General features: G+C 48.9%; 1 protein-coding gene across 4 annotated transcripts; it reads right to left on the bottom strand.

The window, feature by feature from the left end:
- Window positions 1–32,022: 32,022 nt before the first annotated feature.
- Window positions 32,023–135,843, bottom strand: psen1 (presenilin 1). 4 transcript variants are annotated; one of them, XM_070878693.1, is made up of 11 exons: window positions 135,746–135,837; window positions 131,460–131,613; window positions 98,636–98,871; window positions 89,160–89,301; window positions 83,213–83,280; window positions 82,047–82,267; window positions 41,811–41,909; window positions 41,636–41,722; window positions 37,840–38,001; window positions 34,882–35,000; window positions 32,023–33,086 (listed from the first exon to the last, which is right to left on the bottom strand). In XM_070878693.1, exons 2-11 carry the CDS (start codon window positions 131,544–131,546, stop codon window positions 32,931–32,933), a joined length of 1,377 nt encoding a protein of 458 aa, XP_070734794.1. In that variant the 5' UTR covers window positions 131,547–131,613; window positions 135,746–135,837; the 3' UTR covers window positions 32,023–32,930. The 4 variants fall into 4 exon arrangements, with proteins under 4 accessions (XP_070734794.1, XP_070734796.1, XP_070734795.1 ...); XM_070878695.1 differs by lacking the exon at window positions 131,460–131,613 and having other exon boundaries at window positions 135,746–135,843; XM_070878694.1 differs by lacking the exons at window positions 131,460–131,613; window positions 135,746–135,837 and adding an exon at window positions 123,012–123,193.
- Between the last annotated feature and the right edge of the window lie 8,336 nt (window positions 135,844–144,179).

Genomic DNA, 144,179 nt, shown 5'->3' with positions numbered 1-144,179 from the left:
TATGGAGACTGACGGCAGAGAGAGCAGTGAGCTGGGAGAGGAGCACATTGGAGGCCGCAAAAGAGCCAGGAGGTTCTCGGACGAGGCAAATGCCTCCCTCCTGCAGGAGGTCGAGGTACGCTGGGGTGATTTGACACAGGGAGGGTGTGGGAAGCCCAGTCCAAAGGCATACCAGAAAATATGGACCGAGATAGCAGAGATGGTCTCGTTGGCAACCAACGAGGTGCGTAAGAGCAACCAATGCCGCAAACGACCTTGTGGGATCCGCAAGAGTAAGTGTTACATCGATTTACATGTACTTAAGTATTTATATAATTTGATTTGTGACTATCAACAGATGTGAGGTGTTGCCCTTTTACCAGGAATGTTTTACTCAAAGCCTGCGGTCACGGTGTACATCTTTAGGTAAAGAATGATAATTATCATAATAATCATGATTACATCTGTCGGTTATGTGTTGTATCAGTCTCTGTGACAGTGGCTAGGAATGATATCCTGCAATGATCTCATGCCATGTCGCCCTGTCACCTTTTACAGAAGAAGCTATCGACGATGAGGTCAATGCAGAGGCGAATGGGTGGGGGGCCACCAGTCCCCAGCGACATCACTGACATGGAGGAACGGGTGCTCGCACTCGTGGGGAAGCACCTCCGGACAGCCACGGACGCATCTGCAGACCCTGAAGTGATGCCACGTGAGTAAAGCTTACACCATTGTGTGATGTAAAGTCTATAGATGCCACACCCACTCACATCCGAACAATCATATATGATAGATGATTTCTAAAATTGTCATAGAAATAATACTGGCTTAATGAAAATTATTGCAATCCACAATGTGTTGGTGGTCATGAAATGTGATGTCTGTGATCATTTTGAGAGCGGTGGTGCTTTTGTCGTGCATATGCTGTGTGTAGCGCTGGACTCACCTTGTCACCCTAGCACTCCCTTCTCCTCTAATAACTTCATTTGTGTCTTGCAGCTCAGCCAGCAGCGCGGCCCCAGAGGCAGAAGGTGGGGGCGCGGGGCAGGAGTCGGTGGATGATCTGGTGCTGAGGAGCTCTGATTCTCGCCCGTCAATCCGCTGGGTCTGTTCTCCACGGATGAGAGCGCAGACTTCAAAAGAACCTGCGTCGCCATGCTCCAGAAGCCATTCCACCCCAAGGCCATCTAGTGGTCCTCCAGTCATTCCCGCCTCCACTCTGGAGGTACCGGCCCCAAGCACCTCACCACAGGGCACCCCATTTGTCTCCAGGATGGCGTCGACCCCACGGAGGCCTCGTGGACACGGCAGGCACGACATGAGAGTGGAGAGATGATACAGTTGTCCAGGAGGACTGTAGACATTGGTGAGCAGCTCATCGAAGTATTGGGGGGCATATCCCGACAGCTGGCCACCATGACCGAGTATATTCCGCACATGGCGGAGGCCCTGGATGCAATAGCCAGGAACACTGCTGGCACAGGCCTCCCAGTGGTCCCAGAGCGTGGCACTTCACCCCTAGGTTCTGCACCACCACTGCGAATGACAAATGAGAGCAAGGACCAAGATCCTACTTCTGCATCAGAGAATGTTGCCCCCTCGGCAACCCCTGCTCCCGTACCCATGCAACGACTGCATCTGCCTTCATCCCCCACCAATGAGGCACTGCCTGAGAAGCTCCTCGGCCAGGCGCCGTGGAGCGATGAGGGGAAGGGGTAGAGGTGGGGAGAAGAAGGGGAGAGGGGAAGGAAATTGAGGTGCATGTCCATAGGTGATGGCTGTATTATACCTCCATCTGGGTGTATATAATTTGTTGTAAAGTATGGGGGCTGGGGACCACGCTCCTGCTTTGCCTTTGTATTCTGTGTTGCTGGACATGTTGACCATGTGATTTATGTCAATGCTGAAAAAAGTGGGGTGTGGGCGGGGGTTGGGTGTTATTGGCTGTGATACTTATGATTTCAGACCAATGTTGGTATTAAACTTTTGTTATTGAACATAACCTTGTTGCGCATTGTCTCAGATAGCTGGACCGTTACACGCTGGTGATTCCTTACCATGAAAGGGTTAAATACAACTTAATATCAATCAACGTATAACTGACACCAAGTTGATGGGCACCATTGATGTCTGAGCTGCACATACACAGCGGTGTGTCAGCATTGTCACTCACATCAGCGCTCTTTCAGGCAAATCGTTCAGATATCAGCTCCTCACGTTAGAGTGGGATTTAACAAATGCCAGTTCAGAACAGTTCCACTTTTTGTAGGCGTTTTTTTGGGCGAGCGATATTGTGGACGATATGTGTGCAAGGTGGTGAAATTGATGCTGGGCGATCTCATGGCCGCTAGTTTGGGTAAATATGCTCTTTACGACAAAAAACAGTGGGCGGGCGTTAAAATTGAATCTCGGCATCAATTCCGTGCGGAAAATAACGCTGGGCGATATTATGGGCATTGATTTCGCCCATTCTGCTGATTCCGCCCAAAAAATGTTGGCAGGCGGTAATATTTTTTCCCGGCGTTAAGCACATGGGGAAAGTAACGCTCGGCAATAAGTTTCCTAAAAATGTCCGCCAGTTTCCATTTTGTGCCAAAATGGGCGATATATGGGCGTTATACGTCATTTCAACGGTAAAATGGGTGTTAAGTAGGCGTTAAGCATGCGGAAAAAGTGGAGGCTCTAGCCCCATATCTTCACAAGGTGAGCAAAAGTGGCCACCTTCCCACAGGTCTTTACTTTGTCTTAAAGAGTACTTTACCACCACTTTGCTTCTCCTTGCTCCCATGCCTATTGCTCCTCCTCAATGGGGTCTCAAGGCCTTCTGCAAGGCCGGTAGTCAGTTGCTGACTTGGATCTGCAGCCACCCATGATGGCCTAGCAGGACATTCCCAACCAGCTCGAGCCCTGGAAGACCCAGCTGCGAACTGCATAAGGTTAGGTCCCTATTGAACTGATGGGGCCCCAGACCGGATGGCAGCGGTCAGTGCGTCCGTTTAATCTATTTGCAGCAAGAGTGCCTGCGACTAGTACACCAGAGAGCTGACTCAGGACACCACGCACTGATGACATTTGAGTATGGAGGCCTACAATAGAATCGGCTTGGTGCTCAATGGCCACTGCAATGTCAGCCATAACCCGTGCCACTATGTCTGGGACCCCATGGTCACTGTTTGCATTCAGCATCTGTTGGTATCTCCCAAGGATGGACTCGGTGGGCTGCTGAGAGACATGAGCAATCGTTGAAGTTGACTCCTCCATCCTCACAGCTAGTACATCGAGACTCTGGGGCACCCTTGTTAGTGCATCCAGCAGATTGCTGTGCAACTGCAGGGATTGTCTTGTGACAACCTCTAGGTCAGGCTCATCACCAGAGTGCTGCTGAGCATCACTCAGGCATGTACTCACCCTCCGGGGAGCTGGCCCCTGAGCATCCCCTCCCCCATGGCATTGCTGGAGGCCACTCGGTCCTGGAGCATCACCCACCTCCTCCTCCCCCACCACCCCTTGGTCAGCAGCACTGCTGGCCCCACTCTCAGACCACGCAGCCTCCTGCGTGAGGTCGAAGGAGGTGTCGTCCTCCTGCTCCTCCTCGTCCTCTGGGTCATCGCCACCATCTGTACCTGTGGGAGGCTCGCGAGAAGGCCCTGATGGATCTGGCTGGTCATCTGAAAGCACAAACACAGAACAGCGGTTACCTGCAGGGGAGGGGGCCAGGAGCAGGAAAGGTATTCGTGAATGGCAGTCTCATGGAAATAGCTGCATGTTGATGGTGTCAGGGCCAAGTGTCCTGCAGGTCGCTGCACAGGAGCTCAACATACCGTCACTGTTCCGAGGGGGGTCATCACATCCACCGCCGTCACATCAACTTGCACACTCATTGGGGCAGCAATCCGTTCCTCCCACGGAGTGAGCACTTGGAGGCCTGGCTCTCCTCCACCAGTCCATATTTGCTCCCTGCGATTGTGTGCGAGCTTCGACTGTAACATTAAAGAGAAAGTCAGAGTTAGAGGCCTTCTATCAGTGTGTCCCAAGTGCCTTACATACTTTACATACTACTCTATAACAGTCTTCACAGTTCGATGCAAGTACTATTCGCTGCATGGTCTTGCTGTGGCAATGGTGGAATTAGGGGGCCAGGACCTCACAGTAATGGGGAGGCTACCGTCTTCGAGATGCATATGAAGACTGAGCAGTCAACAACATGAGGGGTGGGTCTGAAGAACCGAGTAGCAAGGTTAACAGCGTCCTTGCAGTGGATGAGGCTGCAAATGGGAACCTTGACTGTGGCCTCATCCACTTAGAGCATAGATTCTGAAACACTGCATTGAGCAGAGACTGCATATTGAGGTCAGAGTTGAAGTTTGAAATTAAAGATACTCACCCTCACTAGCCGCGTCAGGTCATTTCACTTTTTCTGACATTGCAGACTGTGTCACTCGCAGACATTTGCTCTGCTATCTCCCTCAGTAGCCCTCGGTATGTTTGGGGTTGGGGTCTCCTCCCAGCCTCTGCCCACGTCTCTCCAGGGCATCAAGGAGTGAATCTAGTGCGGCGTCCGTGAACCGGTGAGCACGCTGACGAGCTGCTGCTGGGTCTGCCGTGCTCACGGTCTGAGGGAGTGCGGAGGAAGTGAATATACCCAGGAGGCGTTGAGCCGGCCAATCAACGCCTCAATTCAATCCAGGTGGACCACTCTGTCTGTGGCACAGCTACAAATGCTGCCTAAGTCTCGGATATTGAGCCCACGGTTAATGGCCCACTTAGTGCAGCGTAGCGCCTCCAGGTAAGTCTGCAACAACATGATTTTACGCTCCTATCAATTCGTTAAGCGGCAAAACTGAATTTCGTGTTTGGGAACTGCGCCTGAAGGGAGGCGCTAAAAATTTCTCTCAGCCGGTGACACGGCCTCAAAAATGGCAGTACCAAATTTCGACCTTAATGTCTAAACTCGGGCTGACAGAATGGCCAGAGGGTGAGGAATTGAAGCAATACCAGCAGGATTCGGGGAGACAAAGAGAAAATTGAAGAATGCATTTTGTCCCGTGTTCATCTGTCAAGTGTCTGCTCAGAGTTGGAATGAGGGTGGTGATTAAATTCACAATGTCCGTTTTATTGATCTGATTGTGTCGGATTTCATAGAGATTTCAGTAGAGAAAGATGTCGGTCAGCCCATCGTACCTAGGCTGGTGGTAACCCTTGAGCTGTAGATGTCTGCTGCAATCCCAATTCTGTGTATCTTTTCATATTTTTTATTTTCAAATACTTATCCAATTCTATTATCAATTATATGGTCTGACTCAATAAATGTAAGCCAAGGCTCAGTGGGGAGCACTCTCACCCCTGAGTCATAAGGTGATGGGTTACAGTTCAGAGACTTGAGCACATAATTAGGCTGGCACTCCCAGTGCCAGTACAGATGGAGTGCTGCACTGTCGGAGGTGCTGTCTTTTGGATGAGAAGTTAAACCGAGGCCCCCTCAGGTGGGCGTAAAAGATCACTTTTTGAAGAAGAGCAGGAGAGTTCTCCCTGGTGTCCTGGCCAACCAACATCATTAAAAAACACATTATCTGGTCATATCAACATTGCTATTTGTGGGAGCTTGCTGTGTGCAAATTGGCTGCTGCGTTTCCCTACATTATAACAGTAACTACACTCCAAAAGGTATTTCATTGACTGTAAAGGGCTTTGGGACGTCCTGAGGTTGTGAAAGGCGCTATAGAAATGCAAGTTCTTTCTTTCTCAATAGCAGCCATTGTAGTAACCATTTCTGCCAACACCTACTGCCAGGGCTCACCTGGACCTTAGCCGTAACCCAACCAGAATTAGGGTCGGGATTCGGTTTGTTACGCCAGCCGTTAGCGACGGGGAGGGATGGGTAACGGGCAGCTCAGGACTTAGCGTCGTTGCGGAGCGGGCTCCTCACCTCCTGAAACATTGAGCTGGGCGGTGGGGGCGGTGCCCACGTGGTGACATCATCGAATGGGCAATACCCCTTTGGCACCACGGCTGCGATATTCGGTAAGTTCAGCGGCTTCACCGGCAGGCGCTGGTACCAACTGGAAAAGGTGTCGGTACATCGGGGATCCTGGGGCCGTACCGTCCAGAGAGTAAAGTAAGTTGTTGTCTTAAATTTTTTCAGCATTTATGTATTAATGGCACCAGTGCGGAAGTGTGGGTGAAAGAAGTTTTCAAAAACTTTTTTTGCACTTTTATCGACTTGGATGCTGGCAGCTGACCGTCGGGAAATTTGTCGGGGTACTTGTGCATGAAACACAAAAGGTTAGTATGCGGGTACAGCAAGTGATCAGGAAGGCAAATGGAATCTTGGCCTTTATTGCAAAGGGGATGGAGTATAAAAACAGGGAAGTCTTGCTACAGTTATACTGGGTATTGGTGAGGCCGCACCTGGAATACTGCGTGCAGTTTTGGTTTCCATATTTACGAAAGGATATACTTGCTTTGGAGGCAGTTCAGAGAAAGTTCACTAGGTTGATTCCAGAGATGAGGGGGTTGACTTATGAGGCGGGGTTGAGGGTGTTGGCCTTTACTCATTGAAGTTCAGAGTGATCTTGTCGAAACGTATAGTATTGTGAGGGGGCTTGACAAGGTGGATGCAGAGAGGATGTTTCCACTGATGGGGGAGACTAGAACTAGAGGGCACGATCTTAGAATAAGGGGCTGCCCATTTAAAACTGAGATAAGGAGTAATTTCTTCTCTCAGTAAATCTGTGGAATTCGCCGCCTCAGAGAGCTGTGGAAGCCGGGACATTGAATAAATTTAAAACAGAAATAGACAGTTCAGGGGATAAGGGATTATGGGGAGCGGGCGGGGAAGTGGACCTGAGCCATGATCGGATCAGCCACGGTCGTGTTGGGTGACAGAGCAGGCTCGAGGTGCCGTATGGCCTACTCCTGCTCCTATTTCTTATGTTCTTAAATGGAGTGGGCCTCCTGAACTCCCGTTCCATTAGCGCCCAAGGACGGGTGTGCAACGCCTCTCTCATCTTTGGGGAAAAATACTGAATTTGGCAATTTGAGGTGGGTGATTACCGCCCAACGGTAAAATCACTCTTCAGGCGGTGTCACCACCTCAAAAACGGCGGTTCCGAATTTCGACCCCTTAGTGTCGTCGGGGCAGTGGAGCAGAATGAGAGGGCGAAGACGGGCGTGAAAAGTCAGCCAGTCCTGGAATCATGTAGTTTATAAAAATATATAGATTTCATAATCTTTACAGCATGTTCTTTCTTGAAAATATCCTGCCCTCTTTCTGCCTTTTGATCGCTGTCTCTCAGGACTACTATTAAACTGGGTGTTGTCCCTTTCAAAACTCATGCCACACCCACACTCAGCTGGCTGCTGCTCTCGGTAACATTCATCGCAGCTTCTCATTCCGATTATTCGGGTCAACATATTTTCAGCCTTTAATCCCTGACACAAATACATACAAGGTGCCACACCTTGGCAGGGGAAATCAAAGAGTAAACCATGGATGGTGTAGAAATTGGTAACATTGAAACAGAAAGGGACTTAGCCAGGGTTACAGATATGGCACCTAATATGTCAAATTGCAATACAGATTGAACGTCACTTGTCCGGAACCCTTAGGACTTGGCCTGTTCCGAATAAGGGACTTGGCCAGACGAGGGGTGGTCACATTAAATTGATGGTACAGGTACTGAGCATGGGGATATTGGAGCTGGCTGGCTTGGGGCTGGGAGTGCGGCAGAGAGATCATGGGGTGGGGGGGTGGGTGGGGGCGGTGGATCGTGGGGTCAAGCCAGCGATTGCAGGAGTCGGCAGCGAGGAAGGACTTCAACTTGTTCATGTAGGAGTTCTGCGCATGTTCCACCCGATGGCCAGGAATGGTTCTGGACCAGAGGTGTTCCGGATAAGGGAGTTCTGGATAAGGGAGGTTCAACCTGTATAACACAAAATCCAGGCCGACTCTCCAGTGCAGTACCGAGGGAGTGCTGAACTGTTAACAGGATGCAGAGCACATGGGTTGCTTTCTCTCGGGAAGATCATAGAGAATTTTGAGGTTTCCATGTGTTGGACACAATTATCCAACCAATCTTTTACAGATTAAAATATTCCCACATACACTTTAATGACACACTAAAGTAAACAACATGTTACCAAATAAAAGATTTTTTGGCCAGGGATCCAGTTGTGTTAAAGGTCCTCGCCCCTCTCTATCTCTGTAAACCCCTCCAGCCCCACAACCCCACCGAAATGTCTGCGCTCCTCTAATTCTGCCCTCCTGAGCATCCCTGATCATATTCGTTCCACCATTGGTAGCCGTGCTTTCAGCTGTCTCGGCCCCAAGCTCTGGAACTCCCTCGCTAAACCTCTCCGCCTCTCTCTCCTTTAAGATGCTCCTTAAAACCTTCCTCTTTGACCAAGCTTTTGGTCACCTGCCGTAATTTCTTCTTATGTGGCTCGGTGTCAAATTTATATTGTTGTCGTATAATACTTCTGTGAAGCGCCTTGGGATGTTTTACTACGTTAAAGGCGCAATATAAATACAAGTGGAGGAAGTGCATCCGGGAGGATGCTGATCACCTTGAGTCTCATCACCGAGAGCATGCAGAAACCAACTCAGGCAGCGAAAGGAACGTGCGGCAAACCAGTCCCACCCACCCTTTCCTTCAACCACTGTCTGTCCCACCTGTGACAGTGACTGTAATTCCCGTATTGGACTGTTCAGTCACCTGAGAACTCACTTTAAGAGTGGAAGCAAGTCTTCCTCAATTCCGAGGGACTGCCTACGATGATGATCAATACAAGTTGTTGTTGTTGTTGGGGGACTGGGTGGCGCAGTGTGGTTGACGCTAGTCTTTTAACTCTTGCTTTCGAATCCAGCTCAGATTGATGTGATGAAAATTCCTGTGGGCTGTCAGGGTGATATGCAAATGGGTTTGGGTGGAATCAGTCCAGTTCCTAATGGCCATCGTCCTATTATTACAAAAATGTCCCTTATTGACTGCCAAATGGCTGATGTGGAGAATGGAAGAAGGATGATGAATGAATCTACATTTATATATCAACTTTCACATCCTCAGGATATCCAAAGCACTTTATAGCCAATGAAGTAGTAACCTGTTTTGTAAAAGGAAAGAACTTGTATTTATACAGCACCTTTGACGTCCAAAAGTATTTTACAGCCAATGAAATGTTTTTTGGAGTGTAGTCATTGTTGTAATGTAGAAACGCGGCAGCCAATTTGCGCACAGCAAGCTCCCACAAATAGCAATGTGATAATGATCAGATAATCTACTTTAGTGATTTTGGTTGAGGGATAAATATTGGCTAGCACACCAGGGGGAACTTTCCTGCTCGTCTTCAAAATTACATCGACCTGAGAGAGAAGACGGGGCCTCGGATTAACGTCTCATCCAAAAGACACACCTCTGACAGTGCAGCGCTCCCTTAGCACTGCACTGGATTATGGGGCTCAAGTCCCTGGAGTGGGTCTTGGAATCCACGACCTTCTGACTCAGAGTGAGGAAGGCCACTGATTGAGCCATAGCTGACACTTGACATCCGGGATGGTGAGTCTCACTGTTGTATCCTATTGTCACACTGCCTGAGATTGGCTGAGGCCAGGCCCTGACAAGTGTGGTTAAAAAGGCATATGGAATACTTGCCTTTATTAGCCGACGCATAGAATACAAGAGCAGGGAGGTTATGCTTCACCTGTATAAAACACTGGTTAGGCCACAGCTAGAATACTACGTGCAGTTCTGGTCACCACATTACAGGAAAGATGTGATTGCACTGGAGAAGGTACAGATGAGATTTACGAAGATGTTGCCTGGACTGGAGAATTTTATCTATGAGGAAAGATTGGATAGCCTGGGATTGTTTTCTTTGGAACAGAGGAGGCTGAGGGGAGACCTTATTGAGGTGTATAAAATTATGAGGGGCCTGTGTAGAGTGAATAGGAAGGACCTATTTCCCTTAGCAGAGGGGTCAACAGCCAGTGGGCATAGATTTAAAGTACTGTAATTGGTAGAAGATTTGGAGGGGATTGGTGGGGAAATTTCTTCACCCAGAGGGTGGTGGGGGTCTGGAACTCACTGCCTGAAAGGGTGGTAGAGGCAGAAACATTCACCACATTTAAAAAGTACTTGGGTGTTGACTTGAAGTGCCTACAGGACTACGGACGTAGAGCTGGAAAGTGGGATTAGGCTGGGTAGCTCTTTGTCGGCCGGCACGGACACGATGGGCCGAATGCCCTCCTTCCATGCTGTAAATTTCTATGATTCTATGATTCAATGATCCCTCAACCAGCATTCCTATTCAGTAGTACTTCAGTGGCTGTAAAGCACTTTGAGATGTCCTGAGGTTGTGAAAGACGCTATATTAATGCAAGAGCTTTCTTTTGTTCTATCTGTGTTACATCCCTCCAAACAATGCTCTTATTTACATGCTTGTTTAAACTCAAGCCCATGGTATCCTGGTCAATTGACCCAGTTCACATTATTTGTACTATTACCTCGGTTGTGGCTAGGTGTTGTTGAACTGGTCATCAGTCAGGTACATGGAAGGACCTCTGACATGGCTTCGATCACCTTACCCAGCTCTCCGAGGTCAAGCAGGCACTGGTGAAGGAGGTTCAGAATCTCCAAAAGGCAGAAGACCCAAAAGAAAACTTGGAACCAGAGGAAATTAATTTGAAGTAAAATGCAGCATTGAAACAGCTTCCCTGCAACAACCGCTCTACTCCCCACACTCCATTAACTCCCCACACTTCAGTCTATTCACCAAAAGGATTGTTTTGTTAAGGGGCTTCAAACAATGGAGCAGTGGGTAATGCTAAACTCTTTGTTTGTCACACAATTCCTTTCTGGTACCACAAGAGATAGCGGTATGGAATTTAGAAGCAGTATGTATGTGAGAGAGTAATGTGCCACAGGTCAGGCAGGACCTGAACTTCTGTTGGTTCTAATTGACATTAATGATTGGGTTATTTAAACGAAGTGCAAACTTATCTAATGACTAATATAGGGAGAGCAGCAAAGTTAAGATTGAGGAACAATTTACAAAATATTTTATCTTTAGGTGGATGAATGGCAATTTAGATTCAACAAGCATCAATGCAAACTATGTACACAGTTTGACAGCATGTACACTAGATGTACATACAATGCATAGGATTGACTGGGTAGGAGTCGAGCTGACTATAATGATTAGCTTCTCAATTTTGGCCAACAAAGCAATTGAAAGAAGAAAGTGGAAAGGTGGGATATATAGCCAGAACAGTGGGGTGCAAGTCTTTAGTAGGTCTGTTGGGATTCTACCATGAATTGATCTGACCACCATTGGTTTGGGCCACGAGCCTATAAGAAACAGGTACAAGCGCTGGGGAGACAATGGCAGCAAGACTGATCTCAAGTGTAGAGGGGATAAAGTGTGCCAAAAGATGACAGAAGATTATTCTCCACAGCACAGAAAGCAAAGGACGCAATCACTGTATACCGACCAGTACATGTCGGTAAACCCAGGGGATTGAGACAGGAAAACAAGAGCGGGGGCATTGTGTTTAATTAACGAAAAATACTTTCAAAACTGACATATTAGGAAGAACCTTCTTTTTACTCAGTGGTAAATGTTTGGAACAATGTCAGATAGAGTAAAATATTAGGAATATTCCAAATAAATGGGAAAGTGTTGGTATTAGAGAGATCAGAACCAACAATGGCCCTTCTAATCCTTGACTGTGTTTGTGCTCTCAGAGTGCAACAGTTAACAGTTTAGGAGAGGATCGGCATTATGCAAATGTGAGTATGCAGAACGGAGTAAATATATTTGGTATAAAAATGTGTCCATCATGCTTCAGACGTCCCCCTTCATGACATATGCAAGATATGTAGAACAATTGCATGCAGTTGGTTCAAATCATAAAACGGAAACAAATCACAACTAAACAGTTTGGAAATCGACCAATAGAGAAATAGAAAAAGGTACAAAAGTTACGAATCATGAAGCATTAAGAAGATAGGATCAGCATTAATTTACAATCAGAAATCAGCTACCCAATAACAGGAGGGGCTGCCAATGAAATCACCCAAAATATTTTTTGAAAATCGTTTTGGTCACCATCTTGTTTTATCAGAAACCTATTAAAATAAACTTTATAACAGAGACACATATAAACATACACAACTCCCAGAATGCACTAATGTCACCGCACTACAACTCCCAGAATGCACTATTGTCACCGCACTCCAACTCCCAGAGTGCACTATTGTCATCACACGACAACTCTCTCTTCTCAATCTTTCTCGCTGCAATGCTCCATCTCACGCTCAACAAGCTCCCCGCTGGAGAGGAACTAAACTATAGAACCAGTGGGAACCTGTTCAACCTTCGTCGCCTCCAGGCCAGATCCAAGACGGTCCCATCCTCTGTCGTCGAACTACAGTACATGGACGATGCTTGCATCTGCAGACATTTAGAGCCTGAACTCCAAGCCAGCGTCAACATCTTTACTGAGGCGTATGAAAGCATGGGCCTTGCACTAAACCTCTGTAAGACAAAGATCCTCCACCAACCTGACCCTGCTACACAGCACTGCCCCCGGTCATCAAAATCCACGACGCGGCCCTGGACAACGTGAACCACTTCCCATACCTCGGGAACCTACTATCAGCAAGGGCAGACATCGACGACAACTCAGCCTTCGGTCGCCCGAGGAAGAGAGTGTTCGAAGATCAGGCCCTCAAATCTGCCACCAAGCTCATGGTCTACAGGGCTGTAGTGATACCCGCCCTTCTGTATGGCTCAGAGACGTGGACCATATACAGTCGACGCCTCAAATCGCTGGAGAACTACCACCAAAGCTGTCTCTGCAAGATCCTGCAAATCCACTGGGAAGATAGACGCACCAACGTCAGTGTTCGCGATCAGGCCAACATCCCCAGCATCAAAGCACTGACCACACTCAACCAGCTCCGTTGTCCGCATGCCAGACACAAGACTCACAAAGCAAGCACTCTACTTGGAACTCCTACAGGGCAAGCGAGCCCCAGGTGGCAGAGGAAATGTTTCAAGGACACCCTTAAAGCCTCCTTGATAAAATGCAACATCCCCACCGACACCTGGGAGTCCCTGGCCCAAGACCACCCTAAGTGGAGGAAGAGCATCCAGGAGGGCACCTCGAGTCTCATCGCCGAGAGCATGCAGAAAACAAGCGCAGACAATGGAAGGAGCCACCCACCAGTGACAGAGACTATAATTCCCGTAATGGACTGTTCAGTCACCTGAGAATCACTTTTAGAGTCGAAGCAAGTCTTCCTCGATTTCGAAGGACTGCCTATGATGATGATGACAACTCCCAGAATTCACTATTGCCACTGCACTACAACTCCCAGAAGGCACTATTGTCACTGTAATACAACTCCCAGAATGCATTATTGTCACTGCACCACAACTCCCAGAATGCACGATTGTCATTGCACTACAACTTCCAGAATGCACTTTTGTCACCATGCTACAACTCCCAGAATGCACTATTGTCACCGCACTACAACTCCCAGAATGCATCATTGTCACTGCACTACAACTCCCAGAATGTACCATTGTCACTGCACTACAACTCCCAGAATGCACCATTGTCACTGCACTACAACTCCCAGAATGTACTATTGTCACTGCACTACAACTCCCAGAATGCACCATTGTCACTGCACTACAACTCCCAGCATGGAGGAGAGAAGAACAAACAAACAAACTTCAATCTGAAGTAAATACTGTACATCCATAGTGGAAACTTGAAGATAAAAAATAAATAATCACAACACCTTGCTGTGAGGAGAACACAAAATGTCTGCAAAGGGATATAGATAGACGAGATGAGTGGGCAGTAAGGTGGCAGATGGAGTATAATGTAGGGAAATGTGCGGTTATTCACATTGGTAGGAAAAATTTTTAAATGGTGAGCTACTATTAAATGTTGGTGTTCAGAGAGATTTTGGTGTCCTTATGCAAAAGACACAGAAAGCCAGCATGCAGGTACAGCTTGCACTAAGGAAGGCAAATGGTATGTTGTCCTTTATTGCTAGGGGGTGGAGTATAAGAGTAAGGAAGTCTTGCTACAACTGTACAGGGCCTTGGTGAGACCACACCTGGAGTACTGGGCACAGTTTTGGTCTCCTTATCTAAGAAAGGATATATTTGCCTTGGAGGCGGTGCAACAAAGGTTCACTAGATTGATTCCTGGGATGAGAGGGCTGTCTTATGAGGAGAGATTGTGGAGAATGGTCCTGTATTGTCTGGAGTTTAGAAGAATGCGAGGTGATCTCATTGAAACATAAAGGATTCTGAAGGGAATTGCCAGGGTAGGTGCTGAGAGGTTGTTTCCGGGGTCAAGGTCTCAGGATAAGGGCTGTGTATGCTGAGTCTCCGAATATATTCACGGCTGAGATACATAGATTTTTGGGGTCCAGGGAAATCGAGGGATATGGAGATCGGGCGGGAAAGTGGAGTTGAGGCTGATGATCAGCCATGATCTTATTGAATGGCGGAGCAGGCTCGAGGGGCCCTAGGGCCCACTCCTGCTCCTAATTCTTAAGTTCTTATAGTGCCTTTAATATAGCAAAATATCCTAAGGCACTTTACAGGAGTGTAATCAAACCAAAATTGACAATAGTATAAAATGTAGATGTTTCAGTGAGCGAATAAGAAACACATGTACTTGCATGTAAAATGGTAAGTAGGTATGGTGAATAGTATTTGAAATAAAACCGGTAATATATTAAGTTTGTGTCAGTCACCCGATGCATTGTTTCAGTCGGACTCCAGGGTTGCCGCCGAGGCTCCCAGTTGGCCAAAGGGACTCCGGGGCCGGTGTTGAGCAGCGGAGCTCCCTAGCAAGCTGCCATCCCGGGCGCCATCTTGGATTACTTTCTCGCATCTGGAGGGAGGAGAGCATGCCGCGAGATCTCAGAGATGCAGTAATCGTGACCATCTTCAAAAAAAGGGGCAAGTCCGACTACGGCAACTACAGAGCAATCTCCCCGTTATCAGCCACTGGGAAAGTCCTCTTCAATCGTCTTCTCCCTGTGGCTGAAGAGTTCCTCCCAGAGTCGCAATGCAGATTCCATCCACAACGGGGTACAACGGATGTGATCTTCACCACGTGACAACTACAAGAGAAATGCAGGGAACAGCACCAACTCTTGTACATGGCCTTCTTTGACCTCACAAAGGCCTTTGACACTGTCAACCGTGAGTGACAATGGAGTGTCCTCCTCTGTTTCGGCTGCCCTCAAAAGTTTGTCAGCATCCTCTGCCTGCTCCACGACGACATGCAAGCCATGATCCTGACCAACAGATCCACCACAGACCCAATCTACATCCGGACCGGGGTCAAGAAGGGCTGCGTCATCGCACCAACAGTTTTCTCAATCTTCCTCGCTGCAATGCTCCACCTCACACTCAACAAGCTCCCCGCTGGAATGGAACTAAACTACAGAACCAGTGGGAACCTGTTCAACCTACACTGCCTCCAGGCTAGATCCAAGACCGTCCCATCCTCTGTCATCGAACTACAGTACACAGACGACGCTTGCGTCTGCGCACACTCAGAGGCCGAACTCCAAGCCATCATCAACACCTTCATATAACATCTGTTGTTTAATCTTATGACTATTCAGTAACAATAAAGAGTTTTGTTGAGTTTTATTCTCTAATTGCATTCGACAGAAAACTTATTTAAAGAGGTGAATAGGCTTGGTTCATTATAATTAATATTTGACAACATATACATTTTAATAACGTTATTGTGTTACATATTCATATCTTACTAAAACCGCCTATTTCCATCTCCGTAACATCTCCGTCTCCGCACTTGCCTCAGCTCATCCGCTGCTGAAACCCTCACCCATACCTTTGTTAACGCTAGACTTGACTATTCCAACGCACTCCTGGCCGGCCTCCCACATTCTACCCTATGTAAACTTGAGGTGATCCAAAACTCGGCTACTCGTGTCCTAACTCGGACCGAATCCCGCTCACCCATCACTCCCTCTGCTCACTGAACTACATTGGCTTCCGGTTAAGCAACGCCTCGATTTCAAAATTCTCATCCTTGCTAACAAATCCCTCCATGGCCTCGCCCCTCCCTATCTCTGTAATCTCCTCCAGCCCCACAACCTCCTTAAAACCTACCTCTTTGACCAAGGTTTTGGTCATCTGCCGTAATTTCTTCTTATGTTGCTCGGTGTCAAATTTATTTGTTTTGTCTTACAAATACTCCTGTGAAGCGCCTTGGGACGTTAAAGGCGCTATAGAAATACAAGTTGTTGTTGTTGTTGTTAGGATAGTAGGAGCTGAAGTTCCTGTTTTAGTGAAAACTGGGAATGCCTGGGAACACCATCTGCAGGTTCCCCTCCCAGTCACACACCATCCCGACTTGGAGACATATCGGCTTTCCTTCATCGTCGCTGGGTCAAGATCCTAGAACTCCCTCCCTAACAGCACTGTGGGAGTACCTTCACCACACGGACTGCAGCGGTTCAAGAAGGCGGCTCACCACCATCTTCTCAAGAGCAATTAGGGATGGGCAATAAATGCCGGCCTTGCCAGCGACGCCCACACCCGAGAATGAAAAGGTACTTAGACTACAACAAGGATAGAGTCCAGAGTAAGGAAAGATCGCCATTCATCAGACCACTTTACCTGACCACATCCAACCAGGTACTCTGGGCTGCAATTTACGCTTGTTGCTGTCTCTGTTTTTGCCCTGGAGTGTCGGTAATGGCGGCGGGAATCATTTCCGGGCGGGCGGCCAGCTTCCAGCGCCCCGTCGGGATATTCGGTGCCGGTGTCGGCAGGGGCGGAGTATTACCGCCCTGGAGAGGCGAGCCAGTGTGCAAGGCCCCTGGTTGTGACACCGGTTCGATTTGTGACTCCCGCCCGACCCGTACGCCCTGCAGCGCCCCCTGGTGGGCGGTCCGAGCTGTACCAGCCGCAGTGAGGGAAGGAATGTAACTGAGTGATTGCTTTTTATTTCTTTATTTTGCGATTTATGTCAATGTGGCATCATTAAAGTATTGGGAATGTTTTTGGTGGGGGGTTTTCAGATTTTTCTTCCCACGGAAGCCTCTCTCAGGGCGCTCCAAGGCCGGCTGTTTATCTCGGGATTTTCCCTTGCTGAGCCGGCCTAGCACACTGAGAGAGGTGTGTAACGCCTCCCTTAGCGCCCCGCTCCACACTCAGGGCCCAGCTGATGAATTTTGCGGCTGGAGATGCAAACCCTTTCCTGGCGCTAAATTTACTGCTCCACCCGGGTTAATGCCACAACAGAGGCGCGACCGAATTTCCAGCCTCTGATGTGCCTTGGAACACATCATATTACTTCCCCATTATATGTCAGGAGTTTGTCTCTTCTGATCTTGTTGCTAATGTAATGGAATCACATCAGGCAGAGAATGTCCACAATGGCCAGACCAGGCTACAACTACAATAACAGCAAGAGTGATCTTATATTAACAGATACCATTTTTACTGTAATAGGCTGTGATATTGTTGGATACACAGAAAATAAATCAACAAGCCAAATAAAAGGCGGAACCACGCACCTAAAACACTGGAGTCAGACCAAGTCCCGCTCACCCATCACCCCTGTGTTCGCTGACCTACATTGGCTCCCGGTCCAGCAACGCCTCGATTTCAAAATTCTCATCCGCGTGTTCAATTCCCTGCATGGCCTGGCCCCTCCCTATCCTGACCTGTGTGAGAACACCAGCGGCAGGTTAGGGCCATAAAAGGAGCGTCGGTGCGGCACCTGGGAGCAGCGTGGAGGCTTGCCACTACAGGGAGCAGTGCGAGCTGCGGCGGCAGCGAAGTGTGACGTCATCAAGGTCCAGGTCGGTGATTGGAGCGTGGGCAGATACAGCAGGAGCGGCGAGAGACTGTGGAGGGACGTGATCGGGGCCCAGGAGAGGCGTGAGTTTGGGGCCAGGGGCCCAGGGGCAGCACGGGCCAGCCCACACTGCGATATGTGTGCGCACTAGGTCCATGCAGCAGAGCAGATCTCCAGACATCTTGGATAACCCTTGCCACTGAACCAAGACCTAGCTCTGTCAAGCCCGTATGGTGGCTGGTGTGCAACGGTCACCACACGTTAAAAAATCTTCCACCCTTCAGGATTTAGTTTGGGATCTGGAATATTAGGTCCTTCATTGAAACATCTGTGAACTCATCCTTCTTGGGTGTGGAAGCAAGTCATCCTCGTTTCGAGGGACTGCCTATGATGATGATGATCTCTGTAATCTCCTCCAGCTCTACAAATCCAAGAGATATCTAGATTCATCTCATTCTGCTCTCTTGCGCATCCCCTCTTCCTTCGCCCATCAGTGGCCGCGTCTTCAGCTGCCAAGGCCCAAAGCTCTGAAATTCCCTCCCCAAACATCTTTGTCTCTCTACCTCTCTCTCCTCCTTTAAGATGCTCTTTAAAGCTTACCTCTTCGACCAAGCTTTTGGTCACCGGTCCTAATATTTCCTTGTGTGGCTCAGTGTCAGCCCCACACCGTCTGACCCAGAGACGGGACTGTCTGGACTGGGGAACAGCAGCATAGTGGTTATGTCACTGAATTAGTAATCCCGAGGCCTGAACTAATAATACGTAGACTCGAGTTCAAATCCCACCATGGCAGTTGGGGAATTTAAATTCAGTTAATTAAATAAATCTGGAATAAAAAGCTAGCATCAGTAATGGTGATCATGAAACTATGTGATTGTTGTAAAAACCCACCTGGTTCACTAATGTCCCTTCGGGAAGGAAATCTGTCGTCCTTACTGACCCAGACTCACAGCAATGTGGTTGACTCTTAACTGCTCTCTGAAATGGCCCAGCAAGCCACTCAGTTTTAACAAATTGCTACGAAAAGCAATACTAAGAATAAAACCGGAAGAACTACCCGGCTTTAGACACGAAAATGGCACACCCAGCCCTGTTGACCTTGCAAAGTTCACCTCACCAACATCTGGGGACTTGTGATAAAATTGGGAGAGCTGTCCCACAGACTAGTCAAGTAATAGGCTGACACAGTCATACTCACAGAATCACACCTTTCAGCCAATGTCCCAGACTCCTCCATCCTCCATCACCCGAGGTGGTGGCAGAGTGGTATACAGTCGGGAGTGAGTGGCCCTGGGAGTCCTCAACATTGACTCCGGACCCCATGAAGTCTCATGTCTTCAGGCCAAGCATGGACAAGGAAACCTCCTGCTGATTACCACCTACTGCCCTCCCTCAGTTGAAGAATCAGTACTCCTCCACGTTGAACACTACTTGGAAGAAACACTGAGAGTAGCAAGGACACAGAATGTACTCTGGGTGGGGGACTTCAATGTCCATCACCAAGAGTGGCTCGGTAGCACCACTACTGACCGAGCTGGCCAAGTCCTGAAGGACATAGCTGCCAGACTGGGCCTGCAGCAGGTGGTGAGAGAACCAACATGAGGGAAAAACCTACTTGACCTCGTCCTCACCAATCTACCTGTCGTAGATGCATCTGTCCATGACAGCATTGGTAGCAGTGATCACTGCACAGTCCTTGTGGAGACAAAGTCCCATCTTCACACTGAGGACACCCTCCATCGTGTTGTGTGGCATTACCACCGTGCTAAATGGGATAGATTCAGAACAGATCTAGCAGCTCAAAACTGGGCACCCATGAGGCGCTGTGGGCCATCAGCAGCAGCAGAATTGTATTCTACCACAATCTGTAACCTCATGGCCCGGAATATCCCTCACTCTACCATTACCATTAAGCCAGAGGACCAACCCTGGTTCAATGAGGAGTGCAGAAGAGCATGTCAGGAACAGCACCAGGTGTACCTAAAAATGAGGTGCCAACCTGGGGAAGCTGCAACACAGGACTACATACATGCTAAACAGCAGAAGCAGCATGCTATAGACAAGGCTAAGTGATCCCACAACCAACGGATCAGATCAAAGCTCTGCAGTCCTGCCACATCCAGTTGTAAATGGTGGTGGGCCATTAAACAACTAACGGCAGGAGGAGACTCCATGAATATCCCCATCCTCAATGATGGCGGAGCCTAGCACGTGAGTGCAAAAGACAAGGCTGAAGCGTTTGCAACCATCTTCAGCCAGAAGTGCCGAGTGGATGATCCATATCGGCCTCCTCCTGAGGTCCCCACCATCACAGAAGCCAGTCTTCAGCCAATTTGATTCACTCCACATGATATCAAGAAACAGCAGAGTGCACTGGATACAGCAAAGACTATGGGCCCCAACAACTTCCCTACTGTTGTGCTGAAGACTTGTGCTCCAGAACTAGCCGCGCCTCTAGCCAAGCTGTTCCAGTACAGTTACAACATGAACTGGCATCTATTCAACAATATGCAAAACTGCCCAAGTTTGTCCTGTCCACAAACAGCAGGACAAATCCAATCTGGCCAATTACCGCCACATCAGTCTACTCTCAATCATCAGCAAAGTGATGAAAGCTGTCGTTGACAGTGCTATCAATGGGCGCTTACTCACCAATAACCTGCTCACCAGTGCTCAGTTTGGGTTCCGCCAGATCCACTCAGCTCCAGACCTCATTACAGCCTTGATCCAAACATGGACAAAAGAGCTGAATTCCAGAGGTGATGTGAGAGTGACTGCCCTTGATAACAGGCGATTGTAGCATCAAGGAGCCCCAGTAAAAGTGAAGTCAATGGGAATCAGGGGGGAAACTGGCTGGAGTCACACCCAGCACAGAGGAAGATGGTTGTGGTTGTTGGAGGTCAATTTTCACAGCCCCAGGACATCACTGCTGTAGTTCCTCAGGGCAGTGTCCTAGGCCCAACCATCTTCAGCTGCTTCATCAATGACCTTCCCTCCATCATAAGGTCAGAAGCGGGGATGTTCGTTGATGATTGCACAGTGTTCAGTTCCATTCGCAACTCCTCAGAAAATGAAGCAGTCCATGCTCACATGTAACAAGACCTGGACGACATTCAGGCTTGGGCTGATAAGTGGTAAATAACATTCGCGTCAGGCAATGACCATCTCCAACAAGCGAGAGTCTAACCACCGCCCTTTGGCATTCAACGGCATTACCATCGCCGGGTCCCCCACCATCGACATCCTGGAGGTCACCATTGACCAGAAACTTAACTGGACCAGCCACATAAATACTGTGGCTACAAGAGCAGGTCAGAGGCCGGGTATTCTGCGGCAAGTGTTTCGCCTCCTGACTCCCCAAAGCCTTTCCACCATCTACAAGACACAAGTCAGGAGTGTGATGGAATACTCTCCATTAGCCTGGATGAGTGCAGCTCCAACAACACTCAAGAAGCTCAACACCATCCAGGACAAAGCAGCCTGCTTGATTGGCACCTCATCCATCATCTCCACACCGTGGCTGCAGTGTACAATCTACAAGATGCACTGCAGCAACTCACCAAGGCTTCATCGGCAGCACCTCCAAAATCTGCGACCTCTACCACCTAGAAGGACAAGGGCAGCAGGCGCATGGGAACACCACCACCTCCACATTCCCCTCCAAGTCACACATCATTCTGACTTGGAAATATATCGTCCGTTCCTTCATCATCGCTGGGTCAAAATCCTGGAACTCCCTCCCTAACAGCACTGTGGGAGCACCTTCACCACATGGACTGCAGCGGTTCAAGGTGGCGGCTCACCACCACCTTCTCAAGGGGCAATTAGGGATGGGCAATAAATGCCGGCCTTGCCAGCGACACCCACATCCCATAAACAAATTTTTTAAACCGTGCACTCTCTGACCCAGAGCGGGACTGTGTAAAGTGGGGTTTGACCCCTGCACCCTCTGACCCAGAGACGGGACTGTGTGGAGTGGGGTTTGACCCCTGCACCCTCTGACCCAGAGCGAGACCGTGTGAAGTGGGGTTTGACCCCTGCACCCTCTGACCCAGAGACGGGACTGTGTGGAGTGGGGTTTGACCCCTGCACCCTCTGACCCAGAGACGGGATTGTGTGAAGTGGGGTTTGACCCCTGCACCCTCTGACCCAGAGACAGGACTGTGTGGAGTGGGGTTTGACCCCTGCACCCTCTGACCCAGAGACGGGACTGTGTGGAGTGGGGTTTGACCCCTGCACCCTCTGACCCAGAGACGGGATTGTGTGAAGTGGGGTTTGACCACTGCACCCTCTGACCCAGAGACGGGACTGTGTGAAGTGGGGTTTGACCACTGCACCCTCTGACCCAGAGACGGGACTGTGTGGAGTGGGGTTTGACCCCTGCACACTCTGACCCAGAGACGGGACTGTGTGGAGTGGGGTTTGATCTCTGCACACTCTGACCCAGAGACGGGATTGTGTGGAGTGGGGTTTGATCTCTGCACACTCTGACCCAGAGACGGGTCTGTGTGGAGTGGGGTTTGACCCCTGCAGCCTCTGACCTGGAGTCTGGAATGCTACCTCTGAGCCAAAGGCTCACTCCGCAATCCAAGTGACATCAAATTTTAAAAGACGCTGTCCGTGCAGTCTTAAACAACAACTTACATTTATATAGCACTTCACTGCAGCATTATTAAACAAAATTTGATACCGACCGAGCCGCATACGGAGATATTAGGGCAGATGACCAAAAGCTTAGTCAAAGAGGTAGGTTTTAAGGAGCATCATAAAGGAGGAGAGAGGTAGAGAGGCGGAGAGGTTTACAGAGGGGGAATTCCAGAGCTTAATGCAAAAAACGTCTTACCACAACAGTGTGAAATCTCAGATGTTCATTTCAGATTCTTTACTGTCAAAAGATAAATGGCCTTTTGCAAATACTGCTTTATCAATTGGATTCAAGACTACAAGTTGCATTTATATGGCACTTCTTAACTTAGAAAATGTCTCAAAAGTGCTTTATCAGGAGTGGGGGTGGAGGCGGGGGGAACAAGAGGGAAAGCCACAGGGTGAGAGTTAGATGTAACCGAAAGTTTGATTGGCTGAAAAGAGGGTCCTGAGTAGATTTATAAAGGTGCAATGAGGCAAAACATGGTTCATGGAGAAAATTGCAAAAAGTCATCATCATAGGCAGTCCCTCGAAATCGAGGAAGACTTGCTTCCAGTCCAAAAATGAGTTCTTAGGTGACTGAATAGTCCAATATGGGAATTACAGTCTCAGTCACAGGTGGGACAGACAGTCATTGAAGGAAAGGGAGGGTGGGACTGGTTTGCCGCATGCTCCTTCCGCTATCTGCGTTTTGTTTCTGCATGCTCTCGGTGATGAGACTCGAGGTGCTCTGCGCTCTCCCGGATGCTGTTCCTCCAGTTAGGGTGGTCTTTGGCCAGGGACTCCCAGGTGTCGGTGGGGTTGTTGCACTTTATCAAGGAGGCTTTGAGGGTGTAGGAGTTCTGAGTAGAGCACTTGCTTTGGAAGTCTCGTGTCTGGCATGCGAACAATGTGGCCCGCCCAGCAGAGCTGGTTGAGTGTGGTCAGTGCCTCGATGCTGGAGATGTTGGCCTGGTCAAGGACGCTAATGTTGATGCGTCTGTCCTCCCAGGGGATTTGCAGGATCTTGCGGAGACATCGTTGGTGGTATTTCTCCAGCGATTTGTGGTGTCTACTGTATATGGTCCACGTCTCTGAGCCATACAGGAGGGCGGGTATCACTACAGTCCTGTAGACCATGAGCTCGATGGCAGATTTGAGGTCATGATCTTCGAACACTCTTTTCCTCAGGCGGCCAAAGGCTGCGCTGGCGCATTGGAGGTGGTGTTGAATCACGTCGTCGATGTCTGCCCTTGCCAATAATAGGCTCCTGAGGTATGGAAAGTGGTCCACGTTGTCCAGGGCTGCGCGTGAATCTTGATGACTGGGGGGCAGTGCTATGTGGCGGGGACAGGTTGGTGGAGGACCATTGTCTTACGGCTGTTTAGTGTAAGACCTATGCTTTCGTACGCCTCAGTGAAGATGTTGACTATGACTTGGAGTTCAGTCTCTGAATGTGCACAGATGCATGCGTCATCCGTGTAGCTCGACCACAGAGGTTGGGACCGTCTTGGATCTGGCTCAGGGAGAAAGTTGCAAACAGTAGGGCCACAGTGGTTGAAGGTTACACGACCAATTGTGGTACAAAGGTCAGAGGTGAACATAAGGCCAGAGTTAGAGGAGTGAAGGGTGTGGGAGGAGACACAGAGGCCGAGAAGGATGCAGAGATAGGGCGAGGTGAGGGTGTGGAAGGCAGGTAGATAAGGTGGTTAAGAAGGCATGCGGGATACTTGCCTTTATTAGCCAAGGCATAGAATACAGGAGCAGGGGGTTATGCTTGAACTGTATAAAACACTAGTTAGGCCACAGCTGGAGTACTGCGTGCAGTTCTGGTCATCACATTACAGGAGAGGGTACAGAGGAGATTTACGAGGATGTTGTCTGGACTGGAGAATTTTAGCTATGAGGAAAGATTGGATAGGCTGGGTTTGTTTTCTTTGGAACAGAAGAGGCTGAGGGGACACCTCATTGAGGAGTATAAAATTATGAGGGGCCTGGATAGAGTGGATAGGAAGGACCTATTTCCTTAGTAGAGGGGTCAACAACCAGGGGGCATAGATTTAAAGCAATTGGTAGAAGATTTAGAGGGGGTATGAGGGGAAATTTCTTCACCCAGAGGGTGGTGGGGGTCTGGAACTCGCTGCCTGAAAGGGTGGTTGAGGCAGAAACCCTCACCACATTTAAAAAGTACTGGGATGTGCACTTGAAGTACTGTAACCTACAGGGCTACGGACCAAGAGCTGGAAAGTGGGATTAGGCTGGATAGCTCTTTGTCGGCCGGCGCGGACATAATGGGCTGAAATGGCCTCCTTCCGTGATGTAAATTTCTATAATTCTATGATCTGAAGAGGAGTTTAAATTCAATGCAATGGGGGACTGGGAGGCAATGTAGCACAGCGGAGGGCAGGAGTGATGGGTGAGTGGGACGGTGCAGGACAGGATTTGGACAGCAGAGTTTGGTGGAGGTTGGGAAGCCAGCAAGAAGGACATTGGAGAAATCAGGTGTAGAGATGTGAAAAGCATGGATTAGAGTTTCAGCAGCAGGGGCCATGGACAGAATGTAGACCTCGAAGCTAAGCTCTGGGTCAAACAGGACACCAAGATTTCTCATGGTGTGCTTCAGTCTGATCTAATGGACTTTTTTGGTAGCAAAATGGTAGCTTCAGTTTTCCAGCTGTTCAATTGATGGCTGTAGGAGTAAAGGAAGTGGTGGAGAGGAGTGTTAGTGCACATATAAATAACTAACTTGCATTTCTGTAGCGCCTTTCACAATCTCACAACATCCCAAAGTGTTTCACAGCCAATAAGTACTTTTGGGGTGTAGTCACTGTTGTAATGTAGGAAACACAGCAGCCAATTTGCGCACAGTAAGCTCCCACAAACAGCAATGTGATAATGACCAGATAATCTGTTTTGATTAAGGGATAAATATTGGCCAGGACACTGGGAGAATTCCCCTGCTTTTCTTCGAAATGGTGCCGTGGGATCTTTTACACCCACCTGAGAGAACAGACAGGGCCTTGGTTTAACATCTCATCTGAATGACGCCACCTCTGACAATACAGCAGTCCCTTGGCACTGCACTGAGTGTCAACCTGGATTATGTGTTTAAATCTCCAGAGTGGGACTTGAACCCACAACCATCTGACTCAGTACTCCTCACTGAGTCTAGCCTGATACCCAATTGGAATCTAACCCTGCGCCAAGGGACAGCATGTAGTTGAGGAAGAGGAGGAGGCCAAGGTTAGCTACCTGTGGACTCCAGAGGTGAGGTGTGGTGGCAGGAAAAGAAGCCACTGTTGGAGGTAAGCTGGCTACCACTCGACAGGTTGGGGTAGAACCAGGCAATGCACTCTCGCAGATGTGGATCAGAGGAGAGGCGCTGGAGGAAGTTAGCATGGCCAACCGTATGAAATGTTGTGGAGGTCAAGGAGGTGTGACGCACACAGTCCCAGTGACTTTGCTCTGGGCAATCGCAGGGCAAGTGGGACAGAACCCAATTAAAGGGATTCCCATTGAGAGAGGACACATTCCTGTTGTACAAAACATATCTTGATAGAAACATACGGCTCCATCTGCTGGCTGGAGGAGCAGTATGCGGACACAAGGAACAACTCGATTTAAATTATTTTTTTAAAGGTTAATAAAAAAAACTTTTAAAATTGTAAACTGTGCCACTGTTTGAAAACCATTCGTATTGGTATACCGCTAATTGGTTAGGTTCAGTATCTTTTAAATTACTACATGTAAGGTTTCATGATGTAGTACAACCATATCCATATAAAATATCCTCATTTGAAGCAGTGGCTTTTAATATGTATATTTATTAGGTCTACATACACAGAACATGATCGTTGTATCCTTAACAGGTCTCCTTGTACAAGTCTAGGCAATTTACACTGCGTTTCCAATGACCAGTATGCTGCAACGGACAAAGACTTCAAAGAGCAGAAATGGACGCACATCAAGGCTACAGACATAAATCTAACCCAATACACGGTGGAAGTGCAAAGTGGAAGTCACCAGTTTGAGGCCATGGGCTAAACTTACAGTTGAAGCAATGAGAATTATCACTCAGCACCAAACCTGTGGGAGGGCAGAGTTCACAAGAGAAATCGACTCTCTGTAACTTCCAATGCTTGGCCCATCTTCAGTTCCCAATTAGATATTGTGTGTACAGAGGCTGGCTAACCACTTGCTGTGCTGAACTGAACTTGTATAACAAGCACAAACCTAAGTGGTGTCCACTGCTTCCCATCTTTTATCTACAATTGCCTGTTGAGTTTCTGAGCCTGCCGTTCCTTCGCTTCGAAAGCGAACTTGGTGTCCTGTAGCTGACTTATGACCTCTTTTGCTGTACTTAACTCCAGGGAGAGTCGAACGTATTTTTCAGCGAGGTCTTTATTCTCTCGCTGCAGCTCCTGAACCACTTGTTGCAGTTCCTGCGTTTGCCTGGTGCAGTGACCTTTCAGCTGTTCCAACTCAGACAGCATAATCTCCATGTGCTTCACCAATATTTCCAACTTCTCCTTGGACATGACGGTTGATTTACAAACAATTCCAACAACAAAATAAATAAGTGCGTCCCAAGGCGGCTGGGAGTCAATGGAGCGCCTAAAACCTCCAACTAACATCGGTCTTTATAAACCAATCAAACAAAATCCATCTTCTTTTCTGTTTAATCAGCTTAACGATACTCAAAGTGGGAGTCTATGCTTGAGCAAATTGCACATGACACCTGAGCTAAAGTTTATAGAGAGGATGTACGCTTCACAATCCTTAAAGATACAATCATTGTACACCTGTAGTACATCTGCTGATTTGGATTCAAGCACAAGATTACCCCTATCCAATTGCACCAACTATATATCCCAGACCTCCAATTGTCCCAGTGCCTCTCGTACTAAAACTGTGCTTCAGTCTATTTAGTATCACATTTCAAATGGTGCCCTGTAATTTTAAACAACGGGTTATTTCAATAGCATCCTTCACATCTTACTGCTTCAGTTCCTCTTTTCATTGCTGCCGCTATGGTGCAACAGTCTTATTAACTCACTATTACCCTTTCTAAAACTGTAATGAAAGATTACTGTCTGTTAAAACCCATGCATAACCCATGAGAGATTTTAACACGTGTTTCTCCCCTTCAGTGTTGTTGACACACAGTTCAGATCAGCGGTGTGTGGAGATAAGGCTTTAATCCTCTAAAGGAAGATCGCCCATGACCTTGGCTGGCTTGCTACATGGCAGCTGCAATGAAATGTAAAGGGATAAATGGCCTGGCTGCCCTGAAAGGGCGAAGGATTCTTGTGGAAAAAGAGAGTGGGGGGGGGGGCGGACCGATAAGATGGAGCTTTGGAGCCATTCACAGGGGCACCATAGAATGATACAGCACTGAAGGAGACCATTCAGCCCATCGTGCCTGTGCAAGCTCTTTGAAAGAGCGATTTAATTAGTCCCACTTCCCTGCTCGTCCCCCATAGATTTGCAAACTTTTCCTCTTCAAGTATATTTCCAATTCTTTTTGAAAGTTACTATTGAATCTGCCTCCACCATCCTTTCAGGCAGCGTGTTCCTGATCACAACTCGCTGCGTAAAACAAATTCTCATCTCCCCTCTATTAACTTAAATCTGCGTCCTCTGGTTAACGACCCTGCTGCCACTGAAAACAGTTTCTCTATTTACTCCCATTTACTTTGAACACCTTGATGAAAACCCTCCGTAATCTTCTCTGCTCTGAGGAGAAAACGCCCAGTTTCTCCAACATCTCCATATAACTGAAGTTCCTCATCCCTGGGAGCATTTTGGTGGATCTCCTCCGCACCCTCTCCAAGACCTTGACATCCTCCCTAAAGTGTGGTGCCCAGAATTGAACACAATACTCCAGCTGGGGCCTAACCCGTGATTTATAAAGGTTTAGCACAACCTCTGTACCTGTTTATAAAGCCCAGGATCCCATATGCTTTGTTAACAGCCTTCTCAACTTGTCCTGCCATGTTCAAACATTTGTGTACGTACACCAGTCTCTGTTCGTGCAACCCCCTTTCAAATTGGACCATTTAGTTTATATTGCCTCTCCTCGGTCTTCCTACCAAAATGCATCACTTCACACTTCCTTGTGTTAAATTGCATCTGCCACGTGTCTGCCCATTTCACCAGTCTGTATATGTCCTGTTCAAGTCTGTTACCATCCTCCTCACCGTTTAGTGCATTTCAAAGCTTTGGCTCATCTGCAAACTTTGAAATTATTCCCTGTATACCCAAGTTGAGGCCATTAATATACATCAAAACGAGCGGAGATCCTAATACCAAGTCCCTCCAGTCTGAAAAATAATCACTCACCACTCTGCTTTCTGTCTCAACACATTTCATGTCCACACCGCCAGTGGCCTTTTAATGCCAAGAGTACTAGAGAGAAATCTCCCTTAAAGTCAGTTCGTCCCTCCATAGAGAGAATGGAAATAGAAGACAATTGAAAATGTTAGATAAAATGGGAATCATTTTTAATAATCACTGTCAACTTTATTGCCACCCAAAACCAGTTGGCCGTTGTAAATCCACTGCATTCTTCACTTGGGTGCTGAATCCAATTATTTACAAGAAGTTGTCAGAGCCTCAGACTGAACTTGTGAGACCCACCCTCTCAGTGATTGTGACTCCAATCTATTGTCGAGTCTAATGTCTCAGTGATATAGTTGATCTATGTGCCACTAACTGGCTGAACACTAAAATATGGATCTTTATAAACCAGTTATTAGCAGCTGTCTTCCAAATCACAGAGGACAGGGGAAATCTGGCTTCTTAGAACAGGCATACTAAGGAGTCTGTATAAAGCAGTCTTGCACCTGTACTTTATATATTAATAACCTGACAATCATGTGCGAATTAGTGGTGTGTTCTCGACAGTGTGTCAATAATCCAATAATAGGTACTTTGTACAGGTATATAGTAACCCATTCAAAAACTGGAATTTAACAATTAGGTTCTAGGCAGAATTTAACAGTTCCAGTGCTGTATGTCCTCCATACACTTTCATTTCTTGCTTTTTTCACAGGAATTATTTTTTGTGGGTCATCTGCTTCTTCAAGGACACGTTTACACTACAAACTAAACTGCGGTGCACCAACAGTACAGTAGATGCATTCTGTAGTAGTTGAAGAATCGGAAAGAATTCAGACCAGCCAGATATCACCGGGGGAAAGGTGTTCTGTGGCAAAGTTCTTCAATTCTCTTCCTCTGTCCTACTGAATGTGGAGCAGGAAGTGGCACTCTTTTTAAATCAAATTTAACAGCAGCACAGCAGGATAAGCTTGAATTTTGAGCAAAAGATGCCAAGAAAAACCCAAAATAGTTTGGAATGATCTTAAATGTTGCAAGAGTTAGACAATATGAAGCCGGAGCCAGAAACTTAACATGCTTTGATTGGAATTGCTGCAGGATTGCCCGTGTCAGGAAGTGGTGAGGGTTTGTGTACATTGGCTGCCAATGTAGCGAGGTCAGTATCACAGAAATAAAACTTACAGCACGGAAGGAGGCCATTTCAGGCCATCGTGTCCACGCCGGCCGATAAAGAGCATTCCAGTCGAATCCCAATTTCCAGCTCTCTGTCCGTAGCCCTGTAGGTTACGGCACTTCAAGTGCATATCCGAGTACTTTTTAAATGTGGGGAGGGTTTCTGCCTCTACCACCCTTTCAGGCAGTGAGTTCCAGACCCCCAACACCGTGAGCAAAAAAAAATTCTCCTCAAATCCCTTCTAAATCTCCTACCAATTACTTTAAATCTATGCCCCCTGGTTGTTGACCCCTCTGCTAAGGGAAATAGGTCCTTCCTATCCACTTTATCTAGGCCCCTCATAATTTTACACACCTCAATAAGGTCTCCCCTCAACCGTCTCTATTCCAAAGAAAACAAATCCAGCCTATCCAATCTTTCCTCATAGCTAAAATTCTCCCATCCAGGCAACATCCTCATAAATCTCCTCTGCACCCTCTCCAGTGTAATCACATCTTTCCTGTAATGCGGTGACCAGAACTGCGCGCAGTACTCCAGCTGTGGACAAACTAGTGTTCCAAACATAACCTCCCTGCTTTTGTATTCTATGCCTCAGCTGTGTCTTCTTAACCACCTTATCTACCTGGCCTACTACCTTCAGGGATCTGTGGACCTGCACTCCAAGGTCCCTTTGTTCCTCTACACTTCTCAGTGTCCTACCATTTAATGTGTATTCCCTTGCCTTGTTAGCCCTCCCCAAATGCATTACCTCACACTTCTCCAGATTGAATTCCATTTGCCACTGTTCTGCCCACCTGACCAGTTCATCAATGTCTTCCTACAGTTTACAGCTTTTTTTCTTCATTACCAACCACACGGCCAATTTCTGTATCATCTGCAAACTTCTAATCATACCCCCAACATTCAAGTCTAAATCATTGATATTTACCACAAAAATCAAAGGGCCGAGTACTGAGCCCTGCGGAACCCCACTGGAAACAACATTCCAATCACAAAAACACCCATCAACCATTACCCTTTACTTCCTGCCACTGAGCCAATTTTGGATCCAACTGGTCACTGTGCCTCAGTAGGTCTCAAAATAATTGTAGATTATTCCACCAGCTGCTTCAGGCTATGCAGTGTGTTAGCCTGTGATCAGTTGAACAAGTCACACCCACCCCATGGACTCTAAAACGGCTCACTCCACAGCTTGGCAATTCTTGAACACCAGGAACATATGCTATCATTCGCATGTCCTTTGAATGTACCAGCCGTATTTGGGCAGACTCATCTTGGGACAAGGGGAGGCCATTCAGCCCCTTGAGCCTGTACTGCCCTTTAATCAGATCACGGCTCATCTGTACCATGACTGCATTTACCCACCTCTACTCGGAACTCCTTCACGGCAAGCGAGCCAAAGACAGGCAGAGGAAACGTTACAAGGACACCCTCAAAGCCTCCCTGATGGAAGTGCAACATCCCTGACACCTGGGAGACCCTGGCCAAAGACTGCCCTAAGTGGAGGAAGTACATCTGGGAGGGCTCTGAGCACCTCGAGTCTCATCACCGAGAGCATGCAGAAATCAAGCGCAGGCAGCGGAAGGAGCGGCCACCCACCCTTTAATTCAACGACTATCTGTCCCACCTGCGACAGGGACTGCGGTTCTCATATTGGACTGTTCAGTTGCCCAAGAACACATTTTAAGAGTGGAAGCAGGTCTTCCTCGATTCCGAGGGACTGCCTATGATGATGATGTGCCACATCTCGCTACCTTTACCTAACAAATCTATCGATCTCAAGTCTTGAAAGCTTCAACTGACCCCAAGCATCCACAGCCTTTTGAGGAAGTGTTCCAGATTTCCACTACTTTTTGTGTGCGAAAAAGTGCGATCTAATCCTTTAATCATTTTAAACACCTCGATTACATCCCATGTCTCCCTCACTTCCTGCGGAAAACGCCAGCATTTCCTGCGGACCCCAGTCCTCGCCATTGGACAATGGGGATTATTAACCTTGACCCATAGAAGGAAGAAAGCAAGAGGCAAAACTCCAGTGTACAACTAACTTTTAATTGCTGCTAATTAAGGACCAAAAAGAAGAAAGTCCAATCGGTTCCACCAAGAACCCGACAAAGAGATTTGATACATTTGTGTGCATCTTCTCAAAACATCACAAAATCTGTATAAACTTTAAAAAAAATAAAGTACATCGGTACAAAAAGCAAAATATCGCTGTTGCTGGAAATCTGAAAGAGCACAGAAAACTAAGAAATCTTCAGGGGGTGCAGTCATTGACCTGGAACTTTAACCCTGCCTTGCTCCCTGCACAGATACTGACTGACCCGCTGAATATTTCCAGCATTTCCTGTTTTTAGTTCAAAAGTACATTGATGTTAGTTTAACCACTAATTTGGAAATAAAAAGTTCAATTCGGGGTGAAATAAAGTTTATGGTGTGTCTATTCAAGGCATGTGTTTACTTAAAGGGGGCCACCACCAGCATGGAAAGCCTTTGTTAAAGTACAAAAATCATTTACATGGCAAAGTGAAGGAACATTTTGGAAAATCAATGCAGAGACAGTTTGTTTTCAGTGCGTTGTAACACTATGTACAGAAACAGTGCATCCAGAAAGAGGCTGTGCTGATCTTTCACCACCACCCCACTCCTCCGCAATTCTCTGCTTTGAACCGGTTACACTTCAGTAGAAGTGCATGGAGATGTTAAAATGGCAACCAGGCCCACAGAAACACAAGTCTGACTTTCTTCGGCAGTGCGTCACTGGCGTTAACTGGATTGGAAACAGAGGAGTTGAGCAGGTAATTATAATCCACACAGATTTATTGTTCTCTACTTCTGATATGGTTACACTGTTTATAAGAAGTCCTTTTTTCCAGTTCTCAGTGTGGCTATATCATGACAGTACGTGTGAAGCACTTTAATACAAAAAAAAGGAGGTACTATATATAAAACTGATGTCGAGCAAGCTGGTCCATGAACGGACGGACCAGGTTATCTGTAGCAAAGTAGAAAACTAGCCCAAACGTAATTGAGATTGGAAGGGCCGGTAAAGCCTTCTTAAAGATGGCAAGCAGCAGGAGAGTAAGGCACAAACCCTGAAACACAAAGAGGCAAATTATCAATCTGGCTTATTCCCTCCTGTAATGTATTTGCTTCATGGGTTCTTTGCTTAAGAATTCACAGCAGCACATCGCTATTAAGAACTAGTTGGTTTATTGACAAAGGTTTAACAATCACACCACACATTACCAGTTCATCCACCAGGCTCACAACTGCATGGCCTCATTGTGGATCCCTGAACCCAACTGGCTGGGGTTTTATTGAGTCTTGTGACCATCACGTGACTGGCTAAGCCGCTCCCAACTCAACAGCTCTACAACGTTACCTATTCTCACACTCTGGTCAGAATTTTTAAAAATGAAGGAAATTAGGGGCACAAGAAAAGAGAGCTGTGGAGGCTGGGTTGTTGAATATATTTAAGGTGGAGGTGGACAGATTTTTGAGCGATAAGGGAGCAAAGGGTTATGGGGAGCAGACAGGGAAGTGGAGCTGAGCCCAAGATCAGATCAGCCATGACCTTATTAAATGGCAGAGCAGGCTTGAGGGGCTAAATGGCCTACTCCAGCTCCTATTTCTTATGCTCCCCTTAAATGCATCGACTATTAGACTTAACTGCTCCATGTGGTAGCAAGTTCCACATTCTAACCACACTCTGGGCAAAGATGTATCTCCTGAATTCCTTATTGGATTTATTAGTGACTATCATATATTTATGGCTTTTAGTTCGGGTCTCCCCGACAAGTGGAGCAATTGTCTCTGTGTCTACCCTATTATAACTTTAAAGACCTCCATTAGGACCCCCTCAGCCTTCTTATGACACTGAATCAAGTTAGCTGAACATGACATCCTGTTCGCAGGCTGTAGGAGAGCCGAGTGAAAGATGATCTTCATCCAACCTCCTCAAGTTAGTTAAAGCAGAAATATTCAGTGTGTGAGCCGCTCGCTGTACCAATCTCACAGGTAAGCTTCTTAAAGGCAGACTATCCATCTTTAAGAAGGCTGTGTAAAGGTTCTGCTGGAATGTCACTCGACTCACTGTGACCAATGAACAAACTGCAATCACCCTTGAATCTGGCTCACTCATTGGGGGCTTCTGTTTCTTTGACTAAATAGTTAGACTCAGATCTATATCCTCCCGGTGAGGCAAATTTTACAGGGAAGGTTGGAAGAAGATTATCTCGAATGTCTGATTCCACTATGAACAATTAGAAGTTTCAATTTAGTTTATTAACATAAAAGTACAAAGTCCACTGATATTTTAATGAATAGGGTGGATGCATTTAAGGGGAACATAGGAAACAGGAGCAACCCATGGGGTTGGGGGGAAAAGAGAGAGGCAGAGCAGGGGTTGGGGGGTGAAGAAGTCAGAGCTGGGGGAGAGAAGACAGAGTGGGGGGGGGGGGGGAAGGAAGAGAGGGCAGAGCACTGGCGGGGGTGGGTGGGAAGAGGAGAGAGGAGAGAAGGCAGAGTGGGGGGGGGGGGGGGGGCAGAACGGGGTTGGGGGGAGGGTGGTGGAGGCAGGAAGAGGAGGGGGTTGAAGAAATGTAGGCGTCTATTAGCCAGAATATCCACTAGTGACCCTTACTGGAAGACACCCGTCAGGGAAGGATAGAAGCAGATTCAGCAGAGGTCAAATTGCTTACCCCACCGAATAAGGTTAACACTGAATAAGATAATAGACTCAGATAAGATAGCAGAGGATTGAACCGCAGCAAGGGTCAGTGCCTTTAGTATCCTGCCATGTTACACAGTTGATGTTCCACAATTGGCTGAGGTTTTTTTCGGTATTTTTTTACTTCAGTGTGTGGGAAATTCCCATGATATACTCACAATTAATATTGCTACAAAGCAGGCCAGTGTTGTATTCCAATCTGCATCTGCTGTTGCCGATGCTTTTCCAACAAGGACACTGTAGAATATGAAGTCGCCTAAACCAAGTTTCACACCCCCTTAAATAAAAACAGAATCTGACAGTGATGAATAAAATAGTGACTAACTGAAAGGGCAGGTGGGGTAGAGGGGAGAGGGAAGGACAAGCGATGAGGGAATGTCCGGCTACATTGTCAGTACAAGTAGGCGAGCAATAATTGCTCATCCTCAACTACTTCTGCACAAATGTTTTCTTTTAAAATCGAAAATACTTCCAGCTATGTAGTTTACAAACAGAGGGCCCGATCAGTGTTAATGCACACAACACTGGCACTGAATGTGAATTGCATCGGCTGTACAGCACAGAAACTGCGGTCTGTACAGAGTGCACTTAAACAGAGTGCTGAACTGGCGAAGGCGGAGGGAGGGAGGGAGGGAGGGAGGGGCGAGGCGGGGAGAAAAGAAAGGAGGCGTCCGGGGGACGACGACAAGGAGGCGTCCGAGGGGGGGGGAACAAAGGAGGCGTCGGGGGGGTGGGGGAAAGGAGAAGCCGAGGGGGGGAAAGGAGGCGCCGAGGGGGGGGAAAGGAGGCGTCGGAGGCAGGACTGGGGGGGGGGGGGGGAAGGAGACGTAGAGGAGGCAAACATAGAAAATAGGTTCAGGAGTAGGCCATTCAGCCCCTCAAGCCTGCACCACCATTCAATAAGATCATGGCTGATCATCACCTCAGTACCCCTTTCCTGCTTTCTCTCCATACCTCTTGATCCCTTTAGCCGTAAGGGCCATATCTAACTCCCTCTTGAATATATCCAATGAACTGGCATCAACAACTCTCTGCGGTAGGGAATTTCACAGGTTAACAACTCTGAGTGAAGAAGTTTCTCCTCATCTCAGTCCTAAATGGCCTACCCCTTATCCTAATACTGTGTCCCCTGGTTCTGGACTTCCCCAACATTGGGAACATTCTTCCCGCATCTAACCTGTCCAGTCCCATCAGAATCTTATACGTTTCTATGAGATCCCCTCTCATCCTTCTAAACTCCAGTGAATACAGGCCCAGTTGATCCAGTCTCTCCTCATGTGTCAGTCCAGCCATCCCTGGAATCAGTCTGGTGAACCTTTGCTGCACTCCCTCAATAGCAAGAACATCGATCCTCAGATTAGGAGACCAAAACTGAACACAATATTCCAGCTGAGGCCTCACCAAGGCCCTGTACAACTGCAGTAAGACCTCCCTGCTCCTATACTCAAATCCCCCTAGATATGAAGGCCAACATGCCATTCGCCTTCTTCATCGCCTGCTGTACCTGCATGCCCACTTTCAGTGACTGATGAACCATGACACCCAGGTCTCATTGCACCTCCTCTTTTCCTAATCTGCCGCAATTCAGATAATATTCTGCCTGTGTTTTTTTGCCACCAAAGTGGATAACCTCACATTTATCCACATTATACTGCATCTGCCATGTATTTGCCCACTCACCTAACCTGTCCAAGTCACCCTGCAGCCTCTTAGCGTCCCCCTCACAGCTCACACTGCCACCCAGTTTAGTGTCATCTGCAAACTTGGAGATATTACACTCAATTCCTTCATCCAAATCATTAATGTATATTGTAAAGAGCTGGGGTCCCAGCACTGAGCCCTGCGGCACTCCACTAGTCACTGCCTCCCATTCCGAAAAAGACCCGTTTATCTTGACACTCTGCTTAGACAGGTCAAGTGAGTGGGCAAAAAGGTGGCAGATGTGGGGAAATGTGAGGTTATTCACTTTGCTTGGAACAACAGAAAAACAGAATATTTTTAAATGGTGAGAAACGATTAAATATTGGTGTTGAGAGATTTAGTTGTCCTCGTACAGGAAACACAGAAAGCTAGCATGTAGGTACAGCAAGCAATTAGGAAAGCAAATGGCATGTTGGCCTTTATTGCTAGAGGGTTGGAGAATAAGGAAGTCTTGCTACAATTGTACAGGGCTCTGGTGATCCACACCTGGAGTACTGTGCACAGTTCTGGTCTCCTTACTTAAGAAGGGATCTACGTGCCTTAAGAGGGAGTGCAACAAAGGCTCACTAGATTGATTCCTGGGATGAGAGGGTTGTCCTATTGAGAGATTGGGTACTCTCTCTGGCGTTTAGAAGAATGAGAGGTGATCTCATCGAAACATACAAGATTCTGAGAGGGATTGACAGGATAAATGCTGAGAGATTGTTTCCCCTGGCTGGAGTGTCTAGAACTAGTCTCAGGATCAGGGTTGGCCTTTTCAGACTGAGATGAGGAGGATTTTCTTCACTCAGGGTTGTGAATCTTTGGAATTCTCTGTCCCAAAGTGCTGAGGTTGCTCAGTCATTGAGTATATTCAAGGATAGATTTTTGGACTTGAGGAATCAAGGGATATGGGGATAGGGCACGAAAGTGGAGTTAAGACTGAAGATCAGTCATGATCTTATTAAATGGCGGAGCAGGCTCGAGGAGCTGTATGGCTGACTCCTGCTCCTAATTCTTATGTTCTTAAACAGGCCACTCGGTCCAACAGTCTTTGCTGGTGTTTCTGCTCCACACGAGCCCCCTCCCACCCCTCTTCATCTCATCCTATCAGCATACCCTTCTATTCCTTTCTCCCTCATGTGTTTATATTTAGCTTCTCCTGAATTCTCTACTGGGTTTATTGGAGACCATCTCCTATATGATGCGCAATAGGCCAGAACTGGAAGAGAGCAGTGATCTCAGAGGGTTGTAGGGCTACAGAAGATTACAGAGATAGGAAGGGGTGAGGCCATGGAGGGATTTGAAAGCAAGGATGAGAATTTTGAAATGGTGGTGTTGGAGCCAATGTAGGTCAGCGAGCACAGGGGGTGATGGGTGAGCGGGACTTGCCGAGAGTCTAACAATCTGTTCCTTCCAGTGGCGCCGTTACTTACTCTCTTCTGGATCGTCAATTGCCACTGGAGGGCTTGGCAGTGACTGCACAGCTGCCCGACTCTCCTGAGTCGATTCCATCGGGCCCAACCTGGTGTCTCTGTTGTCTGTCCACTCTTGGCTGAACCCTCCATCATCGGTACAAGTCTGATTAAGAGCAAGGTCTGCAGAAATATTACCGTCAGTTACCATTTCCACGAGGTCAAATTAGCACAGTCTCATTGGACTTGTGGGCCTTTGTGTTGATGACTGTTGCACCCATCAGCTCAAGGCTCAGCTGAACAACATACCTTGTAAAAGGGGAACAAGTACAGAGCATCACTGGCCAGCTCCATCCAGTCAATGGTGCGAACTGGAGAGAGTTGTTGTGATCTGGAATGCACTGCTTCAAAGAGTGGTGAAAGCAGATTCAGTAGTAACTTTCAAAAGAGAATTAGATAAATACTTGGCAAGGAAAAATCTGCAGGGCTATGGAGAAAAGCAGGGGAGTGGAACTAATTGGATAATTCTTTCAGAGAGCCGGCACAGGCACGATGGGCTAAACGGCCTCCTCCTGCACTGTGCAATTCTATGATTCTACCTCTTACTGTTCTCCCAGCATGGAACCATAGAATATCCTTGGGAGATACAAAAACGGTTAGAGCAAAAAGAAAGCCGCAACCAATTTTGGAAAGACTGGGAAATTCCTCTCCGATCCCACCGCCATGACAAACACTCGAAGATCCAGGAGACCGTGGCTCTACAACCATACCTTTCATTTCTCCAGAGAATAAAAGTAACTCTTGGAGCCTGAAATAATAACCAAGAGCTCTGCATTTGGTACTATTCTGAGCCTTAATCTTAGTCACGTCTACAAGTAACACAACCTAATTATACTGAACCAAAATGCAACGTACACAGTTGGAGTGCAGCTTAAGTTGACAGTTCGCCCATCACCATTGTGCTCGCTGACCCACATTGATTCTCAGTCTAGCAACGCCCAATTTAAAATTCTGATCCTTATGTTCAAATCCCTCGCCCCCCTCTACCTCTGTAAACCTCTTCCAACCCCACAACCCTCCGAGATATCTGCGTTCCTCCAATTCTGGCCTCTTGAGCAACCCCGATTTCTTACACCCCGCCATTGGTGGCCGTGCCTTCAGCTGCCTGGGCCCCAAGCTCTGGAATTCCCTCCCTAAACCTACACTCCATAAAACGTAGCTCTTTGACCATGTTTTTGATCATCTATCGTAATAGCTCATGGGTTGCTGACAAGTTTTATCTGACAACGCTCCCGTGAAGCCACTTGGGATGTTTAACTAAGTTAAATGCAAGTTATTGTTGACAGGACTTCCTTCGCCATGAACTCTATCATTGAGAAGGACAAGCGGAGCAACGTCATGGGAGCAACATCACAAGTTCCCTTCTAACCACAACTATTCTCACTTGGGCATATCTTGCTGTTCCTTCATTGTTGCCAGGTCAACTATCTGGAGCTTCTGACGTCATCGTGAGAGCCCCATCACCACCCAGGCTACAGCAAGCCAAGGCCTTCAAGGGAGTTAAGTCGGGCAATCAAAGAGACCCTGCCCCCTCATGAACAAAATGTGTGTGCCACCAACCACGCTGGTTATTGGTAAAACTTCAGCTGGGAGACTTGAAGATAGTGCTTTACAATAACTGGCATTTCTTTTCTAAAAGCTAAATACACAGAGTAGGACGCATCAATCTGTTGGAGAAACCAGAGTAGGGATGAGCATCGGAATTTCTCTGCTTTTTCTTCCTGTAGCTTGCAGCATACTGCAGAGAGCCCTATGTTCAATGTGGAGGAGTTGACATGCTATTGTAAGACAGGACAAGGGTTTTCTCATTTGCTGTACATCTAATCAACTTTGAGAACTTTTGACTTCACAGACATTTGTGGCAGAGTTCAGGACAAAAATGTCTGCTTTTGAGCATTTGCACCCAATACCTAAATAATAAATAGAACGCTGAAATACGGAGTTAAAACTACTTGCATTTATACAGCGGCCTTATGGTGCAATGAAAATTGGGCTGCTCAAGAGACCAGAATTGGAGGAGCGCAGCAAACAAGTTGCTTAAACTGTATTGTACTCTGGTTAGACTCTATCCAGTTTTGGTTGCGGAGGCTCAAGGGAGATATCCAATGCCCTGGAGCTCGTGCAGAAGAGAATCACGAGACTGATCATTAGCATCAGAGGACTTACAAGGACAGACTGCAGAAACAAGCTTCCTGTTGCCTTGCTAGGAGGTGACTACAGTGAAGTACGTAAGTCAGGAGCATGATGGAATACTCTCCACTTGCCTGGATGAGTACAGCTCCAACAACACTCAAGAAGCTCGACACCATCCAGGTCAAAGCAGCTGCTTGATCGGCACCCCATCCACCACCTTAAACATTCACTCCCTCCATCACCAACGCACCGTAGCTGCAGTGTGTACCATCTACAAGATGCACTACAGCAACTCGCCAAGGCTTCTTCAACAGCATCTCCAAAACTCACGACCTCTGCCACCTAGTAGGACAAGGGCAGCAGGCGTATGGGAACAGCATCGCCTCCAAGTCACACACCAGCCTGACTTGGAAATATAATCACCGCTCTTTCATCGTCGCTGGGTCAAAATCCTGGAACTCCCTCCCTAACAGCATTGTGGGAGCACTTTCACCACATGGACTGCGGCTGTTTTAAGGCGGCGGATCACCATCATATTCTCGAGGGCAATTAGGGATGGGCAATAAATGCTGGCCTTACCAGTGACGCCCACATCCCATGGACTAATAAAAAAAACCTACGCCCAACCGTATGCGTAGGTGCACGTTTGAGCTGCTTCCCCACGTTCTAATCTTTTCTGTCTCCAATTCTATCCTACTAGTTTAGTTTATTGTACTGTAATGCGTAGGCCAATCTTTCCCTTTTACTGTGGTATGTGGTCTCAGCAAATAGTCCCTTACCTTGGTATGAGCCATCTCTTGACCTGGGAGTTTATCATTCTCTGTCTATTGAGTTTGCAAACTGTCGTTGCTCATAGAGACGAGATTTAATTTTCCCTTCCCCCGCCCTCTCACATTCATACTCTGGCTAAAATGCTAAAGCAAAGCATGTTGGGATACTCTGACCATTTAAACCACTTTAAAATATTCTAACAACCGCTAACACTATTTTATCTGAAATGACAACAGCAACACAAGGGAACACAGGTTCAAATTGGTAGATGGCAAATTTAAGACAGGAGGCTCTTTCTCACAGAAAAAGGGATCAAGGACTTACAGGTAGAGTAATGGAAGTGAAACTCAAACTATTTAACAGTTGTATGATGTAATTGAGAGTGGGATTGAACGAGTTAAGACAGACCGAATGACTTTCCTTAACTGTGTCTATCTTCTGATCGAGCACAGGACACCCATGAACTTATAAACATGAAAGGCATAACAGACAAATGGCAAAAGGTTGAAGGCGGGGATAGCATAAATTATTTATTGTACTTATCTGAAGCATTCCCTTTTAATTATCTGTTTTCCAAACCTCAGCAACTTTTTAAGATTATAGCTTGTTGCAAAAGATTAATAAAAGCCTTCCTCTGCTATTTGGGCAGGTATTTTTGCACATTGCAATTGAAAGAAAATATTATATAAACATTATTCATAAAAGAAAAGCAACACTAACAAGGACAGAATTAGAGAGGTGAAACAATGTGTCTGATTTGTACGGTTTTATTATACAACTTACATATTGAATGGTGATTTTACTTTACTTGGAAGTTTTCAATAAAGTTTAGCAAAACAAAATTTGTACTCGCCGTGAGGTGCAGAACCAGAATCGTTCGGAGGGCCTGGCCTTGCTTCTGGATCAACATCCGCCATGTTAACTAGCCATACCATTGTCGCTATGCAAGACCAAACAGGAGAGTTAAACCAGTGCACTGAGACTTTCAGTCAAAGAGTCAAAATGAAAAAAATAAAATCGGAGCTTACAGGAATAGATCAGAGCTGGAAATATCGGTTCATTTCTCTCTTGTGCAGTCTCGACTAGAATCCGCAAGGGGCCCTTGGGGCATAGCACCGCCACCAGATCTGAAAAACACAACGCTTGCTCAATACAAACCGTGGACCATCATTTGATGGAAAAGTTACATGCAAATTGAATTAAAACAGTTCTCATACTCTAAACATAGAAACATAGAAATTAGGTACAGGAGCAGGCAATTCGGCTCTTCGAGCCTGCACCGACATTCAATAAGATCATGGCTGATCATTCAACCTCAGTACCCCTTTCCTGCTTTCTCTCCATACCCCTTGATCCCTTTGGTCGTAAGGGCCATATCCAACTCCCTCTTGAATGAACTGGCTTCAACAACTTTCTGCGGTAGAGAATTCTACAGGTTAACCTGAGTGAAGAAGTTTCTCCTCATCTCTGTCCTAAATGGCTTACTCCTTATTCTTAGACTGTGACCCCTGGTTCTGGAACTCCCCAGCAATGGGAACATTCTTCCTGCCTCTAACCTGTCCAATCCCATCAGAATTTTATATGTTTCTATAAGATCCCCTCTCATTCTTCTAAACTCCAGTGGATCCAAGCCCAGTTGATCCAGACTCTCCTCATATGTCAGTCCTGCCATTCTGGGAATCAATCTGGTGAACCTTCGCTGTACTCCCTCAATAGCAAGAACGTCCTTCCTCAGATTAGGAGACCAAAACTGAACACAATATTCTAGGTGTGGCCTCACCAAGGCTCTGTACAAGTGTAGTAAGACCTCCCTGCTCCTATACTCAAATTCTCTAGCTATGAAGGCCAACATGTCATTTGCCTTCTTCACCGCCTGCTGTACCTGCATGCCAACCTTCAATGACTGATGTACCATGGACACCAAGGTCTCGTTGCATCTCCCCTTTTCCTAATCTGTCACCATTCAGATAATATTCTGTCTTCCTGTTTTTGCCACCAAAGTGGATAACCTCACATTTATCCACCTTATACTGCATCTGCCATGCATTTGCCCACTCACCTAACCTGTCCAAGTCACCTTGCAGGCTCTTCACAGTGCACACCGCCACCCAGCTTAGTGTCATCTGCAAACTTGGAGATAATACATTCAATTTCTTCATCTAAATCATTGATGTATATTGTAAATAGCTGGGATCCCAGCACTCAACCAATCGGCAACCCCACTGGTCACTGTCTGCCATTCTGAAAAGGACCCGTTTATTCCGACTCTCTGCTTCGTGTCTGCCAACCAGTTTTCTATCCATGTCAATGCATTACCCCCAATAACATGTGCTTTAATTTTGCACACTACTCTCTTGTGTTGGACCTTGTCCAAAGCCTTTTGAAAGTCCAAATACACTACATCCACTGGTTCTCCCTTGTCCACTCTACTAGTTACATCCTCAAAAAATTCTAGAAGATTTTTCAAGCATGATTTCCCTTTCATAAATCCATGCTGACTTGGACTGATCTTGTCATTGCCTTCCACAGCTAACATTTCAATGGCACTGCGACCGTGAATTTTAAAATAATTAAACCTACTTATCAGTAACTGATTAGCTTATAAGAACATAAGAAGTAGAAGCAGGAGTAGGCCCTATGGCCCCTCGAGCCTGCTCCGCCATTTAATACGATCATGGCTGATCTGATCACGGACTCAGCTCCACTTCCCTGCCCGCTCTCCATAACCCCTTATCATTTAAGAAACTGTCTATTTCTGTCTTAAATTTATTCAATGTCCCAGTTTCCACAGCTCTCTAAGGCAGCGAATTCCACAGATCCACAACCCTCAAGCAATTTCTCCTCAGTTCAGTTTTAAATGGGCGGCCCCTTATTCTAAGAGTATGCCCTCTAGTTCTAGTCTCCCCTATGTGGAAACATCGTCTCTGCATCCACCTTGTCAAGCTCCCTCATAATCTTATACATTTCGATAAGATCACCTCTCATTCTTCTGAATTCCAATGAGTAGAGGCCCAACCTACTCAACCTTTTCTCATAAGTCAACCCCCTCATCTCTGGAATCAACCTAGTGAACCTTCTCTGAACTGACTCCAAAGCAAGTATATCCTTTCGTAAATATGGAAACCAAAACTGCACGCAATATCCCAGTGTGGCCTCACCAGTACCCTGTACAACTGTAGCAAGACTTCCCTGCTTTTATACTCCATCCCCTTTGCAATAAAGGCCAAGATACCATTGGCCTTCCTGATCACTTGCTGTACCTACATACTATCCTTTTGTGTTTCATGCACAAGTACCCCCAGGTCCCGCTGTACTGTAGCACTTTGCAATCTTTCTCTATTTAAATAATAACTTGCACTTTGATTTTTTTTCTGCCAAAGTACATGACCTCACACTTTCCAACATTATACTCCATCTGCCAAATTTTTGCCCACTCACTTAGCCTGTCTATGTCCTTTTGCAGATTGTGTGTATCTTCCTCACACATTGCTTTTCCTCCCATCTTTGTATCGTCAGCAAACTTGGCTACGTTACACTCAGTATCTTCCTTCAAGTCATTAATATAGATTGTGAATAGTTGGGGTTCCAGCACTGATCCCTGCGGCACCCCACTGGTTACGGATTGCCAACCCGAGAATGAACCATTTATCCCTACTCTCTGTTTTCTGTTCGTTAGCCAATCTTCTATCCATGCTAATATATTACCCCCAACCCCGTGACCTTTTATCTTGTGCAGTAACCTTTTATGTGGTACCTTGTTAAATGCCTTCTGGAAGTCCAAATACACCACATCCACTGGTTCCCCTTTAACCACCCTGTTCGTTACATCCTCAAAGAATCCTAGAAAATTTGTCAAACATGACTTCCCCTTCATAAATTCATGCTGACTCTGCCTGACCGAATTTTGCTTTTCCAAATGTCCTGCTACTGCTGCTTTAATAATGGACTCCAACATTTTCCCAACCACAGATGTTAGGCTAACTGATCTATAGTTTCCTGCTTTTTGTCTGCCTCCTTTTTTAAATAAGGACGTTACATTTGTAGTTTTCCAATCTGCTGGGACCTCCCCAGAATCCAGGGAATTTTGGTAAATTACAACCAATGCATCCACTATCCCTGCCGCTACTTCTCTTAAGACCCTAGGATGCAAGCCATCAGGTCCAGGAGATTTATCTGCCTTTAGTTCCATTATCTTACTGAGTACCACCTTCTTAGTGATTGTGTTAAGTTCCTCCGCTCCACCCCCCCCCCCCCCAATAGCCCCTTGACTATCCACTGTTGGAATATTATTAGTGTCCCCTACCCTAAAGACTGATACAAAATATTTGTTCAGAGTTTCTGCTATCTCCATGTTCCCCATTACTAATTCCACGGTCTCTTCCTCTAAGGGGGCAACATTTACTCTAGCCACTCTTTTCCTTTTTATATACCTATAGAAACTCTTGCTATCTGTTTTTATATTTCATGCTAGTTTACTTTCATAGTCTATCTTCCCTTTCTTAATCATTTTTTTTAGTCATTCTTTATTGGCTTTTAAATGCTTCCCAATCTTCAGTCCTCCCACTAGTTTTGGCCACATTGTATGCCCTTGTTTTTAAATTGTATACCGTCCTTTATTTCTTTAGTTCAAGTGGAGGGAAATAAAGACACATTAATACCTATATCATCACATTGAAGAATGTATTCCCAGTCCTTCTGTACCCCGCAGTGCAAGTGAGTGACAATGTAACTGCTATTTGCAGAACGCAGAACACCACACACAATGGGGGAAAATTGCGGTCAGAAGCTTTCCTTCGGCGAACGCCTCCGACCCGAAAAAATCTATGAAAGTACCTGGTGGTCCCGGAGGAATGTAGGATTCCGGTCGGAGGCCTAGATTCTGTGCGCAGCGCACGGGGAAATGTCTTTCACGTACATACATACATGCTGGAGTCACGTGAGCCTGGATCACCGATCATTATGCAATATTCTCATTGATAAAAATGGGAGCTGTGTTTGTATGGGCTCCCATTACTATCAATGAGAAAAGACTCTAAAACACCCAAAAACAGCATAATAAATAAAACTTCACATATTCAAAATTAATTGAAATTAAATGTAATTAAATGTTTTGGAAAAAAAACATTTTTGGGAGAATTTTGTTTAATGTGTGTTAATAGGGTTAAAAATAAACTTACAGGGACAGGGTTTTTAAATACAAAAATGATTGTTTTAATTTAATTTTTATATGTTTTTAAAGTGTTATGCTATGCGTTTGCTTTTACCAGGCGTAAAAGTTTGAAGGACATTCGCTGGGCAAGAGTTGGGCAAATAGCCTAATCTCTGCCCCGTGGATGACCTTCCTGCGGAGAAATCTTGACCGATCGGAAAAGCTGGTCTTTGGCACATGCGCATTGCGCGCTGAGAATCGGCTTTTGCGAGGCCTCGCTGGGTCCATGCGCACATCGTACCCACCCGGGGAGGCCGGAATTTGCAGCCCAATAACTTGGAGAAGGAGGATGAACCATTATAGGAAGCATAGGAAGCCATTCAGCCCCTCGAGCCTGTTCCACCATTCAATTAGATCATTGCTGATCTGCACCTCAACTCCATTTGATTCATATCCCACAATCGCTTTACCAAAACAAATCTGTTCATCTCATTCTTAAACTCCATTTGTTCCTCAGCAGCATCCACAGCTTAGTTGGGGGGGTGTGGGGGTGGGGGAGGGTGCAGGGGCAGGGAAAGAATTGCAGATTTCCCCTACCCTCTGTATGAAAAGGTAATGCCCAATTTCACCTCTGAACAGCTTAGCTCTAATTTTAAGGATATGCTCCATTGCTCTGGGTTCCCCGACCAGAGCCGGGAGCAGCGTGAGTCCGTTGGTGAGGCCTAGAAAAGGTCGGGAGGTGCGTGGAGAGGCGTCGCTTGTGCAGCTACAGGGAGAAGGCAAAAAAGTAGAAAGAAACAGAAAGGTGTAAGTGATTGGCTGGTGATTGGTGAGTAGTTTTTCTTTTTTCTCTTCTATAACAGTGAGTAAACTTTAGCATTGTTGTTGCCAATTTAAGTGGATCTAAGGGTTAAGTCATGGCAGGAGAGCGCGGTCACGTGATATGCTCCTCTTGTACATGTGGGAACTCAGGGACACTTCAGGTGTCCCTGATGACTACGTGTGCGGGAAGTGTATCCGCCTCCAGCTCCCGACGGTCCGCGGTGCGGAATTGGAGTTGAAGGGTGGATTCACTCTGCAGCATCCACGATGCTGAGAATGACGTGAGTAGCATGTGTAGCGAGTTGGTCTTACCGCAGGTGAAGGGTCCACAGCTAGCTAGGGAATGGAAGACCAGCAGGAAGAGCAGTGCAAGGAAGAGCAGTGCAAGGAAGGTAGTGCAGGGGTCCCCTGCGGTCATCCCCCTGCAAAACAGATACACCGTTTTGAGTGCTGTTGAGGGGGTTGACTCATCAGGGGAGGGCAGCAGCAGCCAAGTTCATGGCACCGTGGCTGGCTCTGCTGCACAGGAGGGCAGGAAAAAGAGTGGGAGAGCAATAGTGATAGGGGATTCGATTGTAAGGGGAATAGATAGGCGTTTCTGCGGCCGCAACCAAGACTCCAGGATGGTATGTTGCCTCCCTGGTGCAAGGGTCAAGGATATTTCAGGACATTCTGAAAAGAGAGGGTGAATAGCCAGTTGTCGTGGTGCACATTGGTACCAATGATATAGGTAAAAAAAGGGATGAGGTCCGACGAGACGAATTTAAGGAGCTAGGAGCTAAATTAAAAAGTAGGACCTCAAAAGTAGTAATCTCGGGATTGCTACCAGTGCCACGTGCTAGTCAGAGTAGGAATCGCAGGATAGCTCAGATGAATACGTGGTTTGAGCAGTGGTGCAGCAAGAAGGGAATCAATGCAGGGAGACAGAGGGAAACAAAAAGGAGACAAAAGCAAAAGACAGAAAGGAGATGAGTAAAAGTGGAGGCCAGAGAAACCCAAGGCAAAAAGACAAAAAGGGCCACTGAATATAAAGGGGCTGCAGGAGGGGTCAAAACTAAAAATCATGGTTTAAAAACTAGTATTAAAACACTTTACCTAAACGCATGCAGCATTCGAAATAAAGTAAATGAGTTGACGGCACAAATCATTACAAATGGGTATGATTTGGTGGCCATTACAGAAACGTGGTTGCAGGGTGGCCAAGACTGGGAATTAAACATACAGGGGTATCTGACGATTCGGAAAGATAGACAAGAAGGGAAAGGAGGTGGGGTAGCTCTGTTAATAAAGGATGATATCGGGGCAGTTGTGAGACACGATATTGGCTCTAATGAACAAAAGGTTGAATCATTGTGGGTGGAGATTAGAGATAGTAAGGGGAAAAAGCCACTGGTGGGCGTAGTTTATAGGCCCCCAAATAATAACTTCACGGTGGGGCGGGCAATAATCAAGGGAATAATGGAGGCATGTGAAAAAGGAACGGCAGTAATCATGGGGGATTTTAACCTACATATCTATTGGACAAATCAAATCGCACGGGGTAGCCTGGAAGAGGAATTCATAGAATGCATACGGGATTGTTTCTTAGAACAGTATGTTGCAGAACCTACAAGGGAGCAAGCTATCTTAGATCTGGTCCTGTGTAATGAGACAGGAATAATAAACGATCTCCTAGTAAAAGATCCTCTCGGAATGAGTGATCACAGTATGATTGAATTTGTAATACAGATTGAGGGTGAGGAAGTAGTGTCTCAAAAGAGCGTACTATGCTTAAACAAAGGGGACTACAGTGGGATGAGGGCAGAGTTGGCTAAAGTAGACTCGAAACACAGACTAAACGGTGGCACAATTGAGGAACAGTGGAGGACTTTTCAGGAGCTCTTTCACAATGCTCAACAAAAATATATTCCAGTGAAAAAGAAGGGCAGTAAGAGAAGAGATAACCAGCCGTGGATAACCAAGGAAATAAAGGAGAGTATCAAATTAAAAACCAATGCGTATAAGGTGGCCAAGGTTAGTGGGAAACTAGAAGATTGGGAAAATTTTAAACGACAGCAAAGAATGACGAAGAAAGCAATAAAGAAAGGAAAGATAGATTACGAAGGTAAACTTGCGCAAAACATAAAAACAGATAGTAAAAGCTTTTACAGATATATAAAACGGAAAAAAGTGACTAAAGTAAATGTTGGTCCCTTAGAAGATGAGGAGGATTTAATAATGGGAAATGTGGAAATGGCTGAGACCTAAAACAATTATTTTGCTTCGGTCTTCACAGTGGAAGACACAAAAACCATGCCAAAAATTGCTGGTCACAGGAATGTGGGAAGGGAGGACCTTGAGACAATCATTATCACTCGGGGGGTAGTGCTGGACAGGCTAATGGGACTCAAGGTAGACAAGTCCCCTGGTCCTGATGAAATGCATCCCAGGGTATTAAAAGAGATGGCGGAAGTTATAGCAGATGCATTTGTTATAATCTACCAAAATTCTCTGGACTCTGGGGAGGTACCAGCAAATTGGAAAGCAGCTAATGTAACGCCTCTGTTTAAAAAAGGGGGCAGACAAAAGGCAGGTAACCATAGGCCGGTTAGTTTAACATCTGTAGTGTGGAAAATGCTTGAAACCATCATTAAGGAAGAAATAGCGGGACATCGAGATAGGAATAGTGCAATCAAGCAGACGCAGCATGGATTCATGAAAGGGAAATCATGTTTAACTAACTTACTGGAATTCTTTGAGGATATAACGAGCATGGTGGATAGAGGTATACCGATGGATGTGGTGTATTTAGATTTCCAAAAGGCATTCGATAAGGTGCCACACAAAAGGTTACTGCAGAAGATAAAGGTACGCGGAGTCAGAGGAAATGTATTAGCATGGATAGAGAATTGGCTGGCTATCAGAAAGCAGAGAGTCGGGATAAATGGGTCCTTTTCGGGTTGGAAATCGGTGGTTAGTGGTGTGCCACAGGGATCGGTGCTGGCACCACAACTGTTTACAATATACATAGATGACCTGGAAGAGGGGACAGAGTGTAGTGTAACAAAATTTGCAGATGACACAAAGATTAGTGGGAAAGCGGGTTGGGTAGAGGACACAGAGAGGCTGCAAAGAGATTTAGATAGGTTAAGCGAATGGGCTAAGGTTTGGCAGATGGAATACAATGTTGGAAAATGTGAGGTCATCCACCTTGGGGAAAAAAAAACAGTAAAAGGGAATATTATTTGAATGGGGGGAAATTACAACATGCTGCGGTGCAGAGGGACCTGGGGGTCCTTGTGCATGAAACTCTTTTGGAAAATCCCAAAAAGTTAGTTTGCAGGTGCAGCAGTAATCAGAAAGGCGAATGGAATGTTGGCCTTCATTGCGAGAGGGATGGAGTACAAAAGCAGGGAGGTCCTGCTGCAACTGTATAGGGTATTGGTGAGACCGCACCTGGAGTACTGCGTGCAGTTTTGGTCACCTTACTTAAGGATATACTAGCTTTGGAGCGGGTACAGAGACGATTCACTCGGCTGATTCCGGAGATGAGGGGGTTACCTTATGATGATAGATTGAGTAGACTGGGTCTTTACTCGTTGGAGTTCAGAAGGATGAGGGGTGATCTTATAGAAACATTTAAAATAATGAAAGGGATAGACAAGATAGAGGCAGTGAGGTTGTTTCCACTGGTCGGGGAGACTAGAACTAGGGGGCACAGCCTCAAAATACGGGGGAGTCAATTTAAAACCGAGTTGAGAAGGAATTTCTTCTCCCAGAGGGTTGTGAATCTGTGGAATTCTCTGCCCAAGGAAGCAGTTGAGGCTAGCTCATTGAATGTATTCAAATCACAGATAGATGGATTTTTAACCAATAAGGGAATTAAGCGTTATGGGGAGCGGACGGGTAAGTGGAGCTGAGTCCACGGCCAGATCAGCCATGATCTTGTTGAATGGCGGAGCAGGCTCGAGGGGCTAGATGGCCTACTCCTGTTCCTAATTCTTATGTTATGTTCTGATGAAACCATTTCTCTGTGCATACATTTCAATTAGATCACCCCTCAACCATCTAAACTGAAGGAATATAAATCAAATTTATGCAAACTGGCCTCATTAACTCTAAGCCCTGATATAATTCTGGTGAATCTGGGCTGTACCCATTCCAAGGCCAATCAATCTATCTTTATATCGTGCTTTTAATGTAGATAAACATCCTCAAAATACTTCACACAGAAGTATAATCAAAAAATGGACGTGAAGCCATTTGGAGGAGATATCGGGAGAGCTGACCAAAAGCTTGGTCAGAAGTGGGTTTTAAGGAAGGTCTTATAGGAGAGAAAGGTAGAGGCACAGAAGGGTTTCGGGACAGAATTCCAGAGCATTGAGCCTAGGCGGCTGAAGGCACGTTCGCCAATGGCGGGGTGAAGGGGGAAACGTACAACAGGCCAAAGTTAAATGAACGGCGAGTTTGGGGCAGGGGTTGCATAAGGTTAGAGGTGGGGAGGGGCAAGGCCACAGCAGGATTTAAAGGTAACAGGATCATACAGCACAAGAGGCCGCCATTCGGCCCATCGTGCCTGTGTCGGCTCTTTGAAAGAGCTGTCCAATTTGGCCCACTCCCTTGATCTTTCCTCATAGATCTGAAAGCTTTTCCTATTTTAGAATATACAACAATCCCTTTTGAAAGCTATTTAATCTGCTTCCACCACCCTTTTATGCACTGCATTATGTAAAAGAAAAATCTTGGAATGATACTGCACAGAAGGAGGCCATTCGGCCCATCGTGCCTGTGCTGAATGCCTCATCTCACCTCTGGGTCTTTTGTCACTTACCTGAAATCTGTGTCCTCTGGTCATTGATCCTCCTGCCAGTGGAAAGTTTCTCTTTATCTACTCTGTCAAAACCCCTCCATTTTAAACACATGAATATATAATTTTCAAATTTTAAAATAGAGGGACTGGGGAGCCAGAAGCCTATACAGGTCAGTGAGTGCAGGTTTGATGGATTAGCTGAACCTGGTGAGAGTTAGGATACGGGCAGTGAGGTTTTGGATGAGCTGAAGTTGACAGAAGGTGGTGAATGGGAGGTCGGCCAGGACAGCTTTGGTGTTGTAGAGCCTGTTAGAGGTGGAAGTAGGCGGTCTTTGTGATGGGGAGGATAGGGGGCTGTGAGCTCAGGTTGAAAATATCAATAATGACCAAGCATGCATGTTGAGACCATTTCCGGGCCAATATTTATCTCTCAATCACTAAAAAACCTCCCCAGATTATCTGGTCATTATTACATTGCTGTGTGTGGGAGCTTGCTGTGTATAAATTGTTTGCAACGTTTTCTACATTACAACAGTGACTACACTTCAAAAGTGCTTCATTAGCTGTGAAGCACTTTAGGACGTCCTGAGGTTGTGAAAGGCGCTATATAAATGCAAGTCTGCCTTTCTTTCTCTCCCGCGTGGTTTCACTAGCCCATTTCATAATACAATTTTGGTGCTGGTTGCACAATCAAGGAGATGTTGGACTTACTCCACAAATTATTAAAGCAATTTAGCTAGTATAACAATAACCAGACGAATGCAAGAGTTAAACATAGAAAATAGGTGCAGGAGTAGGCCATTCGGCTCTTCGAGCCTGCACCGCCATTCAATGAGTTCATGGCTGAACATGCAACTTCAGTACCCCATTCCTGCTTTCTCGCCATACCCCTTGATCCCCCTAGTAGTAAGGACTTCATCGAACTCCTTTTTGAATATATTTAGTGAATTGGCCTCAACAACTTTCTGTGGTAGAGAATTCCACAGGTTCACCACTCTTTGGGTGAAGAAGTTTCTCCTCATCTTGGTCCTAAATGGCTTACCCCTTATCCTTAGACTGTGACCCCTGGTTCTGGACTTCCCCAACATTGGGAACATTCTTCCTGCATCTAACCTGTCTGAACCCATCAGAATTTTAAACGTTTCTATGAGATCCCCTCTCATTCTTCTGAACTCCAGTGAATACAAGCCCAGTTGATCCAGTCTTTCTTGATAGGTCAGTCCCGCCATCCCGGGAATCAGTCTGGTGAACCTTCGCTGTACTCCCTCAATAGCAAGAATGTCCTTCGTCAAGTTAGGAGACCAAAACTGTACACAATACTCCAGGTGTGGCCTCACCAAGGCCCTGTACAACTGTAGCAACACCTCCCTGCCCCTGTACTCAAATCCCCTCGCTATGAAGGCCAATATGCCATTTGCTTTCTTAACCGCCTGCTGTACCTGCATGCTAACCTTCAATGACTGATGTACCATGACACCCAGGTCTCGTTGCACCTCCCCTTTTCCTAATCTGTCACCATTCAGATAATAGTCTGTCTCTCTGTTTTTACCACCAAAGTGGATAACCTCACATTTATCCACATTATACTTCATCTGCCATGCATTTGCCCACTCACCTAACCTATCCAAGTCACTCTGCAGCCTCATAGCATCCTCCTCGCAGCTCACACTGCCACCCAACTTAGTGTCATTCGTAAATTTGGAGATAGTACATTTAATCCCCTCGTCCAAATCATTAATGTACAATGTAAACAGCTGGGGCCCCAGCACAGAACCTTGTGGTACCCGACTAGTCACTGCCTGCCATTCTGAAAAGTACCCATTTACTCCTACTCTTTGCTTCCTGTCTGACAACTAGTTCTCAATCCATGTCAGCACACTACCCCCAATCCGATGTGCTTTAACTTTGCACATTAATCTCTTGTGTGGGACCTTGTCGCAAGCCTTCTGAAAGTCCAAATATACCACATCAACTGGTTCTCCCTTGTCCACTCTACATCCTCAAAAAATTCCAGAAGATTTGTCAAGCATGATTTTCCTTTCACAAATCCATGCTGACTTGGACCTATCATATCACCTCTTTCCAAATGCGCTGCTATGACATCCTTAATAATTGATTCCATCATTTTACCCACTACCGATGTCAGACTGACCGGTCTATAATTCCCTGTTAACTCTCTCCCTCCTTTTTTAAAAAGTGGGGTTACATTGGCTACCCTCCACTCCATAGGAACTGATCCCGAGTCAATGGAATGTTGGAAAATGACTGTCAATGCATCCGCTATTTCCAAGGCCACCTCCTTAAGTACTCTGGGATGCAGTCCATCAGGCCCTGGGGATTTATCGGCCTTCAATCCCATCAATTTTCCCCCAACACAATTTCCCGACTAATAAGGATTTTCGTCAGTTACTCCTCCTTACTAGACCCTCTGACCCCTTTTATATCCGGAAGGTTGCTTGTGTCCTCCTTAGTGAATACTGAACCAAAGCACTTGTTCAATTGGTCTGCCATTTCTTTGTTCCCCATTATGACTTCCCCTGATTCTGACTGCAGGGGACCTACGTTTGTCTTTACTAACCTTTTTCTCTTTACATATCTATAGAAGCTTTTGCAGTCCATCTTAATGTTCCCTGCAAGCTTCCTCTCGTACTCTATTTTCCCTGCCCTAATCAAACCCTTTGTCCTCCTCTGCCGAGTTCTAAATTTCTCCCAGTCCCCAGGTTCGCTGCTATATTTGTATGCCACTTCCTTGGCTTTAATACTATCCCTGATTTCCCTTGATAGCCACGGTTGAGCCACCTTCCCTTTTTTATTTTTACGCCGACAGGAATGTACAATTGCTGTAGTTCATCCATGCGGTCTCTAAATGTCTGCCATTGCCCATCCACAGTCAACCCCTTCAGTATCATTCGCCAATCTATCCTAGCCAATTCACGCCTCATACCTTCAAAGTTACCCTTCTTTAAGTTCTGGACCATGGTCTCTGAATTAACTGTTTCATTCTCCATCCTAATGCAGAATTCCACCATATTATGGTCACTCTTCCCCAAGGGGCCTCGCACAACGAGATTGCTAATTAATCTTCTCTCATTACACAACACCCAGTCGAAGATGGCCTCCCCCCTAGTTGGTTCCTCGACATATTGGTCTAGAAAACCATCCCTTATGCACTCCAGGAAATCCTCCTCCACCGTATTGCTTCCAGTTTGGTTAGCCCAATCTATGTACATATTAAAGTCACCCATTATAACTGCTGCACCTTTATTGCACGCACCCCTAATTTCATGTTTGATGCCCTCCCCAACATCACTACTACTGTTTGGAGGTCTGTACACAACTCCCACTAACGATTTTTGCCCTTTGGTGTTCTGCAGCTCTACCCATTTAGATTCCACATCATCCAAGCTAATGTCCTTCCTAACTATTGCCTTAATCTCCTCTTTAACCAGCAATGCTACCCCACCTCCTTTTTCTTTTATTCTATCCTTCCTGAATGTTGAATACCCCTGCATGTTGAGTTCCCAGCCCTGATCATCCTGGAGCCACGTCTCTGTAATCCCAATCACATCATATTTGTTAACATCTATTTGCATAGTTAATTCATCCACCTTATTACAGATACTCCTTGCATTAAGACACAAAGCCTTCAGCCTTGTTTTTTTAACACCCTTTTTGTCCTTTTAGAATTTTGCTGTACAGTGGCCCTTTTTGTTCTTTGCCTTGGGTTTTTCTGCCCTCCACTTTTCCTCATCTCCTTTCTGTCTTTTGCCTTTGTCTCCTTTTTGTTTCCCTCTGTCTCCCTGCATTGGTTCCCATCCCCCTGCCATATTAGTTTAACTCCTCCCCAACAGCACGAGCAAACACTCCCCCTAGGACATTGGTTCCAGTCCTGCTCAGGTGCAGACCGTCCGGTTTGTACTGGTCCCACCTCCCCCAGAACCGGTTCCAATGCCCTAGGAATTTGAATCCCTCCCTGCTGCACCACTGCTCAAGCCACGTATTCATCTGCGCTATCCTGCGATTCCTACTCTGACTAGCACGTGGCACTGGTCGCAATCCCGAGATTACTACTTTTGAGGTCCTACTTTTTAATTTAGCTCCTAGCTCCTTAAATTCGTTTCGTAGGACCTCATCCATTTTTTTACCTATGTCGTTGGTACCAATGTGCACCACGACAACTGGCTGTTCTTCCTCCCTTTTTAGAATGTCCTGCACCCGCTCCGAGACATCCTTGACCCTTGCACCAGGGAGGCAACATACCATCCTGGAGTCTCGGTTGCAGCCACAGAAACGCCTATCTATTCCCCTTACAATTGAATCCCCTATCACTATCGCTCTCCCACTCTTTTTCCTGCCCTCCTGTACAACAGAGCCAGCCACGGTGCCATGAATTTGGCTGCTGCTGCCCTCCCCTGATGAGTCATCCCCCTCAACAGTACTCAAAAGCAGTGTATCTGTTTTGCAGGGGGATGATCACAGGGGCCCCTGCACTATCTTCCTGCTGGTCTTCCATTCCCTAGCTGGCTATGGACCCTTCTCCTGCGGTAAGACCAACTCGCTACACGTGCTACTCACGTCATTCTCAGCATCGTGGATGCTCCAGGGTGAATCCACCCTCAGCTCCAACTCCGCAACGCGGTCCGTCAGGAGCTGGAGGCAGATACACTTCCCGCAGATGTAGTCGTCAGGGACACCGGAAGTGTCCGAGTTCCCACATGGTACAGGAGGAGCATATCTCGTGACCGAACTCCCCTGCCATGACTTAACCCTTAGATACACTTAAATTGGCAACAACAATGTTCAAAGTTACTGACTGATATAAAAAAGAAAGAAAAAGAAAAGCTACTCACCAATTACCAGCCAATCACTTACAACCTTGGCTGTGACGTCACCTTTTGATTTCTTTCTACTTCTTTTTTGCTTTCTCTCCCAGCTGGGGCTGTACAAGCCCCGCCTCTCTCGACGCTCCCCGGACTGCCCGACTGCTGAGCCTTTATAGGCCGCTGCCTCTCACCGACTCCCGCCTCTCTCCCCGGACTGCCCGACTGCTGAGCCTTTATAGGCCGCTGCCTCTCCCCGACTCCCGCCTCTCTCGACGCTCCCCGGACTGCCCGACTGCTGAGCCTTTATAGGCCGCTGCCTCTCCCCGACTCCCGCCTCTCTCGACGCTCCAGGCTTACATAGAGATGTGCAAATCCAAGACAGGTTTGAGATGGGACATTGCCAAAGCAAAGGCTAAATCAGAGTATACAGGTGCAGCGTCGAGAATCCGAAACCCTCGGGATCAAGGCTGTTCCGGATTCCGCGCCTTTCCGGACTTTGGATCGTCTTTCTGACATCATGAATCTGGAAATACCAGAGCCCACGTTCGGGGTTTTCTGGATTTCGGAATGTCAGAAAGGGTGGGGGTGAGGGGAAGATGCTGCAGAGGGGCTCTTGGGGCGGGGCCGGGCCGGGCCCCGCCGCGGAGGGGCTCTTGGGGCCGGGCCGGGCCCCGCCGCGGAGGGGCTCTTGGGGCCGGGCCGGGCCCCGCCGCGGAGGGGCTCTTGGGGCCGGGCCGGGCCCTGCCGCGGAGGGGCTCTTGGGGCCGGGCCGGGCCCCGCCGCGGAGGAGCTCTTGGGGCCGGGCGGCGAAGAGGCCCAGAGGTAAGGGCAGTGGCGGGACCCCGAGGTCAGCAGGTCTGGATCCCAGTACATGTTACGGATTTCGGAACTCCGGATTTTGCACACTGCACCTGTAATTACCTTGCGGTAAAAAAATGTATATGGATTACCTGCAAGTAAGGATACATCCCATGCTGAAGTGTGAAAGCCACTGACCATTCGGGTTACAAAGAGGGGAAAGGTATCTTCGGCATGTATGGGAAAAACTGGCTTCATCAGGCTATAAGGGCAGCCTGCCCAACATTAAGGGCACTGGATAACCTTAGAGGAGCAAAACTGCCAACACCAATCATATCAACACCTTCACTAGAAACTAAACTCCTTATCCAGAATGGAGCCTTTTTTGATGCGCTGAGTGAGCAAGTGTTTGTAGGATGTACCTAGATGGCTAAACACACATCGCCTCCTGGTGGATCAAGAACTCGCACGGGACAAGATGCTCCCGATCTACGGTCAAGCAAGGGCAAGACAGACCAAGACTGCACAAACATCTTCATTTTACAAAACATAGCACGACTAGGAAAGACAGACAGACATATGTTACATATTACAGAACCTCCCCCCTCCCTCCCCCCCCCCACCACACCACCAGAGATGTCTTCGCTCCTCTAATTCTGCCCTGTTGAGCATCTCGAATTGTAATCGCTCAACCATTGGTGGCCGTGCCTTCTGTTGCCTCGGCCCCAAGCTCTGGAACTCCCTGCCTAAACCTCTCTTTGCTCCTTAAAACATACCTCTTTGACTCTCACCTGCACTAATCTCTACTTATGCGGCTCGGTGTCAAATTTTTATCGTGTAATACTCCCGTGAAGCACCTTGGGACGTTTTACTATGTTAAAGGTGCTATATAAATACATGCTGTTGTTGAGCCTCTTCATCAGTGTATCCTTCTATTTTTTTTTCCCTCGTGTACATATCCCGCTTCCCCTTAAATACATCCATGCTATTCACCTCAACCACTCCCTATGGCAGTAAGTTCCACATTCTAACCACTCCCTGGGTAAAGAGGGTTCTCCTGAAATCCTTATTGGATTCATTAGTGATGGTCTTATATTTTTGGACCCTGGTTTTAGACTTCCCCACAAGTGGAAACATTTCTACGTCTACCCTATCAAACTGATTCATAATCTTAAAGACCTCTATCAGGTCACTCCCAAGTCTTCCCTTGTAGAATAGAGCCCCAGCCGATTCAATCTTTCTTGATTGGTATAAACTCTCAGTTCTGGCATAATCTTTGTAAATCTTTCTTGCACCTTCTCCAGTGTCTCCATATCCATTTTATAATATGGAGACCAGAAAACGGTGCACAGTATTGCAAGTGTGGTCCAACCAGAGTTCGATACAAGTTTAATATAACTTTACTGCTTTTTATATTTAAGACCCTCTAGAAATGAATACAGGTATGCATGCACATATACATAGAGACTGCACAAACATCTTAACTTTACAAAAACTCAGTACAATTCCTGCAGGTAGGAATGTTTTGCAACTGTCTCACTGAATTATCTCAGGAACAAACATGCATTCTGTGAACCCACAGCCAGTATCTTAAAATCTTTGGCAGTGAAGTGGGACAAGTGGGGTTAGGCTAACATTATAATAGCAATGCTTGAATTGTTAGTAAAATGCACCTTTGAAATAAACGCTGTAGATGGTAATGGTTCTTCACCGAGGCATGCTGGGATACTTAGCTACAGGTATCTTTAGAAACAGCTAGTTTATTCAGAAGCTTGGAAAAATACTCTGTTATGTTCAGAACAAGATAAGAAAAAAGGCCAGATGGTGCCATGGGAAAGGGAGGCCAGGCTAGAAGGAGTTAAGATAATGGAGACACCTGCTGGCCTTGAATATCATCATAGGCAGTCCCTCGGAATCGAGGAAGACTTGCTTTCACTCTTAAAATGAGTCCTTAGGTGGCTGAACAGTCCAATATGGGAACCGTAGTCCCTGTCACAGGTGGGACAGATAGGCGTTGAGGGAAAGGGTGGGTGGGACTGGTTTGCTGTACGCTCTTTCCGCTGCATGCTCTCAGCGACGAGCCTCGAGGTGCTCAGCGCCCTCCCTGATGCACTTCCTCCACTTAGGGCGGTCTTTGGCCAGGGACTCCCAGGTGTCAGTGGGAATGTTGCATTTTATCAAGGAGGCTTTGAGGGTGTCCTTGAAACGTTTTCTCTGCCCACATTTGGCTCGTTTGCCGTAAAAGAGTTCAGAGTAGAGCGCTTGCTTTGGGAGTCTTGTGTCACGCATGCGAGCAATGTGGCCTGCCCAGCGGAGCTGATCGAGTGAGGTCAGTGCTTCAATGCTGGGGATGTTGGCCTGGTCAAGGATGCTAATGTTGGTGCGTCTGTCCTCCCAGGGGATTTGCAGGATCTTGCATAGACACCTCAAATCGCGAGAGAAAAACCACCAACGATGGGCTTGAATAACTCCACTGATGGGGTATAAATGTTGAAACAGCGTGTACTGATTTACGACTGTCTCAAAACAACCCAAATTAAAGTAACTTGTGTATTATAAAAGTATGCTGCAAACTTTATATTGTTAAGTGTGGTGTCTCAGGCAACTGAGGATCACGCCCTTGCATGTGCTCGAATAAACTCTTTACTTGCTGAACTCAGTAGATTAGGGAGTGGTTATTTTTTTACAACAGGTAGTCGTGCAAATCAGCTCCTGGACTATATGTGCTACTCCATTTTAGATTTCTTACTCATGGTTAAGTGTATCCCACAGTTATAACTTGCTTGATTAATGTGAAGCAGAACATCAGGTTTATAACAATTTCTGTTTGTTCATGTATTAACTCACTTGCCTTGGGACTGATTCATTAACTGACGACATCATATACAGGACTCGACACATACAGACAGCCACATACTGGTTAGAAAACAAAACCCATGATTTTTGGTTCTGTTTCAAAGTATAAATTTCCTGGACTTTGCCTTTATTGGTCTTTCTACAACATTCAACAATGCTATTACTAGGACAGTAACCCTGCATTCACACCCCTTTAATGTTGTAATTCATAAGTCTGGCACTCTTCAACAGGACAAGATACCACAGATTTGGAAGAAAACCAGAACCCAAACATTAGTATACTGACTGAACATTGAGTTTACTGTGTGGCTGAAAATTGAGTCCTTCATATTTTTGGATATTGTGGTGGAATCCATTTGAAGCAAATTCTTCAATGAAAACCAGTTCATTATTGGAGCTCATTAACTGAAGGAGGTCAAATAGTCTGCGTGTTCAACAACAACTCGTATTTATATAGCACCTTTAATGTAGTGAAACGTCCCAAGGTATTATGAGATAGAAATTTGACACCGAGCTTCGTAAGTAGAAATTATGGCAGATGACCATAAGCTTGGTCAACGAGGTAGGTTTTAAGGAGCGCCCTGAAGGAGCAGAGAGAGGTAGAGAGGTGGGGAGGTTTAGGCAGGGAGTTCCAGAGCTTGGGGCCTAGGCAACAGAAGGCATGGCCACCGCTGGTTGAACGATTATAATCGGATGCTCAGGAGGGCAGAATTAGAGGAGCGCAGACATCGCGGGGGGGTTGTGGGGCTGGAGGAGATTAGAGATATGGAGAGGCGAGGCCATGGAGAAATTTGAAAATAAGGACGAGAATTTTGGAATCGAAGCGTTGCTTGACCTGAAGTCAATGTAGGTCAACGAGCACAGGGATGATGGGTGAGTGGGACTTGGTGCGAGTTAGGACACGGTGCGAGTTTGGATCACCTCTAGTTTACGTTCGGACATCTTTGGGTTATATATCGATGTAACATGTTATTTTGGTATGGGTAAAACTAGGTACACCATGACAAGCCTCTTGCAGAAGCATACATTTGCACACAATACTGGTTACCATGGCCACGTACTATGCCCAAACACCTCTACATTTGCAGCTTATCTTAGTTACTTATGCTCTCTCAGCTGTTACAGCCAAGAAACATGGATAAGCACAGATTCCTGTTAAATGGTTAGAAGAGTAATGTTGAACGGGTGGTTTCTTTGAACTGTGGTAATGTGAATTCCACAAGTTGTAAAATATAAAACTCTTCAAATACATATGCAGATAAATGTGATGAATAAAAATTCTGTCAGCACTGAGGATAGATTCTTCATGGTTGAGTTAGGAGGGGGAGAAGGTACAACTTGGACCCACTACCAAGTTTACCAGCTTGGATGGATTGGTGGTAGCACAAGATAAACGAGAATTTTAATCATTTCTATAAATTGCATTTACAAAAGTATTCATCGCCTACATCCAAGGGCAGAAAAAGAAAACAAAATGGGCACCAACCAGGAGGGATAATGGGAAAGAAAAAGAACTTGCATTTATACAGCACCTTTCACATCAGGACATCGTAAAGCGCTTTACAGCCAATGAAGTATTTTTGAAGTGTAGTCACAGTTGTAATGTAGGAGATGTGGTAGCCAAATTATGCACAGCAAGCTCCCACAAACAGCAATTATATAAACGACCAGATCATCTGTTTTAGTGGTGTTGGGGTGTTGGTTGAGAGATAAATATTGGCCAGGACACCGGGTAGATTTCTGCTGCTCTTCTTCGAAATAGTGCCATAGGATCTTTTACGTCCACTTGAGAGGATAGAGGCCTCAGTTTAGCTTCTCAGCCAAAAGATGGCACATCTCTCAGTACTGCACGGTTAGCTTGGATTTTGTGCTCGTGTCTGGAGTGGGATGTAGACCTACAGATACAAATCAGAGGCCAAAACAACAGAGTCTGTAATATGAAAGCACTTGTTTTTGTCAAATTACAAGATATATTATAAGTTGTAACGAAAGTGCCAATACGATTGCTAAATAGTTTGCAGTGTTTGACACAGACGTTGATAATAATTCATATTCTAATTACAAGTGAAAGGTGCAGTTGTGTAAATAAACCCATTTCTTGCCCGGTGGCTTTCTGAAAATTACAGTGAAGAAAGTGGTTTTTAAGTTCAGTAACAAAGGAGGTAAACCTCATGCTAACTGGCCCGCATTTAATTTTGTGAGGCAATCCTATTAAGTGTGATAATTACACTGGCCCTGGCTACTGTTACTACAAAGCACAACTAAAATAGGACATCAGTATGGTCAGCACAGGCCTTGAAATTCTTTTTTTCCCCCAAATCATTTTAAAAAAGGGATCACCAGATGTGAATCACCTTTGTCTAGTATACAGCTTTGCGTGGGGGAAAGTTCCACGCTGAATGCCTTCAAGGGTTGGGTAGGAACTGAACAAAGACTGGCTGTCACAGCATTTTAACAAAGATTCAATGAACATGTAGAACCAGTATACACCTTACATTGGGGTTTTTGGAATGGAGAAAGCAGGAGGGACCACGCTGATTTCCGGGCCGGGTCACTGCACGCTGCTCCCTCCAATGGCCCCAGCCTGCAAGACCATCGGCAGGCGGGGGCCATTGGAGGGAGCAGCGTGCGGCGGCATACCACTGCAGGGAGCAGCGCTTGCTGCTGCAGGAGGGCAAAGGCTACGAAGCCAGGTCATTGATTGCAATGCGGGCAGAGCAGGTCTCCAGTCGTCTTGGTTAATCCTTGCCACTGGACCAAGACCTAGCTCCGTCAAGCCCGTGTGGTGGCTGGTGTGCAACGGCCACAACACGTTAAAAATATCCACGCACAGGCATCTTCCACCCTTCAGGGTGTAGTTCAGGATCTGGAATATTAGGTCCTTCATTGAAACACCTGTGAACTCATCCCTTTTTGGCGTGGAAGCAAGTCATCCTCACTTCAAGGGACTGCCTATGATGATGATGACACAATAAAAAGGAAAAGATCTATCTTTATACAGCGCCTTTCACCACCTCAGGACATCCCAAAGTGCTTTTCAGCCAAAGTACTTTTGAAATGTAAGGAAACACAGCAACCAATGTGCACACAGCAAGCTCCCACACACAGCAATGAGATAAACGACTGGATAATTGTTTTTAATTATGTTGGTTGAGGGCTAAATGTTGGCCAGAAAATAGGGGAGAATTCACCTGCGCCCCTTCGAATAGTGCCGTGGGACCTTTTATGTCCAGCCGAGGGGGCAGACAGGGCTGAGTGTCCAGGAGTGATAGTGCCGGACTCTCTGCACAAGGGACTGGATGTGGGTCACTGTTCACATCCCTTCACACTGCAAGTGCCCAGCTTCGCCGGCATTGGGGGGGGGGGGGCGGAGGGGGTGCAATGCCCAGCTTCGCCAGGGGCAGCAATGCCTATAGCAAAAGTCTTCTGCACTGGCAAAGCAAGAGTCAAACTTCTACATCACTAATAAGAAAGCAAGTGTACACAGGTTGAACACCACGAGTGTACCAGCTCTCATGGTCTGGAGATGGAACAAAGACAGTTTCCTGACACTGGTTCCTGCTCTCATCTTTAGCCTCCAACCTCTCCCTCACAATCTTCGTCTATCTTTATTTTACCAATTCTATTGTGACTACTTTTCTATCCAGTTCTTTCATAGCAAATACACCTCCCCACAGTCAGATGTTGTCTGATTTACACCCAAGAAGCACCGTGGAACGTTTCACTATGATAAAGGAGCCATATAAACGCATGTTGTTGTACTCTTCCGACCTTCCCATTGCACACTCTCCAATTCCAACTCATTCTTTCCCAGGAATTCAGGATACTCTTCAGTATTCCCTTGCTCCCATCTCTTGGCTTTTGAAACCCAACTTTGATATCAGCCAACCACTACAGTTTAACATATCCCCTCTCTTACCCATGGAGTTTCCTGCAATGAAATTTTATAAAATTATGAGGGGTCGAGACAGAGTGAATAGGAAGGATCTATTTCCCTTAGCAAAGGGGTCAACAACCAGAGGGCATAGATTTAAAGTAATTGGTAGGAGTTTTAGAAGGGATTTATGGGGAAATTCTTTCACCGATCGTAGTGGGGGTCTAGAACTCTCTGCCTGAAAGTAGAGGCAGAAACCCCCACATTTAAAAAGTGCTTGGATGTGCACTTTATGTATGGAGAAAGAGTCAGACTGAACACTGTGAGCTCAAAGTAAAGTGTGACCGTAGTCTTTTACTGTAGGTCTCCAGAGTGTCTCTCCAACCTGTGAGGCCTCCTTAAATACCTGTATTCCCAAGGGATTATGGGATCCTTTGGGACTCCAGGGGATGAGCCCTCTGGTGGCTGTACAGATTAAATACAAGTTTACATATATAACAACACTCCCCCCACCAAAGTTAATATTGTAACTATTTACGTGAGTCGATCTGGGGCCCTTCTTGCCTTGGTTGATCGTCTCAGTGTGAAAGCTGGTGTTGTTGAATCATTTGTTGCGCTCTCGCTGGGCTGCTGTGCAACTGGCCTTGCTGGGCTGCCTGGTGTGTTGGGCCCTGCTGGGCTGCTGTGGATGATGGGTTCTGCTTCGTGGTCAACCGTGGTGCCGGTTGCCACTGGTGTGTACGTTGGGGGATCAAAAAAGATAGGGTCCAAGGTGGGTTGCTCAGGATAGTCCATGAATCTGAGTTTGATTTGGTCCAAGTGTTTCCAGTGAATGAGTCCATTTGAAAGTTTGACCTGAATCACCCTGCTCCCTTCTATGGCCACGACAGTGCCGGGAAGCAACTTGGGACCTTGTCCATAATTCAATACAAATACAGGATCATTGATTTCAATCTCACATGACACATTTGTACTATCATGGTATGTACTTTGTTGAAGCCGCCTGCTCTCTACCTGTTCATGTAGATCAGGGTGAACTAACGAGAGCCTTGTCTTAAGTGCTCTTTTCATGAGCAGTTCAGCAGGTGGGATCCCAGTGAGCGAGTGGAGTCTCGTGCGGTAGCTAAGCAGGACTCGGGATAGGCGAGTCTGCAGCGAGCCTTCAGTTACCCTCTTCAAGCCTTGCTTGATGGTTTGCACTGCTCTCTCTGCCTGACCATTGGACGCTGGTTTAAACAGGGCAGATGTGACAGGTTTGATCCCATTACGGGTCATGAATTCTTTGAACTCAGCACTGGTAAAACATGACCCGTTGTCGCTCACCAGGACATCGGGTATGCCGGGTGTGGCAAACATGGCCCGCAGGCTTTCAGTGGTGGCAATGGACGTGCTAGCCGACATTATCTCACATTCAATCAACTTGGAGTACGGGTCTACATCCACAAGGAACATTTTACCCATGAACGGGCCTGCATAGTCGACGTGTACCCTAGACCACGGTTTGGAGGGCCAAGACCATAAACTTAGCGGCGCCTCGCTGGGTACATTGCTTAACTGCGAGCCTGTATTACATCTGTGAACGCAGGACTCTAAGTCTGCATCGATACCGGGCCACCACACGTGGGATCTGGCTATCGCTTTCATCATTATGATTCCTGGGTGGGTACTGTGGAGGTCATTGATGAAGGTGTCTCTGCCCTTCCTGGGAACCACTACACGATTGCCCCACAGAAGGCAGTCTGCCTGTATAGACATTTCATCTTTGCGCGGCTTTATCTCTTCATGCATTTCCACTGGGACACTGGATCAGCTCCCGTGAAGCGCACAGCTTTTGACTAGGGCTAATAGGGGTCCTGGCTCATCCTGGTTTTAATCTGCCGGGCAGTGACGGGTGATTGCTCACTCTCAAATGCTTCCATAACCATGGCTAAATCTGCGGGCTGCGCCATTTCCACCCCCTTGGTGGGCAATGGCAGTCTACTGAGAGCATCGGCGCAGTTTTCTGTGCCTGGCCTGTGGTGGATGGTGTAGTTGTATGCGGACGTGAACGCCCATCTCCGGATGCGGACCGATTCGTTGGTATTTATCCCTTTACTCTTGGAAAACAGGGATATGAGTGGCTTATGGTCAGTTTCCAATTCAAATTTTAGCCCAAACAGGTATTGATGCATTTTCTTTACCCCACTAACGCTTCTTTCTCAATCATGCTGTAGGCTCTCAGCCTTAGACACACTCCTGGATGCATAAGCAACCGGTTGCAGTTTCCCGAAATAATTAGCTTGTTGCTCGACTCCATAGGACGATGCATCACATGCTCGTACCAAACACTGACATGGATCATGCAACACAAGCAATGTGTTTGAGCCCAACAATTTTCTCGCTTTTACGAAGGCATTTTCTTGGCTTTTGCCCCAAACCCATTCATCCCCATTTCGTAGCAAGACATGCAGTGGTTCTAACAGTGTGCTGAGACCCGGTAAGAAGTTACCAAAGTAGTTCAGGAGTGCCAGAAACGACTGCAGCTCCGTCACGTTGTGTGACCTCTGTGCGTTCTCGATTGCCTCAGTCTTCGCATTGGTGGGCCTGATGCCGTCCGTCGCAATCCTCCTTCCCAAGATTCGACTTCAGGCGCCAGGAAAACGCAGTTCGAGAGTTTTAACCTGAGCCCCACGCGGTTGAGTCAACTAAGAACCTCCTCCAGGTTCTGTAGATGCTCGGCTGTATTCCGAACTGTGACCAAGATGTCATCCTAGAAGACCACGGTGTGCGGGACCGACTTCAGTTTCTCTGAAATATTGCCACCGCTGATCGAATTCCAAACGGGCATCTGTTTATAAATAAAAAGACCGTTATGTGTGTTGATGCAGGTGAGGCCCTTCGATGATTCCTCCACTTCCTGCGTCATGTAGGCTGAAGTCAAATCCAGCTTCGTGAACATCTTTCCTCCCGCCAGTGTTGCAAAGAGGTCGTCAGCCTTTGGTAGTGGGTATTAGTCCTGCAGGGAGAAACGATTGATAGTTACTTTGTGATCGCCACAGATTCTGACGGTGCCATCTCCCTTGAGAACAGGAACGATCGTGCTGGCCCACTCATTGCAGCCGGTCTAGCTCGATCTCTACCCTTTCTCTCATCATGTACGGTACTGTTCACGCCTTGTGATGGATGGGTCGCGTCCCTGGAATTAGGTGGATCTTCACTTTTGCTCCTTTGAATTTCCCAATGCCTGGTTCGAACAGCGAAGGGAACGTGTTTAAGACCTGGGCACACGAAGTGTCGTCAGCGGGCGATAGCGCTCAGATGTCGTCCCAGTTCCAGCGTATCTTTCCCAGCCAGCTCCTGCCGAGCAGCATGGGACCATCGCCCGGTACCACCCAGAGTGTTGCCTTGTGCACCGCTCCATCGTAAGAGACCTTTATGGTAGCACTGCCAATTACGGGAATCAGTTCTTTCGTATAAGTTCTTAGTTTCATACGAATTGGAGTTAAGACTGGCCTTGAGGCCTTGTTGCACCACAGTCTTTCGAAAGTCTTTTTGCCAATGATGGACTGGCTCACGCCACGTCCAGTTCCATTGACACCGGGAGTCCATTTAGTTCAACATTCAACATTATCGGGGGCAATTCGTGACGATTGTGTGCACCCCATGTACCTCTGCCTCCTCGGTCTGAGGCTCTGGTTTGTCGTGATCCTCCATGGATTTATCCTCCTCTGCAACATGGTGATTTGCAGGTTTAACAGGATTGGCAGCTCGCCTGCACATACGTTGGAGGTTTCCCATTGTTCCATAGCCCTTACAAACATAGCCTTGCATGCATCACCCTTGATGGTAGACTCAGTCATCTGTGGACGTGCAGCTGCAGGCACGTGTGACTTGCCCTGTACGTTGCGATTCGAAAACATCACCACTTTGTTCACAGTACTTGTAGCAGCACTTGTGTGCTGAGAGATTTGCTTAGTAGTCACTGGTGGCAATGAACGCCTGGGCTATCGCTATGGCCTTACTCAAGGTTGGGGTCTCTACAGTCAAAAGTTTGCGAAGTATGGTTTTGTGGCCAATGCCAAGCACAAAAAAGTCTGAGCATGTGCTCCAAATGTCCTTCAAATTCGCAATGTCCTGCAAGACATCTTAGCTCGGCGACATAACTCACCATTTCCTGGCCTTCAGACCTTTTGTAGGTGTAGAACCGGTAGCTCACCATCAGAACGCTTTCCTTCGGGTTCAAATGCTCTCTGACCAGTGTGCACAAATCATCGTATGATTTCTCCGTGGTTTTCGCTGGAGTGAGCAGATTCTTCATGAGGCCATACGTTGGTGCCCTATAGACGATGAGGAGGATCGCCCTTCGTTTGGCAGCATTGTCTTCCCCATCTAGCTCGTTGGCCACGAAGTATTGGTCGAAGTTTCCCAATCATCTCCCTCTGAGAATTTCTCCAGGATGCCCACTGTTCTCTGCATCTTTGGGTGCGCTATCTGTATCTCGTCGCCAGTTGTTACGTATGGAGAAAGAGTCAGACTGAACACTGTGAGCTCAAAGTAAAATGTGACCGTAGTCTTTTAGTGCAGGTCTCCAGAGTGCCTCTCCAACCTGTGAGGCCTCCTTAAATACCTGTGCTCCCAAGGGATTATGGGATCCCTTGGGACTCCAGGGGATGAGCCCTCTGGTGGCTGTACAGAATAAATACAACTTTACATATATAACACACTTCAAGTACTGTAACCTACAGGGCTACGGGCCAGGAGTTGGAAAGTGGGATTCTGCTGGATAGCTTTTTGGCGGTCGGTACGAATACAATGGGCCGAAAAGGTCTCCTTCCGTGCTGTAAATTTCTAATGTACAGTAGACATCTCAAATCGCTGGAGAAATACCACCAACGATGTCTCCACAAGTACGTAGAAATTCCCTGGGAGGACAGACGTCGACCAGGCCAACATTCCCAGCATTGAAGCACTGACCACATTTGATCAGCAGGACACATTGTTCGCATGCCAATTACACGAGACTCCCAAAGCAAGTGCTTTACTTGGAACTCCTACACGGCAAATGAGTCAAAGGTGGGCAGAGGAAACGTTATAAGGACGCCCTCAAAGCCTCCCTGATAAAGTACAACATCCCCACTGACAATTGGGAGTCCCTGGCCAAAGTCCGCCCTAAGTGGAATAAGTGCATCCGGAAGGGCGCTGAGCACCTCGAGTCTCATCGCAGAGTGCTTACAGAAACCAAGCGCAGGCAGCGGAAAGAGCGTGCGGCAAACCAGTCCCACCCACTCTTACCCTCAACGACTGTCTGTCCCACTTCTGACAGGGACTGTGGCTCTCGTATTGGACTGCTCAGCCACCTAAGAACTCATTTTAAAGTGGAAGCAAATATTCCTCGATTCCGAGGGACTGCCTATGATGAAATTTCTATGATTCTATAAGGCTGGGCTCTGCAGCTTGGTTTCTCGATCACAAATCAAATTAACTGTACACCCCTCCAAGCCCTCCGTTCTCAGAATCCTTCACCTGCCGAGTGCCTCCTTTATTGATGGTGGCAGAAACAAACTACAATAAAAGCAGTGTTATGTTTAAAGTTCAAAGCCAAAATTTAATCTACCTCACAAGAACATACCAGTATAAATGTACCTGAACATGTAGATGCAATAAACAATTCACTAACCTAGAGAAAAAGCACACCCCAGGGAAGACTTTATTGTGTCTGCGACTGTTAATTACTTTAAACAGATGGCTGTGTGTGGTTTTGGTGTTTGCTTTTGGGAACTCGGATTCCACAATTAACAGACAAAAGGCAAGTATTGAATATCACTTCTCCACATGAATGGAGGGGTGAGGTGGGGAACTTGCATTCAAGTATCAATAGGGACTAATATTAGCTTGGAGAATGTTTGAGTCATGAGGTGCTGTCCACTTCATTTCAGCTGGTCTCTGGGGTTCTCCGCAAAACAATCCAGGCCGTTATAAACTGCAAACATTGAAGGGTTCTAATGGGTTGCATTACCACAGGAATGCCTCAGCTCCAGGACTGAATGGGTGGGAGGTGCTGTGTACAGGTGAAGAGAGAAGGCATCATCATAGCCAGTCCCTCGAATCGAGGATGACTTGCTTCCCTGTCAAAAAGTTCACAGATGTTTCAATGATGGACCTAAAATTCCGGGTACGTACTAAATCTTGAAGGGTGGAAGATGTCTGTGCTTGGATTTTTTTTTAAAAAAAACGTGTGGTGGCCGTTGCACCCCAGCCACCACATTGACTTGACAGAGCTAGGTCTTGGTCCAGTGGCAAGGATTACCCAGGACGACCGGAGACCAGCTCTGCTGCACGGACCTAGTGCGCAGACATATCGCAGTGTGGGCTGGCCCGTGCTGCCCCTGGGCCCTCGCCTCTCCTGGGCTCCGATCACATCCCTCCTTCGTCCCGACCTCGCCGCTCCAATCACTGACCTGGATCTTGATGGCGTCACTCTTTACTGCCGTTGCTCTCCTGCTCCCTGAAGTGGTATGCCTCCACGTTGCTCCTTCCGCTCCCCGGCCGGCTCCGACGACGCTCGCTCGCCCGCCAAGAGAAGGACACTCTCGGTGACGCACTCAAGACTTGCACCTTCCCTGCCGATGTGGAAATTTGTAACTCTCTTCCCATAAAAGGCTGGGGTCAATTGACATTTTCAGACTGAGAGCGACAGATTCTCATTAGGTTAAGGTTTTGAGGGAAACGGCACAAATGGAGTTGGGAGGTACAGATCAGCTATGATTGATAAAGTTGGCACTACTAAATTTAGTTTCACTTATAAATGATTTGTTTTGATCCTATAGGGAAACAGCACAAGTGTATTATGTATAGAATCGAAACACAGACCTGTACCTGTGGCTGTTTGGTCCCAGTTATGTTACCATTATCTGTCACTGATTTGTCGCTAGAGAGTTTTTGTAAAGAGGGCAAGTTCCAGTCTAGACTGAGCCCTGTGTGGGGTGGGGGGGCGGGGGAGAGAAGGCCCAGCCTACACTGAGCCCTGTGGGGGGGGGGGGGGTGGGGGAGGGGGTCAGCCTACACAGAGCCCTGTGGAGGGGGGGGGGGGGGGGGGTCAGCCTACACAGAGCCCTGTGGAGGGGGGGTCAGGCTACACAGAGCCCTGTGGGGGGGGGAGAGATGGGAGAAAGAGAGCGGCAGCCTACACTGGGCCCTGAGGGGGGGGGGGGGGTCAGCCTACACAGAGCCCTGTGGAGGGGGGGGGGGGGGGGGGGAGGGGGTCAGGCTACACAGAGCCCTGTGGGGGGGGGGGGGAAGATGGGAGAAAGAGAGCGGCAGCCTACACTGGGCCCTGAGGGGGGGGGGGGGGGTCAGCCTACACAGAGCCCTATGGGGCAGGGGATGGGAGAAAGAGAGGGGCAGCCTACACAGAGCACTGTTTGGGGGGGGGGGGGGGGGCGGTGGTGGTCAGCCTTCACTGAGCTTTTGGGGGGGGGGGGGGGAGCCTACACTGAGCCCTGGGAGGAGGGGGGGGGGGGGGCGGTGGGAGAAAGAGAGGAGCAGTCTATACTGGGCACTGTGGGGGGGGGGGGGTGCAGTGGTCAGCCTTCACTAAGCTTTGGGGGGGGGGGGAAAGGAGAGAGAGCCTACACTGAGCCCTGGGGGTGGGGGGGGTGATGGGAGGAAGAGAGGAGCAGCCTACACTGGGCCCTGTGGGCGGGGGTCAGCCTACACTGAGCCCTGTGCAAGTGGGGGGGGGGGGGGGGGGGGGGGGGGGTCAGCCTTCACTGAGCTTTTGGGGGGGGGGGGGGGAGCCTACACTGAGCCCTGGGGGGGGGGGGGGGGGGGGGGGGGGAGAAAGAGAGGAGCAGCCTATACTGGGCATTGTGGGGGCGGGGGGGTGCAGTGGTCAGCCTTCACTGAGCTTTGGGGGGGGGGGGGGGGGGAGGAGAGAGAGCCTACACTGAGCCCTGGGGGTGGGGGGGGGGGGTGATGGGAGAAAGAGAGGAGCAGCCTATACTGGGCACTGTGGGGGGGGGGGGGTGATGGGAGAAAGAGAGGAGCAGCCTATACTGGGCATTGTGGGGGCGGGGGGGGTGCAGTGGTCAGCCTTCACTGAGCTTTGGGGGGGGGGGGGGGGGGGGGAAGGAGAGAGAGCCTACACTGAGCCCTGGGGGTGGGGGGGGGGTGATGGGAGAAAGAGAGGAGCAGCCTACACTGGGCCCTGTGGGCGGGGGTCAGCCTACACTGAGCCCTGTGCAAGTGGGGGGGGGGGGGGGGGAGGGTCAGCCTACATTGAGCCCTGGGAGGGGGGGGATGGGAGAAAGAGAGGAGCAGCCGACACTGGACCCTGTGGGGGGAGGGGGATTCAGCCTACACTGAGCCCTGTGTGGGGAGGGGGGTTCAGCCGACACTGAGCTCTGTGGGGGGGGAGGCGTGGTCAGCCTACACAGAGCCCTGTGGGGCAGGGGATGGGAGAAAGAGAGCGGCAGCCTACACTGGGCCCTGAGGGGGGGGGGGGGGGTCAGCCTACACAGAGCCCTGTGGGGCAGGGGATGAGAGAAAGAGAGGGGCAGCCTACACAGAGCCCTGTGGGAGGGGGCGGTGGCCAGCCTACACTGAGCTTTGGGGGGGGGGGGGGGGGGGGGGAGAGCCTACACTGAGCCCTGGGGGGAGGGGGCGGTGGGAGAGAGAGAGGAGCAGCCTATACTGGGCACTGTGGGGGGGGGGGGGGGGGGGGGAGGAGAGAGAGCCTACACTGAGCCCTGGGGGTGGGGGGGGGGGGGGGTGATGGTAGAAAGAGAGGAGCAGCCTACACTGGGCCCTGGGGGAGGGGGGGATGGGAGAAAGAGAGCGGCAGCCTACACTGGGCCCTGAGGGGGGGGGGGGGGTCAGCCTACACAGAGCCCTATGGGGCAGGGGATGGGAGAAAGAGAGGGGCAGCCTACACAGAGCACTGTTGGGGGGGGGGGGGGGGGGGGCAGCGGTGGTCAGCCTTCACTGAGCTTTGGGGGGGGGGGGGGAGCCTACACTGAGCCCTGGGGGGAGGGGGGGGGTGGGAGAAAGAGAGGAGCAGCCTATACTGGGCACTGTGGGGGGGGGGGGGGGGTGCAGTGGTCAGCCTTCACTGAGCTTTGGGGGGGGGGGGGGGGTGATGGGAGAAAGAGAGGAGCAGCCTACACTGGGCCCTGTGGGCGGGGGTCAGCCTACACTGAGCCCTGTGCAAGTGGGGGGGGGGGGGGTCAGCCTACATTGAGCCCTGGGAGGGGGGGGATGGGAGAAAGAGAGGAGCAGCCGACACTGGGCCCTGTGGGGGGAGGGGGATTCAGCCTACACTGAGCCCTGTGTGGGGAGGGGGGTTCAGCCGACACTGAGCTCTGTGGGGGGGGAGGCGTGGTCAGCCTACACTGAGCCCTGGGGGAGGGGGGGATGGGAGAAAGAGAGCGGCAGCCTACACTGGGCCCTGAGAGGGGGGGGGGGGGGGGGGTCAGCCTACACAGAGCCCTGTGGGGCAGGGGATGGGAGAAAGAGAGGGGCAGCCTACACTGGGCCCTGAGGGGGGGGGGGGGGTCAGCCTTCACTGAGCTTTTGGGGGGGGGGTGAGAGAGGAGAGAGAACCTACACTGAGCCCTGGGGGGGGGGGGGGGGGGGGCAGCCGACACTGAGCCCTGGGGGGAGAGGCGGTGGGAGAAAGAGAGGAGCAGCCTATACTGGGCACTGAGGGGGGGGGGGGGGGGGGGGTGCAGTGGTCAGCCTTCACTGAGCTTGGGGGGGGGGGGTGGGGGGGTGAGAGAGCCTACACTGAGCCCTGGGGGGGGGGGGGGGGGGGGGGGGGGCAGCCGACACTGAGCCCTGTGGGGGGGGGGGGGGGGGGGGGGGGGGGAAGGGAATCAGCCTTCACTAGGCCCTGTGGGGGGAGGTCAGCCGACACAGAGCCCTGTGGGAGGGGGCGATGGTCAGCCTACACTGAGCTTTGGGGGGTGGGGTGGGGGAGAGAGCCTACACTGAGCCTGGGGGGGGGGGGGGGGGGGGTCAGCCTACACTGAGCCCTGTGGGGGGGGGGGGGGGGGGCTGGGTCAGCCGACAGAGCCCTGTGGGGGACGGGGTCAGCCTACACAGAGCCCTGTGGGGTGACGGGGTCAGCCGACACAGAGCCCTGTGGGGGGACGGGGTCAGCCTACACTGAGCCCTGCGGGGGGGTGATGGGAGAAAGAGAGGGGCAGCCTGCACTGGGCCCTGTGGGGGTGTGAGCCTACACAGAGCCCTGTGGGGGGGGGGGGGGTTGCGGGGGCGGGGGTCAGCCTACACTGAGCCCGGGGGGCGGGGTGGGGGTCAGCCTGCACTGAGCCCTGGGGGGGGGGCGGGGTGGGGGGTCAGCCTGCACTGAGCCCTGGGGGGCGGGGTGGGGGTCAGCCTGCACTGAGCCCTGGGGGGGCGGGGTGGGGGTCAGCCTGCACTGAGCCTGGGGGGGCGGGGTGGGGGTCAGCCTGCACTGAGCCCTGGGGGGCGGGGTGGGGGTCAGCCTGCACTGAGCCCTGGGGGGGCGGGGTGGGGGTCAGCCTACACTGAGCCCTGGGGGGGGCGGGGGTCAGCCTGCACTGAGCCCTGGGGGGGCGGGGTGGGGGTCAGCCTGCACTGAGCCCTGGGGGGGGGGCGGGGTGGGGGTCAGCCTGCACTGAGCCCTGGGGGGGGGGGGGGGTCAGCCTACACTGAGCCCTGGGGGGGCGGGGGTCAGCCTGCACTGAGCCCTGGGGGGCGGGGTGGGGGTCAGCCTGCACTGAGCCCTGGGGGGGCGGGGTGGGGGTCAGCCTGCACTGAGCCCTGGGGGGGGCGGGTGGGGGTCAGCCTGCACTGAGCCCTGGGGGTGGGGGGGGGGTCAGCCTACACAGAGCCCTGTGGGGGGGCGGGGGTCAGCCTGCACTGAGCCCTGGGGGGGCGGGGTGCGGTCAGCCTGCACTGAGCCCTGGGGGGGCGGGTGCGGGTCAGCCTGCACTGAGCCCTGTGGGGGGCGGGGTGCGGGTCAGCCTGCACTGAGCCCTGGGGGGGGCGGGGTGCGGGTCAGCCTGCACTGAGCCCTGGGGGGGCGGGGCGGGGGTCAGCCTACACTGAGCCCTGGGGGGGCGGGGTGGGGGTCAGCCTGCACTGAGCCCTGGGGTGGCGGGGTGGGGGTCAGCCTGCACTGAGCCCTGGGGGGTGGGGGTCAGCCTGCTCTGAGCCCTGGGGGGGGGGGGGGGGGCGGGGGTCAGCCTGCACTGACACTGAGCCCTGGGGTGGGGGGGGCGGGCGGGGGTCAGCCTACACTGAGCCCTGGGGGGGGGGGGGGGGTCAGCCTGCACTGAGCCCTGGGGGGGGGTCAGCCTACACTGAGCCCTGGGGGGGGCGGGGTGGGGGTCAGCCTGCACTGAGCCCTGGGGGGGGGGGGGGGGCGGGGTGGGGGTCAGCCTGCACTGAGCCCTGGGGGGGGGGCGGGGGTCAGCCTACACTGAGCCCTGGGGGTGCGGGGTGGGGGTCAGCCTGCACTGAGCCCGGGGGGGGCGGGGTGGGGGTCAGCCTGCACTGAGCCCTGGGGGGTGGGGGGGTGGGGGTCAGCCTGCACTGAGCCCTGGGGGGGGGGGGGGGGGTCAGCCTGCACTGACACTGAGCCCTGGGGGGGGGGGGGGGGGGGCGGGGCGGGGCGGGGGTCAGCCTACACTGAGCCCTGGGGTGGGGCGGGGTGGGGGTCAGCCTGCACTGAGCCCGGGGGGCGGGGTGGGGTCAGCCTGCACTGAGCCCTGGGGGTGGGGGTCAGCCTGCACTGAGCCCTGGGGGGTGGGGGTCAGCCTGCACTGAGCCCTGGGGGGTGGGGGTCAGCCTGCACTGAGCCCTGGGGGGTGGGGGTCAGCCTGCACTGAGCCCTGGGGGGGGGGGGGTCAGCCTGCACTGAGCCCTGGGGGGGCGGGGTGGGGGTCAGCCTGCACTGAGCCCTGGGGGGGCGGGGTGGGGGTCAGCTGCACTGGGGGGGAGCCCTGGGGGGGTGGGGGTCAGCCTGCACTGAGCCCTGGGGGGGCCTGGGGGGGGGGGGGGGGTCAGCCTGCACTGAGCCCTGCGGGGCGGGGGGGGTCAGCCTGCACTGAGCCCTGGGGGGGCGGGGTGGGGGTCAGTCTGCACTGAGCCCTTGGGGGGGGGGGGGGGGGTGGGGTCGCTCTGTAGGGAGCTACCTATCTCTGTAAACACATCACATGAAGACCTGGGTAACATAGTTGAGTTGATTCGGCAGCCAGCAAACCAGCCACACCTTGTCTGTCTGAGCACTGTTTTGATTCTCAGAATCGCTGGCCATGTGAATTTTTTTTAAAAAGCGAATCAAAACCAAATCTCTGGAGCTAAATAACCCAGCACAGAATAAATAATATTTAGGCACTACGTACTTTAGAATATTTGCCACAATTCACTGAAATGCAGGCTATGTTGATGGCAATGAAGCAAAAGAAGTTTAGAACGCCAGTTATTTCGGGCTTTGATTTATTCACTGCAATAGACACTGCGGAAGATTGAACTTTTTTCCGCCTTATAAACTTTTAGGTGTGGGCCTGAAACCCCGCTAGGAGAGGAGTTCATTAAATCTAGCCATTTGTGGGCTGACACTGGATAAAAATGACCATAAAGCAGCCGACTATCCCCCCCCCCCCCCGAGTGTGGTCTACACAAAACTCCAGTCCTACCCTGTGTGGTTATCTCAATGCCTTCAGGGCATTTAGGGAGGGGCAAAATAAATGCTGCATCAGTGTTGCTCATATTTCAAGAAGGGATCAAAGTGAGATCATGTACATAACGCGACTCCTTTTTACAATAGCTGTGCTCTGCCACCTCCCTTCCGCTCAATCTCCATGTCACGAGAGCAGGAGACACCACAGTGAGCTTACCACACACCTGCCCAACCTTGCCACGAGCTACCCAAGGTCCAGGCTGCAAGTGGGCCAGTGGCTCACAGTGCTAGTGGTTAAAAAAAAACTCCAGAGTCCTTCCATGCCTCACACATTCCGTGGTACAGTGAACAAATGCACAGTGCGGGGGTGGGGGGGAAACAGAATCATACAGGCAAGAAAAGCCCCAGTGTGATCCCTGATAATTGCCAAGTTCGTCTGTGCGGACTTGCAGGGAACAACAATTGTCCTGAACACGACCATACTAGTGGAAGGAGAAGGGGGGGTAAGAATGCCTGCCCTCTCTGCTCTTGCTCACATCTCTTACTTCAAGTGTAAAAAACATAGAAACTGAAATTTACAGCACAGGAGGCCGCCATTTCGGCCCATTGTGTCCGCGCCGGCCGACAAAGAGCTACCCAGCCTAATCCCACTTTCCAGCTCTCGGTCCGTAACCCTGTAGGTTACGGCACTTCAAGTGCACATCCAAGTACTTTTAAATGTGGTGAGGGTTTCTGTCTCTACCCTTTCAGGCAGTGAGTTCTCGATCCGCACCACCCTCTGGGTGAAGATATTTCCTCTCAAATCCCCTCTAAATCTCCTACCAATTACTTTAAATCTATGCCCCCTGGTTGTTGACCCCTAGATGTAGATAAGTGAGGGCAGGATCTAGCTCACCTGTGGTGGGCCTCCAGACTCTCATCAAGAATCCCACCCTTATTATATAGCTTTACTTGGCAAAATGTTGACAATATAATTGACAATATCAATGAATCAACCACAGGTTCAGAACTACAGCTTCTTTAAGATTGGGAAAAAGTTACATGCTCTAAGACAGACTTGCATTTATATAGCACCTTTCAGGACCACCAGACGTTCCAAAGTGCTTTACAGCCAATGAAGTACTTTTGGAGTGTAGTCACTGTTGTAATGTGGGAAACGCGGCAGCCAATTTGCGCACAGCAAGCTCCCACAAACAGCAATGTGATAATGACCAGATAATCTGTTTTAGTGATGTTGATTGAGGGATAAATATTGGCCAGGACACCGGGGATAACCCCCTTGCTCTTCTTCGAAATAGTGCCGTGGGATCTTTTATGTCCACCTGAGAGAGCAGACGCGGCCTCGCTTTAATATCTCATACAAAGACGGCGCCTCCAACAGTGCAGCGCTCCCTCAGCCTAGATTTTCTTTGTGCTCAAGTCCCTGGAGTGGAACTTGAACCCATAACCTGCTGACTCAAGAGGCGAATGTGCTACCCACTGAGCCACGGCTGACATTAAGTACAGAACACTACATACGTTTCCTTAAATAGGGAGAAATAAATCAGTGTAAGCTAGCAAATACGTGCACCGTCTACGTTTATGATGGACGGCGGCCAAATTGCGCTTATCGTTTGCCATTTCCATTGAAATCAATTACAAAGGCACCGCTTATAATACATTAAGCCCACCAGCCATCTCTGGCAGTTCAATACGCTTTTCGCACCTGTTTAAAGTGCGATTAAGTGCCGTTAGCTATTTACCTGGAGGAGTGGTGTGCCTGAGCGCTGCCTACATCTTTTAACTGTTTTTACAGCTGATTGAAGCTGTCCCCCATCCCCCCAGACTCCTACAGTTAACAGTTTGAACAGCTGATGGTGACTTTAGGCAGCTCCAGTCAGCTCTTTGCTAAATATAGATCATCTGTTGGGTTCCATTTAAATAATTTAGCCTATTGGATCAATTTAGCATCATGCAATACAGTCCCAACACTTGTTAACTAGATTAGGGATCATCACCTCTACAACATCTGAGGCACCAAGGGGCCGGATGGATTTAGCGTCCATCACGTATCGCATGCAAATGCCGCCAGCACAAACACGCCCGCTATATGTGGTGGGGACTGTACCAAAGTCCAATAATAAGAGTGAATAGTAGTAAGGTAGCTGTCTACAGTCCACGTTAGCCAGAGGGAATTTAAATAATAGCACTTTTGCTTGCTTAGCGATTTGAAATATATTTGGTTACAGAAAGCCACAACACTGCAGCTGAAAGATGGAAAGTTCTTCATTCAACCCAATTCTCTTTAAACAAATGACCAATAAGTGACTTTTGTCAGAAGCAGTAGAAAGCGCATTTTCACTAGATAAGAAACCACCCCAGGATAAGAGTCATTTACAGTGTCAGCTGTGGCTCAGTGGATAGCACTCTCGCTTGAGTCAGAAAGTTGTGGGTTCAAGTCCCACTCCAGAGATTTGAGCACAAAAAGCTAAGCTGACACTCCAGTGCAGTGCTGCACTGTCGGAGGTGCCATCTTTCGGATGAGACGTTAAACCGAGGCTCCATCTGCCCCCTTGAGTGGACGTAAAAGATCCCAGAAGAGCAGGGGAGTTATCCCTGGTGTAGAAAAGCAAAATACTGCGGATGCTGGAATCTGAAATAAAAACATAGAACGCTGGAGATCTCAGTGGGTCAGGCAGCATCTGTGGAGAGAAAACAAAGTTAACGTTTCGGGTCGAAGACCCTTCGTCAGTTATCCCCGGTGTCCTGGGCCAATATTTATCCCTCTATCACCATAACAAAAACAGACTATCTGGTCATTATCACATTGCTGTTTGTGAGAGCTTGCTGTGCGCAAAGTGGCTGCCGCGTTTACCACATTACAACAGTGACTTCATTGGCTGTAAAGTGCTTTGAAATGTCCGGTAGTTGTGAAAGGTGTTTTTTATATATAATATACATCCAAGTTTTTCTTTAACAATTTATAAAGCAACTTTAACATAGGAAGCCATCCTACGGTGCTTTTATGATTTGTTTTGGCCAATTGGGACAGAAAGTATATTAAGAAAAGACAAAAGTGTTGGTACTTTAAGTAGGCATTAAGTGACCAACTTGTGGTGTGGTTAAAAAACAGTTGCGACAAGCCAATTCCCATAGTTTTTTTTCTCCCTACAGCATCGAAGTGTTAAAGGACTGACATTAAAATAGGCTACGTACATTTAAATACACACGCCAACTCTGGCCCTATTCCTAGTACACTAATTGCAGCTGGACCATATTTTTTCCTTGTGTGTAGGAATTGGTGTAGGCACCCCCAATCTCACCCAACCTGAATCAGGTTGTGTACACTGATACTTGACGAGTCTGCTAAAAATTCCACATTGAAATGCTGGGATGTATCCCTGTATTACCGAGGGGCCTAAATCAGGGGCAGCAGAGAAATCGCAAAATTCACATGTTCAAAGTCTGCCACCTAGCTGGGACTTTTAAGGAAAAGGATAAATTAATGCTTTGACGGTTTCTTCAAGAACTGAAAGGAACACTGGAAGATTTAACTCAGCTGCAGCCTCCTGCTTCTATTTCAGGGGGAATTTTCCTCACATTCCCAGTCCCAAACAAGGTACAGAGAAAAAATTATTTATTTTGCTCCACAGTTGAAGAGGAGTTTTTTTCCCCACCTATTTTCTGAGTGTGTATGAAAGGGGAGGGGGAAGAAAGAACTTGCATTTATAAAGCATCTTTCTCTTCAGGACGTCACAAAGCACATTCCAGCCTATTAATACTTTTGGAGTGTAGTCACTGTTGCAATGAATGAAACGTGGCAGCCAATTTGTGCACAGCAAGCTTCCACAAACAGCAATATGATAATGAGTATATAGTCTAAAAAAGAAAAACTTGCATTTATATAGCACCTTTCAAGACCACTGGAGGTCTCAAAGCACTTTACAACCAATGAAGTGCTTTTTGAAGTGTAGTCACTATTAAAATGTGGGAAACGCGGCAACCAATTTGCGCACAGCAAACTCCCACAAACAGCAATGTGATAATGACCAGAGAATATCTTTTTAGCTCCGCTGGGCAGGCCACATGCCAGACAGGAGACTCCCAAAGCAAGCGCTCTATTCGGAACTCCTTCACGGCAAACGAGCCAAAGGTGGGCAGAGGAAATGTTACAGGGACACCCTCAAAGCCTCCCTGAAAAAGTGCTACATCCGCACTTGGGGCGATCTTGGCCCAAGATCGCCCCAAGTGGAGGAAGTGCATCCGGGAGGGCACTGAGCACCCAGTGTCTCATCGCCGAGAGCATGCAGAAATCAAGCGCAGGCAGTGGAAAGAGCGTGCGGCAAACCTGTCCCACCCTCCCCTTCCCTCAACGACTGTCTGTCCCACCTGTGACAGGGACTGTGGCTTTCGTATTGGACTGTTCAGCCACCAAAGAACTCACTTCAGGAGTGGAAGCAAGTGTTCCTCGATTCCGAGGGACTGCCTATGATAATGAATATCTTTTTGTTATGTTGAATGAGGGATAAATATTGGCCAGGACACCGGGGATAACTACCCTGCTCTTCTTCGAAATAGCGTCATGGGATCTTTTACGTCCACCTGAGAGAGCAGACGGGGCCTCGGTTTAATGTCTCACCCGAAAGACGGCACACCTCTGACAATGCAGCACTCCCTCAGCACTGCACTGGGAGTGTCAGCCTAGATTTGTGTGCTCAAGTTCCTGGCGTGGGACTTGAACTCACAACTTTCTGACTCAGGCGAGTGTGCTACCCACTGAGCCACAGCTGACAGTGTTATAGGAAGAATACAAGCAGATCTCCTTTCCTCTGCTGCATTGATAAACAAATCTATACAGTCATGGTCTTAAAACAGACCACCAAAGACTATACAGCAATCAAATCTATAGTGAACATTGATGTAGAATTTAGCCCGAATCTGTATTTCCAAGTACCCTGTGTAGTTAAAGCAAATTTAAGCCTTCAGGACTCTTAGCATCTGACACTTGTTACAGCCTGTAGTGCCAGAAAATGTCACGATTGGAGCTGAATTACCTTCCTCCCAAATCACTGGTCTATGCACGTCAGTGCATTTAAACTAGCTCACTACAATGTGTACTGCGCAAGACTTGCAGACGAACACCCACCCACTTGTCGGGTAGAAGGTTGAGAAGGCAGCAAGCTGATTTAAAGTGCACAAACAGAATTTAACTTGTACACGTGATTATTTAATTACAGACCCGCGGGTGGGCAGATTTCTACAAGTTACCCTATTCCTCCATCGATGTAAACATTTAAAACCACCAGGAACACTGAAAACTTTTTGAAAGACAGTTACGGACAGTGTTGCTTTAAGACTTGGGCCACTAACATCAGAATCTCCACACTACACTGATAAATGCATCACACACTCGTTCACTCTCACACAACCCACCCCTCTCTGACTACTGAATAAACTGGACTTAACGCCTACCGGCATCGGCAGCCTACGGCAAAATTCAAGCATGAACCCCAATGATCAGGTCTTACCGTATACGGAAATCACGGCCAGGATCAGCCAAGCAGTCCATTCTGGGAGGTATTTGATGAAAACCAAAGCTATCAAAGCACTGATCATGATTAAGTAAGCCTGTTGCAGTCGAAGTGGCCCCTTCCAGTGGATACATATCATTCCGACCACCCCAAAGTTCCAGATCAGCAATGCCAATGAAATGTAATCCATGGCAATGTTGTAGGTTTTGAAGAGTGCCCTGTTGAACAACAATAGCTTGTATTTATATAGCACTTTTAACGTGGTGAAACGTCCCAAGGCGCTTCACAGGAGTATTGAGAGATAAAAATTTGACACCGAGCCACACAAGTAGAAATTAGCGCAGGTGACCAACAGCTTGATCAAAAAGATAGACTTTAAGGAGCGTCATGAAGGAGGAGAGAGAGCTAGAGCGGGGGAGAGGTTGAGAGAGGGAGTTCCAGAGCTTGGCCTAGGCAACAAAAGGCACTGCCACCGATGGTGGAGCGATTATAGTCAGGGATACTCAGGAGGGCAGAATTAGAGGAGCGCAAACATCTCGGGGGAAGGGGGGGGGGGGGGGGTTGTGGGGCTGGAGGAGATTGCAGAGATAGGGAGGAGCGAGTCCATGGAGGGAAAATAAAGCTGAGAATTTTGAAATCGAGGAGTTGTTTAACCAGAAGTCAATGTAGATCAGCGAGCACAGTGGGGATAGGTGAGCGGGACTTGGTGCGAGTTAGGACACGGGCAGCCAAGTTTCAGATCACCTCTAGTTTACGTAGGGTATAATGTGGGAGGCCAGTCAGGAGTGCGTTGGAATGGTCATGTCTATAGAAATGGCAGGACCCTCGTTTGCAGGATGAAACATAAAGTACTGCTTTCCTGCACCCCACATTCTACTCATCCAGCCAGGCATCCATGTTAGTTTTCCTCAGTTGGTGACTATCAGTTTTTAGATTAGATCCCCTGGCTTCCTCCCTCTGTACCCAGCCAATCCTAATAATGCTGCCAACTGGGAGGTTCTCATGGGCATATACCAGTCAGGACCAAAATCGGAACTGTGGTGCTCAATGACCATCCGACACAGCAGCTACCAATTAAGGAAATGGCATCAGACTTTTTATGGCAGACAGACTATTTATTAAAACACAAGCACAGTTACATTATTTCAAAGAGTTGAACTTACCCCAAATAGATGAAGGAGAAAAAGAAAAGCAGCATGAGTGATGAGATTATCAGCCATCCGTGAATGACCTGTTTAAAAAAGACCAAGATAAATTGTCAGGCTTCAGGCAACAAAAGGCTTTGCTAATTTTTTTTTTTTAAAAAAGGGCCACATTCATAGATAAAAACACAATTTGGATTCTAAGTCTCTGTGGTATCAAGCTAGGGAAGGGGGAGAGGAGTTCTTCATATATGACTGTGACTTTTGATGTTTGTCCTATGAGGAGAGTAGACTAGGCCTATATTCCCTAGAGGTTAGAAGAATGAGGTGATCTCACTGAAACATACAAAATTCTTACAGGGCTTGACATGGTAGATGCAGGGAGGATGTTTCCCGGCTGGGGAGTCTAGAACCAGGGGGCCACAGTCTCAGAATCAGGGGTTGGCTATTTAGGACTAAGACGAGGAGAAATATCTTCACTCAACTGAATAATGGGAAGACCAAAGCCATTGTTTTTGGTCCCGACCACAAACTCCGTTCCCTAGCCACTGACTCCGTCCCTCCCAACTCCTGTCTGAGGCTGAACCAGACTGTTCACAACCTTGGTATCATATTTGACCCTGAAATGAGCTTTTGACCACATATCCGCAGCATAACTAAGACCATCTATTTCCACTTCCGTAACATCGCCCGTCTCCGCCCTTGCCTTAGCTTTTCTGCTGCCGAAACCCTCATCCATGCCTTGGTTACCTCTAGACTTGACTATTCCAATGCACTCCTGCCAGGCTTCCCACATTCTACCCCCAGAGATGTCTGCTCTCCTCAAATTCTGCCCTCTTGAGCATCCCTGATTATAAATCACTCAACCATTGGTAGCCGTGCCTTCTGATATCTGGGCCCCAAGCTCTGGAATTCCCTCCCTAAACCTCTCCGCCTCTCTTACCTCCTTCAAAACGATCCTTAAAACCTACCTCTTTGACCAACCTGCGCTAATTTCTACTTATGCGGATCGTAATATTCCTGTGAAGAGCTTTGGGACGTTTCACTACCTTAGGCGCTATATAAATACAAGTTGTCGCTGTTGTTGGTGAATCTTTGGAATTTTCTACCCCGGAGGTTCAGTTGTTGAGTATATTTAAAACAGAGATCAATCGATTTTTGGATATTAAGGTGATGAAGGGATATAGGGATAGTGCAGCAATGTGGAGTTGAGCTAGAACAGCCATGATTTTATTGAATGGGGGAGCAGGTTCGAGGGACCGAATGGCCTAATCCTGCTCCTTGTTCTTATGTAACATTTTCAATCCTCCAGTCCTCTGGCACCACCCCTATATCCAAGGAGGTTTGGAAGATTGCAGCAAGAGCCTCAGCAATTTCCACCCTCAGTAACCTAGGATGGACCCCACCTGGACCAGGTGACTCTTCTAATTTGAGGACTGCCGACCTTAAATACATCCTCTATCTATTGTTATCCTATCCCAATATCGCTACTGCCTCTTCTTTTCCTGCTACATTGGCAGTATGCTCTTCTCTAGAGAAGAATTCCTCCCCTCTTTGCCCTTTACATGGTTACTATCCCAGTCTATATTAGGATAATTGAAGTCCTGCATTATCACTACTCTGCAGAAATGCAGAAAGATGCAAGAACTACAATTTGCTCCTTTGTCTCATTCCTACTATTTGGTGGGCTATAGTATTGTCTCATTCCTACTATTTGGTGGGCTATAGTATTGTATAATAGCAGTGTAATAACTCATCTATTGTTCCTTAATTCTAACCAAATAGACTAGGGGCCCAAAATTCATCACCATTTAGCTCAATTTTTTTTGAGCCAAGTGTTTTTTTTGGAGCTAACTTAATTTAAGGCAATTTTGCTAGTTTCACCAAAGGTATAACGCCGTCCATAACAGATAACGGACGTTTTTTTTTTAAAAAGTACCATTTTCGGACATCTCTCGGGGGGGGTCAAACCCACGACGCCATTTTTGCCCATTTCGTCAATAAAGATTTTTTTTTAAATAAAAGGACAGCGCTAAGGACCACTTTTTAAAACCTTGCCGTACCAAATCGGAGTCCGATCGAAATTGGCATTAATGGGGGGACCTCGGCCATTACACCGGGGCTTAGGATTGGTTTGTTGTGTTTTTATCATGTTCCTATCGAATGTAGTGATACATTATCTTTGAAATACGTCATTATAAAAGAAAGTTATTTTATTTTTAGGACTTAATATTCACTGTGATAAAACACTGACACTTCAAAATCGTTCTGTATGTAGCTGATAGCATCAGTTGTGCTATATAATGGTACTGATAGTTTAATTCTTCCGATACCAATTCACTTCAACAGGGACTGAAGGCAACCGATTCATCCGGCAGCTCGGCCGGGGAGAGAGGCGGCCGTGGTGGGTCATTTGGCCAGGGATAGGGGCAGCTGCGGCGGGCCATTTGGCCAAGGATAGGGGCGGCCGCGGCAGGCCATTTGGCCAAGGATGGGGGCGGCCGCGGCGGGCCATTTGGCCAAGGATAGGGGCGGCCGCGGCGGGCCATTTGGCCAAGGATGGGGGCGGCCGCGGCGGGCCATTTGGCCAAGGATGGGGCGGCCGCGGCGGGCCATTTGGCCAAGGATAGGGGCGGCCGCGGCGGGCCATTTGGCCAAGGATAGGGGCGGCCGCGGCAGGCCATTTGGCCAAGGATAGGGGCGGCCGCGGCGGGCCATTTGGCCAAGGATAGGGGCGGCCGCGGCGGGCCATTTGGCCAAGGATAGGGGCAGCCGCGGCGGGCCATTTGGCCAAGGATAGGGGCGGCCGCGGCGGGCCATTTGGCCAGGGATAGGGGCAGCCGCGGCGGGCCATTTGGCCAAGGATGGGGCGGCCGCGGCGGGCCATTTGGCCAAGGATGGGGCGGCCGCGGCGGGCCATTTGGCCAAGGATAGGGGCGGCCGCGGCGGGCCATTTGGCCAAGGATGGGGCGGCCGCGGCGGGCCATTTGGCCAAGGATAGGGGCGGCCGTGGCTCGGATGGGGGGGGGGGGGGGGGATCAGCTTTCAGCATCAAAACACTTCCAGGGCAGGTACAGCACGGGTTAGCTAAAGTAAAGTTCCCTCTACACCATTATATAAAAGCAGCTTTCAGCCCACATTTTCTTCCTCCCACGCCCGGGAACTGGAGAGAGACAGCTCGTTCCCCTCCCACTGTGCCTCACATTACCCTAGAAACTTAAATACTTGGGCATGCGCAGAACGGGCGTCATTTTTACAGCGAAAAAAATTGTGCTCCTTCCTAAAAAACGAAGCTTTTTCTGCAGCTGGGCCAAAATGAAAAATAATTTTGGCAAAACTTCGGCCTTATTTTTTTGCCGTTATTGCGGACTAAAAAAACGGCCGTTAATTGGAAAGAACGCCAAAATGTGTCAGTGAAATTTTGGGCCGTGCGTCTTTGGCCCCTCAACTCTATCATCCCTCTCCAGTGAAATAATTGTTTTTGATCAGTACTGCCACCCCTCCTTTTCTCCTTCCCTATCTTTCCTGAAAACTTATAGCCAGGAGTATTAAGTTCACAATCCTCCCCTTCTTTGAGCCAGATCTTTGTTATTGCCAATACATCATAGTCCTACGTGGCGACTTGTGCCTGCACCAACCTTATTTACCACGCTATGTGCATTTACGCACATGCACTCCAAACCCATCTTAGACTGCTTCGCATTTGCCCCTCTCCCAGTCCTATCAGCACCTTGTATCTCCTCTGTTTCATTCTGGTATCCATCTCCTCATCAAATTAGTTTAAATCTGCCCTCACAGCACTAGGTAACTTTCCCACGAGGACATTGGTCCCAGCCCTGCTGAGGTGCAAGCCATACACCTTGAACAAGTCCCTCCTGTCCTAGGAATCGGAAGCCCTCCATCCTGCCACGCGGTAGCCAGTTTTATCCTACTATTCCGATAAGCGCTACCATGTGGCACTGTGAGTAATCCAGATTACTATCTTTGAGGTCCTGCTTTTTAACTTCCTCCAAACACTACAATTATGGTCAATTAGAGGGGGATTTTCAGGAGGAAAGGTTTGTAGTGGACATCATTGAGGAAATGACTAACTCGGTTCACAATGGAAATATTAGGAATGCGATTTTTAAAAAAAGATTTCAGCAAATATCTCATAAGCAATTAGTCTACAAGAATTGTAAACATGTGCTAGGAGGCATGTTTTGAGGTGGATTGAAAGGCGGCTAAACAGAGAAAGCAAAAGATAGATGCGTATAGAGCAGTATCAGCAATGGGTAGGGGTCAGAATTGAGGTGCCATTGGGACCAGCACGAGAGCCACTTGTTTATTATATAGAAATTATTGGGGGCTGGGGACAGAAAAAAAATGACGTTTCCTGATGACGTCAAAATTTCCCAGGCAGTGGGAAGAGATGTTGAATCTATATAGGAGAGAGAATTAACAAGTATTTGTAGTGACTTTTAGTACAAAATCCCAAGATGCTTCACAGGAACGTTAACAAAATTTAACACCAAGCCACAGGAGATATTAGGACAAGTTAGAAAGGTAGGTTTTAAGGAACATCTTAAGAAAGGAGAAGTAGAGAAGAAGAGGTTTAGGGAGGGAATTCCAGAGCTTAGGGCCTCGTCTTTCAAATGAGATGTTAAATCGAGGCCCCGTCTGCCATCTCGGGTAGACGTAAAAGATCCCATGGCACTATTTTGAAGAGGAGTAGGGAGTTATCCCTGGCCAATATTTATCCCTCAAACAAAATAACAAAAACAGTTTATCTGGTCATCATCACAGTGCTGTGTGTGGGAGCTTGCTGTGCGCAACTTGGCTGCCATGTTACCCACATTACAACAGTGACTACACTCAAAGTACTTAATTGCCTGTAAAACGCTTTGAGACATCCGGTGGTCGTGAAAGGCGCTATATAAATATAAGTCTTTCTTTTAGACAGCTGAAGGCATGGCCGCCAATAGTGGAGCGATTAAAATCAGGGATGCGCAAGAGGCCAGATATAAAGGGATCTCGACAGGTTGAGCAGTGGCAGGTGGCACTTGATGTGAACAAATGCAAGGCAATGAAGGAAAAGCAGCGGGAACATAAACTGAATGCCACGCTGCAGAACAACACAGGAGGGATCCGGGTTTGATATCGCTCACCACAACAACAACTTGCATTTATACAGCGCCTTTAACAGTGTGTGGCAGCGGCTGACCAGATCTCGGGATATGCAGCCAGAAGGGAGAACTAGCTGCCCGAGGCACCGGCCTAGCGGGATGCAGCAAGGAGAAATCTTCTGGATCTCATTCTAGGTCATCTAAAGGGACAAGCTGCTTTCAGATTACACAATTCACCTTTCCCTGCACTACGTGGAGTGTCACCAACTTCACGGACATGATTAAATTAAGGCTTAGTCGCATAGAACACAACCACTTCCACTGCTTCCCCCCAAAGATGCTGCAATTTTATTTGGGTTATTCTCTGCGTCAATTAAAGATGCTCATTGGGGGCTCAATTTTCCCCAAAGCTTTTTTTTTGGCGTACTTGAAGAGTTACGCCCGATTCTTTGGGGCCCAAATACCCCCCCCAAAAAATGTGCGCCCAGGCACCTGCGCCAATTTCTCTAACTCTCCATAAAGGTTTTCTGGAGAGGCCACATATGCTGGCCTAAGCAGAACTGGAGTAAATCTCAGCTGGCCAAACTTCCTAAAATGACCAGAATTGGCACGGGTGGCTGGTTACGCCCCCTTTAGCTGAAAAAAACTGACCTAAAAAAATCGTAACTGAATTACTCTAGTGCAAAATTGATTGGGGGAATTCTGGTTTTTCAATTTAGGCCAAAAAGAGCAGCCTGTTCCAAAAAAAGTGCAAAATTACTGGGGAAAATTGAGCCCTGGGAAAGGGGAAGTCAAAATTTTACATTGGCCAAAGCTACCTGTGTGTCTTGCGCAGCAGCAGAATTTTTCTGTGAAGCCCATACCTTGTAGCACCTGTACTTGTACAGAAGTACGAGAACCAGTGTCATCACTATAATGACACTGATCATAATTAGGGCATTCAACACGGAGTTTACAGCTCGCTGTCCAATGGTGTCTGTGTCTTCTGTAAACGGAGTGTACAACCTGAAGGCACACAAGTAGCCAAGAGTCAGACCATTCACACTGTAACAGTAACTTATCCAGTGCCATTTTGTTTAATAATGAATCGTTAACAAAAACTCATTAAGACTCTTCTCAATATGCAATGCAATGGAAAAGGTTAAGTCCCGGCCACCCCCTCGGGACGCTCTCTCCTCCTCCCCCCCCCACCACCACCCCAGGACACTCTCTCTCTCTCTCTCTCTCTCTCTCTCCTCCGCCCCCCCGGGACACACTCTCTCTCTCACTCTCTCTCTTTCCTCCTCCCTCCTCCTGGAACTCTCTCTCCTCCTCCTCCTCCTCGACACACTCTCTCGCTCTCTCTCCTCCTCCTCCTCCCGCCATCTCTCTCTCTTCTCCTCCTCCTCCTCCTCCTCCTCCTCCGGGACACTATCTCTCTCTCTCTCTCTCTCTCTCTCTCTCCTCTCCTCTCCTACTCCTCCCCCCCTCCTCCCCGGGACACACTCTCTCTCCTCCTCCTCCTCCTCGGGACACTCACTCTCTCCTCCTCCTCCTCCTCCTCCTCCTCCTCCTCTCCCCCACCCCCCGGGACACTCTCCTCCTCCTCTTCTTCTCCTCCTCCTCCTCCTCCTCTCCCTCCCCCCCGGGACACTCTCTCCTTCTCCCTCCCCCTCCCTCCCCACACCCACCCACCCCAGGACTCACTCTCTCTCTTCCTTCCCCCCCCCCCCCGGGACTCTCTCTCCTCTCCCCCCCGGAACGGGATTTGAACCCACAACTTCCTGACTCAAGTGAGTGTGCCACCCACTGAGCCACAGCTGACAATATTTAGAAGCTATACCCTGAAAATTTCTAGATTTTAAATTAACATTTCTCAACCAATATTCAGTCAGGGAATGTGGGCTATGGCACTTTCATAGTTAATCCTTGGCTCTTTTCCCTCGAGCTGTACTTCCAAAAAGAATTTCTTTCATGTAGATTCATTGCTTAAAATCCCCCGAGGTGTAAAATGTCCTTTACCGCTTTTCAATGATCTGTGTTTGCCTGTGTTTTCGTGTTGCTGCCAATTCATTGGGTGAGAATGGAAGGGGGAGTTCAAGTGGTGAGTCACAAAAAGTGGACAAACTATTCCCTCTGGTGCATAGTCCAGAACAAGGTCATAACCTTAACATTAGAGCTGGGCCGTTCAGGGAGTGACGTCCGGAAACACAAAGGGTAGTGAAAATCTGGAACTCTCTCCAAGAAGCTGTGGAGGCTGGGGGTCAATTAAAAATTTCAGGATTGAGATTTATGTTAGGCCAATGGTATTATGGGGTGATGAGCAACAGCGGGTGGATGGAGTGAAGATACATATCAGCCATGATCTAAGTGAACAGCATAATGGGCGCAAGGGTCTGATGGCCTATTCCTGTTCCTATGCCTCAAGTACATCTGTTGGAAAATGACATCAGAAATTCATTTCCCAAGCCAACTGAACAAAATCCAATGCTACAAACTATTGCTGGCTAAAATGAGCATGGTTTTGTAGAGCTACAGAGATCAACTTGTCTAGGTTTCTACTTAAATAGTATTACATAATATTAACAGCACAGAAACAGTCCATTTCACCAAAAAGGTCTATGCTGGTATTTATGTTTCACACGAACCTCCTCCCAACACAGTCATCACATCCTATTCCTTTCTTCCTTGTGTTTATCTAGCTTCTCCTTGTGTATTTATGGACCCAAGTTCTGGTCTCCCCGCAACAATATAGCACCTTTAACGTAGTGAAACGTCCCAAGGTGCGTCACAGGAGTATTATGCGATAAAAATTTGACACCAAGCCACATAAGTGGAAATTAGCGCAGGTGAGGTAGGTTTTAAGGAGCGCCTTGAAGGAGGAAAGAGAGGTAGAAAGGCGAAGATGTTTAGACAGGGAGTTCCAGAGCTTGGGGCCCAGGTAACAGAAGGCATGGCCACCAATGGTCGAGTGATTACATTCAGGGGTGTTCGGGGGGGGAAATGGGGGGACGGACACAATTAGAAGAGCACAGACATCTCCCGGGGGGGGTAGGGGGGGTGGTGGAGGAGAGAGAGGGGCTGGCTGGAGAAGATTACAGAGTTAGGGAAGGGAGAGGCCATGGAGGGATTTGAAAACAAGGAGGAGAATTTTGAAATCGAGGCGTTGCTTAACTGGGTCAGCGAGCACAGGAGTGATGGGTGAGCAGGACTTGGTGCGAGTTGGGACACAGGCTGCCTAGTTTACGTAGGATAGAATGTCGGCGGCCAGTCAGGGGTGCATTGGAGTCAAGTCTAGAGGTAACAAAGGCAAGTGGAAACATCTTCTCTATGTGTACCCCAGCAAATCCTTTCATAATCTTCAAACCATCCCTCAGTCTCTACTTGTCCAGAGCAAAGAGCCCCCAGGTTCTAATATCTGAACCCACGCCCCAGGGGTCAGTATTAGGACCACTGATCATTTTTCTAATGTCATGTCCATCACGATCGTCTCCCTGGCAAATATTGACGTAAAGTAAGGATTTAATATTTCTGCCATTTCGCTGTCATTACCTGTGACTTTAACTTGTGCATCCTTTAGTGGCCCTATCCCTATTCTGATTTTTTCTTTTGTTATTTGTGTGTCTATAGAATACTTTACTATTTCTCTTTATATTCCTTGATTATTTTGTGGTTTCTTTGCCTTCCTGTTTTTTTGACTTCTTTCCTAACCTTTTCGTAATCCCTTTTGTCAACCTCGCCTTTGTTGTCTATGTGCTTTGTGTATGCGTTTCTCTTCAGTTTTAATGTTGTCCTCATTTCTTTATTCATCCATGGTGTGTCACTACAGGCCAGTTTGTTCTTGTATTTCGTGGGATATGCTTCTCCTGGACGCTGTTGATCACTGTTTCCACCCATCTCTGCCCTTGCCTCAGCTCATCTGCTACTGAAGCCCTCATCCATGCCTTTGTAACCTCTAGACTTGACTATTCTAATGCACTCCTGGCTGGTCTCTCACATTCTACCCTATGCAAACTAGAGGTGATGCAAAACTCGGCAGCCTGTGTCCTAACTCGCACCAAGTCCCGCTCACCTATCACCCCTGTGCTCACCGACCTACATTGGCTTCCGGTTAAGCAACGCCTTGATTTCAAATGCTCATTCTTATTTTCAAATTCTTCCATGGCCTGGCCCCTCCCTATCTCTAATCTCCTCCAGTCCCCCCCCCACCCCCCCCACCCCCGCCCAGAGATGTCTGCGCTCCTCTAATTCTGCCCTCTTGAGCATATAATCACTCAACCACTGGTGGTCGTGCCTTCAGCTGCCTAGGCCCCAAGCTCTGGAACTCCCTCCCTAAACTCTCCGCCTCTCTGCTTCGGTTTCCTCCTTAAAACCTACCTCTGACCAAGTTTTTGGTCACCTGCGCTAATTTCTACTTATACGGCTCGGTGTCAAATTTTTATCGCATAATACTCCTGTGAAGCGCCGTGTGACGTTTCTCTAAGTTAAAGGCGCTATATAAATACAAGTTGTTTTAAATGTTTCCCATTGCTGTGCTAGTTCGTTCTCTGTCAGTAAATGTTTGTTTATTTTCCCTAGTTTCATGCTCATCCTATTAAAATCAGCTTTTCTCTCCCCCAATGTATTACTTTGGCCTGATCTTACTTCTGCCCTTCTCAATCTTAAACCTTAATACGTCTCTGATACAGAACTTGTGTGAAAAGCAGTTAGTGCCGCAGATTCAGAACTGCAGGCTCAGTGCATTATAGTTACAAGCCTGCCATCTTCTGGCAGACTCCAGAATGACATCAACAGTACATCCAGTATGATGTCTTAACAAAATAACAGAAATTCAACAGAGTTGTTACAGGGAGACATTTTATTTTTGTATTTTAATTCCCACTTATTTATCTTTCTTCTCTGAACTCCAGATTGTGGTGCAAAATTAATATACTGCGGACGCTGGAAATCGGAAATAAAAACAGAAAATGCTGGAAATACTCAGCAGGTTAGGCAGCATCGGTGGAGAGAGAAAGATAGTTAATGTTTCAGCTCAGTGACATTCCATCAGAACTGTAAGAGATTAGATTTTACAATTTTTAAGCAAAGAGAGAGCCAAGGAAGGGGGGGGGGGGGAGAAGTTGTGGGGAGAACAAATGGGAAGGTCTGTGATAGGATGGAGGGCAACAAAGGGGAAGGTCTGTGATAGGGTGGAGAGCAACAAAGGGGAAGGTCTGAGATATGGTGGAGGGCAACAAAGGGAAAGCTCTGTGATAGGGTGGAGAGCAACAAAGGGGAAGGTCTGTGATAGGGTGGAGGGCAACAAAGGGAAAGGTCTATGATAGGGTGGAGGGCAACAAAGGGGAAGGTCTGTGATAGGGTGGAGGGCAACAAAGGGGAAGGTCTGTGATAGGGTGGAGGGCAACAAAGGGAAAGGTCTATGATAGGGCAAATGGGAAGGACTGTGATAGGGTGGAGAGCATGAGTGATTAAATGACAATAGAGTTCCCCGTTCCTCAACTTCCGACCCACCGGCCTCCACATTTTATCATCTTGCCTCATTTCCAGCACCGATGCCGTCCCCACCCCAATCATCCAGCTCCCTTTTTCCAACACCTTCCTGTGTAACTACAGCACATGCAACACCTGTGACGGACGTCCTCCAGCAGCACTGTCCAAAGCCCCAAACGCTTCCCATTACAACAGTTCACCTGCACTTCCTCTCCTCCAGAACAGTGCAGTCGCTGCTCAGTGCTGTCTCCGATATGGTCATAAAACCAAAGACAGATGGACTGACTATTTTTCTGCACACTTTTGTTCCACAGTCCACCCTAACCTCTTTATGGAACATAGGAACAGGAGAAGGCCATTCAGCCAGTTCCACCATTCAATTAGATCTTAGCTGATCTGTACCTTAACTCCATTTACCCGTCTTTGATCCATATCCCTGAATACCCTTAACCAAAGAGTAGCACTGATTGAGTCAATGGGAAAGTTTGCCAGTCACATGATGCATTTTTAAATAGGGAGATGGGGAAGAAAATGTAAAATGGAAGATAGTGAGATGAGTTTTTTTTTAAATGGGAACAGTAACAGTAGGAGGCCATTTAGCTATTCAATTAGATCATGGCTGACCTGGATCTTAACTCCATCTACCCGCCTTATATCCATAACCCTTTCTATCCCTCTTCTTCCGGTTCTCACTTGGTTTGTGTGTGCCCTTTTCAGCCTCAACTATTTGTACATTCTTTTAATCTTTTACCATCTTCACAGTACCTCACTCAGAAGATTTTTTAGATTATCTCAGTTTTTTATTACATTATTTGCAGGTCATTCAACCCTTTTACTGGTGCCCAGAGACTGAAATGGCAAGCATTTGCCCACCTCCCTTGCTTTCTAGTACACCTCAAACATGAGCTCATCGTCCCTTTTCACAGATGCTGATTGATCCACTGTGAATTAACATCTTGGATTTTCAGTTTTGTTAAGACTTGCATTCATATCACGCCTTTCATGGCCACAGGACATGTCAAGCACTTTTAAGTGTTGTCACTGTTGTGATGTAGGAAACATGGCAGCCAATTTGCGTACAGCAAGCTCCCACAAACAGCAATGTGATAATGACCTGATCATCTGTTGTTTTATGTTGATTGAGATAAATATATTGGCCAGGACAACGGGGATAAAACTCCCCTGCTCTTCTTCAAAAATAGTGCCATGGGATCTTTTATGTCCACTTGAGAGAGCAGACGGGCCTCAGTTTAACGTCTCATCCGAAAGATGGCACCTCCGACAGTGCAGCACTCCCTCAGCACTGCACCGGAGTGTCAGCCTAGATTTATATGCTCAAGTCCCGTGTCTCACATTTGAACCCACAACCTTCTGACTCATGCGAGTGTGCTACCCACTAAGCCACAGATGACAATCCAAGATTCCCTTCAATTTCCAACACAAGAATCTCATGATCATAACTTGTTCCTATGTGAATAAATACAAAAGTAAAAAATGTGGTCATTGAGAAAAAGCATCGTGTGCATGTTTGGGAAGCAGTGCTCAAGATTTTACTTTTTAAGCTTAACTCAACATTTTAATGCTCTCCAAACCAGCCTCCCACCTTGTACCCCCCTGTAACCATGAGCTCATCTAAACCTCTACTGCATGTATCCTAAGTTGCACCAAGTCCCGTTCACACATCACCAGTGCTCACTGATCCGCATTGGCTCCCGATCCGGCAACACCTCGATTTTAAAATTCTCATCCTGGTGTTAAATTCCTTCCAATGGCCTCGCCCCTCCCAAACTCTGCAACTTCCCAGAACTCTTCAGAGATCTCTGCACAACTCCAAATCTGGCCTCTTGTGCATCCCTGATTCTCATCGTCCCACCATTGGCGGCCGTGCCTTCAGCTGCCAAGCTCTGGAATTCCCTCCCTAAGCTTTTGGTTACGTGTCCTAGTATCTCTTTATGTGGCTTGGTGTCAAATCTTGTCTGATTACACTCCCCTAAAGCACCTTTCACTAAAAGACTTGCATTTATATAGCGCCTTTCACAACCACAGGACGTCTCAATGCTTTCGTCAGAACTCATTTCTGATGTGCAGTTCATCGGCAGTTCTGATGAAAAGTCAACGATCTGAAACGTTATCTCGGTTTCTCTCCCACAGATGCTGCCTGCCCTGCGGAGTTTCCAGCATTTACTGCTTCTATTTCGCAGTACTGTAGTACCAGCAGGATTTTGCCTTTGTTTTAGAAGTTGTCACACAGTATGATGTTACCTTAAATGCCATAAACTACAATCTGCACTGAAGTAACATCAATACTGATTTTTGATCTAATCCCACATGCTTGTATTGGTTGCAAACTGGGCTGGCTTTACACTTTGTTTCCACTTCAAACCTTCATCCCCTCATTTTTCCACTGCAATTTTTTTTTAAACTCCAAGCCAAACGCAATTCACATTCCGTGTCCTTGCATCATTCAACTGTTCCCCACAATCAGACAGCGAAGTTTGTAGTCAGACGGTACCGTTAACTTGGTGCCAGAGTGGAGGAGTTTGCAAAATAAAAGCACACTGTAGCTCTTCCAATGCCAAGACATCAGTAAAGATAATTTACATTTTATATGTATAAAACTCAGGGCCATTAATATACGATAGTGACTAATAAGGAATTTAGGAGAAACCTCTTTAGCCAGAGAGTGGTGAGAATGTGGAATTCACTACCACAAGAATTGTTGAGGTGAATAGCATAGATGCATTTAAGGGGAAGTTAGAGGGGTACAAAAGGGAGAAAGGAGTCGAAGGTTATATACTCATTGGCGTTTATAAAATGAGAGGTGATCTTATTGAAACGTTATTATGAGGGGGCTTGACAGGGTAGATGCAGAGAGGATGTTTCCCCCCTCGGACTAGGGGGCATAGTCTCAGAATAAAGGGTTGCCCATTTAAACCAGAAATTAGGAGGAATTTTTTCTGAGGGTCATGAATCTTTGGAATTCTCTACCTCAAGAGCACTGTGGAGGCTGGGTCATTGAATATTTTTAAGGCGGAGATAGACAGATTTTTGAATGATAAGGTGTCAAGGGTTATGGGGAACGGGCAGGGAAGTGGAGTTGAGGCCAAGATCAGATGAGCCATGTTGTTATTGAATGATGAGCAGGCTCGAGGGGCCAAATGGCCTACTCCTGCTCCTATTTCTGTTATAGGGAGAGATGAAGTAGGGTGGAGGAGGCTCATGTGAAGCATAAACACCGGCATGGACCTGATGGGCCGAATGACCTGTTTGTGCTGTAAAATTCTATAGTACACTTTTTAAATAAGGAGGGAGAGAGAAAACAGGGAATTATAGACCAGTTAGCCTGACATCAGTAGTGGGAAAATGTTGGAATCAATTATTAAAGATGAAATAGCAGCACATTTGGAAAGCAGTGACAGTGTCGGTCTAAGTCAGCATGGATTTATGAAAGGGAAATCATGCTTGACAAATCTTCTGGAATTTTTTGAGGATGTAACTAGTAGAGTGGACAAGGGAGAACCAGTGGATGTGGTGTATTTGGACTTTCAAAAAGCTTTTGACAAGGTCCCACACAAGAGATTGGTGTGCAAAATTAAAGCACATGGTATTGGGGGTAATGTATTGACTTGGATAGAGAACTGGTTGGCAGACAGGAAGCAAAGAGTCGGGATAAACAGGTCCTTTTCAGAATGGCAGGCAGTGACTAGTGGGGTGCCGCAGGGCTCAGTGCTGGGACCTCAGCTATTTACAATATACATTAATGATTTGGATGAGGGAATTGAGTGTAATATCTCCAAGTTTACAGATGACACTAAACTGGTTGGTGGTGTGAGCTGTGAGGAGGATGCTAAGAGGCTGTAGGGTGACTTGGACAGGTTAGGTGAATGGGCAAATGCATGGCAGATGCAATATAATGTGGATAAATATGAAGTTATCCATTTTGAGGGCAAAAACACGAAGGCAGATTATCTGAATGGCGGCAGATTAGGAAAAGGGGAGGTGCAACGAGACCTTGGTGTCATGGTACATCATTGAAGGTTGGCATGCAGGTACAGCAGGCGGTGAAGGCGGAAAATGGCACGTTGGCCGTCATAGCTAGGGGATTTGAGTATAGGAGCAGGGTGGTCTTGCTGCAGCTATGCAGGGTCTTGTTGAGGCCTCACCTGGAATATTGTGTTCAGTTTTGGTCTCTTAATCTGAGGAAGGACATTCTTGCTATTGAGGGAGTGCAGCGAAGGTTCACCAAACTGATTCCCGGGGGTGGCAGGACTGACATGAGGAGAAACTGGATCGACTGGGCCTGTATTCACTGGAGTTTAGAAGAATGAGAGGGGATCTCATAGAAACATAAAATTCTGACGGGACTGGACAAGCTAGATGCAGGAAGAATGTTCCCGATGTTGGGGGAGTCCAGAACCAGGGGTCACAGTCTAAGGATAAGGGGTAAGTCATTTAGGACCAAGATGAGGAGAAACTTCTTCACTCAAGAGTTGTGAACCTGTGGAATTCTCTACCGCAGAGAGTTGTTGATGTCAGTTCGTTAGATATATTCAAGAGGAAGTTGGATATGGCCCTTACGGCTAAAGGGATCAAGGGGTATGAAGAGAAAGCAAGAAAGGGGTACTGAAGTGAATGATCAGCCATGATCTTTTTGAATGGTGGTGCAGGCTCCAAGGGCTGAATGGCCTACTCCTATTTTCTATGTTTCTAAAAATGTGAATGTTACCATCTCTGCAACATGACTCAAATCATCCCCGCAAAAGAGGGGCAGAGAGGAGGTGGGGGGGGGGGGGGGGGGGGGAGGGGAGGGAAAGGAAACTTCGTAAAAGAAACAGTACTATGAAATATTCAAGAGGAAAGAAATACTTACAACTGGCCATCCTTCCGTGTGTAAAAAGTAACTGATTTGATTGTTGCTACCACCACCACCATGCACAAGGTGACAGGCACAAAGAGCATGATGACGTGCTTGGCCCCATATTTAAGAGTGAGCTCTTCCTCATCGCCCTCCTCCTCTTCCTGGGCTGGTCTTGTGCCGCTCGGAGACTGACCATTGATCTCCACACTCGGATCGTCATCATTCATCCTCCTGCGGGCAAGGTCGGACTGGGAAAAGATTGTTGGGAAGGACGGGGGGTGGGGGGAAGAGAAGAAAGAAAAGCGTAACCATCAAAAGAAAGTACTCGACAACAAAAGACAAGATACAATTTTTGAATCACAATCATAAGGGTTGCGGGCGGGGCAGGGGATGGGGAAGAGGTGGTGCTGATGTATGTTAAAAGTAGCTCAGGAGCAACGCACATTGATCCGACGCACATCAATATAATTAAATCTCACTCAGTCCCCGCCCCCATTAAAAAACATGCAGTTACAGTGCTGAGATGGGTGCACTGGGCATGTTCTCTCTCTCGTATTCCTACATTACATATCATTTTAATGCATTCCTGTTGCGTTTATCCTTTTTGCGAACTGCATCTTGTGGTTTTTGTTCTACTTATTTGTTTTACAATCTTCCCTCCTTGTTTTATTTGCAGAACAATCCCTTTGCAGTTATAATATTAATGATGTGCTGATAAAGAGCACCAATGAGGGAGACTTACTTTGGGAACAAGTATTTCGAGTTGTTCTAAACAGCAGAATTGATGTTTTAAGATTAATTTACATATACAAGTAACATTTCAGAAGCAGATATTAGATCTTCTCTCCAGGAATGCAATGCTCCAGAAGTGATGGGAATCCCTTCCTTTGACGATGACCAGTGTGTGCTACGACACATCCGTCCGGTTAATAGATCACCATCAGCTTTCCCATTCCCTACTGCAGTAAGTTGCTGATTTTCAAGCAGGCACGACATCCAAAATCCTGAGTTCCGGAATCCGGACCGATCCATGGCGGGGTCATCCGGAAACTGGAAAATGTTGCGAAATATGACTTCACCGCCTCGGCCGCCCAACCTCATCTCCCCTCCGCGCCCCACCCCCGCCCCTCCCCATCTCGGCCCAAGCAAAGACATTCCGAAATCCAGAAATACCTTGAATCCGCAACGGCCTTGGTCCCAAGGTTCCGGATTTCGGACGTCACACCCGTACGAGTTTCAAATTTTAAAACCACCAATGTTGTTGGCCAATTGCTCTTTGATATGCAATCAACGAAGAACCTTGGAGTCATATTTGACCTTAAAATGAGCTTTCGGCCATATATACACAGCATAACGAAGACCGCCTATTTCCACCTCCGTAACATCATCCGTCTCCGCCCCTGCCTCAGTCCATCCGCTGCTGAAACTCTCATCCATGCCTTTGTTACCTCTAGACTTTACTATTCCAACACACTCCTGGCTGGCCTCCCACATTCTACCCTACGAAAACTAGATGATCCAAAACTCGGCTGCCCGTGTCCCAACTCGCACCAAGTCCCGCTCACCCATCACCCCTGTGCTCGCTGACCTACATTGGCTCCCGGTTAAGCAATGCCTCGATTTCAAAATTCTCATCCTTGTTTACAAATCCCTCCATGGCCTTGCCCCTCCATATTTCTGGAATCTCCTCCAGCCCTATAACTCCCCCGCCACCACCGAGAAGTCTGCGCTCCTCTAATTCTGCCCTCTTCAGCATCCCTGAATATAATTGCTCAACCATTGGTGGCCGTGCCTTCTGTTGACTCAGCCCTAAGCTCTGAAAGTCAAAACCTTTTTTTCCTCCTTTAAGATACTCCTTAAAACCTACCTCTTTGGTCAAGCTTTTGATCACCTGCGCTAATTTGTACTTGTGGTTCGGTGTCAAATTGTTATCACATAATACTCCTGTGAAGTGCCTTGGGACGTTGCACTACATTAAAGAACATAAGAATTAGGAGCAGGAGTAGACCATTCGGCCCCTCGAGCCTAATTCGCCATTCAACAAGATCATGGCTGATTTTCTACCTCAACTCCACTTTCCTGCACTATCCCCATATCCCTTGATTCCCTTAATCAAAAAAACTATTGATCGCTGTCTTGAATATACTCAAAGACTGAGCCTCCACAGCCCTCTGGGATAAAGAATTCCAAAGATTCACCACCCTCTGAGTGAAGAAATTTCTCATCTCAGTCCTAAATGACCAACCCCTTATTCTGAGACTGTGATCCCTGGTTCAAGACTCCCCAGCCAGGGGAAACATCCTCCCTGCATCTACCCTGTCAGAAGTTTGCATGTTTCAATGAGATCACCTCTCATTCTAAATGCGCAATACAAGTTGCTGTTACCACCAGAAAACAACGCAACCATCCAATACGCCACTCTACAATCATCGTATTTTTTTTGCTCGCTCATGTGCAAGTTGTGGGCACTTTTGCGCGCAAAAACTCCTCCCCCCACCCCCCCCAAATCCCGAGCTTTAGGCATTCCAGCGCGAGAGATGCTTTACGTCACTACAACTTTGTGTCTCTGACGATGGAATCGCGCGAGTTGGCAATACTGCAGCCAGCGGGATACGCACGTCCAGTCGGCGTGGGTGGCCTCCCCTCGTTGTATGGGTTGTGGGAGCTCATAAAAACCTCTCGCCGTGGAGGACGAATCCCCCTACGGGCTGGTGTCGAGATGATTGCGGCCATGGAAGGAGTGTTCACGTCATGGTCTACCAGACAGTTAATCAGCCTTGCAAATCCTCCCACTACTGCACTGTTATCCAAGGCGATGATGCAGCCCTGTTTGATCCTGGTCCGGACGTGGATTGGGTCTGTAATGGATCCATTGGTAAGGATCATGGCCAGCATGTCGTCGTGGAGCAGGCAGAGGATGGTGCGGAACTTTTGGGGGCATCCGAAATGGAGGAGGACGCTCCATAGACCCTCGCGGTTGACAGTGTCAAAGGCCTTTAAAAGGTCTAAGAAGCTACATGGCTCAGAAACATGGACCATGTACAGTAGACACCTCAAGTCGCTGGAGAAATACCACCAACAATGCCTCCACAAGATCCGACAAATCCCCTGGGAGGACAGACGTACCAACATTAGCGTCCTTGACCAGGCCAACATCCCCAGCATTGAAGCACTGCCCACCCTTGATCAGGTCACATTGTTCGCATGCCAGACACGAGACTCCCAAAGCAAGCGCTCTACTCGGAACTCCTTCACAGCAAACGAGCCAAAGGTGGGCAGAGGAAACATTACAGGGACACCCTCAAAGCCTCCCTGAAAAAGTGCAACATCCCCACCGACACCTGGGAGTCCCTGGCCAAAGACCGCCCTAAGTGGAGGAAGTGCATCAGAGAGGGCGCTGAGCACCTCGAATCTCATCGCCGAGAGCATGCAGAAATCAAGTGCAGGCAGCGGAAGGAGCGTGCGGCAAACCTGTCCCACCCACCCTTTCCCTCTGGCAGGAACAACAACAGAAGTCCGAGGAATAATAATCGAGATGGAGTTTTAAACTGAAAGACTTGAAACGCATGAAAATGATGCATGTGTTCACAATTTTGTGTTGCAATCCAAGTGCTCAGCAGAAATTGCTGAAGCGAGTTCAGTGCTTGATGCAACACTGGGCGTTTGAAGTTCACTAAACCCTCACACCTGAATGAGCACAAAAAAAAATCACAAACAAAACAACAATGCTTTAGAGCAGTAGTTCTCAAACTGAAGCCCGCGGACCCTTGGGGGGGGGGGGGGGGGGGGGGGGTCGGAGAGACTTTCCAGGGAGCCCGCGCACCAACGTGAACGAGACCCGTTGCTGTGATAGCGCGGGTCGGGGGCGCTGTTGGCCGTTATTTTGATTTCCTTCACCTGCTCGAGCGGTGCAGCCGAGAGCTCTCACTCTGGGGAGTTCCAAGTCAGGTCTCTCACTGTCCCTCGGCCATTTGTTCCCGGCTCCTGGCTTGGGGACCCCGAGCCCTTCTCACCTGTGTTTTTGCTGCTTTCTCTTTCTTCCTCCTGAACCGAGTGTCATTGTATCACCTTGTCTCTAATGGCCACCTCATCTCCCTGTATTCTGGCAGTGATTTCCCTCCCCCCCCCCAACGTTTCACTTTAGGGGATTTGAGTATAGGAGCAGGGAGCTCTTACTGCAGTTGTACAGGACCTTGTTGAGGCCTCACCTGGAATATTGTGTTCAGTTTTGGTCTCCTAATCTGGAAGGATGTTCTTGCTATTGAGGGAGTGCAGTGAAGGTTCACCAGACTAACTCCAGGGATGGCTGGACTGTCATATGAGGAGAGACTGGATCAACTGGGCCTTTATTCACTGGAGTTTAGAAGGATGAGAGGGGATCTCATAGAAACGATTCTGACGGGACTGGACAGGTTAGATACGGGAAGAATGTTCCCGATGTTGGGGAAGTCCAGAACAAGGGGACACAGTCTTAGGATAAGGGGTAGGCTATTTAGGACTGAGATGAGGAGAAACTTCTTTACTCAGAATTGTTAACCAGTGGAATTCCCTGCCGCAGAGTTGTTGATGTGAGTTCATTGGATATATTCAAGAGGGAGTTAGATATGGCCCTTACGGCTAAGGGGATCAAGGGGTATGGAGAGAAAGCAGGAAAGGGGTACTGAGGGAATGATCAGCCATGATCTTATTGCATGGCGATGCAGGCTCGAAGGGCCTATTCCTGCACCTATTTTCTATGTTTCTACTGTAGATTTGTCCGAAACAAAGTAACAGTTAAAGCTGGGGGGATGGGGGGGCTGTGTTCATGCGGAAGCAGCTGTTTGCTCAGTCCTTGCACAAGACGGGGTTACTTTCCGACTTCCTCAGGGTATACTGTCAGCGAGAGGGGATTTCACACTATTAGAGTTCGATGTCAGGCCCAGGTGCCCTCGCACAGCGCGATGCTGTTACACGATCCTCAGCCAGGCACCGGGGCAGCTCTGGAAACGGACACGTAACCAACTAGCGGGGGCTCGGACTGCCCGAGAATCTCGAGGGGGGAGACGGGAAGCTGCAGGGACACCGGGAATGGATTGCAGGGCTGGGCGAGGGTAGAATGGAGCCGCCAAGTCAGCCTTGTCCAAGGGAATTTGAAATGATGGTCAAGCCGAGCTTCGCTCACTGGGTATGGCGGCTGGGCCTGTGACTGGACCCGGACTAAAACCACGGTCCCAGACACTGGTGGTCTCCCAATGCCAGAAATACTGCGGACCAGGCAGCGGGTCAGCGATATTCCCCGTGCAGATGGGTTGGTAAACAAGAGAAGGGGAGGGAAAAACAACCCTGAAACACTCAGCAGCTGAGCAGCGAGTAGGCGGGTCGTGCAGCTGTAACCGTGCCAGTGTGCCCAACTGAGCCTAACCCACTCAGGGAAATCAGGGAGGTGTTGTGAAGTGAAGTATTCAACAGGCAACGTTGCTGAACCTGTAGTGTTACCTTTCTGCTGAAGGGAAAATAAAAGTTTTGTGCATCACCAATGTTCACTATATCGGACAGCCCTGGCAAAATTTCAAGCAAGTCCCTTTAACAGGAAACTGATGAGCTTTACATTCAGACATGTGCAAAGAGTTTAGTCCAATTTAGATGGGGGGGGGGTCTGTTATTACTAATTTATTTGAAAAGGGGTCCTTCAACCACAAATTTGAGAACCACTGGTTTAGTGCAGGGGTTCCCAACCGGAGGTTCATGGCACCCTACAGGTCCGCAAGAAGGTTTCAAGGGGTCTGCCAAATAAAACCAATGTGTAGAATGTGGGCCTGGCACAATCTGCTGTGCCTCTCACTCTAATGAACATTGACTGCACTTTCAAAATTACAATTTCTGATTTTGGTTTTTGAAACACTTTTGGACTTTAAGTTCACCCACTACTTGACACACTTCCTGATCATAATGTGCAAAAATTCAAATCAAAAAGGCATTTCCCTTCAGATACGGGTTTGCCGGATAAAAATACAATTCATATGCAACATTCCCTTGGTCCCGAGCATCCCAGGATCGGATTTTCCAACGTTATTCTGTGTATGCGTGAAACTGAATTGGCTACGCACCCCAAAAAAAATAGGGGGAACCATTGTTCACACGTCTCCCGGGGCTCTCACAGTCAACCAATTGTGCAAAGTAGAACTTCCGCGAGCTGTGGTGCATCACCTTCTGCAACGTCACCGGAATGAAATGAGCCAATGAGGCTTGGGCTGTGAGATTCGAGTGCACAAGGTGGGTGGGCGGAGCCTGGCAAGGGGAACAGCAAATGAATGAGCTGTGAGTGGGCATGTTGAGTCCAGCAAGGGGAACAGAGTAAGTGAATGAGCTGTGAGTGGGTGAGTGCAGAGCCCAGTACGGGGAAGAGAGTGAGTGAATGAGCTGTGAGTGGGCAAGGACCCAGGCACGGGGAACAGAGTGAGTGAATGAGCTGTGAGTGGGCGCGCGGAGCAGAGTGAGTGAATGAGCTGTGAGTGGGCGAGGTGGGTGAGTGCAGAACCCAGCACGGGGAACAGAGTGAGAGTGAATGAGCTGTGAGTGGGCGAGGACCCAGGCACGGGGAACAGAGTGAGTGTGAATGAGCTGTGAGTAGACGCGCGGAGCAGAGTGAGTGAATGAGCTATGAGAGGGCGAGGTAGGTGAGTGCAGAACCCAGCACGGGGAACAGAGTGAATGAGCTGTGAGTGGGCGCGCGGAGCAGAGTGAGTGAATGAACTGTGAGCGGGCGAGGACCCAGACACGGGGGGGGGGGGGGGGGGGGGGAGAACAGTGAGTGGGCGAGGTAGGTGCTCTTGGCTCTGGTCTTTGGCTCTTGGTCCCCCAACACCTTGTTTAAAAACTCTCATCCTCCTGTCTAAATCACTATGTCCCAACCTCCCACAGCCCTGTCCGACCCCATCCTCATATCTGTTCCTTCCCCCATCCCTGTAAATGGTGGGGTGAAGGCAGTGGAGATGCAGAGTTAAAGGAATGCAGAGTACAGCTAAGTCACAGGCTAAGTGAGTGGGCAAAAATTTGGCAGATGGAGTATAATGTTGGAAAGTGTGAGGTCATGTACTTTGGCAGAAAAAAAATCAAAGAGCAAGTTATTACTTAAATGGAGAAAGATTACAAAGTGCTGCAGTACAGTGGGACCTGGGAGTACTTGTGCATGAAACACAAAAGGATAGTATGTAGGTACAGCAAGTGATCAAGAAGGCCAATGGAATCTTGGCCTTTGTTGCAAAGGGGATGGAGTATAAAAGCAAGGAAGTCTTGCTACGGCTATACAGGGTATTGGTGAGGTCACATCTGGAATACTGCGTGCAGTTTTGGTTTCCATATTTACGAAAGGATATACTTGCTTTGGAGGCAGCTCAGAGAAGGTTTACAAGGTTGACTTATGAGGAAAGGTTGAGCCTCTACTCATTGGAATTCAGAAGAATGAGAGGTGATCTTATTGAAACGTATAAGATTATGAGGGGGCTTGACAAGGTGGATGCAGAGAGGATATTTCCACCGATAGGGGAGACTAGAACTAGAGGGCATGATCTTAGAATAAGGGGCTGCCCATTTAAAACAGAGAGGGTTGTAAATCTGTGGAATTCGCTGTCTCGGAGAGCTGTGGAAGCTGGGACATAGACATAAGACAGAAATAGACAGTTTCTTAAACGATAAGGGGTTATGGGGAGCGGGCGGGGAAGTGGAGCTGAGTCTATGATCAGATCAGCCATGATCGCATTAAATGGTGGAGCAGGCTCGAGGGGCCGTATGGCCTACTCCTGCTCCTATTTCTTTTGTTCTTATGTAGAGTACTTGGTGGGTTGTAAAGCTGCAGAGATAAGGAGGATTTAAACACAAGGATTAAGAATTTTAAATTTGAAGCACTGGGGGTCTGGCAGCCAAGGTAGATCAGGGAGCACAGGGTGATGGGTGAAGGGGGTAGGATGTGGGATAGGACAGAGGTCCTGATCAGGACTGAGAATGTAGGCCTTGCACAACTCACCTACGCCTGCCTCTCTGTGTCTCTGAATTTTTAAACACGCACTTGAGTGCCACGACCAGCCAAAGGCCAGCAACTGAGCTTCGCTGCTCACAGTCGCAAGACTCGCTACAGCAACAAGTCACTACACTCCTCACCCGAGCCTTGATCTGGAGCCCACTCTACCCACACTCACCTCGATCTGGAACCCATTCCCCTCACACTCACCTTGATCAGGAGCCCATTCCCCTCACACTCACCTCGATCTGGAACCCACTCCCCCCACAATCACCTCAATCTGGCACCCAGCACCAGCAACGTTTCACATTAAGAAAAATATTTGTTTTATTGTATAACTAATCTTTATATAGAAAAAATACTTGTTACTTATCTTGTGGAATTTTATAACATGGGAGGGGGACCTCAGAAGCAAGAGAGAGAGAGAACCCCTGGTTTAGAGGGCAATGAATTAATAAGTGCGAGGCAGTGTGTACAAAATATCTCCGTTGTTGCATTGAGAGTTATCGGACAACAAAGAACCCACTGCACCTGTAAATAGGGGAGTTGAGGAGAAACGTTTTTACCCAGAGGGTGGTGTGGGTCTGGAACGCAATGCCTGAAAGGGTGGTAGAGGCAGAAACCCTCATTGCATTTAAAAAGCACTTGGAAGTGCACTTGAAGTGCCGTAAGCTACAAGGCTACCGACCAAGAGCTAGAAAGTGGGATTAGGCTGGACAGCTCTTTTTCGGCCAGCATAGACACGATGGGCCAAATGGCCTTCTTCTGTGCCGTATATTTCTATGATTGTATGATAACCGGGCTGTTTTACTATTACCACCAATATTGAACAGCACAAAATTTAATTTGCAGTAATGGAAAATACACAGTCTGTAGCAAAATGCAGCATTTTGCAAACCGTGTTTCTCCGTTCTACCAGTGGAACAACTTCAGTTTCTGACGAGTAAAAACTTGTCTCCTATTGAATAACACCACAATTGATTTAGTTTTCTGGGCAGTGAAACTGATCTCTCCAAAGATCTGGTAGCATTTTCCAATAAATATCTTGTTTCAAGGCAAAGCTTCTCAAAAAAATTTACCTTTTTTTAAAGTGTTAGACGTACACATTGATAAGCTGCCGTGAAGAAAATTGTGATGTAGATTATTGTGATTTTAAAATAAATAATTCTGCACATTTATAAAAACAACTTATAATGGAGATCATTCATTGTGTTACTTTGTGCGTAGTGTACATGCCTGTTATTGTTCATTGGAACACTGGAGCTCAAATATCTTCAGCGCTGCCTACTTTTGGCAGAGGAAGGAAATAGTGACATCACAGCTGTGAAATCCTTCCTTGCGATTTGAAAATTTACATCCTGATTTACTGGCCTCGCCCCTCCCTATCTCTGTAATCTCTTTCAGCCTCACGAAATGTCTGCGCTCCTCAAATTCTGCCCTCTTGAGCACCAACTGCTCAACCATGAGTGGCCGTGCCGTCTGTCGCTTCGGCCCCAAGCTCTGGAATTCCATCCCCAAACCTCTCCACCCTCCTTTAAGATGCTCCTTAAAACCTATCTTTTTTTTAAGCTTTTGGTCATCTGCTGTAATTTCTTCTTGTGGCTCGGTGTCAAATGTATGTGTTTTGTCTTGTAACACTGCTGTGAAGCGCCTTGGGATATTTTATTAGGCGCTACAATAATAAAAGTTGTTGTTCTGCTTCTTTGAATCTCTCTGGACTGACGGAATACAGGCTGTGGATCAAATAGGAATCGTTCCTGTCGACATGTCTCAGATCTGCACTCGGCAATGAATTCAGTAACTGAATCATTCGGACAGTTTAACCAGCAGTATCCAACCGTCGAATTAAGCAGTGACGGACTTCAATAAAGCTACAGGCATTTCATTTTGCACCGTTTTTGATAAAATAGTGTTTCACTTTAAGGATATGTGAGCATTAAGTTTTATTGGAATGTTACTGCCCTCATTTAACAGCCAGACGTGGCAATATAACAGCTTTTTATAAAGTTCCAAAGTCTCCCCGGGTATGTCATGCAACCTGTCCTTGAGCGAGTTTACTGAACAGTAACAGCTGTTACTTTTCAGTCCCATCAAAGGGGAACGTTACAGGATCTTTTAAACCAGTTAGCTTACAAGTCACACCTTTATGCATGCATGTGTCTCCAACTAGTTACACATTTCTCCCCTGCCGTCTATTATTACTCAAGGGTTTGAAATTGGCAATTATAAAAGATAGAGAATTTATATACAAGATTTCATAGCAAGAATACATTTCAATATAGCTGCATCTGTATATAAATACACTTAAACGGTACTAATTTAACTAACATTTTAAATTCTGGCCCATTTTACAGAATCAGGCAAATCTTAAGACTTAATCCTCAAGATTTTCTGCTCCACCGGGGGGGGCCCTCTAATGGAGAGGGGCTTCTCACACTGACCAGTCCATGGACCAGCAGCCCTCAGACAAGATCCCATCAAGTCAGGCGAGACCCCAGACTGTGCAGGGTGCCAGTGTACAGTGGAGCCTCATCCTGCCTTGACACAACAACTTGTATTTATATAGTGCCTTTAACATAGTAAAACGTCCCGAGGCGCTTCACAGGAGTGTTGCAAGACAAAATAAATTTGACACCGAGCCACAAGAAATGACAGCAGATGACCAAAAGCTTGGTCAAAGAGGTAGGTTTTAAGGGGAGACTTGAAGGAGGAAAGAGAGGTAGAGAGGCAGAGAGGTTTAGGCAGGGAGTTCCAGAGCTTGGGGCACAGGCAACAGAAGGCACAGCCATCGATGGTTGAGCAAATATAATCAGGGATGCTCAAAAGGGCACAATTAGAGGAGCGCAGACATCTCGTGGGGTTGTGAGACTGAAGATTAGAGAGTTTGGGGGGGGGGGGGGGTGGTGGTGGTGTGCAGGGTGAGGCCATGGAGGGATTTGTAAACAAGGATGAGAATTTTGAAATCGAAGGCTTGCTTAATCGGGACCCAATGTAGGTCGGCTAACACAGGGGTGATGGGTGAGCGGGACTTGGTCTCAGTTAGATGTGGGCTGCCAAGTTTTGGATGACCTCAAGTTTACAGAGGGTAGAATGTAGGAGGCTAGCCAGGAATGCGTTGGAGTAGTCAAGTCTAGAGGTAACAAAGATACGGATGAAGGTTTCAGCAAATGAGCTGAGGCAGGAGACGGGCAATGTTCGAGGTGGAAATAGGCAGTCTTAGTTATGCCGCCGATGTGTGTCCGGAAGCTCATTTTAGGGTCAAATATGACACCTAGGTTGCATACAGTCTGGTTCTGCCTAAGACAAATGCTAAGAAACATAGAAATTTACAGCGGAGAAGGAGGCCATTTCAGCCCATCGTGTCTGCGCCGGCCGACAAAGAGCCGCATGGCCCTTGGTCAGCAGCCCTGAAGGTTACATATAAACCTATGAACATTGAACAATAACGGAAAAGCAAAGAGCACCCAGCCCAACCAGTCCGCCTCACACAACTGCAACACCCCTTACACAAACATTCTGCACTCCACCCCAACCGGAGCCATGTGATCTCCTGGGAGGCGCAAAAACCAGATTAAAACCCAGGCCAATTTAGGGAGAAAAAAATCTGGCAAAATTCCTCTCTAACCCATCCAGGCAATCGAAACTAGTCCAGAAGATCACCCTGGCCGTATTCTATTCCCTGCAGTACTCACCATTATATCTGCAGCGGCCAACAAAAGGTCATCTAGTCTAATCCCAATTACCAGCTCGAGGTCCGTATCCCTGAGGTTACGGCACTTTAAGTGCCCATCCAACCATCTCTTAAAAGTAGTGAGGGTTTCTGCATCCACCACTCTTCGAGGCAGCGAGTTCCAGATCCCCACAACCCTCTGCGTAAAGAAGCCTCCCTCAAATCCCCTCTAAACCTTCCATCAACCACCTTAAAACTATGCCCTCTAGTTGTTGACCCCTCCACCAATGGAAATATGCCCTTACAATCCACTATGTCCAGGCCCCTCAATATTTTGTACACCTTAATGAGGTCTCCTCTCAACTCCCTCTGTGCCAACAAGAACATACCCAGCCTATCCAATCTGTCCTCATAACTAAGATTCTCCATTCCAGGCAGTATCCTAGTAAATCTCCTCTGCACCCGCTCGAGTGCAATCACGACCTTCCGATAATATGGCAACCAGAACTGCACGCAGTATTCCAGCTGTGGCCTAGCCAAAGTATTACACAATTTAAGCATTACCTCCCTGCTCTAATATTCTATGCCTCGGCCAATAAAGGCAAGCATTCCGTATGCCTTCTTATCCACCTGGCCTGCTACATTCAGGGATCTGTGGACCAATGGTGGAGCTTTGGAGGCGTGGCCTATTCAGTTGGAGCTCTGCTGTGGTGAGAGAAAGAACTCCCTGCTGTTGCTCCTGTCTGGGAGGCCTTGAGTGAGCCCTGTGAAACAGCCCAGGAAGAGGAGGAGGGGGCTGGCTTACTACAATTCAACATCCAGAGGGAGAGGAGGAGAGCAGAAAAATGTATCAACTTTATTACTGCTACAGAGAGTTGGAGAGAGGGGGAAAAGAACAACCTGAGAAAACACCATCCAGTGTGGAAGGAGGGAGAGCCATTTCTACAATCTTCGACAGGTGGGTGTGTTTTGGTGCATTCCCCGAAAGACTTTGTTGTATCGGTGGGGGGAGGAAAGAAGATATCTCGAGGGCCGGAACATCGCGGGGGGTGTGTGTGTGTGGGGGTCTTGCTTACAGCTAGGTCCCACACACCACTGAAGCACCCCTCCCCCATTGTCTAGCCTGGGATAGCTGGAGCTACCTGGCTGAAGAATCATTAATTACCCTATTTTACATCGTTGGGGGTGTGTGCCTGGGTGGCTCCAACTACCCCAGGTGAAGACATCTTCTCCCCCCACCCGAAGACCATCGACAAAGACTGTGTTTTTTGTCATCTGGGGAGTGCACCCCAAGAAACACACACCCATCGCTGTGAGGGGAGACCTGCCCTCGCAGCTTCCCTCTTTCCCACCCCCCCCCTCTCTTTCTCTCTCTCTCTCTGTCTCTCCCCTCTCTCTCTGAGAGCCCTTTCCTCCTAATTTGGAAATAAGACAATTAAGACAACTGAGCAGAGGGAGCAAGGCCCCTCCCCAATTGTCAACTACGGGAGAGGTGTGCCTCTTTTAGAGCTCCCTCTGTTCAAACACCAACGAGACCATTTAAGACCATTAAGGCCTGTGACTTTGGGGTGGGTGTGGCCCTTAAAGGGACCCCGTGATGGCGACCCCATCCACACCGGTGGCGGGGCCAGCAAAGACATATGCGCAGGCGGCATCCACATCCACGGCGCCTCCTGCGCCTCCTGCTGCCCTGCCACCATTCAGACTAATAACAAAAAAACACGGGGTCAAGAGCTACACTCACCCGACAATGAGCATCGAGGAGTGCGTGCGGGCGATGGCTGGGGTAGTCGGCCCCTCGGCCATTGTCGCAGCCTCCAAGATGTCTGGGAAGGCTGTATTCTTCCTGGGGTCGGAGCGGGCGGTGTCCCTTGAAAAGGGGCTCACGGTTGGTGGGACGTTCCTGCCGGTGGACCCTCTCGAGGCCACCGCGCAGAGGGTCATTCTTTCAAACATCCCGCCCTTTGTTCCCGCTGAGCTCCTCCTCCCTCACCTACACCAACTGGGGGAGGTAAGGTCAGGGATCAACCCCATACCGCTTGGTCTCAGGGAGAACAGCCTGCGCCATGTGTTCTCCTTCCGCCGCCAGCTTTTTGTCCGGCTGGCGCGGGAGGAGATGACGGAGGGCAATTTTAATGTGGTGCACGAGGGGACTGCCTACCGCGTCTTCTGGACGTCGGACGGTGCAATGCCTGTAGGGAGGTGGGGCACGTTCGCAAGAACTGCCCCGCCTCCAAGGCCGCCAAACCACCGAAGGCGGCCAAGGCTGGCGCCGCCGCCACCCCTCCCCCTAGTAGCGTCCGCGTGCCGGGAGCTGTAGGTGCGCGGGCATCGTCGGGGGCCTTTGTTTTCACGGCCTCCGGCAGGGGGGGAGGGAGAGCCCGATCGGAAGGAAGGCGCGGAAGGCGGCGAAACATTTCGAGGCGGGTCCCCTCAGTGCGCCAGACAATTTGTTTACAGCGCTCAGCCCAACCCCGTCACCGGCGAGCGCGGGGTGCCCTGAGCCCGAGCCCTTGACCAATACCGCAGAGGGGTTCAGGCGCGGGCAAGATAAGAAAAAGGGCGGAGTGGAGCGGGAGGCCTCGGCAGACATGGAGGTCTCCCTGCCTCCGCGCCCCCCCAGGAACAAAAGGAGGCGCCGCTCCAATGTGGCGGAGGGGGAACAACATCCCTCCGCGGAAGAGTACGTGCCCGCCGCGTCCCCCGCCAGCGCCCCCAAACTGCGCCGTAGGCAGGAGGAATCTGTCCCCGGGGAGGGTGAGACAGTCAAGGCTGCCCAGCCTCTGCCTCCCGGGGATGGCGTGGAAGATCTGCCTGTCGTGGGGGGCGTGGGGCCAGCGGAGGAATGCGTTGCTGCCGGGTCAAGCGTCCCGGGGACTGAGGCGGGCGGAGCCGAAAAGGCCGAACTTGAGCCCGCCCAGCTATTAACCAACTTCCCTCGGGTGTCGCTCGGCCCGGAAGAAACGGAAAATATGAACAATTTTAACGATTCTGTACACGCTGGGCCGGGGGGTGGCGGCGGGTAGGGGGAAGAACAACAACCCTCGCCCCCTACTTTGGAGCTGGGGTACTTGGAGGACCTGGAGAATTACTTTGGCCAGGTCTCTCCGCGTTCCCCGGCTTCTGGGGTGGAGGAGGAACCCCTTCCGCTGTCGCTTCCTGACCCAGCACCACTTTTAAAAGAGCCCAGTGGGGACTCCTCTGCCGACGATCCTGGGGGTGGGATCGGGGCAGAGCCAGGGCCAGATGGAGTGGCCGGACCGTTTGCCGTACCTTGTGCGGTCGACGGGCCGGCTGCTGGCAGCGACCTCCCGGAGGGGGACGGGGACTCGGTGGGGGACGAGGGAGAAGATCTCGAGTCCATCGCCAGTGAGGCGGTGGATCTCCTCGTGCGCGCCGCTGAGTTCCCCCTCATTCCTGCAAAGGAACTCCGGGACTTTTTGGTCCAGAGCCAGGGTCGCCGCAACTGAGCCCATCTGGCCCTGGAAAGATGGTCCGAGCCGGGGCTGCTTGTCGCGTCCGTCCGCGCCGCCGCTAAAACCATGCCCGCGGGCGAGCCCTTATCAAAGGCGCAAGGCCTTGAGCTGCACCGGCTCAAAAGGTTCCTCGCTGGGCTGCTGAAGGAGTGGAGGTCAACAAACGACTCCACTCCCCCCCCCCCCACAATAGGTTAGGTAGAGGTTGCACTATGCTTTTGTCATGAAGATAACCATAGCCTGCCTCAACATCAACGGCGGCAGAGAGGCACACCGTAGATTTAACAATTTTTCGCTCCTGCGGGAGGGGAAATATGCGGTGTGCTTCCTGCAAGAAACCCACACTGTTCCGGGAGACAAAGCCACGTGGCTCCTGGAATGGCAAGGAGAGGTCCGCATGAGCCACCTCACTACCACTTCGTGTGGGGTGGCCATCTTGTTGCCCCCACATTTTCAGCCGGAGATCTTGGAGGTCGAGGAGCCCGTGCCAGGCCGCTTGCTGCACGTCATGGTTCGTCTGGGCGACGTGCCGTCCATCTCGTGAACGTGTACGCCCCTCAGCCCGGCCCGCAGCAAACTTGCTTTTTCGAAGAAGTGTCTGCTCTTCTTGGCTCCGTCGACGTCTGCATTGTCCTCGGGGGGGGGGATTTTAACTGCACCCTCGAGGCGAGGGACCGCTCCGGTGCCCCGCAGAGCATGACGGCGATCGAGAAGTTGAGGGACCTGGTCAGGTCCTTCGACTTGGTGGACGTCTGGCGAAATCTCCATCCCGACTCCAGCACCTTTACTTGGGTGAGGCCTGGAGTAGGATGGTCGAGAGTCGACCACCTTTACGTGTCTCGGGCGTACGTTTCCTGCGTCCCGGCGGCCTCCATGCGGCCGGTGCCGTGTTCAGACCACCACCTGGTGTGGGCGGAGCTCGCTTCGCTCCGCGCGAGGACGGGGTCCACGTACTGGCACTTTAACAACCAGCTGCTGGAGGACGTGCGGTTCCAGGACTCGTTCTGTCGTTTCTGGGCCAACTGGAGAAGGAAGCAAAGGGGGGCTTCCCCTCCTTGAGGCTATGGTGGGACGTCCGCGTCTTCTGTCAAGAGTACGCGAGGGGGTCGACCAAGAAGCGGGCGGCCAGGGTCGGGCGCCTAGAAAAAGAGGTGCTCGACCTGGAGTCCCGTCTCGGTCAAGTCGTCGAGGACCCGGCCCTGCGGACGGTGTACGAAGCGAAGGCGGCCGCGTTGAAGGACCTGCAGCTCGTCGGGTCCCGAGGCGCGTTCGTGAGGTCGCGGATCCGGTTCCTGCGGGATCTGGACTAGGCTCCCCCTTCTTCTACTCGCTGGAAAAAAGACAGTGTCCGTAAGCAGCTCTTGACGCTGCTGGCCGACGACGGCTCTCTCGTCTCGGATCTAGAGGGCGTCAACAACAGGGCCCGTGAATATTACGGGGATCTGTTCTCTCCGGAGCCATCCAGCGAGGAAGCGCGTAGAGTTTCGTGGGAGGACTTGCCGGAAGTCGGCCCGGAGGGCGCCGAAAATCTGGAAGCTCAGCTAAGCCTGACGGAGCTGACCGGCGCCCTCGCCCGGCTCTCGAGGGGAAAAGCCCCGGGGCTGGACAGGCTGACCGTGGAGTTCCACAGGGCGTTCTGGGACGTCCTGGGGGGCGACTACGCGCGGGTCCTGGGGGAAAGTCTGGTGACCGGGGAGATGCCCCTCTCTTGGCGCAGGGCAGTCATCATCCTGCTGCCTAAGAAGGGTGATCTCCGCCTCCTTCAGAACTGGCGCCCGGTCTCCCTCCTCAGCACGGACTACAAAATCTTCGCCAGGGCGATGTCTGCTCGCCTTGGCGCCGTGCTGGACCACATGATCCACCCCGACCAGTCCTACACGGTCCCGGGCCGGACAATTCACGATAACATCCATCTGGTCTGGGACCTCACCCATCATTCCTAGGAGGCTGGTCTGTCGGTCGCCTTCCTATCTCTCGACCAAGAGAAGGCGTTCGACAGGGTGGATCACGACTATCTGTTCGGAACTCTGCGCGCTTTCGGGTTCGGGACGCATTTCGTCGTCCGGATCCGACTTTTGTACGCCGCCGCGGAGTGTCTGATAAAGGTTAACGGGTCCTTAACGGCGCCCCTTCGCTTTGGGAGAGGGGTGCGCCAGGGATGCCCCATGTCCGGCCAGTTATATGCCATCTGCGTGGAGCCTTTCCTGCGCCTCCTGCGGACGAGGTTGACGGGACTGGCTCTGCAAGGGCCGGGCGTGGAGGTCGTCCTCTCGGCTTACGCCGATGACGTGCTCCTCGCAGTAGAGGATCCCGCTGACCTGCGGAGGATGCGTGAGTGCCAGGAGATTTACTCGGCCGCGTCCTCTGCCAGGATCAACTGGGAGAAATGTTCCGGACTCCTGGTGGGTCAGTGGCGGGTGGACTCCCTGCCAGAGGAGCTCAGGCCTTTTGCCTGGAGCACGACCCATCTCCTCTATCTGGGAGTCTACCTTAGCCCAGACGAGGAAGCCTGGCCGGCGAACTGGCAAGAGCTGGAGGCCAAGGTCGCCGCTCGCCTAGGGCGCTGGACAGGACTGCTCCGAGTGCTGTCCTACAGGGGTCGAGCGCTAGTCATAAACCAGCTGGTAGCCGCCATGTTGTGGTACCGGATGGTCACTTTGACTCCTCCCCCTGCGTTTGTCACCAAGATACAGAAGAAGCTGGCGGACTTCTTCTGGAACAACAGGAAGCACTGGGTCTCTGCCGCGGTCTTGAGTCTCCCGCTTGGGGAGGGCGGTCAGTCGTTGGTGGGCGTCAGCACTCAGTTCGCGACTTTCCGTCTTCAGACCCTGCAGAGATACCTTTACGTCGAGCCCCCTCCTAGGTGGCGTGCTCTGGCGACGTATTTCTTCCGCCAGCAGCACGGCCTCAACTACGACACGCAGCTCCTGTTTGAGAGCTTGGGGGGCGTCAGGACCGCCTTCCAGGAACTGCCTGTCTTTTACAAGGAACTCACCAGGGTCTGGAACAAAGTCTCCACCAAGCGCAGCTCTCCACCGGCTGGAGTGGCGGCTGTCCTGCAGGAGCCGCTGCTCGGGAATCTGTACCTCCACGACCGAGGTTTTAGGTGGCAGTCGACGAGAGGGCTGTGGCTGGTGAGGTGACCAGAGTCAGGGACCTGCTCGATGGCGTTGGAGCGGGCTGGATGGCGCCAGACACGCTGGTGCGGCGCCTAAATTCCGCCAACGTTCGCCGCGCGGCCGATGACATCGAGTCGCTAAAAACAGCTCTGGGCCTTGACTCTGTTAGGTGCATCGAGGAGGCTCAAGCACGTGGGGAGATCCCGTCCGAACTGACCCCCGTCCGGACGGAATTCCTCATCGGCGCCAAACCCCGGAACCTCCCTCGGGAGCCGGCGCCTCACAACTTGAGCCGCCTCGAGGAAATCCCCTCCGTGCCTTTCAGTTCCGCGCGGAGGGGTTTGCTGTACGGGCTGCTCCTGCACACTCTCAACTTTGCCATCCTCGCCTGCCGTCCGGACACGCCATGGCGTACCATCTTGCCGTCCGGAGGAGGCGGGGGTCCCCGATGGAGGGCACTCTACGCGGGAGTCCTCTCAGTATTTATCGGGGACTTGGCCTGGATGGTGGTGCACGGAGCAGTCCAGTGCAATAAATTTTTAAGCCGGTTCACGGGCTCCCAGACCGCCTGCAATTTCTGCGGTCTGGAAGAGTCCATGTTCCATGTTTTTACCGAATGCGCGAGGTTGCAGCCCCTGTTTTATTATTTAAAGGGGCTGCTCCTGAAATTCTGGCTGCACTTCAGTCCCACACTCCTGATCTTTGGGCACCCTGTGCGGAGGGGAGCGGGTAGGTCCGAGGGCCTCCTCGTAGAACTGCTCCTGGGCACGGCCAAGGGTGCCATCAGCCGGTCCAGGCAGCGGGCGGTCGAGGGGGTCGTTCAGCCTGACTGCCTGCCTCTCTTCCGCGCGTACATCCGCGCCAGGGTGTCCTTGGAGATGGAGCACGCGGTGTCCACCGGTACGCTCGCGGCCTTCCGCGAGAGGTGGACGCCGGAGGGACTGGAGTGCATCGTCACCCCGGGCAACCAAATTTTAATTTGATTTTATGTTTTAAAGTTTAATTTGTTTTAATTGCCGGTGTTTTTAGTGATCCCCTCCCCTTTTGTAGGGGGCACTTGGAGGAAAAAAATATGATTTTAGTACCCCAAAAAAAACTTTAAAAAAAAAACACAAAAAAAGAGCCTTGGAAATGTTTGGTGTGCCCCCCAGATCGAGGGGACACGATTTAATGATTTAATGTTTTAATTTTCTCCCAAAAAGAGTTCTGTGGACAAGCACTTCAAGGTCCCTTTGTTCATCTACACTATTAAGTGGCCTACCGCTTAATGTGTATACCCTTTCCTTATTAGCCCTCCCAAAATGCATTACCTCACACTTCTTTGAATTAAATTCCATTTGCCACTGCTCTGCCCACCTGACCAGTAGATTGATATCCTCTTGCAGTCATGACTTTCCTCTTAATTATCAACCACAGACAATTTTAGTGTCGTCTGCAAACTTCTTAATCGTACTTCCTATATTCAAATCTAAATCGTTGATCTATACCACAAAAAGCAAGGGACCCAGTACTGAGCCCCACTGGAAACATCCTTCCAGTTGCAAAAACATCCATCAAACATTTCCCTTTGCTTCCTACCTCTAAGCCAATTTTGGATCCAACTTGCCACTTTGCCCTGGATCCCATGGGCTTTAACCTTCATGACCAGTCTACCATGCGGAACCTTATCAAAAGCCTTGCTAAAGTCCATATATACTACATCGTATGCACTACCCTCATCGACCCTCTTGGTTACCTCCTCAAAAAATTCAATCAGGTTAGTCAAACACGATCTTCTCTCAACAAATGCGTGCTGACTGTCCCCTAATTAATTCTTGCCTTTCCAAATGTAGATTTATCCTGTCTTTCAAGATTTTCTCCAATAATTTTCCCACCACTGACATTAGGCTGACAAGCCTGTAATTACTTGGCCTATCCTTTTCTCCCTTCTTAAACAAGGGTACTACATTAGCAGTCCTCTGGCACATGCCCATATCCAAAGAGGACTGGAAAATGATGGTCAAGGCCTCTTTTACTTCGCTCAACAGCCTGGGATGCATTTCATTTGGGCCTGGGGGCTTATCTACTTTCAAAGCTGCTAAACCCCTTAATACTTCCTCTCTCTCTATATTTATTTCATCCAGAATATCACACTTCCCTTTGCCTTCATGAAAACAGATGCAAAGTATTCGTTAAGAACCCTACCAACATCTTCCGCCTCACAAAGATTACCCTCATGGTCTCCAATAGGCCCTACCCTTTCTTTAGTTACCCTCTTACTCTTAATATATTTATAGAACATCTTAGGGTTTTCCTTATTTTAATCGCCAAGAATTTTTCATGCTCTCTCTTAGGCATTCCTAATATCCTTTTTAATTTTGCCTCTTAACTTTCTATATTCTGCTAAAGATTCTATAGTATTTAGCCATTGGTCTATGACCTAAGCGTCCCCTTTTTTCTTTATCCTCCCCTGTAAGTCCCTAGACATCCAGGGGGCTCTCGAATTGTTATTCCCACCCTTTTTCTTCAAGGGCACATGTTTGGCCTGAGCCTTCCGGATCTCCTCCTTGAATGCCTCCCACTGTTCCGACATTGATTTACCCACAAGTAGCTGTTTCCAGTCCACTGTGGCCAAATTACTCCTTAACTTGGCAAAATTGGCTTTTCTCCAATTCGGGACTTTTATTCCAGGCCTATCCTTGTCCTTATCCATAACCAACTTGAATCTGACTGAATTATGGTCACTGGCACCCAAGTGCTCTCTCACTAATACCCCCTTCAACCTGCCCAGCTTCATTACCCAAAACTAAATCCAAGACCGCCCCCTCTCGTGCTGAGCGTACTACATACTGACTAAAAAAGGTCTCTTGATGAATGCATTTCAAGAATTCTGCACCCTCTATACCCTTCACACTATATTTGTCCCAATCAATATTTGGATCGTTAAAATCCGCGACTATTACTACCCTATGGTTTTTGGACTTCACAGCAATTTGCCTCCATATTTGCTCCTCTATCTCCCTCCCACTGTTTGGGGGTCTATAGTACACGCCCAGCAATGTGATCGCCCCTTTTTTATTTTTCAATCCTACCCATCTGGCCTCATTTGATGATCCCTCCAACATATCATCCCTTCTCACCGCTGTAATAGTTTATTTAATCAATACCGCGCCCCCCCCGCCCCTTTTTACTCCCCTCTGTCTTGTCTAAAAATCCTGCAACCAGGAATGTTGATCTGCCAAACCTGCCCCTCTTTCAGCCAAGTTTCTGTAATGGTTATAATGTCATACTCCCAAGTATCTACTTGTGCTCTTAGCTCATCTACTTTATTCACTAAACTCATTGCATTAAAGTATATACCATTTAGCACAGGAAGACCTCCTTGCTTACTACTTAAGTCTCGTTTCCTGTCTTACAGATTCGCTTTCTAGATTCTTGCTATCCTATTTCTGCTTTTACTTCCTTCCCTATTGAATTTGTTCTCGGGTTCCCATCCCCCTGCCAAGCTAGTTTAAACTCTGCCCAACAGCACTAGCAAAACTCCCCATGAGGATATTAGTCCCAGCGCTGTTGAGGTGCAACCCGTCCAGTTTGTACAGGTCCCATCTCCCCCAGAAGCGGTCCCAATGCCTCAAGAATTTAAAGCCCTCCCTCCTACACCAACTCTCCAGCCACGTGTTCATCCTCTCTATCCTTCTATTCTTGTAATCATTAACATTTGGCAAGGGTAGTAACCCAGAGATTACTACCTTTGAGGTCCTACTCTTTAATTTTCTTCCAAGCTCCATGAATTTTGCCTGTAGGACCTCATCCCTCTTTTTACCTATGTCGTTGGTCCCGATATGGACCACGACCTCTAGCTGTTTACCCTCGTTCTCTCTTTACCCCACCCCACCTCCCACCCCAAGGAATGCCCTGCGCCCACTATGCGACATCCTTGACCCTGGCACCAGGGAGGCACCATTCCATTTGGGAGTCATGTCTACGGCTGCAGAAACGCCTGTCTGTTCCCCTAACTATAGAATCCCCCATCACTAGAGCTCTTTTATTCTTTGTCCCTCTAAGGATGGAGTCAGTGGCTGGGGAACACAGTTTGTGGCAGGGACCAAAGATAATGGCTTCGGTCTTCCCAGTATTTAATTGGAGAAAGTTTCTGCTCATCCAGTACTGGATGTCGGACAAGCAGTCTGACAATTTAGGGACCATGACAACACCCATGCGGGCTTACAGCAACAGCCACCAGACAGTAAGTGACAAAGGGACGTCTTGTCCAATTTTTCCTCTCCATAGCCCCAGGCCCCAGAAGTCAATAGTAATTCCCCAGATCCACTTATCCTGTATAGAACGGGCATTGAACCTGGGAGCTGTTGGTTGGCCTGGCTCAATAGCTCAGCACACAATACATTTAGCCTCTACAAGTCTCCTGTAAGGATTATATCTTGGAAAGGAAAATAATACATGGGTTAAATTCTGAGGAGAGGTTGGATAAACTTGGCTTGTATTCTCTTGTGCTTAGATGGTTGAGGGGTGATCTAATCGAGGTATTTAAAATAATTTTTATAGGGTAGATACAGAGAGTGTGAGGTCATGCACTTTGGCAGAAAAAATCTAAGAGCAAGTTATTATTTTAATGGAGCAAGATTGTAAAGTGCTGCAGTACAGCAGGACCTGGGAGTACTCGCGCATGAAACACAAAAGGTTAATATGTAGGCACAGCAAGTGATCAGGAAGGCCAATGGTATCTTGGCCTTTATTGCAAAGGGGATGGAGTATAAAAACAGGGAAGTCTTGCTACAGTTGCACAAGCTATTGGTGAGGCCACACCTGGAATACTGCGTGCAGTTTTGGTTTCCATATTTACGAAAGGATATACTTGCATTGGAGGTAGCTCAGAGAAGGTTCACTAGGTTGATTCCGGGGATGAGGGGGTTGAGTTATGAGGAAAGGTTGAGTAGGTTTGGCCTCTTCATTGGAATTCAGAAGACTGAGAGGTGATCTTATCAAAATGTATAAGATTATGACGGGGCTTGACAGGGTAGATGCAGAGAGGATGTTTCCACTGATGGGGGAGACTAGAACTAGAGGGCATAATCTTAGAATAAGGGGCCGCCCATTTAAAACTGAACTGAGGAGAAATTTCCTCTGAGGTTTGTAAATCTGTGGAATTCGCTGCCTCAGAGCTGTGGAAGCTGGGTCATTGAATAAATTTAAGACAGAAATAGACAATTTCTTAAACAATAAGGGAATAAGGGGTTATGGGGAGCGGGCAGGGAAGTGGAGCGGAGTCCATAATCAGATCAACCATGATCGTATTGAATGGCGGAGCAGGCTCGAGGGGCCATATGGCCTAGTCCTGCTCCTATCTCTTATGTTCTGACATAACTGGTGGGGAAATTAAGAACAAGGAGGCATAAGCTTAAAATTAGAGCCAGGCCATTCAGGGGTGATGCCAGGAAATCCTTTTTAACACAAAGGGGAGTGGGAATCTGGAACTCTATCCCCACCAAAAAGCCTGTGGATGCTGGGGGACAATTAGAGCTTTCAGGACTGAGGTCGATAGATTTTTGTTAGGTAAGAGAGCAAAGGTGGAAAAATGGAGGCAAGATACAGATCAACTAACAATGGTAGAACAGGCACAAGGGACTGAATGGTGTCCTGCCCTCATGTCTTGGGTAAAGGCACAAAGATTATGTAGGGGGCGGGGGCGGAGAGAGGGGGGGGGGAACGGGGGAAGAACACACACCAAAACACACACTTTAGAAGAACTACTCCAACAGTTGAACCTTTAAAAATATTTCCAATGACTAATCCCTCAGTGAAGCTGAGCTATAGTCAGTAAATCAGACCAGACTAGAAACATACTCGCTTCTGGATGCATTTCCCACAACAAATCCCTCAGCAAGGCTATTCTTCCAAAATTAAACATCAGCAACTTCCACATCTACACACCCAGCCGCTGATATGGAACTGATGCTCTCCAAATTCTCCTGTATAAACACCGACCTTTCCTGCTCGCCACTGTGCCAGGAAATACACTTCTCGCTAACGTGCAGGAACAAAGCTGTGCGACTGAAGAAATATCTATTCGATCAGACACAGGGCCTAGACAAACTTTGCTGCTTTGCCTCCATCACAGCCCGCAGCTTACCTGGTAAGTCTCGCTTGACATCTCCTCTCTGAGGCTCACCAAAGGGACACACTCCTCATTTTCATCAGCACTATCCATTTCCAAACAGACCTGCTCACTTTGGCAGGTTGGAGGTGTTTTCCCTTCGACACCCACTTCTGGTCAGAGAACAAGGCAGGTGTTTGCCACTGAACTGTACCCACGCTGTAAACCTACACAACAAGGCAGCTTGCTTATGAGTCAGCACTATGGACGGAATCAAAGGATAAGATTGCAAATGAAGTTAAGAACATGAAGTGTTGTAATATGTACATTGTGTAAAGTGAACTACGTATAACAACTTGCATTTATATAGAGCCGTTAACATTGTAAACTGTCCCAAGCTGCTTCACAGGGACTGGTTACTACGTTAAAGGCACTGTATAATGGAAGCAAAATAAGTTGATGCTTAAAAGGCTCCTTAAAGATGTAGGCTTTAAGGAGCCTTTTAAACAACAACTTGTATTTATATAGCACCTTTAACATAGCGAAACGTTCCAAGCTACTTCACAGGAGTATTATGCGTTAACAATCTGACATCGAGCCGCATAAATAGTTATTAGCGCAGATGACCAAAAGCTTGGCTAAAGAGGTAGGTTTTAAGGAGCGTCTTAAAGGAGGAAACAGGTAGCGAAGCGAAGAGGTTTGGGCAGGGAGTTCCAGAGCTTGGGGCCGAGGCAACAAAAGGCACAGCCACCAATGACCAATGGTTGAGCGATTATAATCAGGGATGGTGAAGAGGGCAGAATTAGAGGAGCGCAGATATCTTGGGGGAGGGGGGGGGGGGGGGAACGGGGACTAGGGGAGATTAGATAGGGAGGGGCGAGGCCATGGAAAGATTTGAAAATAAGGATGAGCATTTTGAAAACGAGGCATTGCTTAACCGGAAGCCGATGTAGGTCAGTTTTAAAGGAGGAAAGAGAGGGAGAGAGGCAATGAGGTTTAAAGGGAGGAAATTTCTGAGCTTAGGGTCTAGGCAGCTGAAGCCAAGGCCACCAATGGTGGGAATTGGGGAAGCGCAAGAGGACAGAATTGGAGGAGTGCAGAGATCGTGATGGGTTGTAGAGCTGGAGGAGGTTACAGAGATAAGCCACGGAGGGATTTGAAAATAAGATGAGAATTTTAAAATCGAGGTGTTGTTGGCCAATGACAGTCAGTGAGAACAGGGATGATGGGTGTACAGGACTTGGTGTGCTCCTTGATACAGGGGTTCCAATTTCATTTTTGAAAATCTATGTTTAGAATATAAATAAAATAAACCCAGTTAAAAAAACATAGCTCATCAAATCCATTCCCTGTAAATCAAAGACAATTCGTCACAAGACAATCACAAGCTCTCAGGCAAGGCAAGGATAATTCTTCCCAGACCAAGCTCTGTGAAATCCTCTGGGAGAACCAGTGGATGTGGTGTATTTGGACTTTCAAAAGGCTTTTGACAAGGTCCCACACAAGAGATTGGTGTGCAAAATCAAAGCACATGGTATTGGGGGTAATAATGTACTGGCGTGGATAGAGAACTGTTTGGCAGACAGGAAGCAGAGAGTCAGGATTAATGGGTCCTTTTCAGAATGGCAGACAGTGACTAGTGGAGTGCCGCAGGGCTCAGTGCTTGGACCCCAGCTCTTTACAATATATATTAATGAGTTGGATGATGAAATTGAGTGTAATATCTCCAAGTTTACAGATGACACTAAACTGGGTGGCGGTGTGAGCTGTGAGGAGGACGCTAAGAGGCTGCAGGGTGATTTGGACAGGTTAGGCGAGTGGGCAAATACATGGCAGATGCAGTATAATGTGGATAAATGTGAGGTTATCCACTTTGGGGGCAAAAACACGAAGGCAGAATATTATCTGAATGGCAGCAGATTAGGAAAAGGGGAGGTGCAGCGAGACCTGGGTGTCATGGTTCATCAGTCATTGAAGGTTGGAATGCAGGTACAGCAGGCGGTGAAGGCGGCAAATGGTATGTTGGCCTTCATAGTAAGGGGATTTTAGTATAGGAGCAGGGACGTCTTACTGCATTTGTACAGAGCCTTGGTGAGGCCCCACCTGGAATATTGTGTTCAGTTTTGGTCTCCTAATCTGAGGAATGACGTTCTTGCTATAGAGGGAGTGCAGCGAAGGTTCACCAGACTGATTCCTGGGATGGCAGGACTGACATATGAAGAGAGACTGGATCAACTTAGCTTTTATTCACTGGAGTTGAGAAAGATATGAGGGGATCTCATAGAAACATATAAAATTCTGACGGGACTGGACAGGTTAGATGCAGGAAGAATGTTCCCAATGTTGGGGAAGTCCAGAACCAGGGATCACAGTCTTAGGATAAGGGGTAAGCTATTTAGGACTGAGATGAGGAGAAACTTCTTTACTCAGAGTTGTTAACCTATGGAATTCCCTACTGCAGAGAGTTGTTGATGCCAGTTCATTGGATATATTCAAGCAGGAGTTAGATATGGCCCTTACGGCTAAAGGGATCAAGGGGTATGGAGAGAAAGCAGGAAAGGGGTACTGAGGGAATGATCAGCCATGATCTTATTGAATGGTGGTGCAGGCTCAAAGGGCTGGATGGCCTACTCCTTCACCTATTTTCTAGGTTTCTATCCCCAACTCTCAAAACTAAAAGAAGAAAAAGACTTACATTTATATAGAAACAGAGAAAATAGGTGCAGGAGCAGGCCATTTGGTCCTTCAGGCCTGCACCACCATTCAATATGATCATGGCTGATCACTCACCTCAGTACCCACCCCACTCTTGCCTTCGCTCCCTTCCCCCTTGATCCCTTTAGCCGTAAGGGCCACATCTAACTCCCTCTTGAATATATCCAACGAACTGGACTCAACAACTTTCTGTGGTAGAGAATTCCACAGGTTCACCATTCTCTGGGTAAAAAAGTTTCTCCTCATCTCGGTCCTATATGGCTTACCCCTTATCCTTAGATTGTGACCCCTGGTTCTGGACTTCCTCAACATCGGAACATTCTTCCTGCATCTAACCTGTCCAGTCCCATCAGAATTTTATATGTTTCTATGAGATCCCCTCTCATTCTTTTAAATTCCAATGAGTATAAGCCTAGCCGATCCAGTCTTTCTTCATAAGTCAGTCCTGCCATCCTGGGAATAAGTCTGGTGAATCTTCGCTGCACTCCCTCAATAGCAAGAATGTCCTTCCTCAGATTAGGAGACCAAAACTGCAACACAATACTCAAGGTATATAGCGCCTTTAACAACCACCAGACATCTCAAAGCGCTTTACAGCCAATGAAGTACTTTTGAAGTTATGGTCACTGTTGTAAAGTGGGAAATGCAGCAGCTAATTTGTGCACAGCAAGCTCCCACAAACAGCAATGCAATAATGACTCGATAAGCTGTTTTAGTGATGCCGATTGAAGGATAAATGTTGGCCAGGACACTGGGGATAATTCCCCTGCTCTTCTTCAAAATAGTGCCATGGGATCTTTTACGTCCACCTGAGAGAGCAGACCGGGCCTCGGTTTAACATCTCATCTGACAAACGGCACCTCCGACAGTGCAGGACTCCTTCAGTGTCTGCCTAGATTTGTGTGCTCAAGTCCCTGGAGTGGGACTTGAACCCACAACCTTCTGACTCAGAAGCGAATGTACTAATACATCAATCCAATTCTACACCATATATTGATCTCTAAGCAGCAGTTCCATCACCTAAACCTAGCCAACATTGTAACCCTCCATCAGAATATCTCTCTCTCTCTCCCCACCCCCCCCCCAGTTAGTACAAACAGCTAGAGCTGAACCACACAGATCAGGACAAACTCAGATTCAACCCCCAGTCAGTGCAGAGGCGGCGCTCAGCCAGTTATAACATGAAATGAGCCTCGGCAACCGGAGGCGAGAGACACAAATAAGGTAGGATCAGACTGTGGTGAACCTCATTGTCAAAGGGTCTACGAACATTCACAATCTGCATTTATGCATGGAAGAAATAATAGCAACTTGGGGTGAGATAATGGAGAGCAATCAGAACCATGTTAAACATGTGTCAACCGAAGAAAAGGGAAAACATTCTTAAAACCGTAAATGTGTAAACGAGTTGAGGACACAAATATCCAACCAAGAAAGTTCCCAGTTGGATGTTTAAAGGATATAAACATTACAAGCCCCAAAAAACACAGTCCACAGCTGAGTCAAGTGAATTCCAACTTCAGCTCTCCAGACCAGGTGTGGAGCTCAGGGCCACATGCGCACACTTGCTCGTTCCTTCATGAATCCTGGCTCAGGTGATTCTAGTACCCACTCTAAATTATTCGGGACAACTGTTCTCTTGGCCCATAGCCTCTTAAGAAGCACTATCCTTCCGCTGCAATGAGTTTCTGATCCACATTTAAAGAGCGACACCTCAACAATTGGCCCCATTTTGTTAGCCAGGCCACCACACAGGATAGGAGTGCCATAGCAAAAACTTCAACTAGGAAAGGAATTCAATCCTTTTCATCAGAAACATTACAGGGGTCACCGATCTTCCCCAATGGTCTCATACGTAGACACAAGAATAAAAGAACATAAGAATTAGCAGGAGTAGGCCGTACGGCCCCTCGAGCCTGCTCCATTCAATAAGATCGTGGCTGATCAGTAACTTCAACTCCACTTTCCCACCCGCTCTCCATATCCCTCGATTCCCCTAGACTCCCAAAATCTATCGATCTCAGCCTTGAATATATTCAGAGACTCAGCATCCACAGCCCTCTGGGGCAGAGAATTCCAAAGATATTCACAACCCTCTGAGTCAAGAAATTCCTCCTCATCTGACACTGTCTAGTTCAGGACTAAGTCATGGCCAGAAGTTCCCAGATTCTATTCTCAACACAGCTAACCTGATATCAACTGCAGCAACTATTGAGGCTCTACAATGAGGGGGGGGGGGGGGGGAACAAAGGGAAGAAAGGTCTCATCCTCAGCACAGCCACTATTCGGGGACACTCATTGTCTAGGTGTACTTGAAGGATAGTCATGGACACATTGTACATGGACTGCTGGTATCTCAAACTGCATCAAGACTGAGCACCTTAGATTTATAGAATCCTAGAAAATCATGTCACAGGAGGCCGCCATTTGGCTCATAAATGTCCATCGAAAAAGAGCCATCTAGCATTATCCCACCTTCTAGCACTAGGTCTGTAGCCCTTGCAGCTCACGGTTCTTCAAGTGCACATCCAAGTACTTTTTAAATGTGGTGAGGGTTTCTGCCTCTAACACCCTTTCAGGCAGTGAGTTCCAGATCCCCACCACCCTCTGGAAGAAAAAACTTTTCCTCAACTCCCCTCTAAACCTCCTACTAACTACTTAACCCCTCTGCTGATGGAAATATGTCCTTCATATCCACTCTATCTAGGCCCCTCATAATTTTATACACCTCAATTAAATCACCCCTCAGCCTCCTCTGTTCCAAAGAAAACAACACCTGCCTATCCAATCTTTCCTCATGGCTAAAATTCTCCAGTCCTGGCAACATCCTGGTAAATCTCCTCTGTACCCTCTCTGGTGCAATCACATATTTCCTGTAATGTGGTGACCAGAACTGTACACAGTACTCCAGCTGTGGCCTAACCAGTGTTTTATACAGTTCGAGAATAACTTCGCTGCTCTTGTAGTCTATGCCTCGGCTAATAAAGGAAAGCATTCAGTCTGCCTTTTTAACTACCTTATCGACCTGTTCTGCTACCTTTAAGGGTCTGTGGACATACACTACAAGGTCCCTCTGTTCCTCCACACCTCTAAGTAACCTCCCATTTAATATGTATTCCCTTGCATTGTTGGCCCTCCCCTAATGCATTACCTCACACTTTTCCAGGTTGAATTCTATTTTCCACTTTTCTGCCCATCTGACCATTCATCGTTATCTTCCTGCAGTCTAAAGCTTTCCTCCACTGTCAACCACACAGCCAATTTTTGTATCATTTGCAAATTTCTTAACCATGCCCCCTACATTAAAGTCTAAACCATTTATACTACAAAAAGCAAGGGACTGAGTACTGAGCCCTGTGGAACCCCACTGAAAACAGCCTTCCAGTCACAAAAACACCCATCAACCAGTACCCTTTGCTTCCTGCCTCGGAGCTAATTTGAATCCAATTGGCCACTCTCCCTTGGATCCCATGGGCTTTTACTTTTTTTGATCAGCCTGCCACGTGGGACTTTATCAAAAGCCTTGCTAAAATGCATATACTCGACATCAAACGCACTGCCCTCATCGACCCTCCTTGTTACCTCCTCAAAAAATTCAATCAAGTTAGTCAGACACGACCTTCCCTTAACAAATCCATGCTGACTGTCCTTGATTAATCTGTGTCTTTCTAAATGAAGATTTATACTGTCCCTCAGAATTGATGACATAGAAACATAGAAAATAGGTGCAGGAGTAGGCCATTCGGCCCTTCTAGCCTGCACCGCCATTCAATGAGTTCATGGCTGAACATGCAACTTCAGTACCCCATTCCTGCTTTCTCGCCATACCCCTTGATCCCCCAAGTAGAAAGGACTACATCTAACTCCTTTTTGAATATATTTAGTGAATTGGCCTCAACAACTTTCTGTGGTAGAGAATTCCACAGGTTCACCACTCTCTGGGTGAAGAAGTTTCTCCGCATCTCGGTCCTAAATGGCTCACCCCTTATCCTTAGACTGTGACCCCTGGTTCTGGACTTCCCAAACATTGGGAACATTCTTCCTGCATCTAACCTGTCTAAACCCATCAGAATTTTAAACGTTTCTATGAGGTCCCCTCTCATTCTTCTGAACTCCAGTGAATACAAGCCCAGTTGATCCAGTTTTTCTTGATTCCAATAATTTGCCCACCACCGAGGTTAAACTAACTGGCCTGTAATTGCTCGGTTTATCCCATCCTCCCTTTTTAAACAATGGTACGTTAGCAGTCCTCTGGCACCACTCCTGTAGCCAAGGAGGATTGGAAAATGATGGTCCTTAAGGGAAGAAAGTTAGACACAGACCCGGGCCAGCTCCCAACAGTGTAGAATAACCAAATGAACAATTTAGACTGAGAAATAGAAAAGAAAACCAGAAAAGGCAGTTGGGAGGAGGGTGGGTGGCAAAAATATCCTTGAAGAATAAAAGCCCTTTGTCCTTCAAGCTCCAGCAAACCAAAATCTCAAAGTCCAATGAAACTACTGTACAGAAGTGACATGAACTTTCCGAATACTCAATCTTAGACATACCATCACTTTCACAAACATATGGAAAATACTTTCTATACAACTACCGTGCTAACAATGATGCAAGAAAAGCTTCACATTTGCACTAACTACAGTGGTGTAAACACTGCACTCGAATGATTCTAGGTGCAAAACAAAGAAGGCAAGTCGGAGAAAATCTTAGGTAATGCACTGAATTTCTTAAAACCTTACTGGGAATGATATATTTGGAGCAAGCATTCTGTACGATAAGAACAGCACTTTCAAAATCAATTCTACATCCTAAAGTGCAAAAGCCAATAGTCCAAATACCAAAACAATTTATCAATACTATCAAAACAGAGCAATTCTGGCACACACAAGGGTTTGAAGAGAAAGGGTGCCATCCATTTGAATTACCTCTAGGAGTGTCTGTTGTCAACCACTGACCAAAACTAAGAGCTAAGCCTGAAATAGGACACATTGCACGTGTGTTTAAACAACTAACCCTATTTAATTCACTAATTTACACAAGAACATTGCTCCTGATCGATCAGAAGTATTGTGACCATCTATACTTTTCCCTCATAAACCAAACTTTCATGGAATCATACCGCACAGGACGACGCCATTCGGCCCATCGTGCCTGTTCCTGCTCTTTAAAAAACCTATCCAATTAGTCCCACTCCTGCTGCTCTGTCCACAGTCCTGCAAATTTTTCCTTTACAAATAGTTATCCAATTCCCTTTTGAAAGTTACGACTGAATCTCCATCCACCACTGTAATGTATGTCCCCGAGAGTATGCTTACAGGTTTGTAGAGCTGTTGAGTTGGGAGTGGCTTAGCCAGTCACATGATGTTCACAAGACTCAATAAAACCCCAGCCAGTTGGGTTCGGGGGATCCACGATGAGGCAGGTGTTGAGAGCCTGGTGGATGAACTAGTAATGTATCGTGTGATTGTTAAACCTTTTGCTAATAAACCAACTAGTTCTTAATAGCAATGTGTTGCTATGAATTCTTAAGCAAAGAACCCATCAAGCAAATACATTACAACCACCTTTTCAGGCACGACATTTCAGATCACAACAACTCGCTGTGTAATGGAGTTCTCTTTATTCCCCCACCCTGGTTTCTTTTGACAATTATCTTAAATCTGTGACCTTTGATTACCAATCCTCCCGCCAGTGGAAACAGTTTCTCCTTATCAAAATGCTTCAGAATTTTGGTGAGAGAGAAGGTATTAAATCAGGAGCACAAAGTCTCACCGAGTTGGTCTGATAGTTTTCTGAGGCATTTTCTCTCGGCTGTCCACCCTGAAATGCGGGCACAACCTGGGCAGATAGTTCCGACATTGGGGAGGTCCCACGAAGCAAGTCCAATGGTCTCCCTCGTCAATGTTGGCACAGCACCGTGTCCTCACTGCAATACACACATGGGAAAAATACTGGTGGTTAAAAAAAATTACCTTCCCACACTTCCTTTCCTATCCACGATCTTCAAGGTACCCAATATGGTCAGCCTTTCCTGATAAAATCAGCTGCGGCTCAGTGAGTAGCACACTCGCCTGAGTCAAACTGAGCCCACTCCAGGGGCTTGAGCACATAAATCTAGGCTGACACTGTCGGAGGTGCTGTCTTTCATATGAGACGTTAAACCGAGGCTCCGTCTGCTCTCAAGTGGCCGTAAAAGATCCCATGGCATTATTCCGAAGAAGAACGGGGCAGTTATCCCCAGTGGCCTGGCCAATATTTACCCCTCAATCAACATCACTAAAACAGCTTATCACACTGGTGTTTGTGGGAATTTGCTGTGCGCAAATTGACTGCCGCTTTTCCCACATTACAACTGTGACAACACTTCAAAAAGTATTTCATTGGCTGTGAAGCGCTTTGAGACGTCTGGTGGTCATGAAAGGCATTATATAAATGCAAGTCTTTTATGGCTTTGACATTTCCTTACCAGCTCACATAATCATCTCCAACTAGGATTTAACTGACCAGGTCATAGTTGGGAGTTTCGCAAACACGTTCAAACTGGAGAGGCCCAGTGAGCCTCAAGGCCTGCGTGACAATGACAAATTTCCTTGTGGACAAATACAAACCATGTACAAAAAAGACTTGCATTTATATAGCGCATTCCACAACCACCGGACGTCTCAAAGCATAGTTTGCAAGGACAGAGGGGTTAAGAATGTTTTTTTGAGGAGAGGGATGATGATGGGAAATTGGAATGGGAAAATACTATTATTTAAATGGAGAAAGATTGCAAAGTGCTGCAGTACAGCGGGACCTGGGGTTACTTGTACATGAAACACAAAAGGATAGTATGCAGGTACAGCAAGTGATCAATAAGGCCATGGAATCTTGGCCTTTATTGCAAAGGGGATAGAGTATAAAAGCAGGGAAGTCTTGCTACAGCTATATATTGGTGAGGCCGCACCTGGAATACTGCGTACAGTTTTGGTTTCCATATTTACAAAAGGATATACTTGCTTTGGAAGCAGTTCAGTGAAGGTTCACTAGGTTGATTCCGAGGATGAGGGGGTTGACTTATGAGGAAATGTTGAGTAGGTTGGGCCTTTACTCATTGGAATTTAGAAGAATGAGAGGTGATCTTATCGAAACGTACAAGATTATAAGGGGGCTTGACAAGGTGGATGCAGAGAGGATATTTCCACTGATAGGGGAGACTAGAACTAGAGGGCATGATCTTAGAATAAGGGGCAGCCCATTTAAAACTGAGATGAGGAGAAATTTCTTCTCGGAGGGTTGTGGATCTGTGGAATTCGCTGTCTCAGAGAGCTGTGGAAGCTGGGACATTGAATAAATTTAAGACAGAGATAGACAGTTTCTTAAATGATAAGGGGATAAGGGGGTTATGGGGAGCGGGTAGGGAAGTGGAGCTGAGTCTATGATCAGATCAGCCATGATCGTATTAAATGGCAGAGCAGGCTCGAGGGGCCGTATGGCCAATTCATGCTCCTATTTCTTATGTACCCAAGGAGAGGGAACCATGAACATCAGCTAGCATGGGGGGCAGGGAGGGAAATTGGACAGCAGTTTGTCCTCACAAAAGACTCCCTGAAACACATTAGAAGCCCAAGGCAGCACCAAGTAACTGAGGAGTGTGGAATACAGAAGTGCCTTCACATTATCAACCCAGAATATTGAGAGGCAACAATAGGAACAGAACAGAAGACTGATACTGAATCAAGCGAAGATATTCTCTGCTCTCTGCACACTCCTGTATCTGGCCAATGACTCATGTAAAGTCGATACAAGTGAGATCAGATGGGAAATAGTCACTGGGTGGGACTGCATTCGCCTGGTTCCATTCTTATCTAATCGTAGCCAGAAAATCACCTGCAACGGCTTCTCTTCTCACTCCCACACCGTTACCTCTGGTGTCTCCCAAGGATCTATCCTCGGCCTCCTCCTATTTCACATCTATATGCTGCCCCTCGGCGATATCATCCGAAAACACAGTCAGTTTCCACATGTACGCTGATGACACCCAGCCCTACCTCTCCACCACTTCCCTTGACTCCTCCACGGTCTCTAAATTGTCAGACTGCTTGTCCGACATCCAGTACTGGATGAGCAGAAATTTTCTCCAATTAAATATTAGGAATACCAATCCATTATCTTTGGTCCCCGCCACAAATTGCATTCCCTAGCCACTAACTCCAACCCTGTCCCGAGCATCTATCCAAGGCTGAACCAGACTGTTTGCAACCTAGGTGTCATATTTGACCCTGAAATGAGCTTCCAGCCACCTATCCGCTGCATAACTGAAACCGCCTCAGCTCTTCTGCTGCTGAAACCCTCATCCATGCCTTTGTTACTTCTAGACTTGACCACTCCAATGCACCGCTGGCTGGCCTCCCACATTCTACCCTACGCAAACTTGAGGTCATCCAAAACTCGGCAGCCCGTGCCCTAACTTGCTCCAAGTCAAACAGGTACTTGCTGACATACATTTGCTCCCGATTTCAAAATTCTCATCCTGGTTTACAAATCATTCCATGGCCTCGCCCCTCCCTATCTCTAATCTCTTTCAGCCTCACAACCCCATGTGATATCTGCACATCTCAAATTCTGTCCACTTGAGCATCCCTGATTATAAATGCTTAACCATTAGTGGCCGTGCCTTCAGCTGCCTGGGCTCCAAGCTCTGGAACTCCCTCCCTAAACCTCTGTCTTTCTTTCCTCCTTTAAGACACTCCTTAAAACCTACCTCTTTAACAAAGCTTTTGGTCACCTGCTGTAATTCCTTCTTATGTGGTTCGGTGTCAAATTTATCTGTTTTGTCTTTTAACACAGCTGTGCAGTGCCTTGGGACGTTTTACTACGTTAAAGGCGCAATATAAATAAACATTGTTGTTGTTGTCGAATGGCATATGATGTACTAAATGTCATCTCTTTAAATAATGCCAAAATTGCAACATTCAGTATTGTAATCTATGTATAAATGGATGTTATGTTTTAAATATCCACCCAGTTGTTCACCATTAGGGTTCGGAGGTAAAAGTGAATTACACCACCTCTGGTGTCGAGTTACCTGGATTCAATAGTCTTCAGCAGCTTGTCTAACTTGTTGTGGCCAAGCTCTTACAAGCCATAATTCAAGATGCAATTAGTAAACATGGGATAATAGAAGAGAGCTCGTACACATTTGTAAAATGCAAGTGGTACTTGACAAACTTGCAACCTTTTCTTTTGAAGTAGTTACCAATTCGTTGGATGAACAAGGAGGGAATTAGAGCTCAGCTTTTCAAGAGTGATGTCAGGAAACACTTCTTCACACAAAGGGTAGTGGAAATCTGGAAAACTCTCCCCCAAAAATGCTGTGGGTCAATTAAAACATTCACAACTGAGATTGACAGAATTTTGTTAATTAAGGATCTGTGGGCCAGTATACAAACAGACACACCCATCTCCGTGCCTCCGGACCCCAGTCGACCGTGGGGACGGTCACCCTCATCCGCAGTCCCCCAGGTCGAGGTGAATGGCAAGGGGCAAACGGCAAAGGTTAGGGGCGAACGTTGAGGATTGGGGGTGAGGGGCAAATGGCGAGGGTGAGGATTGGGGACTGGGCGGGGGATTGAAGGGGTGAGGCCGGGTGAAGGGGTGGGGTTGGGGCCGGGGGTGAAGGGTTGGGAGGGGGGGTGAAGGGTTGGGTGGGAGGGGGGGTGAAGGGTTGGGGGGGGGGGGGGGGGTGAAAGGTTGGGGGGGGAGCGGGGGTGAAAGGTCGGGGTTGGGGGGGGGGGTGAAGGGGTGGGGTTGGGGCCGGGGGTGAAGGGTTGGGGGGGGAGCGGGGGTGAAGGGTTGGGGGGGGAGCGGGGGTGAAAGGTCGGGGTTTGGGGGGGGGGGTGAAGGGGTGGGGTGAATGGTCGGGGTTGGGGGGGGGGGAGCGGGGATGAAAGGTCGGGGTTGGGGTGAAAGGGTGGGGTTGGGGCCGGGGGTGAAGGGGCGGGGGGAGCGGGGGTGAAAGGTCGGGGTTTGGGGGGGGTGAGAGGGCGGGCGGTAAATGGAAAATGAAACACACTCACCCTCAGCTTCAGCCGCTCCTCGGCGCCACCTGCTCCCGCCCGCCGGACGTGACGCCGCAAACCGCCCAATTCTACGCGTCACTTCCGGTAGTAGTGGGGCGGGATGGCGCGGCTGACGTCACGCGCTGTGGTCACCTGACCGCCCGCACGCCGTGGGCTCCCGCCTTTGCGTACGTGCTGCGCAGCCCCACTTCCAGCGGCCCGGTTGGTGTATGTGGCGCGGGAGCAGTCCATTGGGCCCATAACCCCTCATGCAGCTCTCCACCCAATCCCAGCCTGGCCTGCCTGCAGCTCCATTGCACATGGGCACCGTGATGTAATGGTGCATGGGTACAGTGTCCTATAAATACATAAAGGATAAGAGGGTAACTGAAGAAAGGGTAATCTCTGTGTGTGGAGGCAGAAGATGTTGGTAGGGTTCATAATGAATACTTTGCATCTGTTTTCACAAAGGAAAGAGGCAATACAGATACTGCTATTGAGGAGGAGTGTGATATTCTGGATGAAATAAATATATAGAGAGAGGAAGTATTAAGGGGTTTAGCAGCTTTGAAAGTAGATAAGTCCCCAGGCCTGGATGAAATGCATCCCAGGCTGTTGAGCGAAGCAAAAGAGTAAATAGCAGAGGCCTTGACCATCATTTTCCAGTCCTCTTTGGATTTTGGTATGGTGCCAGAGGACTGCTAATGTGGTACCCTTGTTTAAAAAGGGAGAAAGGGATAGGCCAAATAATTACAGGCCTGTCAGCCTAACCTCAGTGGTGGGAAAATTATTGGAAAAAATCCTGAAAGACAGGACAAATCTACATTTAGAAAGGCAAGGATTAATTAGGGACAGTCAGCACAGATTTGTTAGGGGAAAATCGTATTTGACTAACCTGATTGAATTTTTTGAGGAGGGTCGATGAGGGTAGTGTGTATATGCATTGTGTATTTGGAATTTAGCAAAGCTTTTGATAAGGTCCCACAGGGCAGACTGGTCACGAAAGTAACAGCCCATGGGGTCCAGGGCAAAGTGGCAAGTTGGATCCAAAATTGGCTCAGAGGCAGGAAGCAAAGGGTAATGGTTGATGGATGTTTTTGTGACTGGAAGGATGTTTCCAGTGGGGTTCCGCAGGGCTCAGTACTGGGTCCCTTTTTGTGGTATACATCAATGATCTAGATTTGAATATAGGGAGTATGCTTAAGAAGTTTGCAGATGACACTAAAATTGGCTGTGTGGTTAATAATGAAGAGGAAAGTCATGGACTGCAGGAGGATATCAATCTACTTGTCAGGTGGGCAGAACAGTGGCAAATGGAATTTAATTCTGAGAAGTGTGAGGTAATGCACTTGGGGAGGGCTAATAAGGAAAGGGAATACACATTAAGTGGTAGGCCACTAAGAAGTGTAGATGAACAAAGGGACCTTGGAGTGATTGTCCACAGAACTCTTTTTGGTTAGATAACGAAATAAATATTGAATCAAATGTCCCCCAATCTGGGGGACACTCCAAACATTTTTCAAACTGCACTTTTTTTTGTTTTTTTTGTTTGTTTTTTTTAAACTTTTTTTGGACTTTTAAAAAAAAAAATGTTTGGGCCATAAAATCATAAATTCTACAAGTGCCCCCTATAAAAGGGGCGGGGGACACTAAAACCGGCAATTAAAACAAATCAAACTGTAAAATAAATAAAATCAAATTAAAATTTGGTTGCCGGGGGTAACGATACACTCCAGTCCCTCCGGCGCCCACCTCTCGCGGAAGACCGGTGGACACCGCGTGCTCCATCTCCAAGGACACCCTGGCGCGGATGTACGCGCGGAAGAGAGGCAGGCAGTCAGGTTGAACGACCCCCTCGACCGCCCGCTGCCTGGACCGGCTGATGGCACCCTTGGCCGTGCCCAGGAGCAGTCCTACGAGGAGGCCCTCGGAACTATCCACTCCCCTCCGCACAGGGTGCCCAAAGATCAGGAGTGTGGGACTGAAGTGCAGCCAGAATTTCAGGAGCAGCCCCTTTAAATAATAAAACAGGGGCTGCAACCTCGCACATTCCATAAAAACATTGAACACGGACTCTTCCAGACCGCAGAAATTGCAGGCGGCCTGGGAGCCCGTGAACCGGCTTAAAAATTTATTACACGGGACTGCTCCGTGCACCACCCTCCAGGCCAAGTCCCCGATAAATACTGGGAGGACTCCCGCGTAGAGTGCACTCCATCGGGTACCCCCGCCTACTCCGGACGGCAAGATGGTACGCCATGGCGTGTCCGGACGGCAGGCGAGGATGGCAAAGTTGAGAGTGTGTAGGAGCAGCCCGTACAGGAAACCCCTCTGCGCGGAACTGAAAGGCACTGAGGGGATTTCCTCAAGGCGGCTCAAGTTGTGAGGCGCCGGCTCCCGAAGGAGATTCCGGGGTTTGGCGCCGATGAGGAATTCCGTCCGGACGGACGGGATCTCCTCACGTGCTTGAGCCTCCTCGATGCACCGAACGGAGTCAGGGCCCAGAGCTGTTTTTAGCAACTCGATGGCATCGGCCGCGCGGCGGACGTTGGCGGAAATTAGGCGCCGCGCCAGCGTGTCTGGCGCCATCCAGCCCGCTCCTCCGCCATCGAGCAGGTCCCTGACCCTGATCACCTCACCAGCCACAGCCCTCTCGTCCGACCGCCACCTAAAACCGCGGTCGTGGAGGTACGGATTCCCGAGCAGCGGCTCCTGCAGGACAGCCGCCACTCCAGCCGGTGGAGAGCTGCGCTTGGTGGAGACTTTGTTCCAGACCCTGGTGAGTTCCTTGTAAAAGACAGGCAGCTCCCGGAGGGCGGTCCTGACACCCCCCAAGCTCACAAACAGGAGCTGCGTGTCGTAGTTGAGGCCGTGCTGCTGGCGGAAGAAATACGTCGCCAGAGCACACCACCTCGGAGGGGGATCGACGTAAAGGTATCTCTGCAGGGTCTGAAGACGGAAAGTCGCGAGCTGGGTGCTGACGCACACCAACGACTGACCGCCCTCCCCAAGCGGGAGACTCAAGACCGCGGCAGAGACCCAGTGCTTCCTGTTGTTCCAGAAGTGCACCAGCTTCTTCTGTATCTTGGTGACAAACGCAGGGGGAGGGGTCAAAGTGACCAGCCGGTACCACAACATGGCGGCCACCAGCTGGTTTATGACTAGCGCTCGACCCCTGTAGGACAGCACTCGGAACAGTCCTGTCCAGCGCCCTAGGCGAGCGGTGACCTTGGCCTCCAGCTCTTGCCAGTTTGCCGGCCAGGCTTCCTCGTCGGGGCTAAGGTAGACTCCCAGATAGAGGAGATGGGTCGTGCTCCAGGCAAAAGGCCTGAGCTCCTCCGGCAGGGAGTCCATCGGCCACTGACCTACTAGGAGTCCAGAACATTTCTCCCAGTTGATCCTGGCAGAGGATGCGGCCGAGTAAATCTCCTGGCACTCAAGCATCCTCCGCAGGTCAGCGGGATCCTCTACCGCGAGGAGCACGTCATCGGCGTAAGCCGAGAGGACGACCTCCACGCCCGGCCCTTGCAGAGCCAGTCCCGTCAACCTCGTCCGCAGGAGGCTCAGGAAAGGCTCCACGCAAACGGCGTATAACTGGCCGGACATGGGGCATCCCTGGCGCACCCCTCTCCCAAACCTTTATCAGACACTCCGCGGCAGCGTACAAAAGTCGGATCCGGGCGACGAAATGCGTCCCGAACCCGAAAGCGCGCAGAGTTCCGAACAGGTAGTCGTGATCCACCCTGTCGAACGCCTTCTCTTGGTCGAGAGATAGGAAGGCGACCGACAGACCAGCCTCCTGGGAATGATGGATGAGATCCCGGACCAGATGGATGTTATCGTGGATTGTCCAGCCTGGGACTGTGTAGGACTGGTCGGGGTGGATCATGTGGTCCAGCACGGCGCCAAGGCGAGCAGACATCGCCCTGGCGAAGATTTTGTAGTCCATGCTGAGGAGGGAGACCGGGCGGCAGTTCTTAAGGAGGTGGAGATCACCCTTCTTAGGCAGCAGGACGATGACTGCCCTGCGCCAAGAGAGGGGATTCACCCCGGTCGCCAGACTTTCCCCCAGGACCCGCGCGTAGTGGCCCCGCAGGACGTCCCAGAACGCCCTGTGGAACTCCACGGTCAGCCCGTCCAGCCCCGGGGATTTTCCCCTCGAGAGCCGGTCGAGGGCGCCGGTCAGCTCCGCCAGGCTTAGCGGAGCTTCCAGATTTTCGGCGCCCTCCGGGCCGACCCTCGGCAGGTCCTCCCACAAAACTCTACGCGCTTCCTCGCTGGACGGATCCGGAGAAAACAAAGCCCCGTAATATTCACGGGCCCTGTTGTTGACGCCCTCTGGATCCGAGACGAGAGAGCCGTCGTCGGCCAGCAGCGTCAAGAGCTGCTTACGGACACTCTGCCTTTTTTCCAGCGAGTAGAAGAAGGGGGAGCCGCGGTCCAGATCCCGCAGGAACCGGATCCGCGACCTCACGAACGCGCCTCGGGACCCGACGAGCTGCAGGTCCTTCAGCGCGGCCTTCTTCGCTTCGTACACCGTCCGCAGGGCCGGGTCCTCAACGACTTGACCGAGACGGGACTCCAGTTCGAGCACCTCTTTTTCTAGGCGCCCGACCCTGGCCGCCCGCCTCTTGGTCGACCCCCTCGCGTACTCTTGACAGAAGACGCGGACGTGAGCCTTGCCCACGTCCCACCATAGCCTCAAGGAGGGGAAGCCCCCCTGCTTCCTTCTCCAGTCGGCCCAGAATCGACGGAACGAGTCCTGGAACCGCACGTCCTCCAGCAGCCAGTTGTTAAAATGCCAGTACGCGGACCCCGTCCTCGCGCGGAGCGAAGCGAGCTCCGCCCACACCAGGTGGTGGTCCGAACACGGCACCGGCCGCATGGAGGCCGCCGGGACGCAGGAAACGTACGCCTGAGACACGTAAAGGCGGTCGACTCTGGACCATCCTACTCCAGGCCTCACCCAAGTAAAGGCGCTGGAGTCGGGATGGAGATTTCGCCAGACGTCCACCAAGTCGAAGGACCCGGCCTGGTCCCTCAACTTCTCCATCGCCGTCATGCTCTGCGGGGCACCGGAACGGTCCCTCGCCTCGAGGGTGCAGTTAAAATCCCCCCCGAGGACAATGCAGTCGCCGACGTCGACGGAGCCAAGAAGAGCGGACACCTCTTCAAAGAAGTGCGTTTGCTGCGGTCCGGGCTGAGGGGCGTACACGTTCACGAGATGGAGCGGCACGTCCCCCAGGTGAACCATGACGTGCAGCAAGCGGCCTGGCACGGGCTCCTCGACCCCCAAGATCTCCGGCTGAAAATGCGGGGCCAACAAGATGGCCACCCCACAAGAAGTGGTAGTGAGGTGGCTCATGCGGACCTCTCCTTGCCATTCCAGGAGCCACGTGGCTTCGTCTCCCGGAACGGTGTGGGTTTCTTGCAGGAAGCACACCGCATATTTCCCCTCCCGCAGGAGCGAAAAATTGTTAAATCTACGGTGTGCCTCTCTGCTGCCGTTGATGTTGAGGCTGGCTATGGCTATCTTCATGACAAAAGCTGAGTGCAACCTCTACCTAACCTATTGTGGGGAGGGAGTGGAGTCGTTTGTTGACCTCCACTCCTTCAGCAGCCCAGCGAGGAACCCTTTGAGCCGGCGCAGCTCAAGGCCTTGCGCCTTTGATAAGGGCCCGCCCACGGCCATGGTTTTAGCGGTGACGCGGACGGAAGCGATGAGCAGCCCCGGCTCGAACCATCTTTCCCGGGCCAGACGGGCTTGGTCGCGGCGACCCTGGCTCTGGACCAAAAAGTCCCGGAGTTCCTCTACGGGAATGAGGAGGGTCTCAGCGGCGGGCACGAGGAGATCCACCGCCTCACTGGCGATGGACTCGAGATCTTCACCCGCGTCCTCCACCGAGTCCCCGTCCCCCTCCGGGAGGTCACCGCTAGCAGCCGGCCCGTCGACCGCACGAGGTACGGCAAACGGCCCGGCCGCTCCATCCGACCCTGGCTCTGCCCCGATCCCACCCCCAGGATCGTCGGCAGAGGAGTCCCCACTGGGATCTTTTAAAAGTGATGCTGGGTCGGGAAGTGACAGCGGAAGGGGTTCCCCCTCCGCCCCAGGAACCGGGGAACACGGAGAGACCTGGTCAAAGTAATGTTCCAGGTCCTCCAAGTACCCCAGCTCCAAAGTAGGGGGCGAGGGTTGGTGTTCTTCTCCCTCCCCGCCGCCACCCCCTGGCCCAGCGTGTACAGATTCATTAAAATTGTTCATATTGTGTATTTCTGCCGAGTCGAGCGACTCCCGGGGGAAGTTGGATATTGGCTGGGCGGGCTCAGGTTCGGCCTTTTCGGCCCCGCCCGCCTCAGTCCCCGGGACGCTCGACCCGGCGGCATCGTATTCCTCCGCTGGCCCCACGTCCCCCACGACAGGCAGATCCTCCACGCCATCCCCGGGAGGCAGAGGCTGGGCAGCCTCGACTGTCTCATCCTCCCTGGGGACAGATTCCTCTTGCCTACGGTGCAGTTTGGGGGCGCTGGTGGGGGACGCGGGACACGCGGCGGGCACCGACTCCTCTGCGGAGGGATGTTGTTCCCCCGCCGCCTCATTGGAGCGCCGCTTCCTTTTGTTCCTGGGGGTGCGCGGAGGCAGGGAGACCTCCATGTCTGCCGAGGCCTCCCGCTCCACCCCCCTCTTTTTCTTATCTTGCCCGCGCCCGAGCCCCTCTGCGGTATTGGACAAGGGCTCGGGCACGGGCTCAGGGCACCCCGCGCTCGCCGGTGACGGGGTTGGGCTGAGCGCGGTGGTCAAGCTGTCTGGCGCACTGAGGGGACCCGCCTCGAGATGTTTTGCCTTCCTCCGCGCCTTCCTTCCGATCAGACGCTCTCCCTCCCTCCCGCCGGAGGCCGTGAAAACAAAGGCCCCCGACGATGCCCGCGCACCTACAGCTCCCGGCATGCAGACGCTACTAGGGGGAGGGGTGGCGGCGGCGCCAGCCTTGGCCGCCTTCGGTGGTTTGGCGGCCTTGGAGGCGGGGCAGTTCTTGCGAATGTGCCCCACCTCCCTGCAGGCATGGCACCGCACGCCGTCCGACGTCCAGAAGACGCGGTAGGCAGTCCCCTCGTGCACCACATTAAACGATCCCTCCGTCGTCTCCTCCTGTGCCAGCCGGACAAAGCGCTGGCGGCGGAAGGAGAACACATGGCGCAGGCTGTTCTCCCTGAGGCCGAGCGGTATGGGGTTGATCCCTGACCTTACCTCCCCCAGTTGGTGTAGGTGAGGGAGGAGGAGCTCAGCGGGAACAAAGGGCGGGACGTTTGAAATGATGACCCTCTGCGCGGTGGCCTCGAGAGGGTCCACCAGCAGGAACGTCCCGCCCACCGTGAGCCCCTTTTCGAGGGCCAGGGACACCGCCCGCTCCGACCCCAGGAAGAATACAGCCTTCCCAGATATCTTGGAGGCTGCGACAATGGCCGAGGGGCCAACTACCCCAGCTATCGCCCGCATGCACTTCTCGATGCTCATTGTGGGGTGAGTGTAGCTCTTGACCCCGTTTTTCTTAGTAATTAGTCTGAATGGTGGCAGGGCAGCAGGAGGCGCAGGAGGCGCCGTGGATGTGGACGCCGCCTGCGCGTATGTCTTAGCTGGCCCCGCCACCAGCGTGGATGAAGTCACCATCACTGGGTCCCTTTAAGGGCTACACCCACCCCAGAGTCACAGGCCTTAATGTTCTTAAATTGGCCTCGTTTGAATTTATGAGCAGAGGAGCTCTCAATGAGGCACACCTCCCACCTAGTTGACAATTGGGGAGGGGCCTTGCTCCCTCTGCTCAGTTGTCTTAATTGTTTTTCCAATTAAGGAGGAAAGGAGCTCTCAGAGAGAGAGGGGAGAGACAGAGAGAGAGGGCAGGGGGTGGGAAAGAGGGAAGCTGTGAGGGCAGGTCTTCCCTCACAGCGATGGGTGGGTGTTTTTCTGGGGCGCACTCCCTAGATGATGGAAAACAAAGCAAGGCACAGTCTTATGGGATGGTCTTCGGGTGGGAGGAGAAGATGTCTTCACCTGGGACAGCTGGAGCCACCCAGGCACACACTCCCAACGATGTTTAATAGGGTGATTAGTAAATCTTCAGCCAGGTATCTCCAGCTATACCAGGCTAGGCAATGGGGGAGGGGTGCTTCAGTGGTGTGTGGGGCCTAGCTGTAAGCAAGACCCCCACACACACTTCCACACACACACACCCCCCGCGATGTTCCGGGCCTCGAAGAAAATCTTCTTTTCTCCCCCCACCAATAAAACAATGTCTTTCGGGGATGCACCAAAACACACCTGTAGAATGTTGTAGAATCTCCCTCCTTCCACAAAGGTTGTTGCTCTTTTCCCCCTCTCTCCAACTCTTTGTCGAAGTAAATAAAGTTGTTGAATTTTTCAGCTCTCCTCCTCTCCCTCTGGATGTTGAATGTGTAG

This window comes from Pristiophorus japonicus, chromosome 4, assembly GCF_044704955.1.
Source record: "Pristiophorus japonicus isolate sPriJap1 chromosome 4, sPriJap1.hap1, whole genome shotgun sequence".
Taxonomy (NCBI): Eukaryota; Metazoa; Chordata; class Chondrichthyes; family Pristiophoridae; genus Pristiophorus; species Pristiophorus japonicus.
The sequence above is the reverse complement of the archived record's forward strand: the minus strand, read 5'-3'. Positions and strand labels throughout refer to the sequence as shown.

Excerpts from the sequence above, each read along its gene's own strand:
- psen1 (XM_070878693.1), bottom strand. The coding sequence starts at position 131,546 with ATGTCGGAACTATCTGCCCAGGTTGTGCCCGCATTTCAGGGTGGACAG. Across the intron at positions 82,268-83,212 it reads TTCTCCTTCATCTATTTGGG|GGCACTCTTCAAAACCTACA; the intron begins GTAAGTTCAACT and ends GTTGTTCAACAG. Across the intron at positions 41,910-82,046 it reads GGCCGTGATTTCCGTATACG|ATCTGGTGGCGGTGCTATGC; the intron begins GTAAGACCTGAT and ends TGTGTTTTTCAG.